The 144,179-nt window shown below is 48.0% G+C and overlaps 2 protein-coding genes across 2 annotated transcripts; one reads left to right on the top strand and one right to left on the bottom strand.

Annotated features, from left to right (window-relative positions):
• The first annotated feature begins 45,398 nt into the window (after nt 1–45,398).
• On the top strand, nt 45,399–52,053 carry FABP6 (fatty acid binding protein 6). The gene is made up of 4 exons (XM_060094569.1): nt 45,399–45,474; nt 46,605–46,774; nt 49,110–49,199; nt 51,946–52,053. The coding sequence occupies exons 1-4, from the start codon at nt 45,408–45,410 to the stop codon at nt 52,051–52,053; spliced, it is 435 nt and encodes a 144-aa protein (XP_059950552.1). The 5' UTR covers nt 45,399–45,407.
• Nucleotides 52,054–60,487: 8,434 nt separating this feature from the next.
• Nucleotides 60,488–114,471, bottom strand: CCNJL (cyclin J like). The gene is made up of 5 exons (XM_060092618.1): nt 114,406–114,471; nt 83,583–83,796; nt 64,143–64,445; nt 62,399–62,558; nt 60,488–60,911 (listed from the first exon to the last, which is right to left on the bottom strand). Exons 1-5 carry the CDS (start codon nt 114,469–114,471, stop codon nt 60,488–60,490), a joined length of 1,167 nt encoding a protein of 388 aa, XP_059948601.1.
• Nucleotides 114,472–144,179: the final 29,708 nt, after the last annotated feature.

Below are 144,179 nucleotides of genomic sequence, written 5' to 3'. Positions count from 1 at the left end.
CCTGGCTGCATTACTGCCCTGCCTGCACGCGCAGCATACACCCTAGACAGCCCTGGTCAGTGCCGAGACCTGCAAAAGAGAATGTCACAGGTCCCAGTGGTGCCCTTTATTCATTCATTTGCTAATTGAACACATATTTATGGAGCACCAACTGTGTTCAGAAATGATGTTCTTATCCTCAGAGATCTTAGAATTTGGTGAGGAACACAGACCAGTAAGAAGAATTTCATCAGAATGTGATGACTGCTATGCTAGACATAAACAGAGAAGGGACCTCTAGACTGGGGAGCGTGGCAGGCATGTCATAGAAACTTCCTGAAGGAAGTGACCCTTGAGATGAGTTCCACAGGATGAGAAGGAGTCAGCTGGATAGGGGGTAGAGGAAATGCTTTCCAGGCAGGCAGAAGGAACAGCATGAGGTACAAACTCCAGGGGATGGGAGAGGCTGTGGCCTGTCCGTGGGAGTGACTGGGGTAGAGACGGAGTGGGGGGAAGTGCAGGGGATTCCCATCAGGGAGCAGGGCCTGTCTGACAAGCTGGCTTTGATGAGGGCTGCTTCCTGCGCAGACGAGCGCACAGATGGCTCAGCCCCGAACCTGAGGCCAGGGCAAAGCCTGACTCGTGCCACAGGGGAAGAAACAAACTGGAGGGCCCCAGCCCGGGCCCCAGGTCAAGGGTGTGCAACAGAGCCCTGGCCACAGAGAAAGCCTGGACCTCTCTACTGGAAATGATTGAAGGCAGGGCCCAGAGCCTCATCTTCCATCTCCTCTCCCACTCCGGATTCCTCCCTTTCCCACACATGTCCTTGAGCTCTGCGGGGTCTGTAAGGATGGGAGAGATCATGGGTAAGAGTAGGGACTTTGGAAGTCAGGCAGTCCTGGGCCCCAGTCCTAGCTGTGTCATGAAGCGTGGCCTTCTTCCTCAACCTCTGTGTGTCTGTCTCCTTGTCTGCACAATAAAGCTAGTAATAGTACAGATTCAATAAACTAATGCCTATCTGGTGACACAGTCGTGCATTCGTTCATTTACTCTTTCTTTTTATGTTGTCTCTTAGCATCCCTTTCTTTGGGGATCCACACCACTCTCTGTGTTTTGTTAAGACTTTCAGGGGACTTCCCTGGTTATCCAGTGGCTAAGACTCCACACTTCCAATGCAGGGGGGGCGGGTTCGATCCCTGGTCGGGCAACTAGATCTCACGTGCCACAGCTAAGAGTTCGCATGCTGCAACTTAAGATTCCACATGCCGCAACGATAAATAAGTAAATAAATAAACATTTAAAAAAAAAAAGACTGTTGGTTACAGAGCCTTGGCCTCTTCTGGGCCACAGGGATGGGGCACAGACTATGTCCAGCTAGTCATGCTATCCCCTTCTTGGCAAAAGTGATTGGTCCCTAGGGTGGACCTGAGATTCAAGCAGGCCAAGCAGAGACTGGATTTCTCTTCCCTGCTGTTACTGAGCTGGAAGAATATGTGTTTGGAGAGAGAGCGCATCTACCTGTGGGTGACGTCGCTTCTTACAAGGAAATAGAGCCAAGATAACGATGATAATGATGATGATGATGATGATGATGATGGTGATGACATCACCATGCTTTGCTTGAAGCCAAATCTGTTCCTGAACTTCCCAGTTTGAAGAACATATTCATTCACATTTTCCTTAAGCCAATCTAGTTTGGTTTCCTTTATATGCAGCTCCAAGACTCTTAAGCCATTTGGCATGTGAAACCCTGACCACAATATCTGTCCCCATAGGAAGAGCTCAGTGAACTGTCACTACAATGAAGAGGGTGAAAATATCTTAAGCTCCTTCACTATCACCCCTTTCCCTCCCAGAACACAGTCTCGGCCCTTACCTTCTAGCCTGGGGAAGAGGCTACTAGCTGTGTTGGCTTCCGATTTGCAAGAATGGCCTGGAGGTGAGGGATAGGGTGACAGGCAGGCCAAACACCCAGTGCCCACCAGTTAGCATGGGAGCTGCAGCAGCCCCACCGAGGTCCCCAGCTGCCCACTGAATGTGATTTGGATTGACTGCCTGGTAGAGTGGCCAACAGCTGGAGTCCCACTGGCCTGGTCTGTATCCCATCACTACAGAAGTGTGTCTCAGTCACTTTATCTTTCTGGGCTTCTGTTTTCTTTTCTATAAAACTGGCACAATAAAAGCCCCTGTCGCTCAGAGAAGTTGTGAGGACGAAATGAAAAAGAACTAATAATAAGCCTAGTCTTGACAGTATGCTCGATATATTCCAGGCATTGTTCTAACCACTTTACAAACTATTAGTCCAATTGACCTCCACAGTAAGCCAAGGGGATAGGTACTATTATTATTCCCACTTTACAGATGAAGAAACTGAGGCTCGGAGAGGTTAATAACATGCCCAGAGCCTCAAAACTAGGAAGGGGTAGGGCTGGGATTTGAATCCAGGCATTCTGACCTGAGTTCACATCAGTAGAGGTCCAGGCAGGATCAAAACCAACGCCAGAGGGTTGAAGCGAAGGAATTTAATAGGGGCAACTAGTTAGAGAGGGGCTAAAAGAGATGAAAACCAAGGAAAGATGGGGCAACCTACAGGTTAACAACTGTAGGAAATAACTATTTCCCCAGGGCTGACGGGACAAAGGGAAGAGTCAGTGTCACTGCAGTCCAAGGAGAGCCTTGGCTGCCTGGTAGGAGCTAGGACATTGGAGGAAGGGGCCATCCTCTGGAGTCACTGCCAGAGGCTGCAGGAGTGGCGGCGTCAGGGGTAGGGGATGGGGTGGATACATCTCAACTTCTCCCCACCCCCTGCTCTCTAAGCTGCTGGCACCTCCCATTGGCCAAACTGAAAAGGAAGCCAGTGGGCAGGGGAGCCTGGGAAAGATAGTTCAGCCCCCTAGATGTAAGCCCAGTGGAGGAAGGGCAAGGTATGGGTCTGAGAGCAAACAGTAAATGACCTGCATACCCACCATGCCATACAGCCTTTTCATCAGACTGCAGGGCACATAAGGGCAAATGCACCCATAAATGGGAATTGTGAGGACAAGAATTTAGGTCTCTGACTCCTGGCTCAATGTTGTGTCTGGTACAGGAGCAGAACCCAACAGTTACCGGCATCCGGTGACACTGAAAAGCAGAGGAAGGGGCAACTGGGGTTCCTGATGGTGCCTCCTGTTCTTGGCCTTTGCACATCTGGAAGCTTCTACAGACGGCTCTACGCAGCAGAGTGCAGATCCGCAACAAGAAGCAAGCACTGTTTTTCTCTTTCAAGGGTATGAGAGCAACCTGAATATCCCCAGCAACTGCTTGGGGATCTGAGAGAAACAGATGCAGCTGCTGCTGAAAAACAGGAGGCAAATACATGGGGTGAGGGGCTTCTCAGCTCCCCATGCCCTCCTTTTGCAAAGGCCGTCATCTCTGTCTCTGCGGAGTTCCCTCACTCCCCTCACCCCTGCAGGCCCCATATAACCTCGGGGAGTAGCTGGGAAGCAGCTGCCACCTGCTGCCCTGGAAGCTGGCAGGATCCCACAGGTGACAGCATGAGCAAGCGGAGAAGGTCCAAGCCAGAGCACAAGAGGTGTGGAATTGAGCAGGTCCTGCCAGGATGGAGTGGAGATGGCCATGGGAACCCTTCCCTTTGACCAGAATTCTGCCTCTAGGGATTTATCACAGAGATAATCTTACACAAGCGCATAAAGACTTCTGGACAGGGCTATTCACTGCAGTGTGGGGTATGATTCACAGAAGACAAGGGAAAAAAAGCCAATCGGAGGTGATTTGATTAAGCAAATAATGGTGTACTTCAACAATGGAACGCTCTGTGCACTTACAAGGAATGAAACATCTACATATGCTGAAACAGGCTGATCTTCCAGACAGGCTGTTAAGTGAAAAAGGCAAGGGCCAGAACAGTGTGTCTAATATGCTGGGGCGGAGCCAGGGGTCGGGGAAGAAATGTTCTTATGTGTATTTATGCAAGCACCTCTTGCTATCCAAATCTATTTGGTTTCTGAATTCAGATAGCAGGGGTTCAAAGCAAGGGATGCTACATTATTGGAATCTTTGACTCCTGTCTTTCATTTCCGACAGCAAATAGCAAGAGTTCATTAGTAAACAGTTCATCCAAGAGGCTATCTGAATCTATTTTGTTCCTGAGTTGGAATAGCGTTTGGATAACCAGAGTAAACGGTAGGGATATCTGTATATGTAAAGCTCTCACCCTGTGTACGTGTGTATTTTCTCTCTGGGAAGATACACAGGGAATTGGTTAGCAGTGGTTGCTGCTAGGGAGGGTAATTCAGCCCTGGGGGAACGGGGTAGAAGTGAGACTTATTTTTCAGTTTACACATATGTTGTGGTGGTTTTAACACATGGCCCTGCAATTCTTTAAGACGTGGGATCTATGTCCTGTCCTGTTCCGTCTGAGGGGCTTTGCATCTGCTTAGACCGATGAAGAATGGTGGAAGTGATACTACATGACTTTGAAGGTTAGGTCATAAAAGGTCATGCAGCCAGATCTGGGACACTTTCTCTCAGACCCCAGCCACCATGCTGGGAGAAGTCTAAGGCACGTGGAGAGGCCCAGTGCAGGCACTGTGGTCCCCAGTGCCACCTGGGCTCCAGCTCCAGCTAACATCATATGCAGCTATGTGAGTGAGCCATCTTGAAGTTCAGCCCCCATCAAGCATTCAAATGACTGCACCCTCAGCTGCCATGTGACCACATCAATGCCAGAGACCCCAGGTGAGAGCCACCCATATGAACCAAGTCAGCAACAGAACTGCAAGAGACAATAATACATTGTTGTTTCAAGCCACTGAGTTTTGGCGTAGTTCTTTGTATGTGAATATTAACTGGACCATATATATCATCACACATATTACCTATTCAAAATTAAGAATATCAGGCTTCCCTGGTGGCACAGTGGCTAAGAATCCGCCTGCCAATGCAGGGGACACAGGTTCGAGCCCTGGTCCTGGAAGATCCCACATGCCGCAGAGCAACTAAGCCCGTGCGCCACAACTACTGAGCCTGTGCTCTAGAGCCCGCCAGCCACAACTACTGAAGCCTGCATGCCTAGAGCTCGTGCTCCACAACAAGAGAAGCCACTGCAATGAGAAGCCTGTGCACCGCAACGAAGAGTAGCCCCTGCTTGCTGCAACTAGAGAAAGCTCGTGCGCAGCAACAGAGACCCAACGCAGCCAAAAATAATAAATAAATAAAATAAATAATTTTTTTAAAAAATTAAGAATATCTTCCTTGTAAACATACAGGGATGGTGCTAAATGTTAAATGTACAGTATCTCATTCATTCCTCACAAGTTCACTGTAGTTATCTCCATTTCACAGATGAGAAAACTGAAGCTCTAAGGGGTTCTCTGGTTACCTGCCCAAGATCACACCTCACAAAAAGCAGCCCTAGGATAAGAACCCAGGAGGCCTCTCAGTCCCAGGGCAACTGTCCCTCCCGGGACCCTGCTCTCACTCCTTCCCACTGCGGGCCTCACCTTCTCCAGTGACGGGTTGGGAAGAGGTGAGGGGTGGAAACTCATAGCCCACAGGGGCCTGGTCAGTAACACAGAGGGGTGAAGTGGGCGTGGTGGGCTCAGCCCTGGGAAAACCAGCTCAGAGTTGCCAGATCGTTGGATTTTTTGAATAGAATCCAGAAATCAGATTTTTATGTGCACTTTATTTCTGTTTTAATGTTGGCAACTAGTTATGTGTGTGTGTATTGTTATTTTTGTTTTTTTCATTGTGTAGACTGACAGGCAAAACAAAAACAAAAGCCTGCGGATTTGCCTCTTTGGACTAGAAGATCTCCAAGGAGTCTTTGGCGCAGACGTTCTGACTTTCGGCAGAGCCTCTCCGGGGAGACAGCGCAATTCCAATCCCAGGAGGCTCAGATCTGAGAAAGGAGAGGGGTGGTGAAGACGGAGACGCCCCAGCCTCTCCAGCAGTGGGGAGGGAGGCAGGGGGTTCCGGGAAGCCAGGCCACAGGGACCCACAGCAGTGCTGGAGGGCAGCTGAGCCTGTGGCCAAGCAGCCGCCATAAGCTGCCCGCCTTCCCAGAGCTGTCGTTCTGCTCCCCGGGGCCGCGGAAGGCAGCCAGGGCACCGGGGGAGACTGAATTTAAATCGCAACGGGAAAGCACCTCCGCCCGCCCACACCAGCCATTTTCTCCACCTCTTCTGCTCACCCCACTGCTTTTCCAACAGGAACGCTGCCCCCACCTCTTCCGCATCGACCCTTCTTAGCAGAGGGGGGTATCGATCCCGACCTCAGCTGTCTCCTTGGGCCTCTCCCTCCCCACTCCCCACTCCCCAGTGTCTTCGATTCCCTCCTGAGCTTGCAGCCCATTCCATTTTCAGCTGACTTGTCTTCCTCTGAGATCCAGCCTGGCAGAGCGCCGTGGAGTGATTGATGAGCTAGGGAGCTCTGGCTGGCAGGCGGGTGGGCAGCCAGCCAGAGACGCGGCTCTCACAAGACAGCCCGGCCGCCCAGGGAGAGCCCCCAGCTACTGGGGTGCTTCCTGAGGTCCCCCCGCCGCCACCCAGGTTGACATGGCAGCCGCTCTGGCCAAAGCAGATAAGCACAAGGGCCACTGCGTACAGTACCTGGCACACAGCAGTCCCTGAGACAACGAGGGCACTCTATTCTCCACTCCAAAAACAGACCCAAGAAGACGAAGACAGTGAGGTCCTTAAAGCTGGGAATGTTCTCATTCAGCCATGCCTCTCAGTCCAGGTATTTATAATTTGTACACTCACTCATTCATTCGTTCATTCATGCAGCATGAGCCTTTGCTATGAGGTTCAGCACTTCATTACAATTGCTAGTGTGGTCTTGGGGGACAGGGTGGTTTGAATCCAGGCTCCATTGCCTCCTAGCTCCGTAAACTTGGGCTCGTCACTTCACCTCTCTAAGCCGCAGCTTCTCTCTCAGGGTTGCCGCTGTGAGACTGTTAGATAATATGGAAAAAGTGCTTAGGACAGACCCTGGTATATAAAGGGGATCAAGAAATGTTTTCAGTTGGGGCTTCCCTGGTGGCGCAATGCTTAAGAATCTGCCTGCCAATGCAGGGGACATGGGTTCGAGCCCTGGTCGGGGAAGATCCCACATGCCACAGAGCAACTAACCCCGTGCACCACAACTACTGAGCCTGTGCTCTAGAGCTCGCCAGACACAGCTACTGAGCCCATGTGCCACAACGAGCCCGTGCTCCACAACAAGAGAAGCTACCACAATGAGAAACCTGCGCGCCGCAACCAAGAGTAGCCCCCGATCGCCACATCTAGAGAAAGCCCGCCTGCAGCAATGAAGACCCAATGCAGCCAAAAATAAATAAATTAATTAAAACAAAACAAAAGAAATGTTTTCAATAAACAGCAAATAAATGAGGGCCTACCACGTGCCAGGTTCTGGGGCTACAGCTCTGAGCGAGGCAGATAAGATCCCTGCTCTCATGCAGTTCACCTTGGAGAGAGTCTGGAAGACCAACAGAAAACAAATAACTGAACGGACAAACAGGAAATAGCAGGTAGAGCTAAAAGGGCATAGGATGGAGAATGGCAAGGAACAATGGTGATGGGGGGATGGCCTGAAGGCCCCTCCAAGGAGGTGACACTGGAGTTGAGTTGGGATGAGGAGGACAGGTGAAAATCTGGGGAGACAGCATTTTAGGCAGAGGGAACAGCACATGTAAAGCTCCTGAGGCAGGAGCAAAGCTTGGAATATGTAAGAATCAGAAAAAGAAGAGAGAGGGGCCCACGTGCCAAGAAGAGCAAAAAAGAGAATGTAGGAGATGAGCTTGGAGACCTAGAAAAGGCCAGAGCAGCAAGGACATGTAGGTCAGGATGATGGTTTTATTTTAAGCACAGTGAAGTGACTATGCTTGTTGTTTCTGTTCTGCTTTTCAGTCTTCACAATTTAAAAAAAGAAAATGCCACAACTAAGTAGCCCGCATGCCGCAGCGAAGATCCCGCGTGCTGCATCTAAGACCTGGCACAGCCAAAGTAAATAAACAAACAAATAAATATTTAAAAATAATAATAAAATAAAAATTAAACAAACAAACAAAAAGGATTCGTTGCCAACATTTTAAGCAGGGGAGTGGTGTGATGAGGGGATAGAAGAGGGAGCAGCCGAGAGGTTCTCATGGTGACTTGGACCAGGGAGGTGGCCATGGCAGGTGCAGGATGGTCTGAGAGGTAGCAGGGACAGGTCTTTTCCTAGATTCCCAGGAGGAGAGAGATTGGACCAGGTGTCCATGATGATTCCTGCGGTTTTCATTTGAGCCGCTGGATGAACGGTGGTGCTGTTTACGGAGGTGGGGCAGCTCCATAAAGCGTATGTTGCTTTACGCCATCAGTCAAGAACAGGAGGCACAGCACTCAACCAGAGGTGGTCTCTGTCCTTAGGAACTCGTGGTCTGGACGGGGCATCAAAGAAATGAGCAAGCGATGACGATTTAGCATGACAGGTACTAGGACGGGGAAGGAGAGGAGGGGCACCCACCCAGACACGGGGGAGGAGCCCAGCTCCCCGAGGAAGGACCTCCGGGCCCATGTGCTCCAGCCCTTCCCTCCAGCCTCCCTCTGCTCTCCTCCCTCACTATACTCCAGCCGCACTAATCTTTCTACTCTTCTAAAAAAGCCACTTTGGGGACTGCCCTGGTGGCGCAGTGGTTAAGAATCCGCCTGCCAATGCAGGGGACACGGGTTCGAGCCCTGGTCTGGGAAGATCCCACATGCCACAGAGCAACGAAGCCCGTGTGCCACAACTACTGAGCCTGTGCTCTAGAGCTTGCAAGCCACAACTACTGAGCCCCCAGGCCTGGAGCCTGTGCTCTGCAACAGGAGAAGCCACCGCAATGAGAAGCCTACACACTGCAATGAAGAGTAGCCCCCACTCACTGCAACTAGAGAAAGCCCATGCGCAGCAACGAAGACCCAACACAGCCAAAAATAAAAATAAAAATATATAAATTAAAAAAAAATAAAGTCTTTTTCTTTCCTGCCTCTGAGCTGTGCACATGTGGTTGCGTCTTCTAGGAGTGCCCACTTCTATCTCGGCCTGTTTCTATTCCCCTCTATGTTCATCTCAACTTAATTTTTTTCCTGCTGAAATTGTTGAATTGACCATCTCCTCCTATAAGAATCTGTAAGGGGATAGGAAGAGATTTGTGCCTTCTTCACTCCTGGATCCCAAATCCTCAGCACAGCCCTGCACACGATAAGTACTCTATAAGTATGGGGGGACTTTCTTGGTGGTCCAATGGTTAAGACTCCACACTTCCAATGCAGGGGGCACGGGTTTGATCCCTGGTTGGGGAACTAAGATACTGCATGCTGCATGGCATGGCCAAAAAAAAAAGCACTCTATAGGTATGGGTTGAATGAATGAGTGAACAGATGAATGAAGGTAAGGCCTGAAAAATGAATTGAGTTAGACAGGCAAAGAGCAGGGGAGGTAAGACTAGTCCAGGCAGAGGGGATGGCTTGTGGAAAGGCCAGGAGGCAAGACAACACAGTATAATCAGAAAACCAAAAGGACTGACAGATCTGCAGCTACCTGTATTTTCTCCAGGCCCTCGGCCTGGCCAGCACACAGGGCGTCCTCAGTGAGCATGGAGGCCTCCCTGCTCTCTCCCGTGTGGTGAACAGAGAAACTGCAGCAGGATGGCCAGAGCCCAGGAGCTCCCAGGGTAGGGACTGTGTCTCATTCTGTGCCAGGCCCAGACCATCACATCGTAGGTTTTGGACGTTGACTGATGCTGAGAGGACATTCACACCTCAGCTGCAAAAGTGACGGGACTTGATAATTCCAGAATGTTAGCTCCAACAAAGTCTTTAGAGCCCAACCTTCCCCTTGTTACCAATGAGGAAACTGAGGCCCAGAAAAGGGAATGGATTTGTACAAGCTCACACAGCAAGTCAGTGAGATGGGAGCCCAGATGTCCTGACTGCTGGTGCAGAGCCTCTCCCACCCTGTGCCCACTTCTACCAGTCCCCCTCCTTCCCTCTCCATCCTTCTGCCTTTCAAGATGTTAGAAACCAGCAGATTGGAGCCAACAGAAAATCCCTGAGTGCCTTTTACCAGGGTGAAGGCATTGTGTTACAGGGAGGGCAGATGGGCGACCCATTAGCAAGTGAACACTGAGTTCCTGTGGGCTCCATTAGTGCTTCTAATTAACCCATTAGCACCCACTGGAAGCAGGAAGCACAGAGACCCCCAGAGGGGATGAGTAATGGAGTAAGAGAGCTTTGATAAGGCCAAGGGAGCAGAGTTGGAGAGACAGAGAAGGGGTCTTTCCTCTTTCCTTAGAAGGAGACTTTCCTTGGAGAGGGTGCCAGGTACTGTCAGGGATGAAGAAGACCAGGCAGGACTCAGAAGCATGGCATTTCAGAGCTGGAGGGAACCAGCTGAGCTGACCCTTTGTACAGATATGAAAACTGAGCAACAGAGAGGAAGAATTTGTCTCTGAGTCACTCATGGAGAGCCCAGGATTCCTGGCCATCACACTACATTACAGGACTCAAGTGTGTAACAGGAATTATGGCTAAAAATACAGCAAACCATTATTGCAGCACCAAGCTAACTGTTTTACATATTTATCTTATTCTCACAGCAATCCTGGGAGGCAGATACTATTACCTCAAAACTGAGGCTCAGAGTGGTTGAGTAACTGCCCCAAATCACACAGTTAGTATGTGGAAGAGCCAATATTCGGACCCAGGCAGACTGATCACCAAATTCTCATCTTCATTGTCATGCCATCTTGGGGAGCAGCAGAAAGAGACAGAACCACCATTTGATACATTTTCTGCACAGCCCTTCCACTCGGTCATGCTTTTTTTTTTTTTTTTTTTTTTTTTTTTTTTTTTTGCAGTACGCGGATCTCTCACTGTTGTGGCCTCTCCCGTTGCGGAGCACAGGCCCCAGACGCACAGGCTCAGCGGCCATGGCTCACGGGCCCAGCCGCTCCGTGACATGTGGGATCTTCCCGGACCGGGGCATGAACCCGTGTCCCCTGCATCGGCAGGCGGACTCTCAACCACTGCGCCACCAGGGAAGCCCCGGTTATGCTTTTTATTTTAAGCACTTAAAGATGATACTATTGTCCTATTTTACAAGTGGAAAACCCAAGGCACAGTGAGGCCAAGGAGCCCACCTAATGTCACACACACAGATACTGTCAGAATCAGGATGCAAACCCGTTGATCTCACTTCATTGCCAAGGCTCTGGGCCACCCCACTGCATAAGTGTGAGGACCTCTACTCTAGGACAACCGTGTAAATGTGCCTACCTCTCTGCTTGGCATCCAGACTGATCCTTCTACTTACTCGGGGAACCACTGAATGAAACCGCCTGCCCTGGCCAGGCACCATAGTAAGCACTTGTGTGAGTTATCTTAAACAGGTGGTCCTGGCACGGAATGCAGAACTAACAGGCTACCACCAACCAGAAGAATTTGGGAAAGGTCAAAAGGAGAGAGGAGACTCCAATCCTCATGCCTTACCAAGCTCCCAGAATCCTTCCTGCTGGAATCCATCTTGGCTGAGTGACATGCGCACCACCAGGAAGGACCCCGAGTCAGAGTGACTGGCCAGACACAAGCCGGAAACTAACCCCATCACCATAAAACCTGAGACTGCAAGCCACATGGCAGAGCAGTTCTCCTGCGTTCCCTTACCCTGTTGCTCTCCACCCGGGCCCCCTTCCCAATAAAGTGTCTTGCTTTGTCAGCACGTGTATCTCCTCGGACAATTCATTTCCAAGTGTTAGGCCCACTCTCAGGCCCTGGAAGGGGTCCCCTTTCCTGCAACATACTTGTTCATCTATTCATTCACTCAGACAACAAATGTAATATTGCGTGCCTGCTGTGTCTGCCAGGCCCTTGCTTACGAGACCAGTGGGATTCCAGCTCTTGTGCAGCTACCATTCTACTTGGGGGGGCAGGAAAGACAGATAGCAATTCCAGTAGGGTAGGGATGAGCATTGGGTGTCATGGCATCACCTAGTCCTAGGGGACAGAGAGGGCCGAGCTGAGTCTTGTAGGCCAATTAAGCATTGTCCAGGCAGAGAGAAGCTAGAAGCAGCCCAAACAGAGGCCCAGAGGTATAAGAGATCCCCAATTCCAGTAAAAGCTGGGTGGGAGCTTTTACCAGAGGAGCCAGGTGGAACTGGAGAATCAAGAAGTGTCTGGAGTGTGGACTTTACCCCCAAGACAATGGGGAACCACTGTAGGATATTACATGTATCATGAAGATTTGCATTTACAAAGCTTGACTCTGGAAGAAGGATGTGATGGGCTGTGGGTAGATGTCTAGAGGTGGGTTTGGTGGTGGAGTTTCCAAAGATAAGGAGGACGAGGGTGATTGATTTGATCCAGGAGTGAGAGGCAGGGAAGTGGCCTGTTACTGACTAGGATGACAGGAGAATCAGGGTGGGGGTTGGGAGGATGAGAGACAAGTGCCTTAGACCTGCTGAGTATGAGATGCCTAAGGGTGTCCAAGAGACTCTGTCTAGAGTGTGCCTGGACTTACTGGCCTGGATTTCAGGCCTACTGGTCTTAAGATTTTGCAGAGAACTGACTCCAGACCTTCTTACCCTGTGTCTCAACTTCCTCATCTGAGGACTTCCTTGGTGGTCCAGTGGGGAAGACTTGCGCTCCCAATGCAGGGAGCCTGGGTTCAATCCCTGGTCAGGGAACTAGATCCCACATGCATGCCGCAACTAAGAGTCCACAAGCTGCAACTAAGAAGTCTGCGTGCCACAACGAAAGATCCCACGTGCCGTAACTAAGACCGGGCACAGCCAAAATAAATAAATTAATTTTTAAAAATTAAAAAAAAATTTCCTCATCAGTACAATGGGTAATAACATGATCTCATAGAGTTGTGAAGATTAAAAGGATACAAAATATATAATTAGGGCTTGCCTGGTGGCGCAGTGGTTGGGAGTCCGCCTGCTGTTGCAGGGGACATGGGTTCGTGTCCTGGTCCAGGAAGATCCCACATGCCACAGAGCAGCTGGGCCCATGAGCCATGGCCGCTGAGCCTGCACGTCCGGAGCCTGTGCTCCGCAACAGGAGAGGCCACAACAGTGAGAGGCCTGCATACCGCAAAAAAAACAAAACAAAACAAAACAAAAAAACAATATATATATATATATATATATATATATATATATATATATATATATATATATATATATAAAATGTATAAAGCATTTGACACAGTCCCTGGTACATGGGGATGCTTCATAAAGGTTAGTTGAATAAATATGTGAATGGATGATTCTTTGGGCTGTGACTGCTAGAAGTTATTTGGGAAGAAAGAGTTGATTTAAAAATTCATAGACCTTATTCATACACCATGATCAGGTGGAATTTATCCCAGGGACGCAAGGATTTTTCAATATCTGCAAATCAATTAGTATGATACACCACATTAACAAATTGAAGAATAAAAAGCATATGATCATCTCAATAGACGCAGAAAAGGCTTTGACAAAATTCAATACCCATTTATGATAAAAACTCTCTAGAAAGTGGGCATAGAGGGAACCTACCTCAACATAATAAAGGCCATGTATGACAAATGCACAGCTAACATCATTCTCAATGGTGAAAAGCTAAAAGCATTTCCTTTAAGACCAGGAACAAGACAAGGATGTTCACTCTCACCACCTTTGTTCAACATAGTTTTGGAAGTCCTAGCCATGGCAATCAGAGAAGAAAAAGAAATAAAAGGAATCCAGACTGGTAAAGAAGAAGTAAAACTGTCACTGTTTGCAGATGACATGATACTATACATAGAAGATCCTAAAGATACTACCAGACAACTACTAGAGCTCCTCAGTGAATCTGGTAAAGTTGCAGGATACAAAGTTAATGCACAGAAATCTCTTGCATTACTATGCACTAACAGTGAAAGATCAGAAAGAGAAGTTAAGGAAACAATCCCATTCACCACTGCAACAAAAAGAATAAAATACCTAGGAATAAACCTACCTAAGGAGGCCAAAGACCTGTACTCAGAAAACTATAAGACACTGATGAAAGAAATCAAAGATGGCACAAACAGATGGAGAGATATACCATGTTCTTGAATTGGAACAATCAATACTGTGAAAATGACTATACTACCCAAGGCAATCTAAAGATTCAATGCAATCCCTATCAAATTAACAATGGCATTTTTCACAGAACTAAAACAAAAAAAATTTTCAATTTGTATGGAAACACAAAAGACCTCAAATAGCCAAAGCAATCCTGAGAAAGAAAAATGGTGCTGGAGGAGCAGGCTTCCTGACTTCAGACTATACTACAAAACTACAGTCATCAAAACAGTATGGTGTTGGCACAAAAACAGAAATATAGATCAATGGAACAGGATAGAAAGCCCAGAAATAAACCCACGCACCTATGGCCAATTAATCGATGACAAAGGAGGCAAGAATATATAATGGAGAAACGACCGTCTCTTCAATAAGTGGTGCTAGGAAAACTAGACAGCTGCATGTAAAAAAAATGAAGTTAGAACATTCTCTAACACCATACACAAAAATAAACTCAAAATGGATTAAGGATCTAAATGTAAGACCAGATACTATAAAACTCATAGAGGAAAACATAGGCAGAACACTCTTTGACATATCTTTATGGATCCACCTCCTATAGTAATGAAAATAACAAAAATAAACAAGTGGGACCTAATGAAACTTAAAAGCTTTTGCACAGCAAAGGAAACCATAAACAAAATGAAAAGACAACCACAGATTGGGAGAAAATTTTTGCAAATGATGTTACTGACAAGGGATTAGTCTCCAAAATTTACAAACAGCTCATGTGGCTTAATATCATTAAAACCAATCATCAAACAACCCAACCCAAAAATGGGCAGAAGACCTAAATAGACATTTCTCCAAAAAAGACATACACGTGGCCAAGAGGCACATGAAAAGATGTTCAACATCGCTAATTATTAGAGAAATGCAAATCAAAACTACAATGAGCTACCACCTCACTCCAGTCCAAATGGCTATCATCAAAAAATCCACAAACGGGGCTTCCCTGGTGGCACAGTGGTTAAGAATCCACCTGCCAATGCAGGGGACATGGGTTCGAGCCCTGGTCTGGGAAGATCCCACATGCCACGGAGCAACTAAGCCCGTATGCCACAACTACTGAGCCGGCACTCCAGAGCCTACGAGCCACAACTACTGAGCTCACGAGCCACAACTACTGAAGTCCACACACCTAGAGCCCACACTCCACAAGAGAATCCACCACAATGGGAAGCCCACACACCACAACGAAGAGTAGCCCCCGCTCGCCGCAACTAGAGAAAGCCCACGCACAGCAACAAAGACCCAACGCAGCCAAAAATTAATTAATTAATTAATTAATTAAGGAAAAAAAGGATGTGGTACATATATACAGTGGAATATTACTCAGCCATTAAAAAGAATGAAATAATGTCATTTGCAGCAACATTGACGGACACAGAGATTGTCATACTGAGTGAAATAAGTCAAACAGAGAAAGATAAATATTGTATGATATCGCTTATATGTGGAATCTAAAAAGAAATGATACAAATGAACTTATTAACAAAACAGAAACAGACTCACAGACTTCAAAAACAAACTTATGGTTACCAAAGGGAAAAGGTGGTGGAGGAAAGATAAATTAGGGGTTTGGGATTAACATATACACACTATTATATATAAAATAGATAATCAACAAGGACCTACTGTATAGCACAGGGAACTCTACTCAATATTCTGTAATAACCTGTGTGGGAAAAGGATCTGAAAAAGAATGGATATATATGTATGTGTGTGTGTGTGTGTGTGTGTTTGTGTATATGTATATATATGTGTGTACATATATATATATACATACATATATATAAAACTGAATCACTTTGCTGTACACCTGAAACTGACACAATATTATAAATCAACTATACTCAATATAAACTAGAAATTAAATTTTTAAGAAAGGAAAAAATTAAAATTAAAATTCATGGACATTTTTCCTCCTTCTTCAGTATTCAGGGCTGGGTTGGAGGGTAGGGGAGAGGTATAGTAATGCCAATATTAACCTGGAAATGACTGGGTATGGGAGGGGATGGTTCCATCTTCCATCCTCACCCCTACCCTGGAGAGACACACACACACCTCTAGGTACTGAATAATTATAAACCTATAAAACTGGGGGGAATGGTGGGAGGTGGGGGGTGGAGGACATTACAGCCCTTATAAAGGAGGCTCCAGAGAGATCCTTGTCCGCCATGGTGGCACCCTGATCTCTGACTTCCAGATTCCAGAACAGGGTGTAAGGCTTTGGGACATTGTTTTGGGAGGAAAGGAATGGCCAGGCCTTTTCTGTGCTCTCTCAATGGAGCTTGGGATCTTTCTGCAGGAAAGCACTTTTTAAGCTAGGGAGTAGAGAAAAGAGCTCAAGGTAGAGCTCAGAATTGAGCGCATTCATTCATTCACTCATTCATTCATTCAACTAATTAAGTGGTTCTCAACCAGGGGTGATTTTGCCCCTTGGTGAACATTTGTCAATACCTGGAGACATTTTTGGGTGTCCTAACTGGTGGGGAGGGGGAGGTGTGCTATTGGTATTGAGTGGGTAGAGACCAGGGATGCTGCTAAATATCCCCAAATGCACAAGATAATCCCCACAACAAAGAAGTTTCCAACCCCAAATGTCAATAGTGTGGCATTGGAGAAATTCTGATCTAGTTAGTACTTACTGAGAGCCTGTTGTATGCCTACTAGGAGATACTGGGAAAGGGAGACAGTCAACTTTACTACCAGGTAGGGGAGACACACACTAAATTTATCAGGTGATGATAAGTGTTATCAGGAAAACGTGAGAGATGCTGGGGGCTGCAGCACAGGGAAGGGACATTGACTTTTCTTTTTCTTTTCTTTTCTTTCTTTATTTTTTGGCTGCATTGATTCTTCATTGCTGCACGTGGGCTTTCTCTAGTTGAGGCGAGCAGGGGCTACTCTTCGTTGCGGTGCACAGGCTTCTCATTGCAGTGGCTTCTCTCGTTGTGGAGCATGGGCTCTAGGTCCATGGGCTTCAGCAGTTGCAGCATGTGGGCTCAGTAGTTGTGGCTCGCAGGCTCTAGAGCACAGGCTCAATAGTTGTGGCACATGGGCTTTGTTGCTCCGCAGCATGTGGGATCTTCCCAGACCAGGGCTCGAACCCATGTCCCCTGCATTGGCAGGCAGATTCTTAACCACTGCACCACCAGGGAAGTCCCACCTTGACTTTTCAACTGCAAAGAGCTGCAGGAATGGAACTGCTAGGGCAAAGGCCCTAAAGGCTGTGGAGAATCTGGTTTCATTTATTCTGAAACAACTACTGAAGTGCTTCCTGTGTGTTAGGCACTGTCCCAGGTGCAGAGTATAGATCACAGGGCAATACAGATACAAATTCCTTCCCTCTTCGACAGCGCAGCCTCCGGCCCCTAAGGAGACTAAAATAATGAGGAAAAGTGCCTCCTGTGGGCACTGAGAAGGTGACTGAAACAAATATGGGAGGTGAGGGAGTGAGCTTCCCAGGAAGCAAGGACCACCAGTGCAATGGTCCTGTGGTGGGAGCGCAAGCATGTGGAGGGAATGGGGAAGGCCAGTGTGGCTGACTGCAGTAGCAGGAGATGAGTCAAAAAAGGTCTAGGGTCTGAACGTTCGTGTTCTCCCCAAATGTATACGTTAAAATCACTCAAGGTGGGCTTCCCTGGTGGCACAGTGGTTGGGAGTCCACCTGCCGATGCAGGGGACATGGGTTTGTGCCCTGGTTCGGGAGGATCCCACATGCCGCGGAGCGGCTGGGTCCATGAGCCATGGCCGCTGAGCCTGTGCGTCTGGAGCCTGTGCTCCGCAACGGGAGAGGCCACAACAGTGAGAGGCCCACGTACCACAAAAAAAAAAAAAAAAAAAAAAAAATCACCCAAGGTGAAGGTAGTAGTGAAACAGGAGGGAAGGGGGCAGGGCACAACCTTTAGAAGAATGACACAGCCATAGGACATGACAACAACTGGTTAGATCAAACTAGGTCCAAGATGGCGGATGAGTCAACTTCCCGTAGACCTTGAGCCTCATTGCAGGCTCACTGTAACACATCCGTACTCTAAATGACACACCCACAGGCACCATGACAGTGCCAAGGCCGACCAAAGATGGTAAAAAATTGGGTGGTGGCCCCAATTCCTGGAAATCCCCATCCCTTCCCCAAAATATTGATAGTTGGAATAATCCTCCCACTCATTAGCCTATGAAATTACTCACCCCTACAAAAACTGACAACCCCATACCCTGAGGCCTCTTTGTCTTCTGAGATGGCCCACACTCTGTCTGTGGAGTGTGTTTCTCCCTAAATGAATCCACTTCTTATCTATCACTCTGTCCCTCACTGAATTCTTTCTGTGATGAGATATCAAGAACCTGAGCTTCATTAAGTCCTGAGGCCAGGTGTGTGACCTCAATTAATAGACTGTGGGATTAAAAGACTGTGGGTTCAAGTCCCAATCTGAGTTCCATGGTTTCATTAGGAGGTGGGAGCCTTTGAGAGGTGATTAGGTCAGAAGGGCTCTCATGGAATTAGTGCCCTTATAAGGGAGGCTCCAGAGAGTTCCTTGTCCCCCACAGTGGCACCCTGACCTCTGACTTTCAGCCTCCAGAACTATAAGAAATAAATTTCTGTTGTTTATAAGCCAGTAGTCAGTCTGTAGTATTTGGTTACAGCAGCCCTAACAGACTAAGACAAGAGGTCATGGGGCCCAGATCATTGGGCCTTATAGGTCACCACAGCGATGTAAGCAGATAGGGTAAGGGGAACCCAGAGAAAGAGAACCAGGTATGGCTTTCTGGACATAAATGAAGCCATCTGTGGCCTAAGCCATTTTGTAATCTATGCCTGGCCACAAAGCTTGCCCTTGAACAGGTCTCAGTAATCAGCGATCTTAAGGGAAGCGAGGGAATGCAGGAACAAAGGAAAAGCAAACAAGAAACAATAGTTCAGTGAAAAAACAGTGTCCTAGTTTCTGCTGAAGGGATATACATAACAATTTAATACAGTCTTTGAGTTCTGCAGGAACTAAGGCCCGCACCCAGGGGAAAGACAGGAATGATGATGTTGACCCACATGACTTCAATCAACTAAAACTTGGACTCTTATCAATCATGGCCCCAATTCTAGGCTGAATTCGCCTCTGCTCAGGCCCCTTCATGAATATGCATGTACCCTTAGCTTAAAACTTCCCCAAGTTTGCTCTTTGGGGGAGACACTATTTTAGGAAAGATCCCCAAGTGTTATTACTTTTGCTGCGAGTGATAAACCTTTCCTTTTCCTGATCTTTGGCTTGGTTGTATCTTCTTCTGACACCCACCAAAAGGCAAACCCAGTTTTCGGGTAACAACAGGATTACATGAGAAGATGTCTGACCAGTAAGAGCTGCCTGTGAGAAGCTTGTAGAAAAGAGTAACAAGAGGGGTGGTGGGCTGTCTAGACTGGCAGTAATAAGTCCACAGGAAGCAATGTGGAAGGAGAGGGGAGGAGAAATGGGTTGCAAAGCTCCACAAGGAGCGAGCAAGGGAGTGACCGTACCCCCTAGACCCTGATCTACGGGAGTACCTGGGAAAATTAACAGCTTCCCTTGAGGGACAGTAAGGGAACAGGGTCCTGGGGTGGTGGGCAGGGGAGGGCAGGTTTCAGGCCAGGAAGGGGAAGAGAACGTGCAGAGAAGAGGCTGAGAATCAGCAGTTTTCTGATGAGGACTGTGGGCTCCTGACATCACCATGGCAGGGTGGTCGCAGAAGGAGTCAGATTAGTTGTGTCCGGGCCTGTGGGAATCAGGAGCACAGATGCCGAGGGAAGCTCGGGCTCCTGGTGGGGAAGGATGTAACAGTTCCACAAACGGTTACTCTCACAGCTCCTATTCTGAGCCACACCTTTAATAAATGTTTGCTATTACTTCTATTATTTCGCCAGGAAGCCAGAGGAAGGAGCTTCTGAATTCCTCCGGGGCGGCCCTCCCAGTTCACCCCGGAGGAAAACAGGCTGGGGTGGGTCTCGGATTCCAGCCGCACGGCTGGAGCCACCGCGCACCCCACGACTGCCCTCCGGTGGCTCCTCCCGATTCCTTATCAGCCAGGAGATCCCCCAACCAGAGGCGGATCAGATGCTGCTTTCAGAGCCCTAGGCAGCTGGGTGTGTCTTCCCTGCTTTGCAAAATCGGGGAGAAAAAGAAAGAGAAATGCCTGGACGAACCTCCTGGCTCAGGCAGCCAGCTGGCTGAGCGTGGGACTCGCCTTAGAACCCGGCGGCAGCGCAGTCGGGGCAGAAGCCGCGTGCGGCACCAAGCGGAGAGCGGAGCGCGGGGGGCGGAGGCCGAGACGCAGGCACCTCCCGTTCCCCGCCAGCTAAGGGCCTCCGCCAGCTAAGGGCCTCCGCCAATCCCCGCTGCAGCCCCGGTCGCGGCCCAACTGAACCTTATAGGCCCCAGGGGCCGAGGCGCCCGCATCCCGGCCCACTGGCCCACTCCTCCCCGCGGGAGGCAGCCCCCAACCTGGCTGTTGGCCACATGCTGAGTGGCCTTGGGCAGGTTGCCTCCAGTCTCTGGGCCTAAGCTTTTCTCATGTTAAAAGAGGACGCTGGGACTTCCCTGGTGGCGCAGTGGTTAAGAATCCGCCTGCCAATGCAGGGGCACACGGGGTCGAGCCCTGGCCCCAAGTCCCACGTGCTGCGGAGCAACTAAGCCCGTGAGCCACAACTACTGAGCCCCTGTGCCACAACTACTGAAGCCCGCGCACCTAGAGCCGGTGCTCCGCAACAAGAGAAGCCACCGCAATGAGAAGCTCATGCACCGCAACGAAGAGTAGCCCTGCTCACTTGCAACTAGAGAAAGCCTGTGCGCAGCAACGAAAACCCTACTCTGCCAAAAATAAATAAATAAAATAAATTTATAAAAAATAAATAAAGAGGACGCTGGACTCAATTTCTCCAAGGTCCCTCCAGGTTGAGGCAGTCCCTGCAATGACCTACCTTCTCCGGATTTGAAACTCTTCCCTCCTCGAAGCCTTCAGGTGGACCCTGGGTTATCTCGGGATGGTATTTATCCTTTCTGCGTCCTTGGGGGCAGAACAGTTGCAGCGCAGCTGTGCTTCCCAGCAGAGGTCAGCATACTTTTTCTAAGAAGGGCCAGATGATAAATATTTTAGGCTTTCTAGACCAGGCATTCTCTGTCACAACTATTCTACTCTGCCCTTGTAGCAAAAGCAGCCATGGAGGATAGTAAACTAATGAGCGGGGCTGTGTTCCCATAAGACTTTGTTTATGGCAGCTGATTTGAATTTCTTATAATTCTCAGGTGTCAAGAAAATTTTCTTTTTATATATTTTTTTCTTTCACTTAAAAACACAGAAAGTGTTCCTAACCTAGCAGGCTGCACTAAATCAGTTTGTAACCCCAGGCTTTGTAATGTGGGCTTTGGGGCTGATTCCTTCACTTTTCTGGTGCTGTTTCTCATCTGCAAAACACTGACAAACTTCAGCATGGTTGTGGGGGGTGGGGGGAGATGATGTCAGACCACAGATGAAACTACTACATAATTGATGTCATTCTCCATGTTGTAGCTGGTACGTGTCTCCAGCAGAAGATGGGGGCTTAGAGGTCAGGATGGTGTCTTGTTGCATCCCACACTCCCCTCACTTCCTGAGTGCAATTATGTGACAGGCACTGTGTTAGCTGCTCAACATGCAAATCTCATTCAGTCAGCTCGGGCTCAGGAGATAGAAATTGTAGGCAGATAGGATAAGGGGTCCGGGATAAGGAGAAACAGGCATGGCTTTCTTGACATAAAAGAAGCCATTTTTGGCCTAAATCATTTTGTGATCTAAGCCTGGGGCACAAAGCTTGCCCTTGAACAGGTCTCAGTAATCAGTGACCTTAAGGGAGGTGACGGAATGCAGAACAAAGGAAAAGCAGTCACGAAACAATAGTTCAGTGATAAAACAGTCCCAGTTCCTCCTCAAGGGGTATAGTAACAATCTGATTACGTTTTTGTGTTCTGCAGGAACTAAGGCCCCCACCCAGGTGGAAGAGGGAATGATGATGTTGACCCTCCTGACTTCAATCAACTGAAGTTTGGACTGCCCAGGCCCCTTCATAAATATGCATGTACCTTTGGCTTAAAAATTCCCCAATTTTGCTGTTGGGGAGACACTGCTTTGGGAAAAATCCCCAGTGTTCTCCTTACTTGTTGTAAGTGATAAATCCTTCCTTCTTCCTTTCTTTGGCTTGGTTGTGTCTTTTGGCTCAACACCCACCGAGAGGCGAACCCAGTTTGGGGGTAACAAGATGACATATTCCTACTTTACCGGTAAGAAGGTGAGGCTCAGGGACTTCCCTGGTGGCGCAGTGGTTGAGAGTCCGCCTGCCGATGCAGGGGACGTGGGTTTGTGCCCCTGTCTGGGAGGATCCCACATGCCGCGGAGCGGCTGGGCCTGTGAGCCATGGCTGCTGAGCCTGCGCGTCCGGAGCTTGTGCTCCGCAACGGGAGAGGCCACAACAGTGAGAGGCCCGCGTACCGCAAAAAAAAACAAAAGAATAAGGTGAGGCTTAGAGCCCAGATTTGAACTGGGTGTTAGGTCAGCCTCCAGAACCCCTTTCTTTGTTTCCTTGCTTTTTTGTCTGATAAAACTTAGAGTTGCTTAGTCTAGCAATGTGACCTCAAGCAGAATACTATTTTTCTAGATATCTGTAAACTCTTTGGTCAAAGGACAAGCTATAATTAATACCCATTATGTGCACCTGTCATTTGCTCCCATTTTTCAGAACAGAAAACTGAGGCTTGAAGAGGTTGAGGATTGAAATCTGGGCCTATCTGACCCCTAAACTGAGGCCTTTCAACTGAGGACAGTTTCCACGTAACTGGTTGCATAGGCTCCAAACCTAGGAGCCCTCTAGGTCTCCTCCCGTCCCTTCCCCCGTGCCCAATACGTTGGCAAGTTGTTTTGATTCATCCTCGAAAATATATCCTGAATCTATCATTTGGGGGATGGAGAAGAGCTGCTTTGGGGCTACCGTGATCTATTGAAAATGCATATTAGAACCTTGGAAGCCTTCCTAGTTGCCTTGGAATAATATCCCAAACCTTACCTAGAGGGCCCTGGGCCATCTAGCCCATCTCTCTCTCCTGTCCCCTACTCATGGCCACATTCCCTTAGCTCCAGCCTCAGTGGCTTCCTACCTTCCAGTGTAGCGAGAGACTGCAAGAGATAACGCAGGCGCCGTGTGGTCACAGAGAGATCGCCTGGTAAATGGCAGTGTGATGAGAGTGTGACTGTGATCAAGAGGACAGTCTCTTCCAGGTTCTCAACCTCAGCACTGTTGACTTTTGGGGCCAGATCATCCTTTTGTTGTGGGGGGCCATCCTGTGCCTCGAAGGATATTTAGCAGCATCCCTGGCCTCCACCCACTAGAGGCCGACCCTCTTCAATTATGATAACCAAAAATGTTTCCAGATATTGCCAAATGACCCAAGGAGACAAAAGTGCCTCCAGCTGAGAATCCTGGGTCTTGGGGGAAATGCTGCAGGAGCCGAGAGGGTGGCGTGGAGGCAGAAAGAGCAGGAGGTGGAATGTGAAAGGCAGCAGAGGCTGCCTCCCCGCCTTGCACAACTCCACGGTCAGCTCCTCTGGCTCTGTCCCTGGAGACCCTTTGTCTCTGCTGGAGGCTTCCTTCCCATAAGGCTGCAGTCAACTGCGTGTGCGTGTGTGTGTGTGTGTGTGTGTGTGTGTGTGTGTGTGCAAGAGCTGGAGAGGGAGAAAGAGAAAGGGAGAGAGAGATTGGGAGGAGACAGAGAGAGACTGCAGATGGAGGGGAAGAGAAAAAAGCTCTTTGAGGCTGGAAGCCCCTCTGGCCCCAGGTCCCAAGCCTCTGAACACACCAAGCTACAGCCCTGGGGGCCTCTGGCAATGGAGTCTAGGGTCCTTTGCCCCTCCACTAAGTGACCTGAGGGAGATGACTCAGTGGCCCCATCCCCAGGCTGGAAGGGGTGGGGGGTGGGGGACGGGGAGGCACCATCCTGGTCTCCATCATCCCTTCCCCACCACAGACAGCCCACCAGCCGGTCCTGTCCAGCCGGCCTCTCAGGTTCATCAGAACCTGACCCCTCCCCGCCCTGGTTTGGCAACCATCCCTCTGTATCCGGGGGCCTGGAGTCTCCCCGTGGCTGCCTCCCTGCTTCCACCCTCACCCTTCCCATCGTTTGTGCTCCAAGAAGTAGATGGAATGACCTACTAAAATTGCAATTCAGATCACGCCATCCTGGCTCAAAGCGCTCCAGTAACTTCCTCGGCCCCCAGAATCAAATCCAAACCCCTGGCACACCTTCAAGCGTATGTGGTCCCCAGCCCCCATCTTTTACCTGAAGTTTCCCCTGCCTGCTCTCCCCAGTCCTGTGTCCTCAGCATTAAGGTGTCCCTTACCAGACAGGCCTTCCTGCCCACCCCGTCTGAAAACAGTCTCCTCACACTCCGGCACCTCCGCCTGTTGTGTAGTCTTCAAGGCACTTTTGACCACTTGTCTTACCTTGTTTCTTTCTTGCCTGCCTCACCTGGAATCTCAATTCCTTGCCTATCATTAATTTCTGCATCCTCATGTGGCCAGCACATAGTAGAGCTCCATAAATATTTATCAAATAGACAAACGAATGAACAATTCGATAGCCTCAAGAGCCCCTGTCCTTGCTATGGCTCCGTGTCTCATCACAGGCTTTGTGGCCTTGCGCTCAGCGAGGCTCATAGGCAGGGACGGCTCAGCCCATGGTGGTGGGGCGGCAGGCGCAAACAGGACAGCCCTGAAAAGGTGCAAAGACGTCAACAGAGGCAAATGCAAGGATGTCCCTGGTCACAGTGGGGAGGACACTTGGGGGACTTGGACATCTTTCCGTGACTCTAATGATGAGTCCATGGCTTCAAGAATCCTTTCCCTCCTTTTATCAGTCTCTTTGTGACCCTTTTTGAGGGCGACTCATTGTTACTATTATTAAGCTGGCTTCCCTCCGCGGAAGGACACTTCTGGGAGAAGCCGCGGGCCCGCTTGGGCCCAGAGACGGTCCTGGTGGAAAGGAGGCGGCCCCTCCTCCCCTGGGCCCAGCCTTCCCAGGCCAGGCTGCGGAGCGCGCCACCAGAGGGCGTTCCAGGCCACCGCATCCCCGTGAACTGGCGGCCAGAGGTGGGCATGGCGGTGCTGGGCTCTGCTGCGTGTCCGCCTGCTGGAGCCTCTCTCCCTGTCCCTCTCTCTCTCCCATTCAGGTCTTCCTGCAAGAAGTGGGGCTGGACATGGCCGTCTCTGTGGAGGGGCTCCACATCTCCACCCCCACCTGCAGTTATCCTCTCTGATTGAGCCCCTCCCCGCGTAGTCACAGACCACGTGACTTTCTGAGCTGGAAGAGGCTTAGTCAGGGTCTCGTTGCCTTACCTCGCTGAGGGTTAATCCAAGGCCGTGAAACAGAGCGTGGAGTCTGGCTTTATATCCGCACTCTGTCACTTAAGAGCTGGACCACCTTGAGTGGGTTCCCTAACCTCTCTGAGCTCAGGCTGCAGACGTTCCAGCCTTTTCGGGCTGCGGGAGGTGACACATGCAAAGTGCTTAGCACTGTGCCTGGAGAGAGCCATTATCATTATGAAAGTGGCCTGCTGAAGGCCACCTGTCAAGCTGAGGTGGCAGACCTGGGCCCAGAAGCCTCAAACTCTCAGGCTCCAGCTCTTCCTGCTGTGGTGGGCAGAGGCCACCTCTGCTTGCACCCTTACTTGGGGGAGAGGTCTGTGTTACCAGCCGATGTCACAGGACTGTCCCCATGTGCCTCATCTGTGTTTTCCTGCCATGGGCTTCCCTTGGGAATGGCTCCACCCTTCCTCCTGGCCTGGCTACACCTGAGCTCCCTTCAAGCCAGCCCAGGGGTGGGGGAAGGGGGAGGCAGTCTCCAACGTGCTGGGAGGTGCTCTGCCAGGATGTAGCACATACTCTGTCCCAGCCATTCTACTTCAGGGGACTTAATCCTACAGACAACAGTAAATAATGCACAACATTTTCCACTGCAGCTTTTTTTTCTTTTTCTTTTTTTGCGGTACGCGGGCCTCTCACTGTTGTGGCCTCTCCCGTTGCGGAGCACAGGCTCCGGACGCGCAGGCTCAGCGGCCATGGCTCACGGGCCCAGCCGCTCTGCGGCATGTGGGATCTTCCCGGACCAGGGCACGAACCCGTGTCCCCTGCATTGGCAGGCGGACTCTCAACCACTGCGCCACCAGGGAAGCCCTCCACTGCAGCTTTGTTTGTGATTACAATAGTTGGAAGTAACATAAACGCCCCTTCAGTAGGTGACTGGTCAAATATGGTGGAGTCATAGAATGAAACACTAGGCAGCTGTAAGAAAGAATGAGGACGTCTTTGGTATCAACATGGAACACTCTTTAAGCTGTATTAAATAAAAAATCCAAGGATGACAAAGGGGGGAATATATATACACATAAAAATGGATACATATTTGTGTATATATGCATCAGATGGCTCTGAAGGACACATACAAAACTGATCATTTTGTTTACCTGGGGTGGTGGGGATCAGGGTGGCAGGAGACCTGCGTGTGAGGGGAGATTTTCTTTTTTCTTTTGGCTTTGCTACGTGGCTTGTGGGGTCTTAGTTCCCCAACCAGGGATTGAATCTGGGCCCTCGGCAGTGAAAGCGCAGAGCCCTAACCACTGGACCACCAGGGAATTCCCTAGGGAGATTTTCTTTGCAGCTCCTTTTGTTACTCTTGAATATTGAAACGTGCATGTGTTACCTGTTTTGAAAATTAATTTAAAAACTCTCTTTAGGGACTTCCCTGGTGGCACAGTGGTTGGGAGTCCGCCTGCCAATGCAGGAGACATGGGTTTGAGCCCTGGTCCGGGAAGATCCCACATGCCGCGCATAGCAACTAAGCACGCACCATAACTACTGAGCCTGTGCTCTAGAGCCCGCATGCCACAACTACTGAAGCCCATGCACCTAGAGCCCGTGCTCCGCAACAACAGAAGCCAACACGATGAGAAGCCCGCACACCACAACGAAGAGTAGCTCCCGCTTGCCGTAACTAGAGAAAGCCTGCGCGCAGCAACGAAGACCCGACGCAGCCATAAAAAAATAAGAAAAAAGAAAACCCCTCTCTTTAATGAAAGGAAATGGTGACCAAAGAAAAAATTATGTAATACAACATAATAGGACATGATATAATGTAATCTATTTGGGTTGGAGAGAATCCAGCTGGGATGCTTCTCCCCTCTCTGTCCCCCTCCTTTTCACTCCTTTCTCCTCTTCCTCTTCCCTCTCTTTAGGAAGCTGCCTTTTCTAGACCAGCTCACATGGTGAACTGTCTCTGAACTCATTCATTCATTCACTTGTCATTGATTTATTCACCAAATGAGCTCTGGGACGGAAGCAGGATTTAGGCAGACATAACTACTTTCTGCTGTGTGGGGGCAGAGAGGTACTGTGAACCCACAACTAGCCAACAGTATCATTACACTCAGCATAAGTGCGGTGAAGGAGACGGCACATGGCAGCACAGAAAAGGGGACCTGACCTAGCCTCTGGGTTGGAAAGGCTTTTCTGAGGAAGTGACTTGTTTTTCCCATTTATTCTTGAACAAGCTCTTATAATCTCTTATGAAAGAGCTCAAACACATACAGAAATAGAGAATATATTATCATGAACCCCATATGCACCCATCAGCTCCCACAGTGGACAACACGGCTAATCTTGTTCTGCCTCTGCACCACACCCACACCCTCACTTCACCCCCACCCAGTTATTTTGAAAGAAAATCCCAGGCCTCTTATCATTTCATCTGTAAATACGTATCTCTAAAAGATAAGGACTCTTTAAAAAGAAAAATATAATCACAACACCATCAACACGCCTAAACAAAATGAACCTTTCCTTAGGAGAAGAAGTGACATTTAAGCTGAGAGCAGGCCAAGCAGGTGCAAAGGCCTGAGGCAGAGAGGGGCACATATGTGGGGCTTCCCTGGCGGTCCAGTGGTTAAGACTCCAAGCTTCCAAAGCAGGGGGCAAAGGTTCGATCCCTGGTCGGGGAACTAAGCTCCCACATGCTGCGTGGCATGACCAAAAAATTAAAAAGAGAGGGACATATATATAAGTAGATTTAAGGAATAAAGAGAAGGCCCCGGGTGGCTGAAGCGAAGAAGACAAGGGTGGTGGGCGGCGGCCAGACCGTCTGGGGCTTTGTAAGCTGCAATAAGGAGACTGGCTTTAAACGTTATCCTCATAGCAATGAGTAACCCCTGAATGGCTTTAATCAATGTTGAGAGATGATCTGTGGGCAGAAAAAAAATAATTCTAGCCAGATACCTGGCTCCTCACTGAGCCTGAACTGTGCTTTCATGTTTTGCAGGTTGAGGAGTTATTTCTCTCCTTCAAGATGTTTGGACATCTGTGTTCCTGTTTGACAGAGTGTGAACTCTGGAATCAGGCCGATTGGAGTTCAAATCCCACCTCTGCTCTTTATAAGGGGTGTGACTGTGGGGAAGTCTCTCTCCCTTTCCAAGCTTCCTTTCCCTCATCTATAAAAAGACCCACAAAGCCCTTGCTTCAGAGCTCACTGTGGAGATAGAGTGAAATTCCATAGGGGAGTTGCAGTGTCAGGCCTTTCCCTCCCTGCTTCCTGCCCCCGCCATATTGTCTTTACTGGGAAATGCGCTGTAGAGAGTGAAAGAGAAGCCAAGGGCTCAGGGCCTACCTGGGGTAGGAGACCTCACTTTGCCAGCAGCCTTGAGCTCCGCTTCCTAGTCTCTCTGAAGTCCGGTCCTGAGGTTTACAGCCCCATGGGCGGGGCTGGGGTGGGGATCCCGGAGGCAGGCAGTATGGCAGCTAAGCTTTCCTATTGGCTATTGGAGACCAGTGGTGTCCGAAGTAGAAAACGGCAGGCTCTCGGGAATCAAAAACTGTGGCAGGTCTCCTCCTCCACTGCCAGCAGTGTGGTTTCAGTTTATGATAAGGCCTGAGTCTTCTGCCTGGCTCAGGACCCAAGACCTTCCAGTCAAGGACAAGTTCCCAGTAATGATTAGATTGTTACCCTTGGCCAGGATTTGCAGTCTCAGGAAGGCCACAGCCCCGGCAGGTCCACCCCATCAACTTTCCCCCTATGTATGCACACATATGCAGGCCCCTGGCTCAGGCGGACGCTTACACCTGCACACGTGTGCACACTTCCTTGTGTGTATGTGCACTTTTCTCCACGCATACTTACCCACCTGCCTGTGCATATATGCACATAAACAGGCATGCATGTGTAAACTGACACATACACACCTTCACACTAACATACACACTGCCACCTACACATAACCCACCATCCTTAAAACGCACACACACAAGCAAAACTGCACACACTCAGATACACTCACCCTCATGTTCAAGACATACTCCAGCTGTGGTAGATCATTTCTAAAGATGGCTGCCATTAATTCTTTTCTTCTCTGCATGTGCATGCTGCCCTACCTATCAGAAGGTAAATTCTATTCCCTTCCTCTTGAATGTTTGTGGAAGAAGCAACATTCTGAGATTTCTGAATCCAGGCTTTAAGAGCACTGGCAGCTTTTAGTTCCTCCTTGTTGGAAGTCAGCTGCCACGAAAGAAGTGCAACGATTCTGAGACTACCATGCTGTGAGGAAGCCCAAGCTATTCATATAAAGAGAGAGAGGAGCCATGCTGATGTGCACTAACATGTCAGAAACAGGAGGGAAGCCTTCTTAGACCTTCTAGCTCAGCCTAGCTACTAGTGGAATGTAGCTTTGTGAGTGACCTCCAATGATGCCATTTGGTGCAAATGACCACCCAGCCACACCCTGCCCAAATTTCTGACTCACAGAATGATGGGAAATAATAAATAAAACTTTAAATAGTTGTCTTAAGGCATTATGTTTTGCAATAGTTTGTTATGCAACAATAGGTCATTGAAACACCCATACATATTACATACTTATGTTCATGTATACAAACCCATGTACACAAACATGTGTGACGTGTGCATACATGCACATACCTTTGTACTAGGCACTTCCTTTTTTTTGGTCACGCCACACAGCTTGCAGGATTCCCTGACCAGGGGTAGAACCCAGACCCTCAGCAGTGAAAGCCCAGAGTCCTAACCACAGGAACACCAGGAGGTCCCCTGTACTAGACTACCCTTCCTCCAAGCAGCCTTGTGCTTTGAAAGGCTGATACCATCCTCACTTCCAGGAGAGGGATCCTGATGAGTCTAAACCAAACTTGGTGGTCTCATCCTCTCCAAGATGGGTTTAGCTTTGGCAACGTTTAGTTCTAGCCAATGAGACATGGGGGGAGGTAGGATTGCGCTTCTGGGAAAACTTCCTCATTCTTAGGAAAGTCACCCTAGAAGCAAATATGCGTTTATCAGTCGCTGGATTCTTAATGTCTGAGTGTGGGATATGGAAATGCTACAGTCGTTTTGTGACCATGAGGATGCAGAATTAAGCAAAGTGGAGAGGTGGACAGGCCCTTAAAGACATTATTGATCGAGGCAATCAGTCAACTTGAGAGTCCTCCCTCCCCACCTCTGGAATTCCAGTCAAGAGAGATAAAACTTACTTATTGTTTGGGGAGGGTTGTTTGTTTGTTTTTGCTTGAAATCTAAGGCTTCCAACTAATATCTACCCTCCCTTCAGTAAATAAACACTCTCACGTACCTATGAACAAACAGATCCAGAGGCATACTCAGAAAGTCACAGCTGAGCACATGTGCACTCTGCTTTGCATGTATACACAAGCACATAATAATACTCCACATGTATACACAGTGATACACACCCATACACAAAGGAAGCATATATCCTTCTACATACACAGATACAGGGGGACCTACACATACTTTGTTACACATGCATGCAATTCCTGTGTACAGTACCACAGACATAAACGCACCTGTGCCATGTGCATTTTTATACAGAGAAGCACAGAGACAAACACTGGTCACGTTAATGTCAAAGTGAATTTACCTATTCCTGCCCACGTCTGAATAGCTGTAACAAACATACAGCTCTGAGGGCCTCCTTGGCTGCAGTGAGAAGCCACTGGCAGAGGCCAACAGCACCTCACATGGGACTGACAGAAAGTTCTGGATAGAGATAGGAAAGAGGGACTTGCAGACCAGAACATGGCCCAGGAGGCAGGAGGACAATTCCAGTGTGACCTGGATGTGCAGCCCCATAGTCATGGTTGCTGAACTCAACACAGCACCAAGGAAGGCTGTGAGAAGTTTGTTTCCACCCTCAAAGGGGAAAGAAAACCTCCCCCCACCTGCCCAGCATCTCCTCCTACACTGACACAAAACCTATGCTGTGAGGGAGCCTAAGCTAGTTTGCCCTCCAAGGGCCTCTTCTGGCTTTCCTCATAGGCAAACACTTGACCTGGACATTGCATGAAAGTGAATTTTCACCATTTATGGCAGTGGGCACTCTAGGTAGAGAGACAGTGTATGCAAAGGCACGGAGGTGCAAAACAGCATAGTGAGTGTGGGAGATTCCAGTGACCATGAGTCTGCAGCAGAGAGTCAGCGTGCGACAGAAAATGAGGCCGGGGAGGTGGGCAAGGGCCATGTCGGGCCCCTGGGTTCATCTCTGCACTCCACAGCCCTGTCCACTCACCCTGACCCCAGTGCCAAGTGACTTTGCACTTAGGCCTTCATCTTCCATCCACTGGTCTTCTCATGCCAAACTCCTGCATCAGACTGAGAAACAAGATGTTTGGTTTCTTTTTTGGGGGCTGTGCTATGGCCTGAGGGATCTTAGTTCCCCGATCAGGGATCGAACCCGGGCCCCTCAGCAGTGAAAGTGCGGAGTCCTAACCACTGGACCACCAGGGAAGTCCCTAAATGACATTTTCGAAGATAAGGTAGCAATAAGCAAATTTCCTTTCTGTCTTGCATATGAGGCTTTTTGGACTTTATTCTCTCAATCCCCCTTCTTGTATCTTCCCATAACCCAGAGGAGTTACCAAGGAATTTTTTTTTTTTTTTTTTTGGCCACACCTGGCGGCACGAGGAACTTCCCTGACCAGGGATTGAACCCTCGCCCCCTGCAGTGGAAGCGCAGCGTCTTAACCACTGGACCACCAGGGAAGTCCTACCAAGGATATTTTTGTTAAATTAGTTTTTATTTATCATCTGATAATGTAAATTCGTCTTCCAGAAATTTCCTATTTCTTTTTTTTTTGCATTTTTGAATTTTATTTATATTTTATATGGCAGGTTCTTATTAGTTATCTATTTTATACATTAGTGTATATATGTCAATCCCAATCTCCCAATTCATCCTATCACCACCACCACCCCAGCTTTCCCCCCATACGTTTGTTCTCTACATCTGTGTCTCTACAGAAATTTCCTATTTCTAACTTTAATGAAATGCTTCTAAAATAGCACATATGATACAATCTCATTTTGGGTAAAAGGTTGGCATGTATATTTACGTGTGCCAATAAGGTCTGGAAGGATACATACACCAACTTGTAAACAATAGTTACATCTGAGTGATGGGATTACAGATGATCCTTATAGTTTTTTAGGCTTTTCTTCATTTTTTAGAATTTTATGCAAAAAGCATATGTTACTTTTATCAGCAGGAGAAATTGATTTCAAACCAAAAAAAGACTTTAATCTACATTTTAGCCAAAAGTATGAAGTTGGTTGTAAGAAAGTGAGAATAAAGAGAAAATTTCAGGGAGAAGTGGGGAAAGGAGACATGAAATCAACTTGTGCAGGATGGAATCTTCCAGGTGTCTTCAGGAGCCCTGACCTACCCTTACCAAGGGAGTCTTGCAGCCCATCCTCTGAACCAAGGCCAGTCAAATAGGGGAAGGGGATCATAGAAACAGCTCCCACCTCAAGGAACGTCTGATCTAGGTGGCAGTATGAGTCATGTGCAGGAAAAGCATGCCAGGCAGTAAATGAGAGGTGAGCTGAAGAGCTAACTCACCTGGGGGTGGGAGCCATGGGTTCTGTTCCCAGCTCTGGCACCCAGCGACCTTGGGCAAGTCGTGTCACCTCTGTGAATCTCAGTCTCTTATTTGTCAAGGAGGTGTAATGACAATAATTGGAATGCTGTGATGATCAGATAAGATAACTTACCTGTGACTGCCTCGAGAACTCTGAGGCGTGCCATAGGTCATCTTTCAACCTGCAGCAGGGCCTCTGATGCAAAGGAATCCATCCCTATGATGGAAGTTCAGACCCAAGCAGTAGGCAAGTGGAATAGACCATTTGGGGGCAGGGCCACCTTTGAATGGTCCTTAAAATCCCACCATGCAGGCTGCAGCCTGCACAGCTCTGACATTTCAGAATATAAAGTCAGGAAGGGCACTCATGTCTTAGCTCAAGGACCCACACAGCCCATTCCTCTCTGTAGAGCAGTACACCCCAAGGAGAAAAAAATAGGAGTGGCCACTTCCTGGCCTCCTCTGAATGGCCAGTCCTTTTCATAATTTAACTGCCTACTCCGGATAATTACTTTTCTCCTGCTTATGAGCTTAGAGCAATAGTAGTTCCCAATAACTTAATAAGGCTAAATTATAATGAGTGTCCTGCGGAATTACACACTGCATTAACACCAAATGAGTTCATTAGAAATTCATTAGGAGTGATTCCTAGGGCTGCCACAGGAATTAATCACGGTTAGCCTGCGGCAGGAGAAGGGGCAATGAATAATTGCACAGGAACTGGATGAAGACCTTCCGGCATTTGACTTTGGCCTGAAGCAATATTTTTGAGAGTCATGGGGTGCTTTGGTTGTAAGTTTGGAGGTGAGGTTGTTTGGATGTTGTTGGACCTACCTCCCTTGCGTCCTCCTCCTTGCTGGCTATGGCCCCACCAAGGATCAGACCAGGAGATATGGGGGTGGGCATGCCCAGTTCTGGGGTGTTGAGAAATTATAGAGAGGACTTAGGGTTCTCGCCTGCCCGGCATGCATTTCCCCTTCCTCTCTCTGAGCCTTTCCATGTTCTTTCCATGTTCCTTGAAGAGCTACCCCTCCCCTTGCTGCACATGGGTCTTCATGGGACTGTCAATCAAGAGGCTCCGCCCACCCCCAGGAGTTGCATACAAACTAGCTAGGCCAACTGAACTTTGTCTCTTGGTACTTTTGTTTGTTTGTTTGTTTGTTATGTTTTGGTTTGTTTTTTGTTTTTGCGGTACGCGGGCCTCTCACTGTTGCGGCTTCTCCCGTTGCGGAGCACAGGCTCCGGACGTGCAGGCTGAACGGCCGTGGCTCACGGGCCCAGCCGCTCCGCGGCATGTGGGATCCTCCCAGACCGGGGCACGAACCCGAGTCCCCTGCATCGGCAGGCGGACTCTCAACCACTGCGCCACCAGGGAAGCCCTACTTTTTTTTTTTAATTAGCTAGCATCTATTAAGTATTTGCTAGGTGCCAGGCCCCTTCCTAAGTACCTTCATGTACTGAGTTATCCAGTTCCCCCGTGTCTCTAGGAGGCAGGTTTAATTGTAAGCCCCATTCTGCCAACCAGGAATCCCAAACAGGTTAAGTAACGTGTCCAAGTGATACAGCCAGTAATTGGTTGAGCTGGAAATTGGAGTCTCAGGTGCAGGGCTATAAGGATGAAGGGTGGTTGAAGGTGATTCACTGGATGGCAGTGCCCCATGGGGTCTGGCTCTTCCTTCCTTCTTGCTCTCTAGTGCTATGGGCTATCTGGAGGTCTGGTGGTTTAGCTTTTCCATCCTTTCTATGAGCTACCCTATACCCTCCAAGAAATCCACTCCCACTTTTTTGCTTGTCACCAAGAATCAGTGTCTGTACTTCCATCTGAAAGAGCCCCAAGTCACCCAACAAGTACCTGTAAAGCCCCTTAAGACAGGCCTTGGGACTTACCTGGTGGTGCAGTGGACTCCACGGTCCCAATGCAGGGGGCCCGGGTTTGATCCCTGGTGAGGGAACTAGATCCCACATGCATGCTGCAACTAAGAGTTCGCATGCCACAACTAAGGAGCCTACGAGCTGCAACTAAGGAGCCCACCTGCCCCAACTAAGACCTGGTGCAACCAAATAAATAAATAAATAAATAAATAAATAAATAAATAAATTTTTTAATGTTTACATCATAGCTTCAGAAATGCCCAAACTTTGTTGTCTTTTATTTTATTTATGTTTTAGAATAAATTTATTATTTATTTTTGGCTGTGTTGGGTCTTCGTTGCTGCGAGCGGGGGCTACTCTTCATTGCAGTGTGCGGGCTTCTCATTGTGGTGGCTTCTCTTGGTGCAGTGCACAGGCTCTAGGCACGCGGGCTTCAGTAGCTGTGGCATGCGGGCTCACAGTTGTGGTGCACGGGCTTAATTGCTCTGCAGCATGTGGGATCTTCCCGGAACAGGGCTCGAACCTGTGTCCCCTGCATTGGCAGGCAGATTCTTAACCAGTGCGCCACCAGGGAAGCCCCAAATAAATAAATATTAAAAAAAAAAAAAAAAAGACAGGCCTGCCCTGGCTCAGCTGACATACAGGTCACACAGAAACATAAGGCCAGCTTCCTGCCCTCCAGCTGCTTACATCTCAGTTAGAAAAGCAATGGTAACGATTGAATCCCACACCCTCCTATGCAGATTCTAAGCAAAAGAGAGCCAGACCTGGGTGGGCTAGATGCATGGAGAAAAAGGCTTCATGGAGGGCACAGCACGTGATCTTTGGGGATAGTCACTGTCGTGGACCCCTTTCCATCATCTGCCATCCCACAATCTCTTCTTCAAACACTGTCCCTCTCTACTCAGAACAGTTGGTCCTGATTGCTGAGGTGGTACCTCAGGACCCCATCGGTGGGGCAGAGCTTCTGCACCCTGTCTCTGTGCAGAGAACTCCTCACTGCATGGACCCCACCTTCCAGTATGAGGCTGAGAAGGCCAAATACTCATCTTCTCATCACCCCATCATGTGGCAACGAAGTGCCTGTGACTTGGGCGCCACCAATCAGACATTCTCACAAAGACATTTTCTCTGCAGCTTGCAATGCAAAGAAGCAGGGGCAAGATAATCCATTCTGGTGGTGGTGGGGGACATGTCCAGTGCCCAGGGGAATGGTGGCTGCAGTGCCAGTATGCAGTGCCACTGTTGGTAAGGGCTACAAACTGCCCAGTCCAGCTTTTGGTGGTACTGGCAGCGGGATCCTCACAAAACCATTTCTGTGATGGGATTGTGGCTATGGTTCTAGCTGTTGGTCCACTCTCGTCCCTACTTGTTTTCCAAGCCTGAAAATTCTGTGATCTAATTGGTATCCTCACAATAAATTTATTTTCTGTTCAAATCAGTTTCCATTGCTTGCAATGAAGAGCTCAGCCTCCCTGCCCACAGCTGATTTGACCAGAGGCGGACACTTGACTCATGACAGACCAATCAGATTATCTCTCTCCTGACTCAGCTTCTGTTGCGTATTCTGAAGGCCCTGTTGTCTGCGAGCACATGGACAGCAGAGAAAGGACGTCTGTGGTGAATCAAGTTGAAAAAGAGAGAAGCTGAAGATGAAGAGAGGGGGAGGGGGAGAGAGGGAGAGAGAGAGATTCTTCTAGTTCCTCATGAAGCCCTCTATTTCCCCTTGGGTTCTCCGAGTCGCCCCTGCATCCTTAAAATATTAGGTTGAATTATATGAAATTGTTGCTTTTATAGGTCAAAAAGCAGCAATTATGTATGCTGTAACCTAGTAAGCTCCCCTTTTGGCCTACACTGGATCAAGTGGGTTTCTTTACTTGCAACCCAAAGGGCTTTGTCTACAACAGTCAGACATTCCATTAGCTCAAAAATAGGGAGTGGAGGGCTTCCCTGGTGGCGCAGTGGTTGAGAGTCTGCCTGCCAATGCAGGGGACACAGGTTCGTGCCCCGGTCCGGGAGGATCCCACATGCCGCAGAGCGGCTGGGCCCATGAGCCATGGCCACTGAGCCTGCACGTCCGGAGCCTGTGCTCCCCAACGGGAGAGGCCACAACAGTGAGAGGCCCGTGTAATGCAAAAAAAAAAAAAAAGAAAAGAAAAAAGAAAATAGGGAGTGGAGCAGGCAGAGACACAGAGCAGAAGCAGGAAATAAGGGTTTTCCATGTCTGGCAAAGACTGTCCCCAGTGAGAAGGCTGCCTTGCAGACCAGTGGCTACAGGACTTCCCATCTCCTCTCTGGGCACTGACTCTGAGGTCACTGTCCTCCGCTGGTTTGTAATCCATGAACTTCCAGAAGATAGGGAGCCCTTCAGCCCCACCCTACTCACCTCAAATAATACCACAGTTGACCCTTGAACAACAGGGGATTGAACTACCTGCCTCCAATTATACGCAGATTTTTAAAAACAGTAAATACTATGGTACCACACAACCTGCAGTTGGTTAATCTGCAAATACAGAGGAACCACAGATACAGGGGGGGACTAAAAGTTTTTCATGGATTTTCAACTATACAGAGGGCCTGTGCCCCTAATCCCTTGCATTGTTCAACTGTATTCATGTTAATATATGATCTTGAATAATGTTTTTGTTTTTGTTTTCTCCACATGGTGGTGTTTCCTAGTCATGTGTACACTTTTCCCTACCTAACCTGATTATCCAATAACAGGGGACTGGTTGAAGAAGTTGTGATATATCCGTACAGTGGATTGCTATATGGCCATTAAAGTGATGGCTGGGGCTGCAGTGAGCAGGCGGGCAGTGGGAGTGATGTAGAAGACTTGATAAGGGTAGTTGGCATGGAGAATGGGGTTGAGAACCACCCACTGATGAAGGGGAGTACCACTGAGCTGTTCAAAACCTGGCTGAGGGCGGACAATGAATTTGTGGTGATGTGCACCCCCCGACCCCATGCCTTTTCTTCTGGTTGTAGCCAGCAGTCCTGGAGATGGGAGGTGGAAAGATACTTTTTTTTTTTTGGTCCAAAGATGGGACCTGGGAAGTCAAGGTGGCCAAAGGACATTGAGGATACTAGCAAAAGAAGTGAAGCATCCATGGGCTGGATAGGAAAGGAAGTGAGGCTAAGAGTAGGGGATGAACTGGGGAAAAGGCGATAAGCTGTGAGGCTAGGAGAGTCATTCAGTGGGGGTGGGGACTGTTTTCTATTCTGCTGCATATCTTCCTTCCCTAACACAGCCAGGTGCTCAGTAAATGTATTTTGAATGAATGAATATGTGGGTTATGACTCTGACTTTAGAGCCAGAGACTGGCATTCTGCTTTTCATCAGAGAACCAGCAGTATCCATAGTGGTGGCAAGTACCACTTAGGGTCAGAGAAAACTGAGCTCAAATCCAAGCTGCATCAACAAGCTGTGTGACCTTGAACAAGTCACCTAACCTTTCTGAGCCTAGGCTTTCTTTTCAGTAAATAGGGATAATGACAGCTTTCTTGGAAATTTGTTGAAGGGATTAAATGAGATGCCATGTGTCAAGCACTTAGCACAGTGTCTGGCACTTTGGGATCACTTGCTAAGTACTGCAGGAGGAATAATAGTCTCCAAGAGCCTGGCTGGTTCTGGAGGCTGCATCCTAATCCAATTGCTGCATTTAGTTAGAGGTCATGAGTGCAAGACCTGAAGCTAAACTGCTTCCTCAGTCAACTAACGGTGACATTTCTGAGCCTGTTTACTCATTTATACAGTGGGAATAATATCAGGACCTATCCAATAGACTGGTTGGGAAAATTGGGTGATAATTTACGTAAAGCATTTAGCATATTGCAGGTGCACAGCAGAGGCTGGCTGCTGGGATTCCTCATTATCTGAGATGGAGGAGGCCATGGGAGGAGCTGACTTTGTTGAGGGCGGAAGAACAGGAGTTTTGGACCTGTCAAACTTTGAGATGGCGTAAGACATGAAGTGCAGCTGTTAGGTGGGCAGCTGGATGTAAGTCCAGAGGGGAGGTCTGAGATGGGGAAAATATCTGGGAGTCATCAGCATATAGATGATATTTAAAGCCATGGACTGGATGACATCACCATGGAAGTGAGGGCTTACAGAAAAGACAAGACTGAGAACTGAACTCGGGGTCATCTTATGCTTTGCAATGATAGGGATAATTGTCACTGCAAAGCTGGTGACCAGACACAGTGGGGCTGAAGCTGCACAGCCAGCCTGCCCCAGCAACATTTACTTAACATGCTCTTATATACTCGGCCAGGCTCTGAAAAAAGTGCTTTACAAAAGTTAACTCATTTAATACTCATAACAACCCTTTAAGTTAGAAGCAATTATTATCTCCATTTTGCAGATGGGAAAACTGAGACACAGGAAGAAGTTAACTTGCCCTTGCATACACAGCCAGCAAGTAGCAGAGCTAGGATTCAAACCCAGGCAGCCTGACCGCTGAGTCTCTATCTCTTCCAATTTTAAAATTCTAATTCTAATTTCTAATTGTGGATAAACAAAGTGCCAAGTGGACTTTCCAAGGGAATGCTGAATTTCTTAGTCTCTGACCCTTGAGAGCACAGCTAGGCAAATCATCCTGGAATAAACTGCTATCAGAGGTCCCACTGATACTCCAGGATCAGCCCCAATTAGTATTTCAGATTCTTGGTTGAGGAAAGAAGAGGAAGGGGGGTTTGATCAAGGAATCTATAGGGTTGGCCAAGAAGTTTGTTTGGGTTTTTCTGTAAAGTGTTATGGAAAAACCCCAACGAACTTTTTGGCCTACCCAGTATAACACTGATGGATCACTTACTACACGCACGGCTCTGGAAAGTCCTGGGGTGGGGAGGTCAGGGAGAGGTCAAGGGCTCCTCTTCCAACCACAGACTCAAGCACCTGCATTTCCTACTTTCTTCACTAGTTACTCTCAGAATAATGGTGGCTGATTTGAGGCAGGAGCCAGAGTCCAGGTGGGAAGTTGGGGTGGCCCTGGGGGATTAGCCTTGAGGCCATTCTTTGTCTCCATGGGGTATAGCTGCTCTATTGGTTCAATTGCCCCATAAAACCTCACTGGGATAGGAGGCAGTTTGAGTTCATTTACCCCTCTTGGAAGGTTCTCAGTGAGTGTCTGAGCAAATAGGTGAACCCCAGTTGATTAGGGAGAGAGAGAGGGTGTGGACGGGAGGAGGGTGGGAGGGTAAAATTCACACATAAACTCCAGTGAAAGGGAGCACAGCTGAGTCAGGTATCCCAGTGCCAAGGCTGTCCTTTCCCACACCCCTGCCACTCCCATCCTGCCCTTGACGCTGGCTTTGGATGAGCTACTAAGGAGAAAAAGGTTCTGACCATGCCCAAGGAAGTCGATGGGAAAGGGACTTAATTGGGGGTCTGGAGAGCCCATCTGCCAGCTCCTGCCCACGTCCCCTGGCCTGGAGCTTCTCAGGGTAGCTGCAGCACAACCAGCAGGGAACTTGTCAGATGCAGATTCCAGGGCCCCACCAGGCCTACCAAATCAGAACTCCTGTGGGTCAGGGCCCAGAGGTTTCCATTTTTCACAAGCCCTCCCCTCCTGCACCCTCTGCAGTGTATGATAAAGATCACATTTGAGGGCTTCCCTGGTGGCGCAGTGGTTGAGAGTCCGCCTGCCGATGCAGGGGACACGGGTTCGTGCCCCGGTCCGGGAAGATCCCACATGCCGCGGAGCGGCTGGGCCCGTGAGCCATGGCCACTGAGCCTGCACGTCCGGAGCCTGTGCTCCGCAACGGGAGAGACCACAGCAGTGAGAGGCCCGCGTACCGCAAAAAAAAAAAAAAAAAAAAAAAAAAAAATCACATTTGAAAAACTGTCTCACAGCCTATTCCAGACTGATCTGAACAAATAAAACAAAATCAGAAGGATCCCAGTGCCTACTAGGTGCACAGCCATAAGGAAGTATGAAATGCAGCCTCTTTCCTTAAAGGGGTTATAATCTAATTGGGAGGGACTTCCCTGGTGGTCCAGTGGTTAACACTCTGCATTTCCATTGCAGGGGGCATGGGTTCAATCCCTGGTTGGGCAACTAAGATGCACATGCCACGCGGCCAAAAAAAATCTAATTGGGAGATAAAAGACATACTTTGTGAAGAGTTAAATTAATGCTACAATGAATAATTCAAAACAATAGGCAGATAGGCTGGACAAACTGCCAATGAGTGGGAATAACAGTATCATTCAATGAGCGGCTACAAAATACTAGATCCTATGCTAAGCCCTTTATTTATATACTGATTATCTCACTAAAATCCTGGAAGACAGGGTTTTTTTTTTTTGCGGTACGCGGGCCTCTCACTGTCGTGGCCTCTCCCGTTGCGGAGCACAGGCTCCGGATGCGCAGGCTCAGCGGCCATGGCTCACGGGCCCAGCCGCTCCGCGGCATGTGGGATCCTCCCGGACCGGGGCACGAACCCGCGTCCCTGCATCGGCAGGCGGACTCTCAACCACTGCGCCACCAGGGAAGCCCGAAGACAAGTATTTTTATCCCCATTTAATAATGAGTAAATTAAGGATTTGGTTTATTTGCCAATCTCTCTCACATCCGCCTTCCCTGACCCTTAAGAGGTGATCAGGGTGATGCCTCTGTTTTCCCACAATACCCCAATGTTACAGGCTTTATCTCAGTTATCACACCGTGTTACAATTGCCTGTTTACTAGGCTGGTTCTCTCACAAGATTTGAGGACAGATACTTGGTAGTTCCAGAATCTAGTGAACAGTAGGTACTCAGTATTTTTTGAATGACTAAAGATTGTGTGTCTGAAGTCTCAGGGCTAATACTGTGACTCAAAAGCCCAGGTTTCCCCCTGAGCAATTACAAGCAGCTGGTATGCAGCTGGTATACACCTGGGGGATTCCTGTAAAGGACAATCTACAGGTTGGAGTAATCAGAGAAGACTCCCGGGAGGAGGAGGAGTTGGAAAGACAATTCAAATTTGGAAAGACGGTGAAAAGTGAGCAGTCATTCTACGCAGGCCAAGGCATAAAGGTGAGATTCTGCAAAGGGCACACCTCCTCCGAGCCTAGAGACCCCAGGGGATTTCGGGAGACTACACCCCTTTCCCTAAGCCTCCCTAGCCTCCCTAACCATCTTACATCGAACCTACATCCCATACTTCTGTGAAATCACAGGGAGATGGCAAATGGTCTATTGTTTCCCCATGCCCAGACCGGTATGACATGTTTCTTATTAGTGGATTTCTCCATTTGGAAAGTCCCTTTTAAGAATTAATGGGATAGTTTTCAGTTTCCATGAAGAAATTAGATCCATTAATGTCTATGATATACTGCTAAGTGGGGAAAAAAGCAAGACAAAACAGTGTCTTTGGATTTCATTTTTGTTAAAAAGAACAGGAAAAAAAAAAAAAAGGATAAGCACAAATAAGTTTGTGTGCATGTGGGAAATGTCCAGAAGGTTATATACTGAATTAAAGCGCAACTGCTCTGGAAAAGGAGATGTAGGGGTGTGGGTCTTTCACCTTTACTTTACCCAGCTTTGAGCTTTTGTCTCCTTAAACACTGAGTATGTATTAATTTTACAACTGAAAAACAAGACCCCATGGTGGGATTATAGGTAGCTTTTAGTTTATTTGTGCTTTGTTCTTCCCAAAGGATCTACTATGAACATCTATTGCTTTTATAAACAGAAAATTAAAAACCCTTTCCTCCATAAAGGTTGTTTAAAGAGGAAAGAAAGAGAATCTCAAGGTGGCATAATTCACGATGTTGGGAAGCAGAATGTTTGGGGGAAAAGAACTAAAGATGTTCTAAATGCTGGGTTCCGAGAACTTCAGCACCCAGGCAATCTGGGGCTAAACCAATTCAGTCTCAACATGGCAAAACATATTAAGAGCTGTAAGAATGTTCCAGATTCCATAACTTTGTATTCCCATCCTGGGGCTTTAGCTCAAGGAAATACTTTAAAAAATTCTCTACATACAAAGAAGCTCACTGTGGCCTCTCATTTAATGGGGTAACCTGAGCTCCCCCTAAAAGTCCAACAGCAAACATTATGCAGCCATTTCTAACAATAAACATGGCAGCTTAATAGAAACATGGGACTGTGTTTACAAACTAATACCGAGTAAAGAAAAAAAGAATGGAATATTGCATTATATAGTGACTATGGCTATTATACACCTGCTATAATTAGAGTCGTGGGAAAGAAAGCAAGGATGAGAGAGGAGAGAGATGAATGAAAGAGGCAGGAAGACAATTAAAAAAGTAAAAATAGTTATAGTGTTAGGGTAATGGGATTATGGAGGACTTTGGAAATCTGTTTAAATGATGATGAAAGTTGCCTTGGGAGTAAATATGAACTATACACAGGGGCACTGTGACTTTGAGCAAGTTACTTAACTTCTCTGAACCTCAAGTTTCCTCCTTGGCAAAATGGGGACAATAATGGCATCTACTTCACAGAGTTGTCTGGAAGATGAAATGATATAATTCATATAGAGCACTTAGCACCATGCCCCATGCATGATAAATATTCAGTAAGTGTTAGCTATTATTGTCATTGTTATTTCATCATTATCATCAATTAGGGGAAATTCTCATATGCTCCAGGTGGGAGTGTAAACTGTTCTAGCCTCTGACAAAGGCATTACGGTATAGATATAACTTATATATAAGTTTATATATAACTTTAGATACAAAACCCCTTTGGTTCCAGGCATTGCATGTCTAGGAATTTATCCTTAGCAAATAATCTCAGTAAATAATCTGACATGTACACCAAGAGGTGTGAATGAGAATGTTTATCTCAGAGTTATTTATAATAGAAAAAGACTGGGAACCACCTAAAGACCCGGCAATAGTTACATAAATTATGAAACATACATACCGCAGAATATGTACGATATACCTTTATGTCATGATATACACGTGTACTTACATCATTACATGAAAAAGAAATGACAGAACCATATAATCTTACTTATAGAAGAAAGTATAGGTGTGCATTTAAAAGTCTAGAAAGATAGCCACCGACTGTTATCAAGGGCCCTCTCTTCCAGAACTGGCACTTGCTCTGAATTATGAAAGTTTAATATACATAATTCAGCACCAGAAAATCCACGATGAGGTGTGGGTGAGGGGAGTGCGGGTGTGTGTTTTTTTGTTTTTTTAAAGTGAGACACCTGGCTGGGGTGAGGCATTCTAAGATTGGAGATTGCAGACTGGCAAAATGTGGCAAAGCTGGTTTCACCAGTTCAGACACCACTCAGTCCCAGGTCTGGGGGGTTAGCAACTGCGGTGAATTCTGCTTTGGATAGAAATGATGGGGATTCTTGGAGAGCCCACTCTGGAAAAGGAGACAGATGCAAAACTTTCCTTAATTAATAACCATAAGAGTGACGGCCTTTGTAAGTGCTTCATACTTGCATGGCCAATCGGTTTGATCCAGAGAGCAGTCCCACAAGACAGGCAGGGCAGGAGTTATCACCGAGGAGATGGGAGTCCTTAATGTGAAGTGGTGCCAGAATCAGAACAGGGACAGGAAGTGGGGGCTGAATTACTAGCCCTCCCAGTGGTGAAGCTGGAATAGAGTGAAATTCACCACGCTCCCAGCCCATGCCTGGCACATAGCAGGTCTTCAGCGCACCTGGCACTGCCTCCTCTGATTGGCTCCCTGGGCCCTCGGGCAGCTGCTTCCCTTGGCTCGCACCGTCTACACCCATCTCGTGCCTATTCTCCTTCAAGTGCTCTTTGCTGCAGACAACTCATTGTTTCCTTCCATTGTGGCCCTTCCCACCTTCATCACGTTGTTCCCTCAACTTAGAATGTTATCTGCCTACATTCTCAGTCTATTCCAACCTTACTACTTCTGTAAACATCCAAATTCCTTCAAGACCTGTATTAAATGCCATCTCCTATGCAAAGCTACACCAGCCAGCTGGACACCATCACTCCTTCCCTAGGCGCCAGGCCCCAGATCTGCATGTCTAGGGGTTCTCTGCAGGTGTGTTTTGTCCCTGGGCCAGACTGGAGGCTCTTTTCGGAAGGGGGTATGTCTCACTGCTTCCTCAGTGCTGGCCCCAAAATGAGGTACCCGAGGCCCTTTGGTCCACGAATGCAGGGGTGACTGAGTCAATGAGGGAAGATGGGAGCACGGATGGAGGGAGGGCTGGGCAGAGGTGGATGACACCTCAAACCCTGTGGCAGAGCTGGTCCTGGCCTTGCCCATGGCAATGGGATTCCAGCCAACGAGTCCCCAGGGTGAATAACCTCAGGTTTCTGCTGCCTGCCTACATCATAAAATTGCAAGTACTTCCTCTTCAGGGGTGGGAAGGAGAAGTGGGGTGACTGGGGCTGAGCCTCAGCATCTGGGAGGGTTTCTAAGCTGAGGCACCAGACCCCTCAGCACCACAGCCCATCGTCCTCATCCTTCTCCTGAGCCTCCAGCTCTCTGGCAGCATGGCCTTCACCGGCAATTATGAGATCGAGAGTGAGAACAACTATGACGAGTTCACGAAGCGCCTGGGTGAGGGAGCTCCTGAAAGCACCTCCCTGGGGCTGGGCTGTCACGGCCAGCTCTGCACAGGGAACCCAAAGTCTACGAGGCTCAGAGAAGTTGAGTGACTCGTGCAAGGTCACACAGCCAGTAATGGGTGAGGTGGAGAGTTGATTGGTTTATTCATTCAAACGTTTACTGAATGCTTGCTACACGCACGGCCAACCCAATGTTACTGATGGGGCGCCTCAGCAAGGCTTCCCCAAGGTCACACTGTGCATCAGCAGCAGATGTCATTAGACCCCCCTGGACCCGAGGATGAGATGATGAGTGGTGTCACCACATCCTGCCTGGGGAGAGGTGACCAAGGGGTGGGAGCACAGAGATCAGGTTTGACAAGCCACTCGTTCCCTAAGTCACTGAGCAAACAGGGGCCTCTTACAGTGCTAGGCACTGTGGGTGGAGATCAAAGGCCCCACTCTTCTGACTGTTCGATTTGCCCCACTGGTTGTGAGGAACCAAAGAGACAGTGGACTGGACAGTCCTGCAGAGGTCTTGGTGTGCTAGCTAAGTGTGAGGTAGTGCAGTTGTCTAGACTGAGGACAGCCCCAGGGGGCCAGGGCGCACTACCTCCTGGTAGGAAATGGGCCCCAAGAGCGGGATCCGTGTGCCCTGGGGCCTTGGGAAGGCAAGAGCCCTTCTGAGTCAATCACTGGGACTGGCCCTGAAGGAACAGTGACTTGGCTTCACCTACAACAGTCTAGATGTGGGAATCTTTATCTGTAAAACAAGAGCATTTCAAGACAGTCTTGAAGGTCTCATTCATTTTAGAAATTTATGAGGTCGGCAAATTTCTGTTCTACCACCATCAGAAGAGCAGCTATTATTTATTCTTAACTATATGCCAGGAGTTTTACCAGACACAATCACTGTAATTTAATCCTTGCAACAGCCCTGGGAAATGGGCCTTATTATCCTCATTTTTTGGATGAAAACACTGAGGCTGGGAGAGACAGTGACTTGCCCAAGCCACATGGCTCACGACATGGGGCTTGTGCTCGACTGTCCGGCTAGCCTGCCGTAGGGGAGACAAGCTCATGCCCCAAACCACAAGTCGTAGGCAGCTCTTACATGGCCACTCTGCTTGTCCCCTGGCCCAGGGCTCCCCAGCGACAGGATTGAAAAGGGTCGCAACCTCAAGATCACCTCAGAGGTGCAGCAGGACGGGCAGAACTTCACCTGGTCCCAGAACTACCCCGGGGGCCCCTCCATTACCAACAATTTCACCATCGGCAAAGAGTGCGACATGGAGATGGGCAAGAAGTTCAAGGTGAGAGGCAGCTAGCCACCCCTCCCTCCTTCGCCAGGACTCTGGCTGACTTCTTGGTCCCCACCGTGTCCCCGGGGGCTGCTCCCCAAGCTGAGGCTTCTTCTCGAGTCTAGCCTCCAGCTTTAACAGCTTGAGTTACTTGGCAATTTAGCCTCTCCTAGTTTTTAATGCTACCGTCAATAATTGACACTATAATGATAGTAAAAATCGTTAACATTTGCTGAATCCTTCACACATATATCCCAGACACTTGCTGGATCTGTCACACATCTTAATGCAGGTAAGCCCATGAGGTCGCTACAATTACTGCCCCATTTTACAGATGGGGGAGTTGGGCTGAGTCATAGGATTAAATAGCTGCCTGGATCCCACAGCAGGGGCGGGCCTGAGGCAGTCTGGTTCCGGAGAGCATAACCACATTTTAAAAAAAAGTAATTTGGGCCTCCCTGGTGGCGCAAGTGGTTGAGAGTCCGCCTGCCGATGCAGGGGATACGGGTTCGTGCCCCGGTCTGGGAGGATCCCATATGCCGCGGAGCGGCTGGGCCCGTGAGCCATGGCCGCTGAGCCTGCGCGTCCGGAGCCTGCGCGTCCGGAGCCTGTGCTCCGCAACGGGGGAGGCCACAGCAGTGAGAGGCCCGCATACCGCAAAAAAAAAAAAAAAAAAAAGTAATTTATTTTATTTATTTATTTTCGGCTGCATTGGGCCTTCATTGCTGTATGCAGGCTTCCTCTAGTTGCGGCGAGCTGGGGCCACTCTTCACTGCAGTGCACGGGCTTCTCATTGCGGTGGCTTCTCTTGTTGCGGAGCACGGGCTCTAGGCGTGCGGGCTTCAGTAGTTGTGGTCCATGGGCTTCAGCAGTTGTGGCTTGCAGGCTCTAGAGCGCAGGCTCAGTAGCTGTTGCACACAGGCTTAGTTGCTCCGCGCCATGTGGGATCTTCCCGAACCAGGGCTTGAACTCGTGTCCCCTGCGTTGGCAGGTGGATTCTTAACCACTGCGCCATGGTTATGGAGGGAAGCCTCCATAACCACATTTTTATGCTGCCTCCAGCGTGGCCTAGAGATTAATTGCCCAGGCCCTAGAACCAGACTCATCTGGGTTTGAAACTGCAGTCTTGGGGAGGAAAGAATTGAAAGGTGGTTGTTTGTCCTACCCAGACTGGTCCCCCACGTGTTCCACCCATTCCCCTCTGTAGCCCCCAACCCTAGTCAAGAGAGTACTTTGCTCCTTCAGGCTTCTAGGCTGCCAAGGTGGAGGATACGCAGTCATAATATTCATATTCTGCCACTCGGGTATTTTAAAAATGTAACAACTTCTCACAGATGTCTTTCTGTGTCAGCACATATTGACTTGCCTCTTCTTTTTTTTTTTTTTTGCCGTACGTGGGCCTCTCACTGTTATGGCATGTGGGATCTTCCTGGACCGGGGCACGAACCCGTGTTCCCTGCATCGGCAGGCAGACTCTCAACCACTGCGCCACCAGGGAAGCCCTGCCTCTTCTTTTTCAATGGTGGTACAGTATCCTATGGTATGGAAATGCTATCATTTACTTACCACTCCCTCATTAATAGATTTTTAGGTTATTTACCAGTGGATAATACAGGTTGGATATTTAGGTTGTTCACTATTACAAACAATGCTGCAATCAACACCCTTGGATGACATCAGCATCATTCTAATAATGATGATCATAACTGACTCCATAGTTAACAAGGGGTGCTCAACACCAAGCCAGGCACTGCTCTAAGCACTTTATATATATCATAGTAAATCATTTAATCCTCCCCATAACTCCAGGAAGTAGATACAGTTACTACCCCTATTTTAGAGATGAGAAAACCGAGGCACAGGGACTTCCCTGGTGGCGCAGTGGTTAAGAATCTGCCTACCAATGCAGGGGACACGGGTTCGAGCCCTGGTCCGGGACTGTCCCACATGCCGCGGAGCAACTAAGCCCGTGCGCAACAACTACTAAAGCCCGCACGCCTAGAGCCCGTGCTCCACAACAAGAGAAGCGACTGCAATGAGAAGCCCGCGCACCGCAACCAAGAGTAGCCCCTGCTCACTGCAACTAGAAGAAGTCCATGCACAGCAAAGAAGACCCAACGCAGCCAAAAATAAATAAATAGATAAACAAACAAACAAACACGAGGCACAAAGGGTTCAGTGACTTGCACAGGTTATCTATATCTTTGGATATATGTAATCAGATGTCTATAGGGCAAATTAATTCCTAAAGAGGGATTGCTGAGGCTGCAAGCAGGCCCTTCATCCCTGAGGGGCTGGCCTGTGTTTGGGGGCTGCTCTGCAACTCTGTGTTTTGCTTCTCTTCCAGGCCACTGTGCAGATGGAGGGTGGGAAGGTGGTGGTGAACTTCCCCCACTACAACTACACTGCAGAGATCATGGATGGCAAGCTGGTGGAGGTGAGTGTCCCACTGGTTCCTGGCAAAATCGATGAGAATGCTTTTCTGCCCCCAGCCACGGCCCCCAAGAGGTGGTCCTCTGGGCAGCTGGTTTTATGGGCAACCTGCTCGCCCAACCATGGGCCAGGCTCTGTGCTGAGCACTGGGTGCACGTGACCTCATTTGACCTTCATAATCACCCTGTTAGTTAAGGACTTTTATCCCCATTTTGCAGGTGAGGAAACTGAGACACAGGATGGCTAAGTGATTGGCCAGAGGGCACAGAGTTTTTCTGACAGAGCAGGGATTTGTCTCTGGGCAGTCTGACTCCAGTGCCCACACTCGGCCACCTCAGGGACACACATCTGGACCCCTCCCAGAGTGTGAATGAAGTGGGGAGTCTGGGTGGGCCCTGCAAGGGTAGCCATCACTCCATTCTACTTCCACAAGGGACTTCAGGCCCTTGCTGCTAGATGTTTTGGTGTTTCAAGAGAAGCTGGAAATTGGCACTTCCAAGTGAAATTTCCAGTCTAGCAAACGTTGCCAACTAATTAAACATTTTTTGAAACGCTGACAGGGACAACTCACACACCTGTAGACTGACCCCTCCCACACGCCATTCTCTGTAAACACAGGTTGGAGGTGCTGCCCTGGAAGGCCCTCATCTCACATCCATCTCTTCTCCCTGGGGCTCCAAAGTTTTCCCCAAGTGAAAGAAACGGTGTGAGGTTAAGAGGAAAAGGAAGGCGTTTCTACATGTCATTCCCCCTTCGTGAGCCTGTGTCCTGGGCTAGAGTCCCCCTGGGGGAGGTCTGGTGTGTCCTCCTCAAGCCCCTCCAGAAGGGAAGTGATGAGGGAAGCAGGGTTTGCCTCCCCTCGTCCTCTCTCTCTGTCTCTCAATCTCTCCCTTGTTTCCTTGTTTTCCTCATCTCAAGCCCAGTCTAGAGAAATGGAGCACGTGGCCCAAGAGGCTCAGTGCCCTCCCATTACTCACATTTTACAGAGAAGCCATAGAGTCTCAGAGACACAAGTAACTTGCCCAAGGTCACACAGCTACTTTGTGGTGGAGGCAGATCGCATCAGCTGACTTCTAAATTCTCTGCCTGCTCTTCCCAGGCCAATGGGTCTTCTTTCTCCCCTTCATTTTAATTAAAAAAAAAAAATCTAAAAATAAATAGATGTACAGTGTTTTAAAAATATATCTATGTGGGGCTTCCCTGGTGGCGCAGTGGTTGAGAGTCCGCCTGCCGATGCAGGGGACACGGGTTCGTGCCCCGGTCCGGGAAGATCCCACATGCCGCGGAGCGGCTGGGCCCGTGAGCCATGGCCGCTGAGCCTGTGCATCCGGAGCCTGCATGTCCAGAGCCTGTGCTCCGCAACGGGAGAGGCCACAACAGTGAGAGGCCCGCATACCGCAAAAAAAAAAAAAAAAAAAAAAAAAAAAATATATATATATATATATATATGTGTATGTGTGTGTGTATATATATACACACACATATATATACATATATATGTATATATATGTGTGTGTGTGTGTGTATGACATAAGTGACTATACATTTTTTTCTGGATGGAAATCGACCTCTTGGAGAATCTGATGAAAGCTAGAGGCAAAGCTCCCCAGACTGTGATGAGTGCAGGGAGAACACAGGGCAGGGGAATGGAGCACATTTGTGCCCAACTGAACTGATCTTCCCAAATGGAACAAACCCGTTTCCTAATTCCTAGAGGCGCCTGACCATGGAGCCTATAAGGTGTGAGCAGAGCCCAGAGTTCAGGGCCATTATACACACACACGCACGTGCACGCACAAACGCAGGCAGGCACAGGCATGCACACATGCACGTGCACACACACACAGACTAGGCACCAGAGACAAGCTGTCTTGGTGGCAGATCTCCCATCTCTGGAGGCCCAGAGTCATTCTGGTTACTTCCCTTCTTCTCCACCAACATGGGTGCATTTTGCAAGCACCCCTCCTTCCGTCTCCACCCACCACCAGCGCCCCTTCTCTCATCACCTCTCCTGTAGACCGTGCCCCAGCCTCCTCCCCGGCCTCCCCCTCCACTTCATCTTCCATCCATCCCATATGCGAATCACACATCACTTCACACTGCTGCCCTTTTACAAAACTGCTTCCGCCAAACTCCATTTGCCACCCACCCCTCCTCACAAGAAAGCTGCTTTCCTCTGCTGGGGATCTGGACCAACTGATGCTATGCACACATCCCAAGATAGCATGTCTTGGCCTGGAGCCCAGGGCACCACACACAGTGGGCCTTGGCTGAAGAGTATCCTCTTGCAGCCTCTTCCACGAACGCTTACACTTCCTGAGGACAGGGAATGTATCTTCCCATCACCAAGCACAGGGGCCCCATAAATGCTAAATGGTGCAGAGGCTGAGCATGGCCCCTCAGACTTAGAGGGGTGACTGATTTCTCTAACCTTCAGTTTTCTCATCTGTACAATGGGGACAAGCTTGGCGTCGTGCAGATGTGCCTGGCATGGGTGAACTGAAATGGACAGACGGGTGGAAGATTATCCCATGAAAAGCCACATCACGCCAACATCTGTTAGCACTTTGGCCACGTAGAGTCCACACAATGAGTCCTGCAACAAATTGGGAAACTGAGGCCCAGAGAAGCAGTGAAGCAGGCTCACTCCCACTCAGGGCTGGGACTGGAGGCTGGTCTACCTTCTCTGGGCCCCATGGTCACCTTGGGGCCCCTGCACTGACACCCCCCGTTCCTGCTGCTTCTTCCAGATCTCCACCGTTGAAGGTGTGTCCTACGAGCGCGTGAGCAAGAGGCTGGCCTCAGCTAGCAGGCAGGGCTCTGCGGGGGCCGCAAAGCCACCAATAAAGCTGATGTAACAACAGACATTCTGCTCGTTCCAGAACCTGTCTTTGTTCTCTGGTGTCTTGGGGCAGTTCTGGCTGGTGGGGGTGGGAAACTCCTGACGATGGTTACACAGGCCACACCTTGGCGCTGAGATCTCTGTGGGACCTGTGTCATGGCAGAGGGAGACGGGTATGGACGGAAGACCCCTGGCCCCGGGGAGAGGGCAAAGGCGGTGCTCAGGATGCACGGCGGGCACACTTCTGTGGACCCCTCGCCCCAGCCTGCCACTCACGCTCTGCGTGGAGACCATCCTTTCAAGAGACAAATATCACCTCGGAGGGGTGGCACTCTGACTCTCAGATGGGCCACAGGAAGGTGGGGAAGGGCCCCCCACTGCTGGGCCCCAAGGCTGCACAGACACTGGGATGCACCCACCAGGGCTTAGCCAGGGAAGGTGTTTCAGCATGGCTGTGGCTCTCTGCTAATCTGCTGTGGAGTCGTTCCTTTGGGTCTCAGTTTACCTGCTGGTACAAGAGGGGGCCAGAAGGACCAATGAGGAACTGAGGAGAAATGGGAGTCTATGAGATGGCACAGGGGTTATGGGAGTGCCAGGCAGCAAGCGAGCAGTCAGAGTAGGGCTTAGACAGGGGGGCCTGGGAGAAACTTGGAGAAGCTGCAGTGGGCTGGGAAAGGTGGTCAGAAGGGTCACTCTGATCCCCTGGTAGGTGCCTGGAGCCCTGCATCAGGAAGGATTCTGAGGCGGCATTTGGATTGAGCAGACATCCCTGCCTGATTACAGCGTCTGTCCGGGGCATAGAGGAAGAGGAGGGAGGTCTGCCTGTCCCGTGGCTAGATAGTCGCTAACCCTGATGCGCTTTTTTTCATTCTCCTCTCTCCTTGGGAGTGTTCCCCATCTGGGTACCACCCTAACTTCTATTTTATTACTTTTCTTGGCCACGCCATGCAGCATGCAGAATCTTTAGTTCCGGACCAGGGATCAAACCTGTGCCCCCTGCAGTGGAAGCATGGAGTCTTAACCACTGGACAGCCAGGGAAGTCCCCACCCTGACTTCTTTTTACCCCATAGTTTTCTCTATGGCAACTCACTTATTTTTACTACAATGGAAACTTTATATCACTTATATACATGGAAAGCCAACATCATTTGCCATAAATAGACTAAGACTATTAAAAAAAGTCAAAGCTGAACAATGTTGACCTCTAGCTGGATTCTGCTGCCAAAGCCATGACTCTGAGGCCTCCCTTAGTGAAAAGGGTAAGAATCTTACAGAAGCCAGTAGCATCAAATGGGAAGCTCTCTCCTTCCCTAATCAAAAATCCTGCAGGACTCCTTGAAAAGAGAAGAATGCACTCACTATAAGAGTTGAATTATCTAAGTGTCCATCAGTGGATGAATGGATAAAGATGTCTCTTTCTCTCTGTCTCACACACACACACACACACACACACACACACACTGGAATATTATTCAGCCATAAAAAAAAGAATGAAATCCTGCCATTTGTGACAACACTGATGGACCTTGAAGGTATTATGTAACGTGAAATAAGTCAGATGGAGAAAGACAAATATCGTATGATTTCAAAATAAAACAAAACAAACTCATAGATGCAGAGAACAGATTAGTGGTTACCAGAAGGGAAGGAGGTTAGGCGGGTGGGTGAAATGGTTAAGGGGGTCAACTGTATGGTGGTGATCACTCTTCAGTATATACAAATATACTGCAAAGTATATACAGATATACAAAGTATAAAAATATACTGCATGGGCTTCCCTGGTGGCACAGTGGTTGAGAGTCCGCCTGCCGATGCAGGGGACACAGGCTCGTGCCCCAGTCTGGGAAGATCCCACATGCCGCGGAGCGGCTGGGCCCGTGAGCCATGGCCGCTGAGCCTGCGCGTCCGGAGCCTGTGCTCCGCATTGGGAGAGGCCACAACAGTGAGAGGCCCGCGTACCGAAAAAAAAAAAAAAAAAAAAATATATATATATATATATATATATATATATACTGCAGAGTTGAATTATAATACTGTATACCCGAAACCTATACTACAAAGAGAGCTGAATGATCTAAATTATCTTGAATATACAAGTCCCACATATGGGGTAATAGAAATAAGGTTTGCCCGACACCTTGCGAAGGGTCTGGCACACAGCAGGTGCTTCATAAGTGCTACCTGACCTCAGGTCCTTGTAGCCTGTGTCATCTACGGCCTTTCACTCTCAGGGGCCAGCCTCAGCTTGGACAGACAGCACAGCTCAACTCACTGGCAGCTCAGACCTCGCCTCCCCCCACATTGTGCCCTGAAACTTGTTGCTTTCCAAGCACAGCACTCAGCCTCCCACACCCACCCACCAAGCCAGGACCCTGTGAATGCCATCATTTTGCCAAGACTTATTGCTAATTAAGTTAACTAGGTAAGCATTAAACTCGCAGTGTTGCTGTTTCCCCTCCAGACTGAATAATTACTCATAATGAGCTTGGATAATAAGTCTCTAAATAACAGAGAGGTGACCATAATTAGGCTGAAAATTGAGAGAGAGAGAAGGAAGGGCGAAGAGTAGCAAAGAAAGAAAGAGCCGAGGGGGTAGAGAGATTGTTTATACTCTGGTAACCGATTCAAGGACAAATTCAAACACTGCAGCCAGTGTTACAGAGTCACAAATTCATGGACTAGAAGGACCTCAGAGCTCAACTAGTTTAAACTCTGTATTCCACAGATATAGAAACCAAGGCTCAGAGAAGGGAAGAAATTCATCTAAGGTCACACAGCAGATTAATGAAGGGCTGGGCATCACCGGCTGATGGAGGCTACAGTTTCTCTTTCCAGCTTATGGGGGTAAGTGGAGTAAGGTGAGATGGGGTGAAGTGTCCATGTTGCTGGCATCCTGGAAAAGAGGCTTCCTCAGCCAGTAGAAGGGACAGTGGTTAAGAGCTTCGACTCTGGAGTCACATTGCCAGGGTTCAAATCCCTCTTCTACCACCTAGAAGCTGTGTCACCTCGGGGTACGTTCATCCATTTCTCTGAACCTCAGTTTCCTACCTTGTCAGTGGGGAAAACAACTGCACTTACCTAACAGAGTCGTCACACTACAAATTAAATACTAGCCACTGCGACGGCGACCAGCATCACCTCCGTTATCAGCACTGTCATTCTCAAGCCAGTGTGATGCAAGTGTAGGAGTGCCCCCTCCAGTCCCTTGTAAGGCACATGGGCACGCTGCCGTATTTCTTGGCATCTTGTCTTGTCCATGTGTAAAATAGGCTCATAAGACCTTCCCTTCCCGGGTGACAGAGGAGCTGCAAGGGTAAAAGGTAAAAATCCTCGCCAGTGGCCTCCATAAAGTTAGAGGCACTTCACCATTTTGCTGTGCTGTTCAAGGTGCGGGAGTGACTCCCTGCTCAGTTCAGGTGCCCTTCACCCTGACCCTTGGAAGTCATCTCTAGCAACCATTGCCCTCCTGCCAAGCTCATCTGGTGAAATGGGGGCTTCTCAAAGCATCTTTAAAGACTACCACTAGGTGGCGTTCCACCACACACTTGTGGCCCCCAAGGATACCAAGAGGTGTTTGTATGCTGGGGGTGGGGCAGGGGGGTGAGCAGTGAAATCCCAAGTGATTGGGCCATGGTGTGGGGGTGTGTTTCCTCTGGGGAGGGCAATGCGGAGGCCACAAGGCTCCTCAGTCCGGCGTATCTAAGTGCCAAACTGAGTCCACACCCCTTGCCCACGGTGAGACCTTGGGCCTCTCTGAACCTCGGTATCCTCATCTGGAACATGGTGATAATGATGTTGCCATGAGGACAAAAGAAGAGCAGGGGGAATAAGAGACCATGAGGGAAGTGTCAAGTACAGGGCGTGGAACACAGTTAAGTGCTCACTACACACGGCCCTTCTTGGAGGTTCTACTGGTGTGACTGGGAACACACTAGGTCAGAGCTTCTAGAGCAGAGAGATGTGGTCAAACCTGGCTGTGCATGTGCATCTCCTGGGGGTCCTATTAAAAGGATAGCCCAGGGCTTCCCTGGTGGCGCAGTGGTTGAGAGTCCGCCTGCCGATGCAGGGGACACGGGTTCGTGCCCCGGTCCGGGAAGATCCCACATGCCGCGGAGCGGCTGGGCCCGTGAGCCATGGCCACTGAGCCTGCACGTTCGGAGCCTGTGCTCTGCAACGAGAGAGGCCGCAACAGTGAGAGGCCCACGTACCGCAAAAAAAAAAAAAAAAAAAAAAGGATAGCCCAGGCCCCACTGCAGACCTGCGGAACAGAAGACCAGGGAGATGTCACTGTTCTGAAGTGCTCCCTAGCCAGGTGTGACCTTGGAGACCATTCCAGTCCCAACCCTCCCATTTTGCAGATGAAAAAACTGAGATCTAAAACAGGGGACTGACCGGCCCTCGTCCACACAGCTAGGGAGTAGCAGAAGGTCTGACTCCAGTATACACTGCCTGCTGTGGCTCTGGTAAGGGCAGGGCCTGAAACATTGGTCCGAGCTGGGCCAGCAGATGGCTGACCACTTGAGTTCTTCCTCCTTTAAAGCTAGAGCTGGGATGGGGGGCGGTGAAGCTCTGGGGCTCATCTGGGCCCCTCCTCCAAAGGGAGAGGCCCACTCATCTACAATATTTGTCACAGAACTCACTGCTGAATAATGATGCCACATATTCCATGCTTTCTTATCATAAACCTGAAGTGCAGCCCAGGCTGACAGCTTTCTCACCTTACAAACGAGAAGACGAGTTCAGAGTGGAGAAGCAGCTTTTCTCAAGGTCATCTAGCTAAGAGCGGACAGACTCGCACCTTCCACCTCTCGGGCTAACGTTCTTGTCCGTACACTAGAAGCTGCAAGCTTCCAGCCTAAGAACCACCTTAACCTGCAGTGTGTTTTATTGGTCTTCTATTGCGTTGCAATTTAAAAAAAATTTTTTTAAATCACGAAAAATTAGATTTCCTAGCAAGTGCAGATATCCAGTTTCTCTGAAAATCTGAAGTTGTGGCAACATAAGGCTTACATCCCTGAAAGGTTGTAATTAGCCAGAGCTGAACAGAAGCCACACCCTCTACAGGGGACACACTGGCTTCATCAGTCCCCATAACCTCACGCTGTCTCAGTCATCCAGCTGATTCACTCACTATGTTACCTGCCTGGTCCTGGTGGGCCTTTGGATTTGAGACGCCTGCCAAACGCTATGGCCTTTCTGCTGAAAGTTGTCACAAATGGCTTCCCTGAGGAACAGAGAATGAGGTTAATGAGATTGGTAAGATTCTTTCCCAGGAACTTGGTGCCAGGGATTACCAGAGGCAGCCCAGAAGTGGATTCCCTCCCAGGGGATGCTCTGGGGAAGCCCCAAGCCTGGTCCCAGGTCTTCACCTTCACAGATAGGGCTGGGGGAACCCCTCCCACATCAGAGCCTGTTGGGGGCAGGCAGATGGAGCCGTAAATCCCGTTAGCCTGTGGCAGCTGTGCAAAAGCTATGTTTCTGTACTTTTGTCTGCTGCTGAGCACACTCTGAGAATCCCCTTGACCCCGTCAATCAGCAACACAAATGCCTGGCGACTCTTTGGCGAACCCATATCCATTATTCTGTCATGTCTTCTTCACCAGGTGAGCAGGATGGCCAGCTGGAGCCTTGCACTTATTCAAAACTCGACTGAGGCATCTCAGGGCGGCGGGGCAGCTCCAGGCTGCCAGGGTTTGAATTGTGCCTCCCTCCTTCACCACACTGTCTTAAGGCAAAGAACTTCTCTGTGGCCCTGTTTTCTGATCTGTAAGGTACAGCTGCCTTGTAGGGTTACTAGGATGGTTATAGGAAATAATATAAGCAAATTCCTTAGCAGAGTGCTTTACAAACAGCAATCGCTTAATAAACGTCAGCTGGGTGATTAGTGCTACGATCACCAGGTATCTATATATTCTATTGGTTGCAGGTGGTTTAGGGCACAGCCATCAAACCCAGTAAACAAACTAACAAGATCATTCCAGATGATTTAACAGCTATGATGAAAACAAAGGGGGTAAGGAAAGAGACCTGGGGGATGACAGAGACCTCTTTGGAAGGTGACCTTGTGGGCTGAGGTTTTTCAACCATGGCACAGCGGTCATCTGGGGCCAGTCCATTCTTTAGTGTGGGGGCTGCCCTGTGCATTGTAGGATGTTGAGCCGCATCCCTGGCTTCTGCTCACTGAGTGCTAACCAAGTCCCTCTCCCAACTGTGACGACCAAAAAATATGTCCAGACATTGCCAAAAGTCCCCTGGAGGGCACAAATGAGCCCTGCTGAGAATCACTGATAAAAGGGATTAAGAGAGGGGAGCATTCAGATGACAGAACAGATGGCTTTGGAGAGATGGACTTTGAACCCAGAGGGTATGAGGAAGTGGAACCTTAACCCTGACCCTAATCCAGGCATTTGGGACATTTAGCCGATTTCCTTAAACTAAATCACTCTACCTCCATAATGGGTTCTGTTTCTCCGGAGAACCCCACCCGATTCAGAGCCGGGATGTCAAGCCTCACTCACTCCCGCTGCCCAGCCCGTGACCCAGGGAGGCCCAGCTCCAGCTCCGAGGGCAGGAGCCCGTCTTGCTGTCACCCAAGTCCACAACCTCTTGGCACCAGTGTGGGTGCCCATCTCCGGAGGCTGACGTTGGGGAGGGAGGGAGGGCTGGCTGAGAGAAGGCCAGGAAGAGAACCCAGAGAGGCCATGAGCAGGTGATGTGTTTATTGCGGGACCACTTTTTTTAGGGGCTGGGCTGGCTGTGAGGTTCTACTGGGGGGGGGGGTGACGACGATACGGACAGACGGACCCTCCCAAGCGCCCAGCCCCAGAAAAGACAAACACAATAACTTGGAATCCAAACCAGTTGCACGTAAATAGAAGGAGGTTGGCAAAAGAAAAAGAGAACAACAAATGAATGTGCACTTTCCTATGCTAGTGTGACAAAGCGGCCCCGCGCGCCGCCCGCGTCCAGGCTCTTCTTTACTCAGCTTCCACGCTGAGGCTCCCATCTGCTCTGAAAACCGCCTTCAGATCTGACTCCTGGCAGCCCCCCTGCCAGTCTCCTGGCCTGGCAACCAAGTCAAGAAAACTAAGATGGGTTCTTCTCAAAAAAAAAAAAAAAAAACAACCAAAAACCGCCTTCGTGGTTCTCTGCACCTCCCAGTCCTAGGGGGTGAATAATGGGACCTCTGACCCTAAACCAACCAAAAAATAAAACACGCTGAGCACAAGCCGTGAGTCAGAATAAAAACATATTGCACATGCTTCCAAGAGTCTTCCTGAGAGCCCTCTCACTGCAGAGACCCAAATACTGGCTTCTGACCCACCCTGTCACTGGCTGTCAGTCGTGTAACAGACCCTGCACGCCCCCAAATCCCCAAAGCCAGTTGGCATCAGGCATACAATCCCACATTATGAGCCTCTGCTCTGAGCCAAACTTGAGGCTGAGGCTGGGTTTAACCTCAAGCAGGAGATGCATGCGGTGGAAGGAGGTGAGCATTGCTGGGTTTAAATCTTTGTCTACTTTTCAACAAGCTTTCTCCTCTGGGTGGTTATCGAAGTTCTACAGGTGAATAGAGCATCCAAGACGTGGAATCTTCCGGAACAGAGAGCCTGGAAAGTGGTTCTCCCCCAACCATATGCTTTTGCAAAGGGAGCTCTGTGGTTAACCACAGGTCTGCCCCAAGCCGGGTTAAAAACCTACAGCCCTTGCGTGGGACAGGCAGTGTGGCAATCACCATCATTTTTCTCCTAAGGACTTTTCAAGTATCACAAAATCCCTGATACAGCATGTAAACAAGACATCTTACTGAACAGAAAGCTAGGTCACTTCGGGAAGCAGCAGCATGTGAAATATCTAAAAGGCTGAAGAGAGTTTTAGGTTCCACAACAAAGCAACAAGACAGCTGCCCACTGTGCCTCGGAAGGCAGACAGACACTCGGGCATGAACACACACACAGGCCCCTGTGGATGGAGCCAGGGAAAGAAAAGCACCCCAGATAGCATCTACCGGGGGTCTGGAGACACATCAGGCTGCCCCCTTTTCAGTGGTGTAGCTGCCATCAGCAAAGAATAAAGGAGTCTTTGATGCTAAAACCTGGATGTGCTCGTGAACTGCTGGTCTGCATCCAGTCCCCAGTCTCCTGGCCTCTTCCCAGGTCTTTCTCGACCCGCTGGGCCCCTCTCCAGGGTTTGGCCACCGAGCCATCCCCTTGCATCCCAGCCACATGTGGAAGACGTTTTCCAGAGCAATGCTCTTGGGTGAGGTATGTCACTGCCTGTTTTGCCCCGGGTCAGTTTTATTTAAAAAGAGCATGCACCCTCTCCGTTCAAGGGTCCTGAGGCTCTGCGGGGACAGCCTCCCAGGCACCTCACTGGGCTGAGCTCCCTTCGTCAGCATCCTCTTCCTCTGCCCAGATCTCCAAGGCCTCCTTGCGTGGCTAAAGGTGCCCTATCTGTCGAAACAGCCCGCAGGGAACGCGTGGCTCCCGCTGAAGTAGCTGCTCCCGTAGGTGGCGGCGAGGCAGTGTCTGGGCTCAGCTGCAATGGCCATGTGCATGCTGAGGGACGTGGGCAGTGGCACGGGACACATGTCCAGGGGCTGGAGGGTGGGGTACAGGGTATGGAGGGATGAGCCACTGCCCCCTGAGAGCAGGGTCCCCGAGTGGTGGGCCTGCAGCGAGTCCCGATAGGCCACGCACAGGTCCTGCACGGGGGTCTGGAACTGGGCCAGGGCCATCGCTGTCGGCTGGCCGAGGCCGGGATAGGCAGGTGGCTGGCACAGCACCTGGGGGGGAGCTTGGGGTGTGCCGGGCACCATCGCCAGGGCCTGGCTCTTGACCGCGACGGCATCCTTGAGGATGTTGTCATAAGCTCTGAAAGGAAAGGACTTGGGTGAGACTTGGGAGGTCAGAGGCTGCCTTGCTGAGGGGGATGCCAGGAGACGCATGTGCTGTGACTGCTGGGCCTCTCCCAGCCTGGGCTCACTGCCTGAAGCACTGCCTCAGCTGCTCTCTGACTAAACTCGGGCCTCAGATCTCAGCTTGGATCTGCTTCCTACAAAAACCCTCTTCTGACCCCTCAAGACTAGCCTAGCTGTCCCTGCAGCCCCTCTGCACTGCCCCACCTTGGCGGTCAACACCGCAGATGATAACTTCCGGTCACTACCTGGTCCCTCATGCATAGTTCGAGCTTCGAGAGGGAGCACCCATCTGCTTTTGCTCATCACTGCATCCCCACACTGGGCACAGCGCCTGCCCTGAGAGGGCAGAGCTCCCGGTGCTTAGGTGAGCACAACCTCTGCCTTCTAGGCACTTCCAGCCAGCTCCATCCCCGGCTAAGCTAGATTTCAAGCAGGTTGCCCCCAGGGACCTAAGTGTCTCCATCTGAAAAGGGGGATGGAACAGGTCTTTTGCCATCTCAAAAAAAAAAAAAAAAAAAGCTTCCGGTAGTAAACCTTTTTGGGAAAACATATCAATTAGAGGCTTCGGTAAGAAAGGAACAAGTGGAGGGTGCAGCAGGCCTGAGCAGGGGGTTACCCCAGAGGGACAGCCTTGGGGAAGAGGCAGGGCTGGTGGCCATCCTCACTCAGGCTAGACAGTGTTCTCCAGCTTTGGGCACCTTCTAGAAGGCACAGATTCTAAAATAAGGGCTAGGGAGCAGGACTGATTCCAGAGGAACGGGACAAAGGCAGCTGCACCAGGAGGCTGAGAGGTGGCTCTTCAGGGGCTGGCCCCGTGGTCAGTGGGGCCAGCATCCAGGAGATGCCACCAGCCGTTGGGTGGAAGAGAGACCAGGTGCAGCCAGGCGAGGGCTTTCTGCCCTCTCTGCCCTCCTCCCTGCAGTCACTACTGAGCTCTTTTGCTTCTGATATCAGTTTCAGGGTGTTCTGTCTATGATGCCTTTAAGCATCCTCTCTGAAACACTGAACACTTCCTCCCCAAGATTCCCAAGGACCCTTGCAAGTAGGCTGTGGCCTCTTACGTGAAGCCACTCTGGGCTTAGCTGGCTAAGAGTCAGCTTTGTGGCCATGTCTGAGAAAAGCAGCTCATAATGAGAGTGTCTCAATATAATCACCCAGAAGACTGACTGATACACTGGGTCAAAGAGCCCAAGACACTCAGAAAGATGTGCACAGAGCCCTTCTGCTGCTGCACTCTTGACCTAAAAATTGCAAACCCAAAGCTACTCAAAATAGGAAGGACCAACTCCCCGAATCCCAATTCTGTCAGGAGTCACCACGGCCCACTTTCCATGAGCCACCAGCCCACCATAAGCCTCCAGGAAATTGCCTGAAGTGGGTCTTATGAGCAAGTGGAACTTCGGTATTTCCGAAACACAAAGGATCAGGAGAGGAACTTACACCAGCAGGATTTCGATGCATGTGCTGAGATGTTCCAGGGAGTAGTTTGAGATCCTCTGCAGGTCTCTGGTCCAGTAGGGAGAAAGCTGAAGGCAAATCCTAGAGGCCCCAACGCAGGCTGCGGCCACCACAGAAGGCTGGAATTTGTAGAAAATATGATCTGAAAGAGAATCACAGAGAAGGAGTCAGCATCAGAAAGCCTGGTCCTGGAGTCCTGCCTTGTGCTCCACGGTAGACAAATGATTAGGTCCAAGGTTGTTCACTGCTCCCGCAAACACACACACACACACACGATGAAAAATTAAAACAGCATGAATTTCCATTCTTGAAACTTAAAACACCTTGGGTCTCTCAGTCTGGGATTTATTATGTCAGCCTAGAGCAGCAGTTTTCAAAATACCATCCCTGGCTTCCAGGGGCTGCACTGGGCTTGCTGATGGGCTACAAGCAGAACTGCCAAACACCTGCTCCTTCCTTTGGCTGTTAGGGGTGACCCACACACTGTTTCAAAGGCTTCTTTTTGAGGTTATGACTGAAGGCTACTTAGTAACAAAGCCTGGCCCCCAGTAGGCACTCCCTAACAATCTGTTGAAAGAACTAACGAATGAATGAATGCCACTATAAGTGTTTGATATTCTTAACTAAAATTGGAACTTGACTTAGGTTTACTGGGGAATCCTCCCCACCTCACCCCAGCTTTACTGACGTATAATTGACAGATAAAACCTGTACATATTTATGGTGTACAGCGGGATGTTTTGGTACATGTACACACTGGGAAATGATCTGAGAAATCTTTAACGTCCTGCTTTGATATCTGGCAACACGGCAAAGCTGGGACTACTTATGTGCAAAGGCAAACTGTTGAAATTCCCACAATTCTCATGAAGAACAGTCAGTTATCAGTGCATTATGATGCTGTCTTATCCTGTTTATGACTTGCAATGATTTCAACATTTGCCTGTTAAAGTATGAATTAGGCAGGGTGGTACGGTTACAGACACAGTCAGAGTCAGACTCCCCAGGTTCAAATTCCAGCAATGGCCTTGGGTACGTTACTTCACGTCTTGAGTATCGACTAAGGAAACGGATTCGTAAAATGAGAATTGCACAAATGATTTTCATGTGAAGTCGTTGTGAGGTTCAAATGAGACAATGCATGCACAGCACTAAAATAAGGTGCCTGGTACATAGTAAGTGCTCATTTAATGCTTGAGATTACAATTGTTGATGATGTTACTGAGATTATTGATATTTGGTTTGCAGCGGGTTGTCAGGTGGTTGTATCAACAGTATTTCTGACCTAGCGTTGTACTTAATATCTAGATCTTTAGACCCTTCAAATAAAAGTCCCCCAACAAGGTAAAAGTTTATTGCTACAGCAGATGTAAACATAATCCTCTCTCCCACCCTACCTGTATGATGATAGCTCTTCCGGAGTGACCTACTTGTGGATTTGCATTGTGTTCCAGATTAGTGTATAAAACACTACCAGGTGATCAGTAAATAGACAGGCTACCCGCTGCCTGCATACAAGCTGCTACTTCTCTTTTACACGTTCCTGCTAACACAGGGTTGAATCGTCGCTCCTTCTCTGCTGATCCCTGCCAAGGGCAGTGATCTGGTGATTTGGGTGGATGGGCCCCCGTCAGCAAGGACTCCCTGGGGCAGGTCTCTCAGGGCCCCTGACCCCGGCCCCCCGTGTGGTGGGGGAAGGGCGGACAGGCCCCGACATCAGCCCCACCTTGCAGGGTGACCTCTAGGAAGTAGTGGGCGTACTCCTTGAGGCACTCTTTGGTCTTGCGGGGGCAGGTGGTGGGCCAGCGGTGGCGGTGGTGGTCCTTCTGGCTGACGGAGGCCAGGAGGTAGTAGTCGAGGAAGTGGGCGGGTGTGGGCAGGCAGAGGTTCCAGCCGAAGGCCTCCAGCAGCAGCAGCTCTGTGCTCAACAGCTCCTTCTGGGTAAGGGAGACGTTCTGGCTGCTCAGGATCCTCGTGCTGTTTATCTGTTCCAGCTTGGGGACGTGGTCTTCCCTATCCTCGAACTTACCTGAGGGAGAAGCAGAGGTTACTGGGACTTTTACGACACTTGCTGTAAAAGCCCACCTTAAAGTACCTGGACGGTGCTGACAGGGAGAGGAGCAAGCCCAAAGGCGCACATGCCAGATCTGTCACACCTGGGCTCGAATCCCCAGGCCATCACTTCCAGCTGTGCTGTGTGGTCATGGAAACGTGTCTCACCCTCTCTGTGCCTCAGTTCTCTCACATGTAAGAGGGAAATTCTACATCCGAAAGCTTTTGTTAGATTCAGTGGGAAACCTCACACCAAATGTTCAGACCAGCAATGAGGATCACAACAGCAGTTAGCAACAGCAGCAAGGGCCTGGGGAGTAAGGTGGCCCTCCCATCTGGTCCTCACTAATTCAGCCTCAGGACTGGTCAGGGCGCCATTGTCACGGTGACCTTGCAAATCTGGTCCTGTCCCTCCAGACGTGGAAAAGTCCTTCAGTGGCTCCCCAGTATCTACAAGACTGAGTTTAAACTCTGTCAATGGGTTCTTAATTTGGATTCCTCCAGACACAGTTTGCTTGGGATGTGAGCCTAGGAAAGATCTATAAGTAGGAGAAGACAGGAAAGGGACAAAAGCCAAAAGGGCACTTGATCTTGAAGAGGTTTCTGCACCCCTACGTTCACTGCAGCATTATTCACAACAGCCAAGACAACCTAAGTGTCCCCTTTCAGATGAATGGATAAAGAAAATATGGTATTTATATACAATGGGATATTATTCAGCCATAAAAAGAAGGAAATCCTGCCATTTGGGACAACATGGATGGACCTTGAGGGCATTATGTTAAGTGAATAATGAGAGAGTCAGAGAAAGACAAATACTGTTATGATATCTCTTACATGTGGAATCTTAAAAAAACAAACTCAGATACAGAGAGCAGATTGGTGGTTGCCAGAGGGGGTGGGGGATGTGAAGACGGTCAGAAGGGACAAACAACCAGTTATAAGATAAATCAGTCCTGGGGATGCAACGTCAGGCATACTGACTATACTTAACCATATTGCGTATTTGAAAGTTCCTAAAAGAGTAGATCTGTAAAGTTCTCACTGCAAGAAAAAAAAGTCTAACTATGTGGGATTATGGATGCTAACTTATCGTGGTGATCATTTCACAATATATGCATATATCAAACCACTGTACACCTTAAACTAATGCAGTCTGCCAACTGTATCTCAATAAAACTGGAAAACAAAAAAAGTGGCGTCATGTAACTTCCAAAGCGAGGCTTTAAGAGGCCTTGCATCTTCTGCCTTTGTCCCGCCTGAGGTGCCATTCCCAGACCTCTGTGCAAGGAATCAAGTCTAGCCTGTTGGAGGTGAAGAGGCCACAAGGAGGAGAACCAAGATGCCCAGGCAACAGCCCAGCCAGCACCGACTCTCATACACATGAATGAGGCCACCCTGGACCTTCCAGGCCAGCGGATCCTCCAGCAACTGTATGAAGGAGTCCAGGTAATACCAGCACAGGAACCACCAAGCGACCCACATCGTTGTTGTCTTAAATCACTTAGTTTTGGGGTGATTCGTTTTGCAGGAACAGACAACTGGAATACATTCATATCAATGCACAGTGGCAAAAAGATGCAAAACCCCGCAGACAGACATGTCACACAGCTCGGGAAGTACTGAAGGAACAATGACCTCAGACTGGAAGGTCCTGGAAATCATCTGCAGGAAATAAATCCGCATGAAGAAATAATCTGCAGGAAATAAATCCGCAAACAAACAGAAATAAAACACAAGCCTGGGGTTATCCCACTCAAGGGTCAAGGAACCGAGGATCTCCATAGCAATGTCCCCCTGGCAGTCATCAGCTGTGGAAGGCCCTAGTAGCAGCCTCTGCTGTGGAGGGCTCTGCAGGCAGGGGGCGTGCAGCCACCACACCCCCACTCGGGGGAACCACGCACACCTGGCTGTAGCCTCGGCCACGGAAGTTCTCTGCAGGCACCGTGCCCTCCCTGCCTACGAGCCTTTGTCCGCGCAGCCCCTCTGCCCAGAGCACCCTTCCCCGTCCCCTCTTCACTCCGCCAAAAGCTCACCCTATCCTTCACCTCGAAGCCACTGCCCCCTGGAAACCTTCCCTGACCATGGTCCCCACGTGCTGCCCGATGCCCACATCGGATGGTGGTGGCCTCGGTCTGGTCACCTTGGCCTCCAAGCCTAACCTCACTGGGTGCAGAACAGCTGCGGGAGCAGGTGTCGGAAGAGGCAGTGGGTGACCCAGTTGAGCTCCGAGCACACATCTGTGCCGATGAAGGCAACAGCCAACAAGTCATCCACACACCTGTGCTCAACTGCCAGCGCCCCCTGACCCAGTTCTCGGCAGACGCTCAGGCTCGCTGAGAGATAAGGAAGCAACCACTTCAGGCAGGCGGCCCTGCAGCAGATACAACACATTCCTCACTAAGGCCTCAAAAGACGTCCCTGAGAAACGAGACACTGAGTCTGGGAAGCCTGCATCCTTCTTCTCAGGGAGCCAGGCAACAGCCCACTGGGTGGGCAGAGCTGGTGACGAGAAGCTCTAGTGCTTGCCACGGAGGAGCAGAGACGATGCCGACTGGTCCTGAAGCAACCCAGACTCCTCTCCTTCCCGAGCCCCATCCACGGCCCCGCCGGCGGAGCACACACCTTATTCCCTTGCCTTGTACCAACCAGGGCAACTCAGGCAGGAAAGGGTGAGGACAGTGTTGCCCCCTCCCCAAGGGGAAGAGGCTCTTGAACGCTGAAATCCTGGGTAGGGGGGACCCTGCTGACCAGGTCTTGCTGCCTTCCGTGGCCTCAGGGCCCCTCGCCCTCCCCAAGCACTGGATCCAGCCACACTGGGAATCTGGCCCCTCCTCCAGCGGGCGTGCTCATCCCCTCACCCCCTTATCACCTGTCCTCCAGAGCTCAGCTCAGAGGCCGCTCGGTGTCATCAACGCACTGCTCACACTCCGATAGCTTAATCTCTAATAGTAGTAACAGTGGCCAGCACCTGACCGTTCATAGGTCGTTAACAAGTGTGAGCCCCAGAAGGATAGGGACCATGTCCCACATATTCGAAGGTGTGCCCCGAGGCGCCAGCACAGCCCCCGGCACACAGTAGATGCCCAAATGCCTATTTGCTGAGAGAATGAATGGTTCTCTCTGGATAGCTGAATTGTCGGCCATTTGAATTGTTCTCCGATGCTCTCTGATTATCTGTATCTGTTATTTTTTTCTCCAACAATTCATTTTTCTTTATGCAAATTAAAAAGAAAGAAAATAATATTTTTCTTGCAAAATTGTCAAGGTTTCCCTGAACCTTGGGCTGACCTGAGCCAATGCTGTTCACAGGCACTCAATAGCTAGAGCTCTTTTCTTCCCAGAGCAGAGGGTGGCACGGTGAAGGTCACCGCTCTGGCAGAAACCTTTGCATCTGGTACCTTTAAAATGGAGAGATCTGGTGTCAGCACCTTAACCAAGCGATCAAATGTAGCATCGCTATTGCATCGTGCCAGCGGTGGCACCAAGACCCTTCCGTGGTCTTGCTGGCAGCCAGCAATCTATTCCGATGGCAGATGTGCTCAATCAGATTAATTCCTCCCTGCCCTCAGTGCTTTTCAAACCTTTTAGAGTTCTGCCTTTTCCGCAGCCACCAGGCCCAAAAAGGATCACCCTCAAATGGAAGGGGCCACGGATTACTGAGGAATCTGATTCATCTGCTCTCTCTGCTCCCCACACTGGGGAGGCTACATGGGGACCCGCCGCAGTGCAGAGCAGGGCAGAGCTGGGTCAAGTTGAGCCTGGACCTAAAAGCACTGAACTCCACAGGCTGTTCATTTCTTCTCTAGGAATCCGCCCCACACGGAGAAAGCATGGCTATGCAGGATGCAAAGTGCTGTAAGAAGTACCCAGCACACAGAAATGGACAGAGTTTCCATGCTGGGCAGGGCACCAGCATGTGCTGGACACACAACAGATCCTCCCAGGTAGGTTCTGTTCGGAGCCCCAGAGGCTCAGAGAAAAAGCTCACGCAAGCACTCAGCTCCACACCTAGGAGTGACCTTGCAGCCCCTGCTCTCACCGAACAACACACTTCACAGCCAGCAAAGATTTTATGACTTTCCTGGTGTTGCACGTGCCCGGCAGACGTTTCCTCCCCTCCTCCCATGACCGTGAGCCGGGCAGCCCTTTGTCCCCAGCCCGCCACCACCGAGCACCGCCACTCAGCTGCTTGCTCCTTATTGACAAATGGCACAGACAACAGATGCCTGGGAGTCTTTAGGCAGGTCCCCCGGGAGGGGCGGGGGACAGAAGTCCGAGTCTTTGCAAGTCAGACAAGAGCCACAGACTGTCTTCAACTTGTTTGATGTACTTTTTATTTGGAAAAGTTTCAAATCCACAGGAAAGAAGAAAGAACTGAACAATGAACCCAGATGACCCTTCCCCAGATTCACCAACAGCTGACACGGAGCAACACAATTGCCGTGTGTGTGTGTGTGTGTGTGTGTGTGTGTGTGTGTGTGTGGTATATAAATATTGGTTTTACTGGACCATTTTTTAATTAAGTTGCAGGCATGACGTGCCACCCCTGGATATATCAGCATCCATCCCTGAGGTCATTTTCCTACTTAATTATAATGTTATTAGCAATTGCAACAACATCAGCATTAATGTAGTTAACATTTTCTAACATTCAATCCATATTTGACTTTCCCCAAGGGTCTCAAAAATGCCTTTATAACCTTTGTTTTTTTGATCCAGATCCAAAAGGCTACACATGGTGTCTGTTACATCTCTTTGGTCCCATTCTTTGTTTGTTTTTCATGACATGGACTCTTTGGATGAATCCAGGCCAGTTGTACAATGTCCCATATTCTGGATTCCCTGATTGTTTCCTCATGATCAAACGGTTTGAGCAAGAAAACTACAGAGGTGACGTTTTGTCCCTCTTAACAGATCACATCAGGAATTATACAACATCAGTTTGTCCCAGCAATAGTGATGCTACATTTGATCGCTTGGTTAAGGTGCTGACACCAGATCTCTCCATTCTAAAGGTACCATTCTCCTGTGAAATTAATAAGTCATCTGTGAGGTGACACCTCAAGAATAAGTGAATATCCTGTTTCCCAACAGCCTTTAACTCAATGGTTTGGCATCCATGGAGGATCCTTTCCTGAATAAATTATTACACTGGTGTTGAAAAAAAGAATTTTTAACAATTTTACCATTTCATCTACATTTTTCTTTTTGGATATTCACACTGTCCCAAATTTGAACAGTGGGAGCACTGTCAACATACCAAGGTTAAAAAAAAATTCCTAAGCCTATCAGAGCACTCACCCTGAATCTGGGAGGCCAGCCACATGCACATGAGCCCTTAGTGTTGGTGGCAGTGGTGAAACATAGAAAAAACACCTCTGAGGATGCTCTGCACATCAGCTGACTGATTGCTCCCACACTCCCAGGGGCTGGTGCAAAGAGCCTGAGTCACACTTGGCAGGTCACAGAGTTAGTGAGTGGACTGATGACTGTGAGGCCACCAAGTGACCTAGACTCTTAACCACAGACTAGGCCACAGTGGCCAGACACTGTAAGCCAGCAAGCCTCAGGAGTGACACTCACACACTGGCTTTTTTTTTTCTCTCTCTTTTTTTAAATGGCATTCAAAGAAATTATAGTAACATGCACATAACAGAAAATGTACCATTTTAACCATTTTTAACTGTACTGTTCAGTAGCATTAAGTACATTCACACTGTTGTGTAACCAATCTCCAGAACTCTTTTCATCTTGCAAAACTGAAACTCTATACCCATTAAACAACTCCCTGTTTCCCTCCACCAACCCCTGATAACCACCTTTCTACTTTCTGTTTCTACGAATTGACTAAAGACTGGCTCTTTCTTCTTCTACCTGCTGTCCTGACAATCAAGCCTTAAAACAGACCAAACAGACTCCTGACTTTTCTGAAGTAGGGTCAAGAGAAGCAGTATTTTTAATTGCTTAAAAAACAAAACAAAACAAAACAAAACAGAAACCAAACTCTTTAGTTTGGAAAAATTTTTAAATACCAAAAAAAATAGAGAAAATATTATAATGAACCCCCATGAATGCATTATGCAGCTCTAACGCTCATCCACATTTACACTGCCTTTAGAAAAATTCTTAAACAAAAACATAAACAGCACAGAATGGGAGTCTATAAAAAGCCAGCGCTGCCCATTTCTCAAGCCCGGGCCCAGCGCTGCCCACTCTCTACTAGACAGGTCCCAGTTAATCCCCCCAACAGTCCTTCATGCCTGGCAAGATGCCCATTTACAGACTCATTCAGGATTACCTGCTGCCCATTCAGGAGGTAAACCTAGGCTCAGACATGAGGCCAAAGTTCCCTGGCTAAAGAGAACCAAGTGGGTTTTTTTTTTTGCTTTATTTTTATTTTTATTTTTTTTGTGGTACGTGGGCCTCTCACTGTTGTGGCCTCTCCTGTTGCGGAGCACAGGCTCCAGACGCGCAGGCTCAGCAGCCAAGGCTCACGGGCCCAGCCGCTCCGTGCCATGTGGGATCGTCCCGGACCGGGGCACGAACCCGTGTCCCCTGCATCGGCAGGTGGACTCTCAACCACTGTGCCACCAGGGAAGGTTTTTTTTTAAACAAATACATAAATGGCTCCAAAGTTCAGAGCTTTCTATACCACAAACAGGAAATCTCAGATACAATCAGGAAGATCCCTGCAATTCCAGAAAGTCTCCATAGTGAGTTTATCTACCTGGGCGCAGGAATTCCCATGGATGTGAGTGTCAGGTAAGCTGCAGCTTCCCCATCTAACCCCCATGTTCTCTACAAATACTCATCTTCATCAATCCTCCTATTTACTCCAGAGCCTTTCCACTAAAGATCTGTATGATCAACAAGACTCAGTTTTTATTTCCAATGGCAGAACTGAAGTTGAAGAGTAAATCTCCAACAGGGTTACTCTCTGTAATAAAGAACAACCTCCCCTAGAGGGTGTGGAGAAAAGGGAACCCTCCTACACTGTTGGTGGGAATGTAAGTTGGTCCAGCCACTGTGGAAAACAGTATGGAGGTTCCTCAGAAAACTAAAAATAGAGCTACCATATGATCGAGCAATCCCACTCCTGGGCATATATTGAGAAAAAAACATGGTCCAAAAGGATACGTGCACCTCAATGTTCAGAGCAGCACTACTTACAATAGCCAAGACATGGAAGCAACAGAAATGTCTATTGACAGATGAATGGATAAAGAAGATACAATGGAATACTACTCAACCATAAAATAGACTGAAATAATGCCATTTGCAGCTACATGGATGGGCCTAGAGATTGTCATACTGAGTGAAGTAAGTCAGAAAGAGAAAGACAAATACCATATGATATCACTTATATGTGGAATCTAAAATAAGACACAAATGAACTTAACTAGGAAACAGAAACAGAATCACTAACATAGGGAACAGACTGGTGATTGCCAAGGGGGAGGGAGGTGGGGGAGGGATGGAGTGGGAAGTGGGGTTAGCAGGTATAAGCTTTTATATATAGGATGGATAAACAATGAAGTCCTACAGTATAGCACAGAGAACTATATTCAGTATCCTGTGATACACCATAATGGAAAAGAAAATATTAAAAAAAGAATGTAATGTATAACTGATTCACTTCACTATAAAGCAGTAATGAACACAACACTGTAAATCAACAATACATCAATTAAAAAAAAAAAAAAAGCTCTTTGGCTTTTTGTAGTTATTGAGGCCAGAAGCTTGCTTCCTACTCATCCCCAAAGGGGCGTGCTCCTATGTCCAGCAGACACGTGTCTTTCCGAGGAAGCAGGGGAGACAGATTTTGAGCAATCTGATGGAGAAGCCAGGAAACTACTCTGGGGACGGCACCCTCCGAAAGGCTGTTTGACTTTGCGATGCAGCACGGAGAGCCAGAGCAAGCACGGTGCCGAGGGTCACCCTGGGTTTTCCAGAGGCTCAGCCACTCGCTGGCTGTGTGGTCTGGGCAAGTCTCAACCTCTGGGGCCGGTGCAAGGGGAGAAACAGAAGGAGACAGAATGTTGGTGAGGATGACACAAGGGCTCGGTGTGCTCAGAACAGGGCCCAGCGCTCAACAAACATGGGAACGTGTGCTGCTTTATAAACCTCTGCTCGCTTCAGGACCAACTGTGCAGTCACAGTCACAGGTGCAATAACAGCTTAATTTGTGCAGGATTTGAGGTGGGAGAGAGAGAAAGCCAGGGACACAGCAAGAAAACCCTCCAGCTATAAGACAGTGCTTCGGTGGTGGTTTTCAGGGAAGGCAGGAAGCTGTGAAGACCATAGCAGGTGGGAAGCGGGGAGCATGTGTCTCCCCCACGCTATCCTGCTGCAGACATGCTGCGTCCAAGAGCTCCAGCCCCTCCAGAGACCTGGAGGTTAGGAAACGTCCCGCAGAAACAAGCCTGTAATCTCAGCCAGACCTGGGTGTCAGGGAGACCCGGCATGAAGGTGAAGCTCGGCTACCTTCCCTGGTTGAGCTCCCTTCCTTCTTCAGGACACAAAGAAAGGTCCTTAAGGAATGTCTACGGTCCCTGTCACTGAAGATGCCTTCCACACACACGTACCCACTGTGTGCTGAGCCTGGGAGATGGTGGGGCCCGAGACAGATCAAGTCCCCGTCCTCACCCTGCCTTACAGAGTCTCCCGCCTTCCCCTCCTCACAGCAAGGCTGCATCTCCAGTCTCCCGCACAGAGCAGAGCTCAATAAATACTGAATGCACAAATGAATGAAAATACATTTATGACAGGCTGACTCGGTCCCTGAGTCCAACTTTGGACCGGGGGTGAGGTTGCAGGTGGTTGTTTTCTCCAGGAGGAAACTGTAAAAATGTCTCCGAGGTCAGAGGTGGCATTCGGCCAGCTGGGTCAGACACTGGCTTCCCTTCTGGCTGCGAGGACTTCCCCATCTCAGGATGGTGCAACTGGTGGGATGACTTCACACGGTGGCCCCATCAAAGCCCAGGCTCCTTTGTGCTCCTCTTGTTTTTTTTTTTGCGGTACGTGGGCCTCTCACTGCTGTGGCCTCTCCCGTTGCGGAGCACAGGCTCCGGACGCACAGGCTCAGCGGCCATGGCTCACGGGCCCAGCTGCTCTGCGGCATGTGGGATCTTCCCGGACCGGGGCACGAACCCGTGTCCCCTGCATCGGCAGGCGGACTCTCAACCACTGCACCACCAAGGAAGCCCTGTGCTCCTCTTTCAAGGGACCCAAATAATATCATTGACTGTAAAAGCAGGGGCCATGGGATGTGGCCCCTTGTCATGTACACGGCTGGCATCTGGGGCCCGGGTTACATTACAGAGTTCTCCCCTGTAATGAGGGTCACTGCTTTGCAGAATGCCCACTCCTGGCTCACCAGGGGCTGCCCTGGACTGGGCCTGACCAGGCTGCCGGCTGCAGGAAGAGCTGAGGGAGAGCTCTTCTAGGCTGCGGTGCTGAAGGCATGGATGGAGGGGTACTGGATCCTTTGTTGTTCCAACCTCTCTGCTTGGAGAAGGGAGGAGAAAGAGGAAGAGGAGAAGGGGGAAGGGGAGGGGGAGGGGAGGAGTGCAGAAATCTTGGCCCTCTCTCTCAAGGTTAGAAGCGGAGCCACTTCCAGACGTGAAACCCGGTCCTTAGGGCCGAAGTTTTCATCCAGGTCAGCTAAAACGCACTCTGCAGCCTCGGAAAGCAGGGGAGCCTGGCATCTCCCAACAACCTCTCCATTTGCTGGTTTGAGTCTTCTTGCTATAGCCAAGGAAGAAAGTGGTCTGGGACCTCCCTGGTGGCACAGCGGTTAAGAATCTGCCTGCCAATGCAGGGGACACGGGTTTGAGCCCTGGTCCGGGAAGATCCCACATGCCACCGAGCAGCTAAGCCCGTGCATCACAACTACTGAGCCTGTGCTCTAGAGTCCACGAGCCACAACTACTGAAGCCCACATGCCACAACTACTGAAGCCCACGTGCCTAGAGCCCGTGCTCCACACCAAGAGAAGCCACCGCAATGAGAAGCCCGTGCACTGCAACAAAGAGTAGCACCCGCTCACTGCAACTAGAGAAAAGCCCACGCACAGCAATGAAGACCCAATGCAGCCAGAATTAAATAAATTTATATAAATAAATAAATAAATAAATAAATAAATAAAAGTGATATGCTGTGGGACAAATGCTGCTGTTGTGTAGCAGCTGAGAGCAAGGACTCGGGGGACAGGGTTGGGGGGTGGTGATGGCCACCTGGGTCCCCATCCTAGCTGTGTGCCCATGGGCAAGTTACCCAACTACTGGGCCTCAGTTGCATCCTCTGTCAACTGAGGAAAATAACAGTGCCTACTTCACAGGATTGTTCTGAGGATTAAATGAGCAAACCCACACAAAGAATTCAAAACACTGCCTGGCATAGAAACAATACATATTAACCGTTCCATGATCACGGAAGCCAGGACCTGCCCTCCACCCCCAAATTCTGATTATAGAAAAAAATGCAGTGAGTTTGCAAGTAGTTTTTATTTTATTCTTTATATTTTTTTTCTGTTTTCTACAAGGAACAAATACCACTCTCCTGCTGAGGAAAAGCAGTTTCAACTTCTCAGAAGACAAGATGCCACGGATGGGTCCCTAGAAGCCAGAACCGGCAAAGTAACTGCCAGAGAAGGTTCCTGAATGTGGATCTGCCCTAGTCCAAGACTAGGACATAGGGAAAGGCAAGGAATGCTCCTTGAAGACCATCTTGAAAATCCACTCCTAACATGAAAATAATCTCATCTCACCACCCAGAGAGGGGACAGGCTGGCATATTTCCTTTGGGCCTGGAAGGGGCTTTTGTTTTTGTCTAGAGGACAGTGATCTTTATTTTTTTTTTAAAAATAAATTTATTTATTTATTTTACTTATTTATTTTTGGCTCTGTTGGGTCTTCATTGCTGCGCACAGGCTTTCCTCTAGCTGTGGCAAGCGGGGGCTACTCTTTGTTGTGGTGCGCGGGCTTCTCATTGCGGTGGCTTCTCTTGTTGCAGAGCACGGGCTCTAGGCGCGCGGGCTTCAGTAGTTGTGGCTCACGGGCTCTAGAGCACAGGCTCACTAGTTGTGGCTCATGGGCTTAGTTGCTCCATGGCATGTGGGGTCTTCCCGGACCAGGGCTCGAACCCGTGTCCCCTACATTAGCAGGCAGACTCTTAACCACTGCACCACCGTATAGTTGATTTACAATGTTGTGTTAGTTTCAGGTGTACAGCAAAGTGAATCAGTTATACATATACACATATCCACTCTTCTTATTTTTTTAGAGTCTTTTCCCATATAGGCCATTACAGAGTATTGAGTGGACTTCCCTGTGCTATACAGCAGGTTCTTATTAGTTATCTATTTGGAAGGGGTTTTAAAACCAACTGAAAGGTGCCTTGCTGGTACAATCGAGACCAATGCTGACCAGGCGGTGGGTGTCCTATGGAGGGCAGGCTGCTGTGACCAGGGGAGTGAACACCCACCACGTGGAGCCCGAGTCTCGTAGGCAAGGCAAGGAGGGGCTCTAATCTGGAAGACAGTCTCTGGGTGTGGGGAACAGTGCCTAATGAAGGACTCTGAGTCTGCCGTCTCAGACTTCAGCACTAGCAGGAGAATGCGTATAATGCAATTCTGGCCATAAGAGCGGAGAAGGTACTACAAGACACGAGTATTCACTACAGAGAGGGTTCAAGGCTACTGTAAATAAAAAGAAAATAGAGATGAACGCCTAGCTCCCAGCAGCCAAACTGCAGACAGCGTGAGGAGCAGACAGGGTGCTCAACGTCGATGTCCGGGTCTTTGTGTGCGCCGGGCTGTTCTCCTAACAGTAAGGACACTTGGATTTTCTCAGAAGGGTGACTGGCTTGTTCTTGGCAGGTACCCAGAGACCTGCTGGTCATGCTTGGCTTGAAGGCTGCTTCTTTAGGACAGGGACTTGATCTGCTTTGTGCCCTATAGTCTCCCAGGCTCAGCACATAGTAGGTACATGTGTGTGGAATGAACCATCGTCAACGAAAGGGCCTGTAGGCACCCCTACTGTTCACCCCCGTCTCCCCGGGGCTGAACACAGCGTCTGGCATATTGCAGAGGTGGAATAAATGTTTTTTGACTGGTTTACCCATGCAGGGTCAAGGGCTCCTGAACACTGCATGATTAATGAACCCATGCAGCTCAAGATCCCCCCTCCTCTCAAAAAACCTCAGGCCTTGGCCAAACAGGTCTGGGCACTAGAATTGCTAAGGCAAATGGTGTGATTTCTGAATTTCCAGCCCAGCCAGCTATCCAACCGGCACGTCACACAAAATCCCTCCCCCCAAATAGTTCTAGGCCTGCCAGTCTGCAGAGATGGGAACAGGAAATGGAAAATCCTCACTCACTGCGCTGTGACACTGGAGCCCCGAGCCCGGATCCGCTCAGCGTGGCCCTCACGTGACAGACCACTGTTTTCAGTCCACCCATGCTGTGTGGCCACCGCCAAAATGTCACCGATTAGAAGATGTACCACTGATGTTGCAGCAGCTTTTTGGAGGAAATAATAAACTATGGTCATATGAAGCGCACAGATCAAAGGTAAGGCCTATCCTGGTTTCTGAAATGTGAAACCATGGCAGGGAGGAAACTGAGTGCTGGCCACTCTTGCATGAGAGGCAGGGAGTGTTAAATTATTTCCTGCACGGGGGCAGCCACATTTCCTTGCAGATTTGGGTTTAATCCTATAAATAAATCTTAGGCTTTGTCTGAAGGACACCCCTGAACAAGGCCACCTGGAAAAATTGCTCCCTTTGCATCTGCTGCGTACAATTAGTGCCCCAGAGGGGTCCCAAGCATTCCTAGCTTTGGGGGGAGCTGGTGTGCCTTCCTTCATCCTTGTCCAGAAGGGAAATCCAGGAGGGATTAGGACTGCTTCCCCCCAGTTTGCTGTCAAAGAAGCTGCTTCTCAGTCCTCAAAGCAGGGGGAGGGGAGGGGAGGGGAGGGATGCAGGGATGAGAGAAGGGGAGTGAGGCACTTTCCTAGGAGAAAGACAGCCCTCTCCTAGAATCTCCTGAGACCCAGAGGCAGTGCCTTTTTTGGTACCTGCCCTAAGAGATGAGGCTACTGATTTCTGGCTTAAGGAGCCTTAAAAGCAGTTGGTCTGGGAACCCATTTCTCACCCGGACACCCTGGACAGGACAAGGCAGAAAGGCAGGATGCAAATGTACTCTCTGCTGGGAGCATAGACAGAGCTCAAAGTGGACAGCGAGGGCTTCCCTGGTGGCGCAGTGGTTGAGAGTCCGCCTGCCGATGCAGGGGATACAGGTTCATGCCCCGGTCCGGGAAGATCCCACATGCCGCGGAGCGGCTGGGCCCGTGAGCCATGGCCGCTGAGCCTGCACGTCCGGAGCCTGTGCTCCGCAACGGGAGAGGCCACAGCAGTGAGAGGCCCGCATACCGCAAAAAAAAAAATAGTGGACAGTGATGAGGGGCCAGGATGGGGGAGGGACAATGCTCCTCTTCTGATGGTGTGTTGCTCTCGTGGAGAAGCACGTGCTTCCAAAGGCTCCCACACGTTAAGTTCAATATAAGAAAAAAGGGATCTGCTCAGCTGTTGGTCAAAACCTCTGCAAGGCAATTCAGTGCTACCCACCAAAATCTGAAATGCACACACCTCTGAGCAAAGCAATCCCACAGACATACCTCAGCGTGCAAAGATGCAGAGGAAAGGACCGCTGTTGTCATATTGTTTAAAGCAGTAAAAAAAAAAAAAAAAAAGATGGCAATGTAAATATCCATCGACAGGGAATCATTCTATAAATGTCAGTGTTTATAATATGGAGAACCCTGCAGTCAGTAAAAAGAGTAAGGTAAATCCATACAGACGGGAAAGATGTTCCCTAATGTACCATGAAGAAAACACCTTTGATATTAATCCACTTGTGCAAATGTAATGGATTCTGATTACTCACTGTGCACACTGATCTGGTGAATACAGAACCACACTCCTAGGGGAAGATACAGGGTTAGGTTCCTTTGAGCCTCTGATCACAACCGATCAACACATAACCTTTTTTGTGTATTTCTGTTTACTATATTGTTGACTCATGATCACTGAACTCACAGCCAACAGCACTTACACCTTATACCTGAGCAAAGCTTACCTAACACACACATTTTTTCCTAAGGTACACACACCACAGCCTTCCCAAAGGTAGGAACAAGACACTGCAATTCAGCACGATGGTTAGGGCCCGTTTTACAGAGCAAAAACACCAACAAGCAGAAAAATGAGAAAACATGGCACTAAACAGCAAAAAAAGGACACCTGTTATTAGTATGAGAGTTGAGAAGGCACAGTGCTGCCTTGTTCAACCTCAGCAGGGAACACGCACGCCAGGCGATTCACATCTTCTGCTGCTCAGCACGTGTCCACGAATGATCCGAAAAGTTCCGGGAGTATTGATTTTGGGGTTACAAATAAATTTTAGTGAGTAGGCGAATTCACAAGTATGGATGGAATCTTGGACTCATGAAGGCTGACTGTATGTTTGTATATGCACAGAACATTTCTAGAAAATACACTCGATCCATTTTCGAAAAAGATGTAAGGAACTGTTGCCGGAAGTTATCTCTGGAGAATGAGATGGGTAGCAGATTTTTTATTTTATTCTTTGAATCTCATTTACAAGTGAGCACACCATTTCTAATTTTAAAACTCGACAGGAGGGAGACGGGCCTTTCTACAGGTAAGCACAGCAGAGCATGACAGACTCATGCTGGGCTACGGCACCCTGCCCTGCAGGAGGACCCATGTGCAGGGAGGGGTCCTTCCCTTGCAGAGGCCGTGGGACCACCCTCCTGCTTGATGTTTCCCTCTCCTGGGGAGGAGGATGAGGGCTGAGATGAAGGCCAGCATTGGACTCAGGCTCACCTACAAAAATATGGAAGTCAGAACTTTATCCCAAGAAACAAATGGACTTGTCCCCCTGAGCTTTCACAGCTTTTCACAAACCCGAAGCCAGGAGCAGGACAGGGCTCACCAACAACTCAGCACTAAGAAACCTTGTTTTCCCAGGGAGTGGGGTGGGGGTCTGGAAGTCACAATGAAAGAAAACAGAAGTTTGCAAAGAGAAAGTATGACGGAATTGGGATTAGAAAGGAAAAAAAAGAAGAGAAAAAGGAGGAAGGGAGGGAATCTGGCAATTTTGTTTAAGGGCAGTTTTTTTTTTTTCCTTTGGCCACACCACGTGGCATGTGGGATCTTAGTTCCCCGACCAGAGATCGAACCTGTGCCCCCTGCATTGGAAGCGAGGAGTCTTAACCACCAGACCACCAGGGAAGTCCCTTTACGGGCGGTTTATATGGCTGTTAATCATGATTCATTCCCTCCTCTCACCCCTGGAAATGAAAATTGGTTTGTTTTCCCAATTATGAAAATACGTAAGTACATCTAGATCTGGAAGGATACACCCCAAACTTTGGGAATGGGACTATGGATGTGGGGGGAAACAATTTTTTTACACTAAGTCCTTCTGTATCTTTTGTATGTTTTTAACAATAAAAATGTATCTCATACTTTTTGTATCATCACATTTAAGGCCATGCTACCGTAGCAATACCACCAAGCATGCCTCTTGTCTTTCTGGTTTTCTTTCCCTCCCTCTCTCCTTCCTCAGGCTGGTCCATGTCCTGAGGCTAAGAACTCAGCACCCAGTCATCTCTGAGCAGTGACAACCAGGCAAAAGTAAAACTCCCAAGTTTCCGGGGCTTCCCTGGTGGCGCAGTGGTTGAGTCCGCCTGCCGATGCAGGGCACACGGGTTTGTGCCCCGGTCCGGGAGGATCCCACATGCCGCGTAGCGGCTAGGCCCGTGAGCCATGCCCGCTGAGCCTGCGCGTCCAGAGCCTGTGCTCCGCAACAGGAGAGGCCACAACAGTGAGAGGTCCGCGTACCGCAAAAAAAAAAAAAAAAAGAAAAAATGGTAGAGTCTATGTCGTGATATGAATTCTACCTCAATTAAAAAAAATAAAGCCAAATTCCAAACTGTGTGAACTTGGGCCTCTCTGAGCCTACAGAATGGTCAGATGACAGCATGATCACATGGGCTGATTGTGAGGCTTCCAAGTGATGTGTGTGTAAAGTGCTTGGCACAGGGCTGGGCGTGTAGAGAGGGACCAGTGAGCAATGAAGCTGCCCCCGCCGGGACGACGATTATTATGTGGCACTGTGAAAGCCAACTCACCTGCGAGTGGTGGGGTTTCTGTGTTGTCAAATTGTCCTTTTAATTAAACACCAACAACCAAAAGACAGTTGGGGAGGGGTGCTATGCAAGATGAAAGACTAAAGAAGAGAGTGGCTCTTCTCTATTTATGGTATATTTCTATCTAGATTATATTTATAGTAGAATTCTCTCCCGTGTTAAGGGAGAGAATTAACTTGGTCACAGAAAGGCAAAGGGTGGCTTTGCCAGTGGGGCCCCAGGGAACAACCCACACGCTCTTGCTTTTCTGCCTCCTTCCACAGGCTTGGAGACATGCGTCCTTGACTGGCTCCTGCTTTATGGGGGCAGAAGGGGCTACGTGTAGGTGAGAGGGCTCCACCTATGCAAAGGCCCTTACCTGGAAGCAGCTTTAAAAACCTAAGAATGGACAGGTGGGGGCAAGAAGGACTGTCCCCCTTATATCTGGGAATTAATTATTTGCCACAAAATCAGCAGAACTCAGAACTTCCTGAGGCAAGGTGAACCCCCTTGTGGCTGACAGTCGGCCTGGGGAGAGGGGAGGGAGGAGTGAATAGGATTTCAGGCTGTCATGGAAACTTTTCTTTCCTGGGGCCTCTGAGCATATGGCAGGTGTCCTGAAAAATCCGTTCCTGCCGCCCAGGGCTGGCTGCTGTCCTCAGACAAGTGGGTGAGGGCCTCTGCCTCTCCCTCTGAAAGGCCCCCTCCCTCTGCCACGGCAGCAGGCACAAAAGAGTCCCCGGTGCGCGCCTCTCATCCCAGCTCCCCAGAGAGATGCCGGGAGCCTCGGTGAACCCATGGAAATCCTCGGAGTCCCCTGCCCCCAGGGCCCTCGAGGCAACCCACAGATCACAGACGGCAGCAAGCCAGAGGCCACGGTGCAGACTCCTCCAGGGCCGCTGAAACGCGATGCCTGTCCTGCTCTCCGCTGAAGGGGACGTCTCGCAACCCCCCCAGCTCGTGCTGATTTGAGACTTTGAAGTAGTGATCAGGCCGGACTCCCAGCAAGACAGGCTCCCCTGTATAACATGGGAAATCCAGCTGGCTCAAGGTAGAGAAAATCACAAGTCAGGAGGCTGTAAACCCAGAGCAGCCAAAGGGATTAAGATAACAGCAGGTGGCAGGTGGCAGGTGCCAGGGCGGAAAACAAGGCAGAATTCTGAAAACTCTAAAGCCATGTGTCTGGACCTGGGTGACTGTGCTGGAGGGTCTGTAGCAGCGTGCCGGGGACAGACAAAGCCACAGGAGAAAATGGGCATGGTGGTCTCAAAGCATCAGAGGGAATCAAGCACTGGGGAATGGGGAAGGGACCCATAAAATAAAATAGGACAATAACATATTGTAGCGGAGAATGTAAGATCTGATTGAATTTTAAGGAGAAAAGACTAGATGTCAAGGAAATGTGACTGCAGCTGGCCACTTTGGGGTGTCCCGCTCGTCTGCATGAAGGGCCACTTACCCCAGCTCTAAGGGAAACTCTGGCTCCATTCATTTCCTTTAGCCCACAAATATTGTTTTCATTTTATTTCATTTTATTTTTTTTGGCCACACCACACGGCATGTGGGATCCTAGCTCCCCAACCAGGGATAGAACTCCCGCCCCCGGCACTGGAAGCACGAGAGTCCACAAATCTTATTTTTTGAGGCCTTACTATGTGTTCCTTTCCGTCCCTGAAACTCACTGCTTAGTGGGGGAGGTGAGTGTCAATCAAAAGTCCATGAGGCCGTGGGGCTGTACCTCAGGGAGGTCTTACGTACACCCCACGCCCAAGGCGGCAGGGGAGGTTTTCTCGGGGATGTGAGGGCAGGGCCCAAGTGCCGTTTAACCAGGACCAGATGGGCAGGGGGAAGGAATGGCAAGTGCTGTGGGCAGAGGGAACAGCATGTGCAAAGCTCTGTGACAGGAGGGGCTTGGCTGGAACCCAGGGATGGAAGAGGAGAAAGGCCTGAGGTCAGAGAGGCAGGACACCGACGGACAGTCCTTCTAAGACTGTCGGTAAACCAGGGGGCAATTTTTAGTTGCAGCGTGGCATGGCAGACTGTGTTTTAAGCAGATGACCAGAGTAGTAGCATATTCATTTCCTACCTAGGCAGACAGATGGTCAAAGCCATGCTGTGTTTTGTTTTGTTTTTTAAGATTTTTTTTTTTTTGATGTGGACCGTTTTTAAAGTCTTTGTTGAATTTGTTACAATATTGCTTCTGTTTTATGTTTTGGTTTTTTGGCCGTGAGGCATGTGGGATCTTAGCTCCCCGACCAGGGATCAAACCCACACCCCCTGCATTGGAAGACGAAATTTTAACCACTGGACCACCAGGGAAGTCCCCATGCCATGTGTTTAGTGAGGCCTCACTGGAAGATACAAACTCCAAGAGGCCTGTGCCCAGGCCTGGAGACTACATAATGGGTCCTGCTTGGGGCCCACACAAACAGTCACATTTCTAAACAGCTCTAAGAACAGTGGTTGCTAGGGCTCCCCCCACCCCTGCCAGCAATTTCAGAAGCCCTATGTCAGAAAGCAGGTGACATGGGGTTAAGACACAGGTTCTGGCACCATGCAGTTCTGGGCTCAAATCCTGTCTGCTATAGATGAGCTGGGTGACCCAAGGCAAGTTTCTTAACCTCTCTGTGCCTCGGTGAAATGGGGGTACTAAAAGTTATCTGTCTTCTAGTGTCACTGTGTGGATTCGTTAAGATCAAGCTGCTAAGTCCTCATCCCTTGGCCTGGTACATTACAGATGCTAAAGAAAATGTTGGTTATTCTTACTATGGTTCGCATTCAGCTAAGGATGAACGCGCAAGATGTGCAAAGACCATGGAAATGCAGAACGATTCGGGAGCACCCGGGCTCACCAAGTGGGAGGAAACGGCACAGGGAAGGAAGTGGGTTCCACGTACTTGCGAGCAGAAGGCAGGAGACTGCCACAGCGTAGAGCTGCTTGGAGGTGGTGATGTTATAGCGATCCAGGAAGTGGTCCAGCAGGTAGACGGCCAGGTGCCGGGCGGCGGGGCAGAGCTGGCAGTGGCTGCTCAGCAGGGTTAAGATGTCAACGAAGAACCGGCGGCTCTTCAGGAGTGGGGAGTGGGCTCGGAAGGTGGGCAGCTTCAGCTCCTGGAACAGGCAGGGCAGAAGGGGGGTCAGGGTTGTCTCCCGAGAGCCTCAGAGGCCCACCTACTGGCTGGTGAGGAAGCATCGATTCCCTCCACACCCTCTTCGTTCTCCTTCAAGTCCCAGGATGGCAGCCCCTCTATTCTAGAAACTCCTGGACCGTCTCCCACCTGCCCTCACTGAGCATAGGCTCGTAAAGGGTCAAGAACATGAAGACAGAGGCAGGTGAGGGAGCGGGTCATTCCCAGCAAAAGCTCGACTATCTGAGATGCACGAGGCCATAAAACACGTAGGAGGCCTTGAGGTGGAGACCCACATCCAAATTTTGGTTCCTCTACTCAACCAGTTTGACGGACCTTGGTCAGCCTGCCTTCACCTTCATTTCTTCCTCAACAGCTGAGGATTAAATGAAAAATGGATGTGAAGCACCTATTTTGAAAAAATAAACCGTAAAAAAGTTGTTAAAATAACAGTACAAAGAACTCCCAAATAGCCTTCACCCAGATTAATTGTTGACATTTTACGTTTTCTCTCTCTGCAGACATACACGCTTTTTTCTAAAAGTAAGCTCTAGACATCGTATGTCCCCCTAGGAGGTGACTTTTCCTTTGTAATTCATACACTGCCGTGTCACCTGAATTTATTTAGTCTAACACAATAAAAACCAACAAGAGAAATGTCACCCAACCAAGATTTTTATGACGGAAAAATTTTTCTTGTATATCTACCATATTTATAATTGAACCAAAGTAGACAAGACACAATTTATTTAGGAAATGTCTTAGCAACATTTTGTCAAATAGGGAAACAAAACTGAGGAAAAACAGGAAAAGAAAAGCTGGCAGAAAGGGAATTGTGAGAGCTCACTAAGGGCAGGTTCCCTGGGGGAGGAGATTAAAACAAATTGGTGCCCATCCTCCGTGTAATGCCCTCTCTTAACCCTGGGGCTTTACTTAAATAGCAACAGCTCTAGGATGAGAAGATATCTGCTCATTCACTCATTCAAGAGATATCAATTCATTCATTTCACTCAGTACTCACATCAAGTACCTCCTATACACCAGGCATTATTCTAGGCACAGGATGTACAATCTGGAATGAGATAGACACAGACCTAAATGTAACATTAAAACTATAGAACTCTTGGAAAAAACACAGGAGCAAATCTTCATGACTTTAGATTAGGCAATGGCTTCTCTGATCTGACATCCAAGACAGAAGGAACAAAAAAAGAAAAAAATGCATAAGTTAGACTTCAAAATTTAAAACTTTCAAAAGATACCATCAAGAAAGTGAAAAGACAAACCACGGAATGGGAGAAAATGTTTGGAAATTATGTATCAACAAGAGACTCTAATTCAGAATATATAAAGAACTCTTACAACTCAGCAATAAAAAGACAAACAACCCAATTTAAAAATGGGCAAAAGGGCTTCCCTGGTGGCGCAGTGGCTGAGAGTCCACCTGCCGATGCAGGGGACACAGGTTCATGCCCCGGGAAGACCCCATATGCGGCGGAGCGGCTGGGCCCGTGAGCTATGGCCGCTGAGCCTGCACGTCTGGAGGCTGTGCCCCGCAACGGGAGAGGCCACAACAGTGAGAGGCCCGCGTACCGCAAAAAAAAAAAAAAAAAAAAAGGGCAAAGGACTGAATAGATATTTCTTCACAGAAGATATAGAAATTGCCAATAAGCACATGAAAAGATTCTCACATTACTAATCATTAGGAAAATGCAAATCAAAAGCACAATCAGATACCACCTCACATCCATTAGAATGGCTATTATAAAAACCAAAACCAAAAGAGAAACTAAACAAGTGTTAGTGAGAATGTGGACAAAATGGAACAAATTGAAAGCCTCAATACACTGCTGGTGGAAAAGTAAAATAGTGCAGCCACTGTGGAAAACGATCTGGCAACTCCTCAAAATGTGAAACATAGAGTTACCACATGACGCAGCAGTTCCAATCCTTGGGGTATACCCTAGAGATGGACACACGGGACCACACAAAAACTTGTACTGGAATGTTGATAGTGGCATTATTCATAATAGCCCCCAAATGGAAACAACCCAACTGTCCATCAACTGATGAATGGAAAAATATGGTCTGTCCATCCCATGGAATATTATTAGGCCACAAAAACGAATGAAATACTGATATGTGTTACAACATGGATGAACCTTGAAAACATTATGTTAAGTGAAAAAAATCCAGTCATAAAAGGCCACATATCCTATGAATCCCTTTATATGAAATGTCCAGTATAGGAAAATCTGTTGACCAAAACTGCCTGCCTCAGCCAGGCACGATAATAACCACCTGCGTCGTCTCACAACAGGAGGTCCCGATAGGGCCCACTGCCGCTGAAAACTAACCAGGAGAATTCGGGAGGGGCCAAAAGGAGGGAGGAGACGCCGGCCCATAACATGTCCTGCCAACCTCCCAGAAAGCCTCACGCTGGAATCCATCCTGGCTGAGAGATGCACACGCCATCGGGAAGGACCCTAGTCAGACCAAACAGGGGCACAAGCAAGATGACTGGCCAGAGACAACCTGGAAAGCTGACCCCATCGCCATAAAACCTGAGACCGGGGCTTCCCTGGTGGCGCAGTGGTTGAGAGTCCGTCTGCCGATGCAGGGGACACGGGTTCATGCCCCAGTCCGGGAAGATCCCACATGCCGCGGAGCTGCTGGGCCCGTGAGCCATGGCCGCTAAGCCTGCGCATCCGGAGCCTGTGCTCCGCAACGGGAGAGGCCACAGCAGTGAGAAGCCCGCGTACCGCAAAAAAAAAAAAAAAAACAAAAAAACCTGAGACCGTGAGCCACGCGGCACAGCGGTTCTCCTGGGCTCCCTTATTCCGCTGTTCTCTGCCCGGGCGCCCCTTCCCAATAAAGTCTTTTGCCCTGTAAGGATACGTGTCTCCTTGGACAATACATTTCCGAGTGTTAGACAAGAGCCCACTCTCGGGCCCTGGAAGGGGCCCCCCCTTTCGTTAACAAATCCATACAGACAGAAAGCAGATTAGCAACTGCTGGGAGCTGGGGGCAGCTGGGGAGGTTGGTGGCAGGGGGACCTGCCAATGGATATGGGGTTTCTTTTAGGGATGATGAAATGTTCTGAAATTAGAGAGTGTGGATGGTTGCACGACTCTGTGAATACCCTAAAAGCAACTGAATGTATACTTCAAAAGGGTGGATGTTATGGTGTGTGACTTATATCTCAATAAAGCTGTTATAAAAAAATAAGATGGACACATCACCCACTCTCATGGAGTTTATGGCCCAGTTAGAAAGAGATGGCCATCAAAGAATAAGGCAACTGCAGAATTCCAAACCATGATCAACACTACGGAGGAAAGCTGTGGACTCTGGGAAAGCTCCTCTGAAAGCGAAGCCTGGTGGAGATTTCATGCTGGGATCTCTTTTCTTCTGGCTTATTCCCCCAGAGCCTTGAGTCCACAACACAGCTCTCTCAGTAGCCCTAGAGCTGTGCTCAAGGAAGATGCCCAAAGCCTGAATCAATTATTTCCTGTTCTTAACATTATACATGAAGAAACTGAGTTTGACAAAGTCCTATAAACCCCAGGGCTTAACTAACTAGCAATATTAGATCTGAGACTAGAAGAATTTTAATGTATCCTTTTCCTCAACCTTGTATTTTTTTTTAATCATGGAGAAAATCTTTTTTTTAATAAACAATGTTTTAATTGAAGTATAGTTGATTCACAATATTTTGTTAGTTTCAGGTGTACAGCAAAGTGATTCAGTTAACATATATATATTTTTTTTCAGATTCTTTTCCACTATAGGTTATTACAAGTTATTGAATATAGTTTCCTGTACTATACAGTAAACAATCCTTATTGTTTATCTATTTTATATATAGTAGTACGTATCTATTAATCCCATACTCCTAATTTATCGACCCCCCTTTGGTAACCATAAATTTGTTTTCTATGTTGGTGAGTCTGTTTCTGTTTTATAAATAAATTCATTTGCATTATTTTTTAGATTCCACATATAGGTGATATCACATATTTGTCTTTCTCTACCTGACTCACTTCACTTAATATGATAATCTCTAGGTCAGTCCATCCACGTTGCTGCAAATGGCATTATTTCACACTTTTTTAGGGCTGAGTAATATTCCATTGTATGTATGTACCACATCTTCTTTACCCAGTCATCTGTCAGTGGACACTTAGGTTGCTTCCGTGTCTTGGCTATTGTAAATAGTGCTGCAGTGAACATTGGGGAGCATATATATTTTTGAGTTAGAGCTTTTGTCTTTTCTGGATATATGCTCAGGAGTGGGATTGCTGGATCATATGGCAATTATATTTTTAGTTTTTTAAGGAACCTCCATACTGTTTCCCATAGTGGCTGCACCAATTTACATACCCACCAAGTGTAGGAGGGTTCCCTTTTCTCCACATCCTCTCCAGCATTTATGATTTGTAGACTTTTTCAATCATGGAGAAAATCTTAACTTCTTTATGGAAAACATCTGACTTCTCTGTGTATTATTCATCTTCATTGTTTGATGGATTCATGCTGCTCCTTGAAGGCGGGGGTCTGGGTCTGCTCTTGCTCATTTTTGTTTTGCCACCACCCTGGTGTGATGAGAACATGGTCAGGTGCCCAAAACTAAATAGTGAAGGAGTGAAGGGAGGGAGGGGAACCGGAAGGGAGGGACTGCAGTGATGAGCACCAACCACCCGGGGCCCAGAGGAAGGTTTGGCTATCTGTGTAGAGTAGCAGGTCCGTGGGGACTTCAAGGAAAAGAGACCTGTCTAGCCAAATTCTGGAAGGATGTCTAGGAATTAACCTGTTGAAGAAGCAGGAAGGAAAGGAAGCTCAGCAGGAAAAACAGCACCTGCAAGGCCACACTGGTGTCCTGTCTGGGGAATCTGGAGTCCTCGGAACAGCCGGAGAGGAAGGGTATGCTTGAACAAAGCAGGCTGCGAGGGTGGGCAGGGTCCCAGCCTGTATGTCCTGCTAAGATATCCGGCCTGCCCTGAGGGCAATGGGGAGCCAGCGAAGGGTTTAGAGCAGGGCGATGACATGGGCGGAACAGCCATGCAGGAGGATCTCTCAGCCAGGCTCGTCCTGGGCTACAGCCAGACAGCTGGTATCAGCAGCCAACGTGTGGCTGCAGCCCCTCAACGACAGGGCCCTCTCCCCACCCTCCAGCAGCCCCCACAAGCTTGCAGCCTACTTGGGCATTTCCTCTAAGCAGAGGGCTCTACGGCTCTTGACAAGAAGCAAGCAGTCACAGATCCTTGGTGTTCCATAGGCAGCAGCTGGGGGAAATTAGCCAAGCGACCTTTGGCCCAGGCCGCGCTGCCCTCATCAAGGCGGTTCAAAGGCCCCAAACACAATAAGTCAAATATGCAATGTCTTGACTTCCCTCCCAGCTCAGCTCAGCCCAGCCAAGCTTCACTCCCTCCCTCTGGATTTTCCCTTGTGTCAAGAGAAACTCAAAGCAATACGCTGTAGGTCTTTTCCTCTGAACACTCCCCTGCGAAAAGGGCCCACTGGCTCGAGCAGATTCTCACAGGAAGCCATCGGTGCATAAAAGAAAAAGCTATGGACCTTCAGAACAGGCAACAATAGCTCCGGAAGGAGTCAGCAGGTAGAGCTTCCTGGAAAAGGCTGGTCTCAAGGGTGGGCAGGCTTCTGAACACAAGAACAGATGCCTGCGATGCTTCCCAGCCCCATTTCTTCTCCTCCCTCAGACACGGGTTTAAAGGTCACTTCCTGAGAGAGGCTTTCTCTGACCCTTCATCATTCCAAATCAGGTGCCCCTTGTTTTATCTCTTAGCACGCTGTTCTTCATGGCCAGGTATTTACTTATTTATGTGTCTTTTCCTGCTAAACACTAGCTTCAGAGAGCAGGAGCCACGTCCATCTTGCTGATACCATCTGCCCAGTGCCCGGAGCCTGGCACAGGGGCAGGTGCTCAAAAAAATATCTGCATGAGCAAAAAGGAATGAATAGCCATCAGAAGTCATGGAGGAAACTTACATGCATATTACTAAGTGAAAGAAGTCAATCTGAAAAGGCTGCATATTATGACTCCAACTATATGACATTCTAGAAAAGGAAAAACTATGGAGAGAATGAAAAAAGATCAGTGGTAGGCAGGGGTTCGGTGGGGAGGAGATGAATAGGGGGAGCACAGAGGATTTTTAGGGCAGTGAAACTACTCTGTATGATACTATAATGATGGATACATGTCCAAACTCACAGAAGGTGCAACACCAAGAGTGAACCCCAATGTAAACTGTGGACTTTGGGTGACAACAATGTGTCCATGTAGGTTCACTGACTGTAACCAATGGACCCCTCTGGGGGGTTGTTGATAGTGAAGGAGGCTGTGTGTGTGTCAGGGGGCGGCAGGGGTACGGGGGAATCTCTGTACCCTCCGTTCAGTACTGCTGTGAACCGAAAACTGCCCTAAAAAACAAAGTCAATTAAAAAAAAAAAAAGAATGAACACAAGGACATCCCTCCCTGCTCCAAATACACCCATCCCTGCCATATATGGGGGAGCAACTTGGCACAGACTGTAAAGTCAGGCAGTTCTGGGGTGGAGTCTCACCTTCACTATTTACTAACCTTGGGCATGTGAATTCTGCACCCGTGTCCTCATGCAAAAAACGGGGGTCACAGTGCCATAATGTAAAGCATCTGGCACTTCACAGCACTCAAGCAAGCGTCAGTGGCCTTTCCCTCAAACTGGGCAATCAAATCTCAGGTAAGTTGAGCTTATCTGCCTCTGTCGGGCTCTCATAGGAAGCTGCTTTGTACGGTGGAACGAGACATTCTACCTGAGGGGTTACAGCTGGGCCTGGGGGTCTGTGCAGAAAAGGAAGCCTGACCACTCCACGTGCTCTGCGGAGCCCCGGAACCAAGGGGAATTAGAAGCTCTGAGCCTCTGCTTTTCTCCTGCACCTCAGAGCAGGGCGATTCTTTGGCAAATGAACAACAATGCGGGATGCCAGCATGCCTACCCTGCTTAGTTGAGAGTCCAGCCGATTACTCCCCTAACCCAATTAGCGGGGAAAGGCATTCATTACAAGGGCTTTGCTCTAAGGATCGCATTCCTCCCCAAGCACTCTCGACCTAAGTCAGCTCCGGGTGCACGAAGCCAGACCCTCTGCTGAGTGCTGAGTGGCCTGGATTCCAGAAACCAAAGAGCAGCCTGCTGAGAGGCGGCTCAGGAAGCTCTCCTGGATTAGGCAGGCACTTGGCAGGCACGCAGCAGCTGGCACGGGCGGAAAGGGGGCAGGAACCAGTCAGGCAGGGTGACTTTGCTCGAGCTGGGGCCAGGGGCAGCATCGGTGTGGCCGGCACAAAAGCTGCGGGGAGGGCACTGAGAGGAGGGGAGGAGGGGCGGAGGGGCGGGCAGAAGCTTCCAGAAACTCTCCCTCCCCAGTTCTGGCTCTTTATCACCTGAGCCAGACCGGAGAGCACCTGTGCCTCAGGTACATCTAGAGGCGGGAGCACAGGGACAGATGGCCATGATAGGGTGAGGGCCAGGGGATCCACCTTAAAAAAAACCTGCTCTTGTTATCTCAGTAGTTTACCATATTTTAAAAAATAATAACAATGGACTAGGAAAAAAACTATTAGATGTACACCAAAATGTTACAGTGGTTATCTCAGAGGGCTGGGATCCCACATGATTTTTACTTTCACACTTTTCAACACTGCCCAGATTTTTAAAAAACATTCACTGAAAAAAAAAAACATTCGCTTTATTATTTCAATTACTGTGTTTCCAGTTTGAAAAAAATGGAGAGGGACTAGATACCCACTGTATTAAGGCCCAGCTCAAACCTTATCCCCGAGGATTCCCTGGCAACCCTGCATCATCGCTTTGACAAAATCAGCTCTTTAATAATAGCATCCGGGCTTCCCTGGTGGTGCGGTGGTTGAGAGTCCGCCTGCCGATGCAGGGGACATGGGTTCGTGCCCCGGTCCGGGAAGATCCCACATGCCACAGAGCGGCTGGGCCCGTGAGCCATGGCCGCTGAGCCTGCACGTCCAGAACCTGTGCTCCGCAACGGGAGAGGCCACAACAGTGAGAGGCCCGCGTACCGCAAAAAAAAAAAAAAAAAAATAGCATCCCCCCTGCCAGTGCTGGGCTAAATATCCCGCTTCATCCTCACAAGATGTAAAGACCCCACCAAGGCACTACCCAGAAGTAGTGTTTTTCTTTGTTTCTTCTTTTTACTAATTATAAATTATGTGCTCACTGATAAATTTTCTAAAGTAAAAAAGAATAACAAATATCACTGATAATCCCTGATGAGGCAAGAAGCACTATTAAGTTTCACATGGATTCTTCAGATGTTTCTGTGTGCAAACTTTCACAGAACAGGATCCTCATCTACAAGCACATCCCTTTCACAGGAATCTGTGGTTTCAATGGCTGCCTGGAGTTTCATTGTGAGGTTGTGCTGTGACTTCACCAGACCCCGATTCTGGACATTTGGGCTGTTTCTCCTGTCTTCCTTCGGGTGTCGTCTGAGAGGCCTTCCCTGACCCCCCTCTGCTGCAGCATCCCTACAATCAGTAGTTATTGCTGACTCAAGTGTTCCTGTCGCCCCCCCCCCCGCCCCTACCACCCACAATGTGATCTCCGGGAAGGAGGGAGCCACCTCTTTCCGGGTCTTGGTTGTACCCCTGGTACCCGGCACACAGTTAGGGCGAATGAATGTCTGTTGAATGAGTGCATGAATGTATGAATGAATGAATGGACTGTTCTGTGATGAATACAGGTGCAACGCAAGCAAACACCAACTGGGGGAACTTCCCTCCACCTGGGGCCTTCTCTAACCTCCTCCCCCAAGTCTCCCTTACCTGGTCCTGCACCTTTCCCTGGGGTAACCAACGGGGTGGGGGAACAGCCCCCGAGTGGGAAACCCCAGGGATACCAGAGGTGCCACTTTTGGGGAGAGGAAGGCGGTGGGTGTCAAGACAGGCTTGAGCCCTTTAAAAACACTCTCCTTGCTGCCTAAGAGCTCTGCCTGAGGCTTTCAAAGCAGAAAGAGGACTACCTGAGAGGTGCAGGGCCCCAAGAGAAGCCAGGGACAAGTGAATCATGACCCACATAAAGCCCCAAACCGAGCTTTGGAGGTTTCCATGCTTCCCCCTCCCCTCCCCCCAGCACAGAGGCGCTGACCTTGGCAGAGGTTGGCAAACCCTCTGCACCTGTGCTGGGCTCAGATGTGCGTGGGAGCATGGGCAAGGCCAGCCCCAAGTGCACTTCAACAGACCCTGAGCCCGTAGCCAGGACCCCAGCCCATCACTGTTACAGGAGAGACGGGGAAGAAAATTCAGTGTGTGCCCCTCACACACAGCCTCTGCCGGCATTTTAAGGCCAACCTCAGAGGGCTTTGAAGGTCATGTGCACTGTGAAAGTTCAGCCAGTCACCCCTGGTTTCTCATATTAGGGGAGAAAGGGAAGTCTTCATTTGACCCCTTGGTGTCCTACACTGTTACTTTCTAATTGACTATTAACCCACACTTTCTTCCCATCTCTGCTTAAAAGTCACTTCTGAAAAGTGTTCCCTGGTCATGCCCCTGTCAGTCCCGGAGCATCCAGGACTTTCTATCCATCCATCCATCCATCCATCCCTCCCTCCCCCCATACAAGCACCATCTTCTTCACCCCTGACTGGGCATCACGAGGGCAGGGGCTGGGTTCATCTTGTTCGGCTCTGTGACCCCAGCACCTGACACAAAAGAGATACTCAATACTTACCCAAATCTCCAAATTTGGGGAACTGCAAATACTTGGAATGAAAAGGTAAGAAAAATGAGTTGCTCCTGATCTTAGGTTGAATAAAACTATTCATCTAGTTGAGCAATTCCAAGTACTCACAAAGGCTGGCAGTGTGAGGACAGGGCAGGGGTGGGGGAAATGCTGAATTCCAGGGGGAGAGAAAGCTGTCCTTGCCTTGGGGTGGTGTGTGCCTCAGTCTACTCCACAGCAACACAGGGTAACCGAGGAGGAGGAAGGCCAGTGTTTACAGAGGCCTGGGAGCTTTAAGAATCATAAATTATGCCCTCCACACTTGGTCATTCCAAAGGTAATGCTTCCCAACGTGTGTTCCATGACACCCCAGCCCCTGAAAAAAGGGTTCTCTGGGCCATTAGTCTGGGAAACGCTACATACATATTAGCCCATTAGAGGCCCTGAAACATTTGTCCAGGAAAAAAACTTACATAGTCTTGAGAAACTCTCGGTTAAATTTATTTATCCACAGACCACTACCACCCACTGTCCTTTTTCAGGGGCACACTAACAACATCCCAGAGAGCTTGTTCTGTGAAATGGTACTTTAGGGTGCTGGCAGCTGGGCCCTGGTGCGCTGGGGAAAATGAAACCCCGGCGCATCTGCAAGGCAAGACTCTGGTGAAAATCCTTAGCTCAGTGCCTAAGAATTTGATGATTCGAAATCAAGAGATTAACTGAAAAGCTTGCTGAGATTAAAAACCACAGCTTCCACCTGAAGAATGGCCCCTGGTAAGAATTTCCACATGGCTGTGGTATTAGGGGCCTAGGAGGGGCACAAGAGGCCACAGAAGCCCTGGGCAGCCACGTGCTGGGTGGGTGCCCTGCCTTGAGGAGTCCAGGGACTGGGCCCAAGATTAAATCTCCTGCCCCGTCCCATCTCTTATATATATATATATATATATATGTATGTATATATTTATAACTTTGGCAGCTCCCAATTCTCCGTAAACCACAGACCTGGTTCCTCCTTGGTTACCTTCTGTTGCTACTGGATAGACTGAGGCACATGTCACCCCAAGGCAAGGACAGAGCTTTCTCTTTCCCCTGGAATTCAGCTCCCTGAGTTTTATACCTCCCCTATGGTCTTCATGAGTATCTGGACTTGCTCATTATGATGAATGTATCCTATTTATAATTTGAAAGCTTCTATGTATGTATCATATTATACATACCATTTTAGACATATGTATCATATTTATAATTTGAAAGCTTCTATGTCATTTGCCAGACCCTGCATCCCATGCACTGTGTCCTCTCATCCTCCAACAGGCCCACGAGATGGGGATCATCAGCACCCCAGTATTCCAGACAAGGACGGCTCAGAGAGGCTAAGTAACCTGCCGACGGCCACCTAGTTAATAAAGGACGGATGTGAATCTGGGCTTTCTGACTCCGTGATCTTAACACTATGTTTTGGGGTCCCCATGGGATAGTTTAGGTTTGTGTTTTCCTTCCAAAATCATGCTATAGTTAACTGATTATAAAATATCTCATCACTACAGAAATTTTAGAAAATACGATGAATACAAAAAAAATTTAAATCACCAGCAATCTCTCCACCAGGAGATAACTGTGAGTAGGTATGAGTGTCGATATATGCCCTTCGGACACTGTTTCTCTGCACACAGACACCCCCGACAATTTAACCCAATTTAGGCTCTCCATCCCAACACCCACCCTCTTGACACGGGCCCGGGCAGAGGTACTGCCACTAACAACAGTACCCAGGAGACTGAGGCACAGAAGTTCAGTGGCCAAGGCCACATTCCGGGTTAGTGGCAAATCCTGGCTTGGACATCAGAGGAGCTGGCCGGGCCCGGGGTGTGACATTGCTTTGAGTGCGACAATTGCTTCATACAGCCCAAGGTGCAGAGCATGGCTGAGCTGCTCTCCCACACCAGCCACTGAAAGAAAACCACCCTGGGTCTCCTCCCGTGCTTCCCACCATGCTCATCCTCCCTGCTGACAACGGCTACCTCCCGAGGGAGGCTGGGCCTCCAGGCTCTGGGCCAGCTGCTTGGGAAACAGCTCCAGGGGTTGAGTCGGCCTGAGAACAAAGAGCAGCAAGACGTGAAGAAACGCCATGGGTAACCAAGGTGACCAACAGGAAGTGGAGACTTGCAAATTGAAAGGGAAAAAGAAAGGGGTGCGTTGGTTCTTCAGAGGCCTCAGGAGGACACACCACAGACCTGGGAGGCCCTGTAAAGCCGGAGGATCACTCATCCTCCCCTTCCTCTCTTGCCCGATTGCTTCATAAACCCCGAGGAGACATTTTCCGTAAAAAATCAACTTCTCTGCGGGAACATTATTGCAACATTCTTGAGAGGGTGGCTTGCAGTACATGAAGCCAACAATGCTGGTGACATCCTCTCCTGCTGATATCTGGCCTGCAGCTTCCTTCCAGCAGAGAGAAAGGTCACCCCCAGTCACCCCATCTCTCAAGGGCCCCCTGAACTCTGCAAATGGCAGGAAGACCAGCTCCAAACATACCGCCTCATTCCCAGAACCGAAAACACCCACAACCTTTTTATTAAACGCCCCCAGAGTTCTTCCATTCAGCAGCTTCCTGATATGACCACGTCCCACACCTTCTCGACTGGGGGTGCCCCTCATTTTCCCACACCCTTCATCACCTAGGGGTAGGGGTCATGATGTGCCCCCTTCTACGGTGGTTCTCTGCAACAGGTCCAACCCTTGACTCTCTCTTCCTGTTCCCCTGGGTCACCATTCCTAAGCTGTGGCCTCAAAAGCTCTTCACTCCACACTTCCAGCTCCCCTCCCCAATTTCCAGATTCCTTCTGATGGATTCTCCTGGGCACCCAGACCCTACTGTGAAGCCCAAAACGAGTCAGTTAGGGTAACCACCACCACTAACCCCCAGTCACTCCAGCTGGGACTCCAGTCCCTTGCTGACCTGGGTTTCTGCAACCGTGGTCAGTTGATCACAGGCACTGGAATCTCCTGGGGATCTACTGAAACACGGAGGCTGTCCCCAGGTACTGAGTTGGATAGCGTTTCACCCAGATTCATGTCCACCCGAAGCCTCAGAATGTGACCTTCTTTGGAAACAGTCTTGACAGATGCAATCAAGTTAAAATGAGGTCATACTGGATTAGTGTGGAGCCTAATCCAATGACTGGTGTCCTTATAGGAAGGACATACATACAAACATACAAAGGGAAGACTAGGCAAAGACAAACACGTGCAGAGGGCCAGGTGAGGATGGAAGCAGAGATCGGAGGGATGCAGCTACACGCCAAGGAACGCCCAGGGTGGCCGGCAACCACCAGATGTTGGAAGAAACAAGGAAGGATCCTCCCTGCAAGCCTTTGAAGGGATCGCGGCCCTGAAGACACCTTGATTTCAAACTTTGGGCCTCTAGAACTGTGAGGGAATAAATTTCTGTTGTTTTAAGTCACCCAGTTTGAGGCAGCCCTAGGAATCTATTACACTCCCCATTTCCTGACTTACTGAATCAGACGTCCTGGGACGGAGTTGGGCACCTAAATATGCTTTACAAGCACTTCATGTGAGCCTGATGCTTGACTATAAGCTCCGTGAAGACAGACAATTTTGTTTTATTCATCACTTATATCCCCAGTAGCTAGCAGTGTGTGGCATGTGGTCGGCTGCTAAAAAACATGTGTTGAATGCAAGAATGAACCTGAGCCGATGTGCAAGAACGACTAGTGCCTTGCTTGGTCAGGACATTAAGGCAACTTTAATTATCAAATAAGATAATGTGCAACAAACATTCAACAATGTCTAGCATACTGTGCCCAATAAACACCTACTCCCTTAATTTAGAGGGCAGTGGGAGTTTTGAAAGATTACACAGAAACTAGCAATTAATTGCCGGAAGGAGCTTTCTAAGAACACTGTTCACTGTGAAAAAGGCCAATCCCTCAGCAATGGAAAATCTCTTTGTTCCAACAAGTAAGAAACATGAAATCTTTCACTGTGTGTTAACCGGTCCTTTTGACCCCACTTCCTAAAACTCTCAAGTCTCCCCACTTCCTGCCCTGGTTCAGAAGCCATCTCCTTGGATCATTACCAATACCCAGGTCTCCAAGGCCAAGATCATTTTCCAGTGATTCAGCCCTCACTCCTCACAGCTCTCCATGTGTCTCAGAATAAGTGTAAACATCTATGGAGACCTGCATCCCAGAGCCAATGTTCCCGGTGCATCTCCCGCTCCTCCCCTACTCACCACACCGTCCCTGGCAGGTCACTGATGTGTGACTATCACACGCAGCCCTGAGCCCTGGTAGATGAACTTCCTCCACATCTCACCTTCTCTTGGAAGCTCTTCACACTTCCCTAGGCAATGGGGTGTCACCGCTGGTACAGTGGTTAAGAGTGTATGCTTTGGGGCTTCCCTGGTGGTGCAGTGGTTGAGAGTCCGCCTGCCGATGCAGGGAACACGGGTTTGTGCCCTGGTCCGGGAAGATCCCACATGCTGTGGAGCGGCTGGGCCCGTGAGCCATGGCCGCTGAGCCTGTGCGTCTGGAGCCTGTGCTCCGCAACGGGAGAGGCCACAACAGTGAGAGGCCCGCGTACCGCAAAAAAAAAAAAAAAAAAAAAAAAAAGAGTGTGTGCTTTGGAGCCAGGTTGCCTGGGTTCAAATCTTGGCTCTGCCATCTACCTGCTGTATGACCTTGGGTAAGTTATTTAACTCTCTAAACTTTAGCAGGCTCATCTGTAAAGTGGAGATAAAATGAAGATAATTTAGTACTTACTAGAGGGGGTTGCCGGAGGATTTAGATAACAGGAGGGAACATACATCAAGCACACAACAAGCACCCATTAACGGGGAATAGCATTGCTACATTTCACTGTCTTTTACGACCATTAACAAATAGAATGGCCAGAAGTGGTTTGAGATGATTAGCCTCAGCTGTGCTAAGAATAACACACACACACACACACACACACACACACACACACACACACACACACACCTCAGCCGTGCTAAGACCACACACACACACACACACACACACACACACACCCGCCCCTCCCAATCCCCAGGACCGGAGTGGGGCTTGGGGCTGTGGTATCTCCTGGGGGAGAGCTTCTTAGGGTCTGCAGGTCATACACGGGGTTCAGTAAATGACTGCCTAATGAAGAAGTCGTCTGCCAACAAGCCATGGGGATGGTCCAAGGAAATGAGCCAGAACTCTGCCTTCCCAGATTCACGGCCAGGCCACCTGTGGCCACCCGGCTTCCTCCCTCCTGATCCAAATGCTGAATCCCTTTCACCTGAAGCAGGCTTCCAAGGAGGATTCCTACCTGGGAAGGTGTCGCTAGTGGTTTGACACAAGTTCCCCCAGAAAGTGCTTTATGGCCCATCTTAAAAGTAACCATGCAGGGGCTTCCCTAGTGGAGCAGTGGTTGGGAGTCTGCCTGCCGATGCAGGGGACATGGGTTCATGCCCCGGTCAGGGAAGATCCCACATGCCACGGAGCGGCTGGGCCCGTGAGCCATGGCCGCTGAGCCTGCACATCTGGAGCCTGTGCTCCGCAATGGGAGAGGCCGCAACAGTGAGAGGCCTGCATACCGCAAAAAAAAAAAAAAAAAAAAAAAAAAAAGTAACCATGCAAAATAAACCCTGAAATATTAAAGGGATAATGGAGTATGATGTCTGCATCTTGGTCCAAGAGGGGACAAAAAAACGCCTGACAGAAAAAGGGGATGATAAGGCAAATGTGTTAAAGTGTTTACAACTGTATAGTGTGCTGGCAACTCTAAGTTTGATAATACCTCAAAACAGAAAGTTAACACAAAAGAAGAGACCAACGAGAGATTTCCACTCAGGGCCAACAGCTCTGTACCACTCGCCCCAGGTCGCCCCGCCGCTGAAGGCAAGTCCCTGTTACACATGGCTGCCTTCAAGGCTGCGTGCGACTCCCCTGCTTTTTCAAAGTCAGACTCCGGACAGCAGACCGTGAGGTTTTAAGCTCCCAGCTCCCCCACTTAATGGGGGACCTTGGCCAAGTGCTGAAGCCCTTGGAGGCTGTTTCTCTCCCAGTAGATGGAGTTACTGGCAGCTGTGCTACCCACCCCACCAGACAGTGAGGTCTAGGAAGGTGATGTGTGTGTGGGCTGTAAGGCACAGACCCCAGACCAGGCGTCCGTGATGAGCACACACCAAGGGGCTTGTGGCTACTCTGCTCGGAACTGGGGAAACACAACCCCAGCCTGCTCTCACGTACCTGCCGTCTAGAGAGGGAACCAGATCCAAATGGAACAATCCCACTAAGAAGTGTACAATTACAAGTCATGCTGGGTGCTGAAGGAATAATCGAGGGTAGTCTGAGAACGTCACAGGGGTGCAGACTGACCTTGTGTGCGAGTGGGAGAAGGTTCCTCTGAGGAAGTGATGTTTGACGGCCAACTAGAGAGCAAGGAGATTGCAGCATATTCTAGTCCCACAGAGTAGGGAAGTATACAAGCCAAACTGTTAACAGGGAACTCAAGTTAAGGATACCATGAAGAAGTAATAGGCCAAATTAAGAACAGGGGGTGTCCCTCAGGACAAATGACCTGGTTTCTCCAAAACCCAGTGGCATGAAAAAAACAATTTTTAAGGAGCTGGGAGACAGGGAAACGGTTACAGAATAAAAGACTTAAGAGACATTTTTAAAAAACTACTGAATAGAAGATATTTGCAAATGATATGACTGATAAGGGGTTAATATCCAACATATATAAACAGCTCATACAACTCAACATCAAAAAAACAAACAATCCGATTAAAAAATGGGCAGAAGAACTGAACAGACATTTTTCCAAAGAGGAAACGAAGATGGCCAACAGGCACATGAAAAGACACTTAACATCACTAATCATCAGGGAAATGTAAATGAAAACCACAACGAGATAGATTATCACCTCACACCTGTAGAATGGGCATCATCAAAAGAGCACAAATAACAAATGTTGGCAAGAATGTGGAGAAAAGAGAACCCACCTACACTGTTTGTGGGAATGCAAACTGGTGCAGCCACTGTGGAGAACAGTATGAGATTTCCCAAAAAACTAAAACCAGAACTACCATATGACCCAGCAATTCCACTCCTGGGTATACATCTGGAAAAAAAAAAAACCCCAAAAAACAGAAACACTAATTCAAAAAGATACAGGTACCTCCATGTTCATAGCAGCATTATTTACAATTGCCAAGGTATGGGAGCAACCTAAGTGTCCTTCAACAGATGAATGGATAAAGAAGATGTGGTACGTATATACAACGGAATACTACTCAGCCATAAAAAAGAATGAAATTTTGTCATTTGCAGCAACATTCCTGGACTTGGAAGGCATTATGCTAAGTGAAATAAGTCAGACAGAGAAAGACAAATACTGTATGATATCATATGTGGAACCTAAAAAATACAACAAACTAGTGAATATAACAAAAAAGAAGCAGACTTACAGATACAGAGAACAAACTAGTGATTACCAGTGGGGAGAGGGAAAGGGGGTGGGACAATATAGAAGCAGGGGATGTAAAAAAAGGGTTATTACAGGATTATATGAAATCATGTATGTGAAACTTCTGAAAATTATAAAGCACTATAGAATTTAAATAAACTTACATTCAATTAAAAAAATATAATGCATGGATCTTATCTGGATTGTGATTTTGAACAATGTAACTATAAGTGCCATTTCTGAGACAGCTGTGAGAACTGAATTATGGACTGAGCAATAGATTATTAATGAATGATGGTGAGTTTGTAATAAAATAATGGCATAGTTGTTATGTCAAAAAAAAGAGGCTTTTATTGCTTAGTAGATATTTATGGGTGAAATGACATGCTGTCTGGGGAAGATGAAACAGGTACTGAAGCTGGGTAGAGGGTATACATGGGGATTCATTCCACTTTTCTTTCTACTTTTGTGTATCTTTTTAAATTTCTATAATAAAAAGGAAAGCACAGTGGTTCACTCCAAAGAGTCAGGAGTACTGAGTTACTTGCATTTTTTTTTACAAGGATCAGGAAATTAATTGTTATTAAGCAGAAAGTTATCTACCTCATCATATTTGATAACTCCACCTATTTTAGTCTATGCATGAACCACAGTGAAACCAATTCCCCTCTGATGGGCATTTAGGTTTTCTCCAAGTTTTCCTTACAATAACTGAATCCATCCAATTCCTGATGCTTTTCTCTGTTCTTATGATCCTCCCCACTCCTTGTCAACCCAACCCACCCACACAAGTCAATGGATGACCATTTTTGGACTAAGTAGCTGGTGCCACCAGGGGAGATGTCCCTACCACAAAGAAGGCCTAGGCCCTGGTACCATCTGCTCCAGTGACCTGCAAGGGAGCCAGTGCCGCAGGACAATTCAAATTCCACCTCAAGATTCAAGTTTCCAAGTAATTGCCACTTGGGGGTAGAGGGAAGCACACACTGCAACAATGGGGCTCAGAGGGAGCCTGGGGAGTTTTCTGGCCAGGGCCAAAGGTCAGCAGCCCTCACCCAGCCTGACACAGGTCTCAGGCTGGTTCCCTGCTGCATATGGGCCTCCCCAGATCCTGGAACGTATTCAGAGTTCTGTACCCCTTCCTTTCCACCCGTTAGTGCTTTTCCCATTCTGGGTTCCTGATTCTTTTAAACACAGCCAAGAGACACCATTTTGACCTACTGAAATGGCATGGACTTTTTTTAAAAAATAAGTTTATTTATTTTATTTATTTATTTTTGGCTGCGTTGGTTCTTCGTTGTTGCGTGCGGGATTTCTCTAGTTGTGGTGAGCGGGGGCTGCTCTCCGTTGCGGTGTGTGGGCTTCTCACTGCGGTGGCTTCTCTTGTTGCAGAGCACGGGCTCTAGGTGCACGGGCTTCAGTAGTTGTGGCTCACGGGCTCTAGAGCTCAGGCTCAGTAGTTGTGGCGCACGAGCTTAGTTGCTCCGCAGCATGGGGGATCTTCCCGGACCAGGGCTTGAACCCGTGTCCCCTGCACTGGCAGGTGGATTCTTAACCGCTGAGCCATGAGGGAAGCCCGGCATGGACTTTTCTTTTTTTTCAAAGGCTAATATCCAGGGTTAGCAAAGTTACTAGGAAGCTGACACCCTCCCACACCACTGGTACAAGTGCAGGCTGGTGCAACTTTTGATAATTTATTAACTGGTGAAACTCAAAGTTCTTAAAATCACACCCCAAGACCAGCAATTCCATTTTAGGCATTTATTCTCATGAGCACACTCGCAGACAGAAGAATAGGATCACCACTGTAGTGCTGTGTAAAATCAAATGGTACAGGAGAAATGACCCAAAAGACCATCAAGAGGGGGATGAATGAACAGATTATGTAATATACATACTGTGGACTACTACTCAGCAATAAAAAAGAAATAAACTCCTAATAGATACAACATAGGTGAATCTCAAAAGTGTTCTTAAAAGTGAATCTCTAAGTTAAAAAAGGCAGACAGAAAAGAGCACATATATGTAACTCCATTTATATGACACTCTGGAAAACACAAACTAATCTACACAGACAAAAAAGCAGATCAGTGATTGCCTGGGGCTGGGAGCATGATGGGGTGAGTGACTGAGAAAAGGTACCTGGGAACTTTCTAGGTTGATGGCAATGTTCTGTATCTTGACTATGGTGGTAGTTACATGAGTATATACATTTGTTAAAACTCACTGTATACTCGAAACTGCATATGCACTTAAGATCTGTACATTGTATTGTATATAAATTAACTTCAATTAAAAAAAATGAATAAGCAGCTCCATCTAAGTATCTAACAAAGAAATGAGTTAAATCATGGTATATCCATACAATAAAACATTATGCACGATACCGCAGAAGAATAGTTAATGACAAAAAAAAAAAAAGAATAGTTAATGACATACCAAGTTACTTAGTATATGCAGTTAAGAAAAAAATTGTTATGAAACTATAATATACTATGATAACATTTATATAAAATAAAATGTATATATTTGGATAAAAAATTACCAAAAAGAAATATTTCATTCATTCATTCAACACAAATATATTGAGTATCTACACTATACCTTTATTGTTAAAATGAGCAGAAAAGACCCCAAAAAATCCCTTCTCATCATGGAGCTTCTGTTTGGTCGTTTCATAAAAAATATTTAAATTATTAAACTATAAACATTAAAAAAAATCAAATGGTACAGGGAAGTGTGTAAATGCTACTACCACTTGTGTTAGCACACACACTTGGTTTGTTCATGCAGAGAACAACTCTAGAAGGATTCATGAGAAACTGGGATCAGTGGTACCTTTCAGGGAGGAAAACTAGAGCCTCTTCACCATCCACCCTTTCATATAACTTGGGTTTTTTTCCCTTTTTACCATGTTCTTTTTTTGTTTGTTTGTTTGTTTTTTTTGTGGTACGCGGGCCTCTCACTGTTGTGGCCTTTCCCGTTGCAGAGCACAGGCTCCGGACGCGCAGGCTCAGCGGCCATGGCTCACGGGCCCAGCTGCTCCGCGGCATGTGGGATCTTCCCGGACCGGGGCACGAACCCATGTCCCCTGCATCGGCAGGCGGACTCTCAACCACTGCGCCACCAGGGAAGCCCTACAATGTTCTTGTATTGTCTATTCTAAATAAACACAATCGTTTCTAATTTTTTGCTAAAGTCCAATAATCAGGAATTGGGTGGAGAAGAATGATATGGAAATGTGAGCATGACATACTACAAAATCAACAAAGTGTTCTGAGAAAAGGTATTTTCCATCTTTACTAAATAAAAACTCCAAAATAAAAATGTGTTGTAATGACAGGCACACAAAGGAACAGAAGAACCTACACCAAAATGTCAACAAATTACTTCCAAGGGGTGGGATTGTGGGGGGGAATTTTACTTTCTTCTGTGTGCTTGTATTTACTTTTGCAGTTTCCTAAACAAACAAACAAACAAAAACCCCACTCTGTGTGTTTAATAACTTTAAAAAAAAAATGAAGGGACTTCCCTGGCGGTCTAGGGGTTATACCAGATTCCATGCTTCCACTGCAGTGGGCATGGGTTCAATCCCTGGTCAGTGAACTAGGATCCTGCAAGTCGGGCGGCATGGCCAAAAAAAAAAAAAAGAGAGAGAAAGAAAATAACAGACCAAAACTGACACCTCTTTCTGCCAGGTTCTCTCAGAGAGAACTGTTGGCTACACTCTCTTTACCCAAGGGGCTATGTGGTTTAGGAAGACAAAGAACAAGTCAAGGGCAAGGGCACAGGGCCAACCCAAAGCCTTAACTGTCCTCCCCTCACTTAGGGAGCACAGGCTTTCCCAACCATCCAGGGTGCCCACCAAGACCCTTCCAGAGGCCCTGGAGACTGATGGAGGACACCCATTTTCTCCCAGGATACCTGGGAGGCAGGGGGCAGAGATCACTCTCCTGGTTTATAGATGAAAGGGAGGCTCCAAGATAATCTGCTTCTTCCACAGATCAGGTGCAGAGACCAGGTCTCAGCTGAGTGTTGAGGGCACCCTGAACACTTCCTTATCCTAAGGTGTGTAGGACTCGAGAGAAAACGCCAAGTTCTGATTCAGTTTTGTCCCCAGCTTCCTACAGAACACAGGTGAGGCAGTGGAGTCAGGGCGTCTCCAAGCTAGACACCACTTTGAATGACATCTCATTCCACCTACAAACCCCATTTCTCAACCCACCTTCCATCCTCTGTCTGCACACACCTTGGGAGCAGCCCAGATCATCTCTTCAGGATGCGTGCAGGAAACTCCTGCTTATACTAAAAGCCTCACCATTACCTCCAGGAAGGGGCCCTGAGGGACGGCTGCTTAGGGTCTCACTTGAAGACCATCACCATGTTAGTACCTAAGGGTTTGTCAAAACCAGCATGTGGGTCTGAAAGGCCTGAGTAACACATTCCTGGAACGAAGCTGGGCAGACACATCCCAGTGTCTGGAACACTTTCTTATGGGTGGATCTGGGTGTGCCTCATGATTTGGGAAGAACTGTTCCCTGGGGGTGTAGAAACCCAGAGGGAGGAGAAGGGAATAGAAAAACCAGTTAGGGGATGACCTAGCCAAATGGCTGAGCATGGATCTGAGTCACCACCTTCTATGAGGAGACAGATGTTCAGCCTTGCAGTGGGGAAATTCAAGGAATTTAAGGGGAGGGGTGAGAAGAGAGAGTATTGATGTTGGAAAAGAGAAATAAAAGAAGCTTTAGGGGTCACTAGAAAATGGTGCAGTTTTAACCCAGGTGAAGGACAGAGCAGGGATGAGATTCTACCACATGCAGCTGTCAGAGTTCGGGCAAGAGAGGAAGGCGCCACAGCATCTCTCCCTTTCCCCAGTCAGGGGAAACAGGAACAGCCCACCAAGGACGCCCCAGGGCAGGCAACAGCAGAGGCCAAATCACTTCAAGGTGAGAAGCACCACGCACAGCTGAGGCACCAGGACCCACCAGGACCAAACAAGGGAGGCCCCGGCCGGGCAGTCAGGCTTCTCAGAATGGTTTGGGGAGAACCTAGCTCTTGGCGAACCACTGTACCATAAACTAAAATACAGAGCCTACAGTATCGTGGAGGGCAGAGCCTCGATTGTTCCCTGCCTTGGACTTCCATTCTTTGCTAAAATGGATGTTTTTCTCCCCAGATTTATGTTCAGACTCTGATACAATCAGGGATTTGATCTCAAGAGAGTGACTGACACCCTCTGAGTCTTGTAGTTTCCACCTATCACACGGGGTCAATCCCAGCACTGGGGCAGGTATGAGGAGTGCGATACTACACAGGGGCGTGCTTGGCACACTGCCTGAAATACGGGACGTGCTCAGTAAATAGTAGCCACTAACATCATCACCACTAAGCATCATTTTTGTTGTTGGTGTTTTAGGTCTTTGTATAAATTCAGTCCCAAATCAGTAAAAATGTCCTTTATCACTCCATTGGTTCAAAAAAACATGGTCTCACACAGCTAAAGACCTTTAAGTGTGCAAGGAGCTGGCTTCAGTAGGGAAAACACATTTGGTGGCTGGTTGCTCTGCAGATCTCAAATCTGGGGCAATGGGGAAGACCCCCAAGGTACCAGAGGACTCCGATCCTGGGAGAAGACGAATGCCCGATGGAGGAGAAGCGAGCCTCAGGTACGTGGGCTCCCCAGAGCCCCAGAAGATAAAGCTACCAGGTCATGCTAAGCAGGGCTTGTCAACGTGGCTTTGGGACGGTGGGGTACTCTTTCCCCAAGTACCCACCCCAAACCCTTATATTCACAGTCTTTCACATACCCAAGAAGCCTTAAATCACAGTGATGGATGAGGGTCCTTAAACACACTCTTTGCTTCACTAATATAAGCACTTCTTCCTAACTGGAGGGACGATTATGTGTAAAATGGACATAAGTCAAAAGGAGACCAGAGCAAGCTCTATCTATTGTGCTGCTCATTAGAAGATAAAATTCAGGAAGGAAAATGGAACTTCCTGACATAAGTGTGGGAGGAATGATCTAGACTTCTATTATCCGGGCTTAACCTGTAGTTCTTTTCCTAAGATCCTGAGGTTGGACTTCGGTCCAGGTCAGTGGATCTGCCTTTGTGGGAAATTCTTTTTCTAGCCCCTCCCCTATTCCTCTCCTCCCCCCACATTATCCAAGGAAAGAACGAGACTGCCTACTATCTAAGTCTGTAGGAGGCCAGGAGGCAGCCTCTCCCTGGTCCTGTGCCTGGCACTGCAGCTGCTCACACAGACTGCCCCAGCCAGGCCAGGGGCACCTCCTGGGACATGCCCAAGACCCAACAGAGGGTCCCTGGGAAGCATTCCTGCACCACCATTCAACGTGCCCCCGCAAGTCCATCTGAGCCTCGTCCTTCCATTCTGTGCTCCCCCAGTGGCTGTGTCTGCAGCAGGTGAGGGGGTGGACACCCCTTGCCCTCCCTCCACACCTCATCACACTGGTCTGGGAATCCCGAGATATCACGCATACTTCATGCCTGCGAGGGGCTCACACTCTAGCGAGTAGGACAAGTTACTACACAGGTGACAAGGACAATGAGAGAAGCATGAGGTTGGGGCCAGGACACATGGGGGAAGGGAGAGAGGCTTGAAGAACCAGGAAGTTGGCCCTCAAGCTGACAGCCATCACATGACCTAATTTCATCATGTGTACCCAGAACCTGCTAATTTTAAACTTGGGTGGATGCATCTTTTTGCCAAAAAAAAAAAAAAAAAAAAAAAAAAAAAAAAGGGCTGTCAGTCTAATCTGAACACTCCTTGGGGCATACAGCTGGTTACTAGAAAAACATCACCAACAGCCTCACTGTCACCACCAGCATGGTGGGGATGATCTGCTCCTCCCCCCATGTTCAGTGAAGAAGTTCAAGGGCACAGGTGGGATGAGGAAAAATCCTGACTCCCCTGTACTGGCTGGCACCCCCAGCCCCAGCAGAAAAGTAGTCAAAGGAGGGGGACTCTCACTCTGCTCCAGCAGAAGCAGTAAGGCCAGGTAGGATGATCCAAGGAGTAAGTTAACATTTGAAAACGATGTGACCTACAAGGTCTTAATTTCCAAAATATACGAACAGTTCATACAACTCAATAACAAAAAAACAAACAACCCAATCAAAAATTGGGCAGGGCTTCCCTGGTGGCGCAGTGGTTGAGAGTCCTCCTGCCGATGCAGGGGACACGGGTTTGTGCCCCGGTCCGGGAAGATCCCACATGCCGCGGAGCAGCTGGGCCCGTGAGCCATGGCCGCTGAGCCTGCACGTCTGGAGCCTGTGCTCCACAACAGGAGAGGCCACAGCAGTGAGAGGCCCGCATGCCGCAAAAAAAAAAAGAAAAAAAAAAAAAATAGAGTCACCATATGATCCAGCAATCCCACTCCTGGGCATATATCTGGAGAAAAACATGGTCCGAAAGGGTATATGCACCCCGATGGTCACAGCAGCTCTATTTACAATAGCCAAGACATGGAAGCAACCTAAATGTCCATCAACAGAGGAATGGATGAAGATGTGGTACATATATACAATGGAATATTACTCAGCCATCAAAAAGAATGAAATAATGCCATTTGCAGCAACATGGATGGACCTAGAGATTATCATACTAAGTAAAGTAAGACAGAAAGAGAAAGACAAATACCATATGATATCACCTACATGCAGAATCTAAAATATGATAGAAGTTGATTTATTTAGCAAACAGAAACAGACTCATAGACGTAGAAAACAAACTTATGGTTACCAATGGGAAAAGGTGGGTGGGAAGGGATAAATTAGGAGTCCGGGATTAACATATACATACTACTACATATAAAACAGATAAACAAGGACCTACTGTAGAGCACAGGGAATTATATTATCTTTTTTTTGACTGCACCACGTGGCATGCGGGATGTTAGTTCCCTGACCAGGGACTGAACCCACACCCCCTGCAGTGGAAGCGTGGAGTCTTAACCACTGGACCGCCAGGGAAGTCCCTCAATATCTTGTAATAAACCATAGTGGAAAAGAATATGAAAAAAAAAAAAATATATATATATATATATAAAACTGAATCACTTGGTGTACACAAGAAACTAACATAACATTGTAAATCAACTATACTTCAATAAAATAAATAAATAAATAGGAGTACTTTAAGGTTGAGCACTGGATAAAGGGGGCCTGCAAAGAGAGGAAAGGGAGCCATCTCTCCATAGCAATTTGGGTGGGAAGAGGGTTCCACCCTCCCATTCACTAGTCAGAAAGCCTTCCCGGGGCTGGGTAGAAGATCTTGCAGATGGGGTCTAGTTCCTGTGTCCTACCCCTCAGCAGGCACGTGACTTCTGGCCCACTGCTCCCCCTTCCCAGCCTCAGCCCCAACACCATCCAAAGGTCCAGTGCTGCCTTTCTTATGAAGACCCTGTCACACTTGCGAACCCCTCAGAGAGGGTGGTCACAAACTCCAAGCCTCACCCTAACCACGCATGTCAAAAAAGGGGCTATTGGCCTCCCCCCGAGTGGTGGTTAAGTGGAAAAGCATAGAAAAGCACAGCACCTGTCAAGTAGCCACCACGTGCCTCACACGGCTCTCAGGTTCTCTCACTGAATCCTAACATTCCTAGAAAACATTTCCCCCAGTTTACAGAAGAGGAAATTAGAGAAGATTCACTCGTCTCATCATTCTGCAAAGGTCGGCTGTGTTCTGGACACTGCGGCCCCGCACTGAACAAGACAAACACAGGCTTGTTCTTGTGGAACATACATTCTTGTGTGGGGGAAAAGATAATAAGCAAACAGAAAATAATCCCAGATACTAGTTAAATGCTATATAGAAAACAAAACAGGATGATTTGATTGAGGGACACAGAGGAACAGTTATAGAGAAAAGGAGACTCCAGATACAGGGAACAACAGCCCATGCAAAGGCCCTGAGGCATGAAGGAGCTTGACTTATTCAAGGAAGAGAAAGGAGGTCAGAATGGGATGGGGCAGGAGACAAGGCAGGAGAGCAGGCCAGGGCTGGACTGTGTCAGGTAACAGAGGTGGTGATAAGGACTGGAAATTATAACTGCAGTGGGATGACGGTAGAGGTCTTTAAGCAGAGAAGTGACACAATCTAAGTTCTGCCTGTTGTGGGAAGAATGAACAATGAGGGCCAGGTTTAAAGAGGTTTAGAGAGGCTAAATAAGCAGCTCAAGGTTTCACTGCCATTAGTAGCTTACATTCAACACCAAGGTTTGTTTCCTCAGTGTCACATTTTATACACTGTAGTATAACACTATACTGGAATCTTGTATCTGACAAAGGTGGGGGGGGGCTCCCACTATCTCTGTCATCCCAGGCTTGCTTCCTGCACCAGTCAAGTGAGGATAACTGCTCCTGGTTCTATGATGACAATTCAACAGCCTAGATGGAAACATACTTTGTATTCATCTGGCAGCATTCAACAAAGAGTATGACATTATAAGCAAGGAAAGCCGTGGAGAAAAGGGAACCCTCCTACATTGTTGGTGGGAATGTGAATTGGTACAGCCACTATGGAAAACAGTATGGAGGTTCCTCAAAAAACTTAAACTAGAGTTGCCACATGATCGAGCAATCCCACTCCTGGGCATATATCCAGAGAAAATTCTAATTTGAAAAGATACATGCAGTACTTCCCTGGTGGCTCAGTGGTTAAGAATCTGCCTGCCAATGCAAGGGACACAGGTTTAATCCTTGGTCTGGGAAGATCCCACATGCCGCGGAGCAACTAAGCCCACGTGCCACAACTACTGAGCCTGTGCTCTAGAGCCCACGAGCCACAACTACTGAAGCCAGTGCACCTAGAGCCCATGCTTCCTCAACGAGAAGCCACCACAACGAGAAGCCCGCGCACAGCAGCGAAGAATAGCCCCACTTGCAGCAACTACAGAAAGCCTATGTGCAGCCACGAAGACCCAACGCAGCCAAAAATAAAATATTAATTAATTAATTCATTTAAAAGAAATGAACAGAAAAGACACATGCACCCCTATGTTCACAGCAGCACTGTTTACAAGGAAGCAACCTAAATGTCCATCAACGGATGAATGGATGAAGATGTGATATATATACAATGGAATACTACTTGGCCATAAAAAAGAATGAAATAATGTCATTTGCAGCAACATGGACGAACATAGAGATTATAATACTAAATGAAGTAAGTCAGAAAGAGAAAGACAAATACCACATATCACTTATATGTGGAATCTAAAATATGATACAAATGAACTTATTTACAAAACAGAAACAGACTCACAGACACAGAGAACCAACTTATGGTTACGAAAGGGGGAAGAGGGTGGGGAAAGGATAAATTAGGAGTTTGGAATTAGCAGATACAAACTATTACCTATAACGTAGATAAACAACAAGGTCCTACAATATAGCACAGGGAACTATATTCAATATCTTGTAACAAACCATAACAGAAAAGAATATGAAAAAGAATATGTATATGTATGTATAACTGAATCACTTTGCTGTACACCAGAAACTAACACAACATTGTAAATCAACTATACTTCAATTTAAAAAAAAAAGAAACCCAGGATTTACCCTAATAAGACCAGCTTCGAGTCACAGGTGACTCCAAGTATCAACCCGAGTGAGTTTTCTATCTCTAACCTGAAAAACCTGGACAAACCCGTCCTCCTTCAAGGTAGGCAGCCCAACAGTGAACTAATACGGCATTACGGCATAGGTGAGGCACAATTAATGGGGAACTGCCTAACCTGCTCCTTTTTTTTTGCGGTACGCGGGCCTCTCACTGTTGTGGCCTCTCCCGTCGTGGAGCACAGGCTCCGGACGCGCAGGCTCAGCGGCCATGGCTCACGGGCCCAGCCGCTCCGCAGCATATGGGATCCTCCCAGACGGGGGCACGAACCCGTATCCCCTGCATCGACAGGCGGACTCTCAACCACTGCGCCACCAGGGTAGCCCTGCCCTGCTTCTTTGAGTGGCTGGAGGAGAGATTAGAACAATCTTGCTTATATACAAAAGGCTGAGGATCCTCAGGTAGTTGAGCTGGTTGAGTTTATACTGCTCTCAGAAATCCTTCCTGCTAGAAAGGACCAATGAGGTCAAAGCCATTCCTCCTAAGCTATGAGCAGAACTAATAACCACTCGAGCCTACAATGAACAAGGAAGCCCAATTTCCACGGCAGGCCTCACTAATTTATTTAGCCACCACCTCCAGAAAAGGACCAAGACCTTACTGCCTGGTCCACCATCCCACTGCCCCAGCTTTCTAATTGAACCATCAAGACCTGGATTTCTTCTCCAGATGCCTAAAATGTGCTTGCACCTTGGGCCATTCTGTTCTGGGAAGAAGACCAAGGGAAGCAGAGGAAAGCCACAGCCCAGACAAGCAATGAAAGATGGAGACAGACTAGGTACAGGAAAAAAGAAAAAATAATTTTACTAGAAGACAGCTACCTCCTGATGAGGAAAAAACCCTGTGGTGACTTTTTAAGCAGAACTCCATAGACATCGGGTGCAAATGCACTGGATATGAGACCTGTTCGTGTAGGGAGCCAGGTAATCCACTAAGACCTTTCCCTCCCTGTATTGGGTTGAATGGTGTCCCCCCAGAATTCATGTCTACCCAGAACCTAAAAATGTGGTCTTATTTGGAAATAGGGTCTTTTCAGATGTAATTAGTTAAATTAAGATGAGGTCACGCTGGATTAAAGTAGCCCCTATTCCAATGACAGGTGTCCTTATAAGGAGAGAAAATAGATACAGATAAAACACCATGTGACAACAGAGACAGAGATGGGAGTGATGCCTCATGAGCCAAGGAATGCCAAGGAGTAGCATGGCCTTGCCAACACCTTGATTTTGGACTTCTAGCCTCCAGAACTGTGAGAGAGCATATTTTTATTGTGTAAGTCCCCAGGTTTATGGTACTTTGTCCCAGCAGCCCTAGGAAACCAATACATACCTTTATTTCACACCTGTTCCCCAAACCACCCTTCCCAGTCTCAGCGCAGGGGCAGGAGACAAGACACACAGGCCACATCTCTAATCCACCTGGACTCTTCCACCTTCCCGGAGCCCATCAGCACTTCTCCTTTTGAGGTGAGGGGGAAAGCAGAGATCACATTTCAGGTGCCTCCACCTTCTGCCACCAGCGGCAAACTGGCAGGGGAGTGTTTGTTGTCTCCCCACATTCTCTTAGTTTTGTAGCCTCTCCTTTATTTATTTATTTAAAAAATTTTTTAACATCTTTATTGGAGTATAATTGCTTTACAATGTTGTTAGTTTCTGCTGTATAACAAGGTGAATCAGCTGTTCGTATACATACATCCCCATATCCCCTCCCTCTTGTGTCTCCCTATCCCACCCCTCTAGGTGGTCACAAAGCACCGCGCTGATCTCCCTGTGCTACGTGGCTGCTTCCCGCTATCTATTTCACATCTGGTAGTGTGTATATGTCGATGCTACTATCACTTCGCCCCAGCTTCCCCCTCCCCACCATGTCCTCAAGCCCATTCTCTATGTCTGCGTCTTTATTCCTGTCCTGCCCCTAGGTTCATCAGAACCATTTTTTCATTTTCTTTTTTTAGATACCACATATACGTGTTAGCATATGGTATTTGTTTTTCTCTTTCTGTATGACAGACTCTAGGTCCATCCACCTCACTACAAATAACTCAATTTCGTTTCTTTTTATGGCTGAGTAATATTCCATTGTATATATGTGCCACATCTTCTTTATCCATTCATCTGTCGATTAGGTTGCTTCCATGTCCTGGCTATTGTAAATAGTGCTGTGTAGCCTCTACTTTAGTGTTTCTTAAATCTTATTCAGTCCCATCCTAGATATATTTGGGGTGGGGGCATTAACTACGTATGCCTTATACTATCATTTACCTAATTATTCTTTATGTAAAGTCACTACTTTTACTTAAATTTATTTTAAAAGGAACTACATTGTTACAATATATGGAAAATCATCATCAGCCTATGCAGAACTTGCTCGATATATGTTTTTAAATTGCACATTAAATACACGATGATTATTTTTTTTAAGTTCATTCATGTACCCTTTAAAATAATCTCGGGTGACAGTACTATGGGAAATACCACCTTAAGGGGTACAGTTTAGTTGTCTGAGAACTCTGGGCTCCTAAGCAGAAAAACCAATTTAAGCTCTCCAGTCTCGTTTCTCACCTCACGACTGTCCCAGGAGGAGGCTAAGAGCAGGAGGGAAAAAAAGCACCGGGAGTTTCTAGTTCCCACGCAGGGCGACCTGAGGATACTGAGTCGAGGGCGAAAGGGACTTTTTAAATACCCAGCCCTGCGAGTGACAAGGGCGGGGATAGACTGACCTTCTCGCGCAGGGTGCAGTGGACGTCCGAGGCGACACGCCCTTCCCACCACGGCTCATCCATCATCGAGTCTACAGCGCCGCGACGCGAGGCTACCGGGCTCTCAGGGCGCACCCTGTGTGGACACGGGCAACTTCAGCGGCCGCAGCGCGCCCCCCGGCATCCCATCCTCTCTCGTCCTCGGCCGGGGTCTCTGCCGGGCGCCCCCTCCTGTCCCGCTCAGCGGAGCTGGCGGTCGCCTCCCATACCGGGAAGGTTGCAGTGCCCCCTCCCCTCTATTCGCGGAACCTGAGGCGACCTGGAGCTGTGCAACAACTTGAAGAATTTTTATCTTCCCTTTTGCAAAAGTTGCAGAGAAAGTTGCCGACTTCGCTAGCTCTCCAGAGGCCAGGGCTCTGGCAGCGGCCACCGGCTCGCTGTCCCCAACTCCTCCCCCGCCGCCCAGCCTTTGTCCTGCTCCCACATCCTGCCCTCCAGCCGGGGCGAAACTCACGCATCCCTCTCCGGGCGTGGGGGGCTGCGGGCGCCAGGCACCCCCGGCCCAGGGCCGAGCTGGCTGTGCCCTGAGGTGCCTGCACGCGGATGGGCCGTAGCGCTGGGCGCTCCACGCTCTTGACTGCCGCCTCCGTAGCCCGGCTAGCCCCCGCCACCGCCGCGCCCCTGCGTGCACTCGGGTCCCTCCGCGGCTCGCAGCCTCGGGGCCGCCGGGGGCCTTCCTCCCTCGCCGGGGGAATTGGGGGCCGGGCCTCGCGCATGCGCCGCCGGCCCCCGCACCCCGCGGGGCGGGGGGCTGGGAACTGGAAGTCTTTCTTTCGCCGGCGCTGGCTGCGTTTCCTGTCAGCCCTCCTCCCCCGCCTCGGTGGAAAGCTTCCTCTCACCTTCGCGTGGGCGCCGGGTGGCCTCCTGGGCACCCCGCGGACTCAACGCGGGCAGCGCTGGGACCGCGGCGCCAGGACCGCGGCGCCACCTGCGCGCGCCACTCGTGAAAGGCGCGGACAGAATGCCCCCAGAAAGTTCTCTCTCCCGCGTGCGCTGTTCTAGCCAACCTTTCGTCGGTTCCACCTGGTTGTTTTTTTTTTTTTTAATTTCTTTTTTTTTTTTTAACCGGTCCTGCAATGGGGAGGTGGATTTCCAAACGGACAGTTCCCACGAAATCGCCAGAAAATCCGCTCTTGATTATTCACGAGTCCCTGATTCTAAAGGAGGCTCAGTAAATCAGCGGATATTTTTCTGTGCTCCTGCAAGGTATAAATTGTACGCCTTACATTGGGAGAAAACCAGTCTTTTTGGAGGGTCCGCTGGATGGAAGGCATTGTCTTTTTGATTGTTTTCGGAAAGGCACGCCCTTTAATCAGCTCCTCTGATGGCACAGAAGATTGATTGGTTTTTGTGATTCTTCTGGACGTTCACAGATCTGTTTCAAATCCAGCTAGCAGCTGGGTGACTTTTGCCATGTTCCTCAGACTCTGTAAGCTTGGAACCCTCATATGTAAATTGGGAAAAAAAATTGCACCAACCTGCTGGAGATACTGTATCATTAAATAAGATACTTCATATAAAGGGATAATCGCCATGCCAAGTATAAAACAAATAGCTGCCACTAAAGAGCCTTTGGTTTCTGACTGGTACCCAAGTACCCACCTGGAAAAACATTTTTTAAATCAGCTTTGATAAGCTTCAGTAGGTGCTTAAAGAGAAGTTTTAATATAAAAAATAAATTTAAAAAACTGTGAAAGTGAAAAATATCTAAGAATAAACAATAAGTGCAGGCCCTTAATAAAGAAATTTTAAAGGTTAAACATAATAAGAAAGGCTTGAAGAAACAGAAATAGGTGAAAATATCAACTTTACTCAAATTAACTCAATAAAATTCTAACGATTGTGGGTAGATGGGGGTGGGGGAGGGATGACAACACTTTTCTAACACTCAAATGGAGGAATATCTATGACAAAAGCTAAGATTTTTATATTTTAAAAATGGGGTATAGATCCATATATTGCCAAATCTTAAAACATATTGCAAAGCTATAATTCAAACAGTGGTGTTGACACAAGAATGGATGGATAAGTATCAGTGGAATAATTGAAAGTTTAGAAACATATCCTACATACTTAAAAATTAACTGTGATAAATGTGGCATTTCACTTTTGAGGGGAAAGGATAAATTCTTCAATAAACTGGACAGAGGAAATTAGTTAACTTGGGGGAAAAAAGTAAAACTAGGGATTTATTTAAAGCATCATCAAAATAAATATAAGAACTTGTCAAATGACAAAACTAAAACAATTTAGTAATGAGTTTGATGTTCTTTATTTAAGGGAAAACAATTCATGAATTGAGAGAGTGCAGTGCCTCACAAGCGGTGGAACATTCTTCCCAAGGGATTTGGGGGAAAGCGAGTTTTATAGAGCATTAGAAGGGACAATGAGGAAACAGAGCATGATTGGCTAGGAGGTCCTGTTTTCTAGGGTAAGGTGAGCCAGCTTTAGCTGAGCTGGAGGACTGTGATTGGTGTAGTTAGGTTTCCTTGACAGCGAGGTGTTTCCCATAAATGCAGGCTGATTTAGGTTTAGATTTGTGATGTAGGCCAGGCCACTGGGGCAGCCTCCATTTGGTGGGTCCCAACATACAATTTAACTTTTTCAAACCCAAAGAACTGCAAAGAAATATCAACACATCCCCCCTAAAAAAAAAAAAATTACAAGAGAACTAAAAGAAAACGCAGGTTATTTCAGAGGAGAAGACCTAGAGCTTAAGGCATAGGAAGAAACAAAAGGCCAGGATGAGTATATATATTTTAATAAATATGTAAGACTTAGACATCAAATATCACCAAAAGGGAAAATGACAAATTGAAGAAAATGTTTTTAACAAATGTGGTAAAGGTTGATCTTACTATATAGACCTCTTGTAAATCAATACATATTATAAAACGCTAATACCTGAAATGCAGAAAAGGATGAACAGGCATGCATGATAGAAGAAATTCAGGGGCTTCCCTGGTGGTCCAGTGGTAAGGAATCCACCTTCCAATTCAGGGGACGCAGGTTCGATCCCTGGTCCGGGAACTAAGATCCCACATTCCACGGGGCAACTAAGCCTATGTACCACAACTACCGAGCCCAAGCACCTCAATTAGAGAGCCGGTGTGTCGCAAACTACAGAGCCCATGTGCTCTGGAGCCCCTGCACCACAACTAGAGAGAAGCCCACATGCCACAATGAAGATCCCACGTGCCTCAACTAAGACCCAACACAGCCAAAAATAATAAATAAATATTTTTTAAAAAGAAAGAAGAGGGCTTCCCTGGTGGCGCAGTGGTTGAGAGTCCGCCTGCCGATGCAGGGGACACGGGTTCGTGCCCCGATCCCGGAAGATCCCACATGCCGCGGAGCGGCTGGGCCCGCGAGCCATGGCCGCGGAGCCTGTGTGTCCGGAGCCTGTGCTCCGCAACGGGAGAGGCCACAGCAGTGAGAGGCCCGCGTACAGCAAAAAAAAAAAAAAAAAAAAAAAAAAAAAAGAAAGAAGAAATTCAAATGGACAATTATCATTTTTTAAATGCTCATACTAGTAAAGACATTAAACATGTTTTAGAAACAAGATATATCTTTGTCAAGAATTTTTAAAAATTTTTAATACACAGGATTGACAAATATACAGTGTTGGTGGGAATATAAATTAATACCATCTTCTGAAAGACAATATCACTCAAAAACCTTAAAAATGTATCGTTGTATCCAACTATTCCACTTCTGGAAATTTATTCTAAAAAAATAAGCAGATGAGTACAAAGATTTCTTTACAAGGGGTTTCATCAACAAATGCTCTTTTATCATAGTGAACTATTAGAACAGGGACTGGTTAAATAATAATTTGGCTCTTACCATTTTTTAAGGAATGAATAATGACTTGAGAAAATGTTCACAAGACATTAAGTGAAAAAGGAGATAAGAGTATGATCCCAATTGTATATTACATTCACACACAAACACAAAAGAAACAAAAAAAAATCTGTAAAAATATTAACTGTGTAATCAGAGTGGTAGGATTATGGGTAATTCTAATTAACTTTTTATTCTAGTATATCTGAATTTTCTAAATTTCTATAAGAAACATGCATTACTTTCACAAAAAGGAAAAAAGAGTGAATGTTATTTTTAAGTAATCACCGATATATATACTAGACTGGCCTTCCATTGAATAACAATTCACAGTGTTGTTTTGTTTTCGGTTTTGTTTTGTTTTTTTCATAGCAGTATTATTTCTTTCTCAGGCTACACCAAAAGAGGACAGACCTTTATTATTCACTAATTTGGAGTCTTCTTTTCCTAAACTTCAGCTCTCAGTTATCTGAGGTGAGAGGGAGACAGAATCTTGTGGCTTTTCTCCCAGGGTATTTTAAGAAGATACTGAACATCATTCGTATTCTGCAGTCCTTTTTGTATCATTCTGAGGAGTCTCTCGTTTTCCCAGTGTCTCTGAAAGATAAAAACATGTTGCACTGATGGTTTTGGTAGTGAGTCCTGTCCACAGGTAGAAATGATGTTGGTGCCCTTAGCAGAAGCTTCCTCTGGTGCACAGCAGGGGAACAACACAACTGGAGTTACTTCTCCCACCCACTCCATCCCCAACTAAGCTAAGAAGTATCCATTCATTTATTCATTCATTCACTCAAAAACTAAAACTGTATCAAGTGCTTACTATGAGCCGATTACCACCCTTCCACTTCCAATCTCTGAAGCTCACAGGTTCGGAACCAAAGATTTAGAGCAAGGCCATCCTACCTCAAACTTTACCAGGTATAAAATGAGAAAAAAAAATTTTTTTTTCTCTGACCTTTCCAATCTTCCGCAGAGGACAAATCAATCTAATATTATAAACTGCTCACTTTAATTTTCCTTTGTCTTTTTTTTTTTTCCCCATAGGCTATAAGCTCTCACATTAAAAATATACATTTACGGGCTTCCCTGGTGGCGCAGTGGTTGGGAGTCCGCCTGCCGATACAGGGGTCGTGGGTTCGTGCCCCGGTCCGGGAGGATCCCACGTGCCGTGAAGCAGCTGGGCCCGTGAGCCATGGCCGCTGAGCCTGCGCGTCCGGAGCCTGTGCTCCGCAGTGGGAGAGGCGATAACAATGAGAGGCCTGCGTACCGGGAAAAAAAAAAAACAAAACATATATATATATATATATATATATATATATACATTTACGGTGAAATGAACGTGTTCTGATCCTGGTCCTAGGCCTTGTTCTCCTCCCCAAGGATAAGCAACGCCTTGTGTTTCCTTCCAGAAGTGATCCACACATTTACCGACATGAACACCCATGTCTTTCCCCCCTTTACACAAATGGCAGCATACAGAATGTATCCTTCTGCACCTTGTTTTGCCCTCTCGGTTGTTTCATGGCAGTGCCCTCAGAGCTGCACAGTTATCCCATAGTCCCATAGTATGGATCCATCATGATGTATGTAACCAGTCTTCTTTTGCTGGATACTTAGGTTGTTTCCAGTCTTTTGCTGCCACAACCACACTGCAGTGAATATCCTGGGTGGCAGGATGGTCAGTGACATAAATTCTTCAGGCACTCAGCTTTACAGGTCCAAAGCTGAGGCAAAGACTTTGAGTAGTATTTCCTTAGGGTCTTATGGTTTGCATTGCTCCATTCAGGACCAAAGGCATGAAGCCTGGCTCAGTTTATAGGACAGAAGGAAGACATCTGGGCTATAAACTTTGAGACATAAGCCTTGTTTACCACTTTGGTCTTTAACCAAAAACCAAGCCAACCCCTTTAAACTCTTTCTAACTCTGTGCTCTACATAGTCTAAAGGACATTGGCCAAATCCTTTATGATCCTTGATTAGAAATTCTTGAGATATATTTCTACAGATTAGGTCTGAGACCCCAGCAGGAAGAATTTTAAAAAGCAGCATTTTGCAAACAAAACTCAAAACCTAGGATATTTATAAAGCTGGTCCATACTAATTTTTTCAATTAAAAAAATAGTATGAGGGGACTTCCCTGGTGGCGCAGTGGTTAATTTAAAAATCTGCCTGCCAATGCAGGGGACACGGGTTCGAGCCCTGGTCCGGGAAGATCCCACATGCCTTGCAGCAACTAAGCCCATGCGCCACAACTACTGAGCCTGCGCTCTAGAGCCTGTGAGCCACAACTACTGAGCCCTCATGTCAAAAATACTGAAGCCTGTGCACCCTAGAGCCCAAGTGCCCCAACAAGAGAAGCCACAGCAATGAAAGCCCACACATACCACAAGAAAGAGCAGCCCCGTGCTTGCCGCAACTAGAGAAAGCCTGCATGCAGCAGTGAAGACCCAATGCAGCCCAAAATAAATAAATTAATTAATTAATTTAAAAAAATAGTATGAGATCAAAAAGACACAAAAGGAATAAGAAAAAAATGAATTTCCCTCTCGCTGGGCCAGTTCCCGGGTTGAGTTGTACAGGCTCAAGCTCAGGAGGGCCTTGCGCTTGATTTTAATGTTCTACTGTCACCACCTTGACATTCTTAAGAGCTTTGTCTTTGAACCCGTGTTTTGTAAATGAACTTCCGGAAGACAGAGGAGCATGCATATGAGTGGATGGCATCCGTGACACAGGTGTCTGCTGTTCCTTGCTGCCCCACGAGCATGGAGTTCTAGTGGACCTCCTAGGCCTGGGAGTTGAGTGAAATCCAAAGAAGTAGAAAGTAAGAGTGTTACCTCTCTACGTGGAGGGCAGGAGGAACGGACAACCCCGAGAGGCTACACTTTCCACTGCACTAGACTTGCTTTGAGTGCAAAAGGAAGGTGTGACCGTTTCCTAAATGCTGCTGTTAACAAAATACCACAAACTGGGTCGTTTAAAACAACAGAAATTTATTCTCTCACAATTCTGGAGGCTAGAACTCTGAAATCAAAGTGTCAGTGGGCCTATGCTCCCTCTGAGACTCTGGGTAGAACCCTTCCTTGCCTCTTTGAGCTTCTGGTGGTGGCCGTCAATCTGTGGCTTGCGGCTGCATCACTCCACTGTCTGCCCCTATCTTCACAACATTCTTATAAGGACAGTAGTCAGCCATCTAGGATGAAGGGCTCACCCCACTCCAGTAGGATCTCATCTTAACTAACTATATCTGGAATGACCCTATGTCCAAATAAAACATTAGGACTTCAACATATTTGAGGGGGAGGACACAATTCAACCCATAACAGAAGGCAATAACATTCTGAGAAATATGAATGACCCAGGAAGCCTATCATAGCCTTTCTTACTGGTGTTGCTTCCTTGTATTAAGCTACCATGTATCATGACACAGAAGGAAAGGAAAAGGTGGAGCAACCTGTCATTCCTTTTCCTTTCCTCTCTTCCCGACTCATGAGAGAGCCAGAGGTAGAGAGTATTGATAAGATGTGCACATCTCAAGAAGTTCATTGCAACAGTATTCACAATAGCCAAGACATGGCTAAGTGCCCATTGATGGATGAATGAATAAAGAAATTGTAGTATTGGTCTTCCCTGGTGGCGCAGTGGTTGAGAGTCCGCCTGCTGATGCAGGGGACACGGGTTTGTGCCCCAGTCTGGGAAGATCCCACATGCCATGGAACGGCTGGGCCCGTGAGCCATGGCCGCTGAGGCTGCGCGTGCGGAGACTGTGCTCCACAACGGGAGAGGCCACAACAGTGAGAGGCCCGCGTACCGCAAAAAAAAGAAAAAAGAAAAAAGAAATTATAGTATATATACACAATGGAATATTATTCAGCCTTAAAAAAGAAGGGAATCCTGTCATGTATAACAACATGGATGAGCCTGGAAGGCATTAAGCTAAGTGAAATAAGCCAAACACAAAAAGACAAGTACTGCATGGTATCACTTACACGTGGAAGCTAAAAGACTGGAATTCATAGAAGCAGATAGTAGAACAGTGGTTATCAGGGTAGGGAGCTGGGGAAGACGGGAAGATGTTGGTCAAAGGGTACAAAGTTGCAGTCCTGTAAGATGGGTAGGTTCTGGGGATCTAATGCACAGCACAGTGTCTGTAGATAGTCAAATTGCATTGTAGGGACTTCCCTGGTGGTCCAGTGGATAAGATTCCATGCTTCCAAGGCAGGGGGCATGGGTTCCACCCCTGGCCAGGGAACTAGGATTCCACAAGTGGGGCGGCCAAAACAACAACAACAACAAAAACAAAGAACAGGTAACTATGTACAATGATGGGGTGATGGATATGTTAATTAGCTCAACTGTAGTAATCATTTCTCTATGTATATGTATGTCAAAACATGTTGTACACCTTAAACGTACACAATTTTTATTAGAAAACAGAAACAAAAAAAACCCCAAAACAAGAGCAAAAAGGAGTGAAATAAAAAGTTGCATTAGTTGTGTGCAGCATTTTCACTGCTATTATGTAAACTAAATACATATGAACATACAAACTGTGAAATATGAATTGTGTGATTTCAGGGATCCTGCATATGAGTTAAATACTTTTACTTTTGCATTGAAAAGTGGCAATGCACAATATGAAGATGAATGATAAAACTCACAGGGCTTCCCTCGTGGCACAGTGGTTGAGAATCCACCTGCTGATGCAGGGGACACGGGTTCGTGCCCCGGTCTGGGAAGATCCCACATGCCGCGGAGCGGCTGGGCCCGTGAGCCATGGCCGCTGAGCCTGTGCGTCCGGAGCCTGTGCTCCGCAACGGGAGAGGCCACAACAGTGAGAGGCCAGTGTACTGCTAAAAACAAACAAACAAAAAACACAAAAAAACCTCACAGTAATATCTAAAATTTTTCTTTTCTTTTCTTTTTTTAAGTTTTTGGTCATGCCATGTGGCTTGTGGGATCTTAGTTCCCTGACCAGGAACTGAACCCACGCCTTGGGCTTTGGCAGTGAAAGCACAGAGTCCTAATCACTGGACTGCCAGCGAATTCCCAATTTTACTTTAGTTAGAACATTAAATAGCAAATAAAACAATGACAAGTTGAGAGATGGCAGAAGAAAGGAAAAAAACTTTATATTTTAATAACTTTAACAGCACTTTTCCCTGCTTTTTGAACAAGGAGAGCCATGTTTTCATTGAGCACTGGGCCCTGCAAATGGAACTAGCCCAGCCCCCACCTCTGTTCCCTCTGAACTCTACCCCAGAGGAAGCTCATTGCTATGGTCTGAATGTTTGTGTCCCCACCATCTCCTAAATTCATATGCTGAAATCCTAACACCCCAAGGTGATGCTATTAGGAGGTGGGGGCTTTGGGAGACGATTAGGTCATGAGGGTGGTGCCTTATAAAAGAGACCCTGGAGGGACCCTTGGCCCCTTCCGCCATGTTGAGGACACAGCAGGAAGGTGCTGGCTATGAACCAGGAGGTCACTAGAATGTGACCATGCTGGCACCTTGTCCTTTGTGTTCCCAGCCTCCAGAACTTCTGAGAAATAAATTCCTCTTGTTTATAAGTGACCCAGCCTGTGGTATTTTGTTATAGTAGCCTGAATGGACTAAGACACCCCTTTATGTTTCCTCCCAAAGATATTCTATACCTTATGGTTCTTAATCTGAACTCACCCATCCCCCTCCATGGGCAATCCTTGGGGCAAAAATTTCCCCTTCTCCCCACCATTACAATTTACCCTCACACCATTTAGGCCCCTTGAAGACAAGGACAGTGCCTTATGTAAAGGAGGTGGTCAATAGAGTTTTCCTGCATTAATAGATAAATGAGGGACATATGGGTCGCAGAGCTAATGGAGTCTGAAGGAATCAGCTGGCTCAGACTTCAGCTTGATAAGGCATTATCCCCAGTTTTCAAATGAGACTCAGAAAGTTGTAAAACCCTGGACACTTACGCTCTCTGGTAGCAAAAAGGAGGAACTATTGTTTCCTTAAAAGACTGTTGTGACTATGAAAAGAAGAAAGGTGCACGGAAGTACAAACTGCTCTCTAATATGCGTCACTCAAAACATGCCAGAACCTTCCTAGGACATTGCTTTTTTTAAAAAATATTAATTTATTTATTTGGCTGTGCCAGGTCTTAGTTGCCATGTGCCGGATCTTCATTGCGTCACACAGGATTTAGTTCCCCGACCAGGGATCGAACCCGAGCCCCCTGCATTGGAAGGGTGGAGTCTTAACCACTGGACCGCCCGGGAAGTCCCAGGTCATCGCTCTTTAGAGCCTAAAACAAATGCTGTGTAAACTCACTGTGGGGAGTTGGCAAGCAGCTCTCCTTTCATAGGGCTCAGTTCCTCCTCTGTCAAAGGAGGGGATGGGATTAGATCCCTAGGGTGGGAAACAAACCCAGGGGGACCAAGGGGTCAGGAAGACAACGTGAGAGAATCTTGCTGGGTGGAAGAAAGCTCTCACAGACCTCCTGTGTAACTTCCCTACCCCCACTCCCCACTCTGAAGGAGACACAGGGATAGAGAAGTACTCTTCTCTGTGAGGAAGACAACAGCACCTCCTAATAGCATGTTCAAGGGCCATGCAGCCGAGGCGCCAGGGGACAGCAGGGAGTGGTGAGGATTGCGGTGAATGAGTCAGCTCATGGAGCATCCCAAGTGAGGCGCCCGCTGTTCTGCTCTGAGTGTTCCAGCTCCAGAGTTTGGGTCCATTATTCCCAGTTTGTTAGATTTCTCAGAGAAAGAGGAAACCAAGATATCTCCTGATTTTTAAGATACTGGCTTTTTTTCCTTTCCTTTTCTTCTTCTTTTTTTTTTTTTTAATTGCTTATAGCCACCCTCAGCATCAGACCCATTTTGTGAACGCTGGACTAGGTGTGTGATAAGGAACATTCCAGCCTGACTAGGAGTCTGTGGGGAACAATGGAACAAGAGCCTAAGAGCTCCCCAGACTCCAGGAGGAAATAAAAGCAGCCATTAACTTAAAAGCCCCTGAGCCTGCCAGACGCCCCTCCCCTGACAGACAATGAACAGGAAGGAAACTGAGACTGGACAGTAAAAAGCAACCAGACAAGCCTGCTGGGGCCTGCCGGTAGGACCCTCAAGCTGAGGAGGTCCTCACCGCCAGCAGCCGGCTGCTGATTTCCTCAGGCCGTGGGATGCCAAGAGGTCACCTTCTATGAGGGGCTTCCAAAGCTTGCAGGTGCCCAGGCCTGAAGAGCCAAGTATTAGGGCAGCAGCTGCTCAGCTTGGGGGGCCTGAGGCTGGGGGTTAGGGGAGGGCGCTGGGCAATCTTCTATTTTGACATTTTTGGATCACACGGGTATCACTCTCCTTGTAACACTATTCAAACTTGATTAAAATATGTTGAAGATCCTGAACAACCCCACTCTCCTACCACCATTAGGCAACTATGTGATATCAGTGTGATGGTATCTGGGGCTGGGCACATGGAAGGTGGGGGGCATATACCCTGAGAAAACCATAATTCGACAAGAGTCATGTACCACAATGTTCATTGCAGCCCTATTTACAATAGCCCGGAGATGGAAACAACGTAAGTGTCCATCATCGGATGAACGGATAAAGAAGATGTGGCACATATATACAATGGAATATTACTCAGCCATAAAAAGAAATGAAATTGAGTTATTTGTAGTGAGGTGGATGGACCTAGAGACTGTCATACAGAGTGAAGTAAGTCAGAAAGAGAAAGACAAATACCGTATGCTAACACATATATATGGAATTTAAGAAAAAAAAATATCAAGAAGAACCTAGGGGTAAGACAGGAATAAAGACACAGACCTACTAGAGAATGGACTTGAGGATATGGGGAGGGGGAAGGGTAAGCTGTGACAAAGTGGGAGAGTGGCATGGACATATATACACTACCAAACGTAAAATAGATAGTAGGAAGCAGCCGCATAACATGGGGAGATCAGCTCGGTGCTTTGTGACCACTTAGAGGGGTGGGATAGGGAGGGTGGGAGGGAGGGAGACACAAGAGGGAAGAGATATGGGGACATATGTATATGTATAACTGATTCACTTTGTTATAAAGCAGAAACTAACACACCATTGTAAAGCAATTATACTCCAATAAAGATGTAAAAAAAAGGGCCTCCCTGGTGGCGCAGTGGTTGAGAGTCCGCCTGCCGATGCAGGGGATACGGGTTCGTGCCCCGGTCTGGGAGGATCCCATATGCCGCAGAGCGGCTGGGCCCGTGAGCCATGGCCGCTGGGCCTGCGCGTCCGGAGCCTGTGCTCCGCAACGGGAGAGGCCACGGCAGTGAGAGGCCCGCGTACCGCAAAAAAAAAAAAAAAAAAAAAGATGTAAAAAAAAAAAAAAAAAGAGAGAGACCTGGTCAGAGGCTCCAGGTGGAAGTGGTGGAGGAGGTAAGAAGGGGCCAGACTGAGCATATGTGGAAGTCAGAGCCGACAGGATCTGCTGATGGCACAGATGTGGAATGTGAAAGAGGGGAATCAAGATGACCCTAAGGTTTTAGGTCTGAGCACCTGAAGGTGGTAGTTCTCATTTCCTGAGACCTTAATCCCATGACCCAGGACATTTTTGATGTCTTGCCCTCCCCTGACCCTGGCCTCTCTACCTCCTGCCAGCTCAGTGCTTAAATCAGGGCTCTGAGAGAGACTGCCCAGACTGCAGTCTTGACCTTGCTTCTTTCTAGTTGATGATCTCAGGCAACTTACTTAACCCCGGATTCTTCATTTGTAGAATGGGGATAATAAGGGGTAGCTCCTTTATAGAGTTATATGAAGATCAAATCATATCATGCCTGCTATGCAGAGGGCACTGAGTGTGAGTGCTAATTTCTATATAATCATGGAGTTGTAATCACCTGAATGCAGCTTTGTACCCTGCTGCTTCTAAGCCCCAAATTATCTCATGAGCATTTTTCATGAGATATCTCAAAAATATCTTTCAAAACTATTTTCAGGGAGTTCTCTGGTGGCCTAGTGGTTAGGATTCTGGGCTTTCACTGCAGTGGCCCGGGTTCAGTCCCTGGTCAGGAACTGAGATCCTGCAAGCTGCACAGTGAGGTAAAAAAAAAAAAAAAAAAAAAAAGTAATAATATTTTCAGTGGCTGCATAATATTCTATCATGTTGCTAAATCATTTATTTAACCAGTCTTTTATTGTTGGATATTTTAAAATACGACTGAGGGTTATTGGTAACACATTGTGTTTTATCTGTGCATTATAAATAAAATCCTAAAAACATACTTTAAAAAAAATTTTATTGGGGTATAGTTGATTTACAATGTTGTGTTAGTTTCAGGTGTATAGCAAATTTTAAGTGCCTTACATGTAATAAGTCATTTTTTCCTCATAACAATCCTATAAGGTACTATCATCATCATCCCCATTTTCAAGATGAGAGCATGGAGGAACAGCAAGGTCAAGATCACAAAATTAAGTGGAAGAATTAGAACAGAACCCAGGCGGTTTGGCTCCAGAATCTACATTCAGAACCACTACACCAGCCTCTCAGGTCCACGAACCTCCTACGGCTGCTAATACCCAGCCATTATATCATATTGAAGTAGGCTGGACCTTCTCAGATCAGACCAGGCAGCAGATGCAACTGGAGGGCTTGTTAAGCAGATGGCTGGCTCCACTCCCTGGGTTTCTGAATCCCTGATAAGAAGGGGTGGGCCTGATCGTTTGCATTCCCAACAATGCCCAGGTGATGCTACTGTGCTGGTCTGGGGATCCGACCCGTGAGGACCAGTCCCAAGTCCATTCCCCCCTCTCTTTCATAAGCCACCACTTCATACCTTTTCTCAGCCTCCAACACTTTGTCCCCATCCTCACTCTTGACTGATGACCTTCCTTCTACCTCACTGAGAAAATAGAATCTGTCAGAAGGGAACTTCCACAAGCTGCCCCAGCATATTTCCTCACCTTCCTGCTGTCCTCCCTCCTGTTATTACAGATGAAATGTCCCTCTACTGGATCATTCCCATCAGTATACAAACATGCTCTAACTTCTCCCAGCTTAAAAAAAAAAGTACTTTAAATCCCACACTTAGCTACCTCTCTCTGCTTTACAACCGAGCTTCTCAAAACAGTGGTCTCTACTCACTGTCTCCAATTATTCACCTGATGTCTCTTTTTATTTTCTAAGAAAATTTTGTGATAAAATACATAACGTAAAATGTGCCCTTTCAACCATCCTTTCAACCATTTTAAAGTGTATAATTCAGTGGCATTAATTACTTTCACCCTGTTGTGCAAACATCACCACTGTTTTCAAATTTGTTCCTATATATAGGAAATGCCAAAGAATCCAGAAGAAAGCTACTAGAGCTAATAGCCAAGTACATCAAGGTTGCAGCTGCCTATTGTCTCTCGAATGATCCCCAACCATGTTTTTCTTCTATTTCTCCTCCCAAACTTCTCTTTCCAAAATCTCCTCTGAGCTCCATCTCACTAAAGCAATGGTCAACACTCGATCCTAATTTAATTTTTCCTACTGCATCGTCTGACATGATTGATTGTTTCTTCCTTTCTGTAACAGTATCTTCACTTGGTGCTACAGACTGAAGTTGTGTCTCCCACCCCCAAATTCATATGTTGAAACCTGATCCCTGATAGTATGGTATTTGGAGGTGAAGCTCATGAATGGGATTAGTGTCCTTATAGAAGAGACCCCAGAGAGCATCGTTGCCCCTCCACCATGTGAGGACACAGCAAGAAGACAGTGATCTATGAACCAGGAAGTGGGCTCTTACCAGACACCAAATCTGCCAGCATCCTGATCCTAAAGTTTCCCGCCTCCAGAACTATGACGTATACATTTCTGTTGTTTATAAGATACCCGCTCTATGGCACTTTTTTTTTTTTTTTTTTTTTTTGCCCACGTGACATGAGGGATCTTAGCTCCCAGACCAGGGATGAACTCACGCCCCCTGCAGTGGAAGAGCAGAGTCCTAACTGCTGGACCGTGTATGGCACTTTGTTATAGCAGCCCAAATGGACTAAGACACTTGGCTTCCAGCCCCACGGTCCCTTGATTCTCTCCTACCTCTGTAGGAGAGAGGGAATGAGACCAAAGAGGCAGAGGTTGGGGCAATGCAGCCACAGGTCAAGGAATTGCCATCAGCCCCCAGAAGCTAAAAGATGCAAAGAATAGATTCTTCCCTAGAGCCTTCAGAGGAAACATGGCCCTGCTGACACTTAGAGCTGAGACTTCTGGCGTCCAAAACTGTGAGAGAATCAACTTCTGTTGTTTTAAGCCACCAAGTCTGTGGTAATCTGTTACAGCAGCCCTAGGAAACTAATAGAGTTGTCTAGTAGACATCTCCAACTCAACATGTCCAAAACCAAACTCTTCTTTTATTCACCTCCCACTCCCACCCATGAACCTGCCCCTCCCACAGTACTTCCCATCTCAGTAAAGGACAATTTCAGCCTTAAAGTCACTCAGGCAAAAACCTTGGTGCCCCTATTGAGCCTTCACTTTCTATCACATCCAAATCATTGGCAGACCCTGTTGGCTGTATCTTCAAAAATAGCCAAAGTCAGATCACTTATAACCTCCTTCCTTGCAACCACCTGGGTCCAAGCCACCAGCATCTCTTGCTTGGATTATGACAATCATCTCCTGTCTCCCTGATTTTGTCCTTGCCCTTTAAACTCTTCTCAAAATACTAGCCCGAGTGATGCTGTTAGAATCTAAGTCAGACTTTGTTACTCCTTTGTTCAAAACCTTCCAATGGTTTCCCATCTTACTCAACACAAAAGCCAAGTCCTTACAATGCGTACAAAGGCCCTTATGATCTGAACCTGCACTTCCCTGATATCACCTCCTACTACTCTTCCCCTCCATCACTTGGCTCCTTGACCAACCATGTTGGTTCCCACCCAAGGAACTTTTCATTGAGAATGCTGGGGGTTTGGGAGGGGAGCTGATAGGATGACCAGGCTACATCTTGTGCCATTTGAGACTGTGGACATGAATTTAAAGTGAGATCAGTTGACATAGTTGTTTGTTCTCTTTAACATTCAGTTGGGAATGAGTGAATGGAGAAGGAAGAGGGTTGGGTTTGGCCAGATTAAGGTTTTGCTAGGGAAGGATGATGGAGAGAGAAGAGGGAGGGCATTATGGCCATTTATATGAGGAAGTGATTATAATATTGGACCATGAAATCTAAGCTGGATAAGAAGGAATTAAGTTAGGCAATGCATATAAAGCACTTACTACAGGGCTTGGCACATTGTTAAGGCTCAAGAAGCATGAGCTGTTACTATCACAAGCATTCATCTTAAGTACACTAAAAGAACTCTTAAACCTAAAAAGACCTGGCAAAATTAATAGCAGTACCACACTGTATCCCAGCACTTGTGATTAAATCTCAATCCCTATAAACAAGAGATGGCTTTTAAGATAGAGCAAGGGCCTCCCTGGTGGCGCAGTGGTTGAGAGTCCGCCTGTCGATGCAGGGGATACGGGTTCGTGCCCCCGTCTGGGAGGATCCCATATGCTGCGGAGCGGCTGGGCCCGTGAGCCATGGCCGCTGAGCCTGTGCATCCGGAGCCTGTGCTCCGCGACGGGAGAGGCCACAACAGTGAGAGGCCCGCGTACCGCAAAAAAAAAAAAAAAAAAAAAAAGATAGAGCAATAAAATTCGAGATAAAGATGATACTTAACAAATATGTATGTGTCTTGGGTATAACTAAATAAAAGGTATATTTTGGACTTCACTACCACCAGAGTGAAAAGTCATAATTGCTTTCTAACTCTAAGAAATTATACTGGGCAACATCCAAACATATCCTTCGATCTAAATACGTAAAGATTTGTTACCCCTCCAAAGATTTCAGCCTGATGATATGGTGGTTTTCTCTTAAAGGTATGCTTCATCTTACAAATTGTCACTGACTTGCTTTCAGTGATACATTAATACTGACATAGAAAGTACCTTTTCATCTGTTACCCATATCTGCCAAGAGGAAAGCTGTGGTTGACTAAGTGGAAGCACACAATCAAATGGATCAACTTTATCAATGTGTTCTGGGTACCCAAGGCCATGGCCCATTTCCTGTCAAACTTAAATATTATTCAAAGATTTGGCTAAGAAAAACATACTATTTCTGTGTTCACACAAATAGAGATGTTAATGAATAGAATGTCAAAGTCACATATATTTTAAAGATTAAAACATATCAGCAAAATTCAGGAGCTGGGCCATGGAGCAAAAAATCAGCAGATGGGTACTGTGATAGGAGGCTCCATCTGCCAAGGTCCTGCTAATTTAGGATTAAGACGAACCCTCTGTGTTGGCACTGTGGTAGAGGGAATGTGGTAGAGGACGTTTCTGAGCTAATCACCTAGGTGGATGGGGTTGCCCGCTACTGAATGAGGGAACTGGGGTTGGAACCAAGGGTTGCATGTTCAAGTCTCTGGTTTTACACTTCTAACTGCAGGAGCCTCAATTTCATTATCTGAAATGGATGTGGTAACTCCAAAATGCCTCAGTTCTAACATTCACGTTTTGACATTTCTAGTATTGAGAATGTGTCTCAAAATTAACCCATTTGAAGGGGTAGTGTTTGTCTTTAAGTGGATAACGAATAAAGCGGAAGGCAATTCTTTTTCTGGGTGTTGATTTAAAATGTAATGAAGCAGAGAGGCCCCAGCTCATAAGGCTGTTGTGAGGATTAAGTCAGCGGAAATGAGATGCTGTAGGTAAAGCATTTAGGGGAGCGTCTGGACCTGGGGTGGAGGGGGTTGCGGAGGAGGGGCAGCTGCAGCCCTCCGATGTCCCCCTCCCCAGCCCAGAATGCTGCTAAGATTTCCATGTCACCTTATCTGCGCAAAGACCTGGCAGAGTAAGACAGAAAAAGAAGAGGGAAAACATCCCTACCCTGCTCTGCAGGGTTACTTCTTATCTATAATTTGTTCTAACTAGGTTCAAGGACTTGGATTTCTCTGATGCTGTTTCCTGCCCCCCTCCCTTTATTTTGTTAATCACCATGAATCCGATTTCAGAACACGGTCAGATTTGGCTCACCCGTTCAACACCTCTGCAGGGGGACCTGGAGCCTGCATTTATTTCCTGTTTACATGCACATCATTTATGTAAAACCATTGTTCAAAACACTCCAGGGGCTCTCCATCTGCGTGTTAGGCCCATGTCGGGTCAATGGCCCTTAATGCCATCCCTGACCACCCCGCCATTGTTTCTCTAGCCACGGGGGCCCCTTGACTGTATGCACGCACCCTGCGAGCTGCTATCTCAGGACTTTGCGATTATTGTTCCCTCCGCCTGAAATGCTCCCCCGCCCCCTCAGCACCCTCAGATAGTCGCCTCTCACTATCTGAGGGTCTTTACTCAAGTGCCACCTTTGCAGTGACACCTTTTTTGGACCCCTCGCTGAAGTCGTAACCCACCCCTAACAAGCCCCCTACGCTCTCTCCTACTTTATTTTCTCTCCATAGTAGCTAAGACCATGCAACATACTATTTTACCTTTTTACCTGGTTTATTGCCTCTCTCTATTAGAGCATAAGTTCCATGAAGGCAGGAATCTTTCTCTGTTTTGTTTGCTGCTTTATCGCCACTGTCCAGAGCAGAGCTAGGACATATAGGTACTCAGTAAGAACTAGTCTTTATGTATTTAGCATATCCCTTCTTTAAGTTGGAACTGAAACAGGAGGGAAGGGGGCAGAGCACAACCCCTGAAAGAATGACATAGCCCTTGAGGCTACAATATAACTTGGTGAGAACCAACTAGGATCAAGATGGCGGAAGATTGGACTTCCAGTCGACCTTGAGCCTCATGATATGCTTCTTGTAATACATTAGCATGCTAAATGACATACTCACAGGCACCATGACAGTTCCAAAGCTAACCAAAAAAGGTCAAAAATTGGGCAGTGGCCCAATTTCTGGAAATCTCCATCCCTTCTCCAAAATAGTTGGAATAATCCTCACACTCGTCAGCCTATGAAATCACCCAGACCATATTTCGGGGGCTTCTCACCTTCTGCAATGGCCCACACTCTGTCTGTGGAGTGTGTTTCTCCCAGGACCATTCTCACCTTTTGAGACAGACTGCATTCTGTCTATGGAATGTGTATCTCTCTAAATAAATCCACTTCTTACCTATCGCTTTGTCTCTCACGGAATTCTTTCTGTGACTAGATGTAAAGAACCTGAGCTTCATTAAGTACTGAGACCAGGTGTGTGATCTCAATTAACGGACAGTGGGTTCAAGCCACAGTCTGGGTTTTAGCTGGGTTCAAGTCCCAATCTGAGTTGTGTGGTTTCAGAACTATTGGGCCAAAGGGATGAATATTTTCTATAGTTCTTCACTTTAGTTTTTGCTTGTACCGGTGGTTTGCCCCTTTTAACCGCTGAGTAGTATTTCATAGTGTGGATGTACTGCACTTTGTTTAACCATTTACCCATTGAAGAACATCTTGGCTATTTCCAGCTTGGGGCTACTATGAATAAAACTGTTATAAACCATTGTGTACAGATTTTCATGAGACCTTAAGCCTTCATTTCTCTGGGATAAATGCCTAGGAGTGCAATTGCTGAGTTGCACTGAGTGGTAGTTGTATGTTTTCTTTTTAAAAGAAACTGCCAAATCATTTTCCAGAGATGCTGTACCATTTTACATCTCCACCAACAATGTAAGAGTGATCCAGTTTCTCCACATCCTTGTCAGCATTTGGTATTGTCACCCTTTTTTATTTTAGCCATTTTGATATGTGTTCAGTGAGGTCATGCATTTAATTTGCATTTCTCTGATAGTTAATGATCTTGAACATCTTTTTTCCCTGCTTATTTGCCATCTGTATGTCTTCTTCAGGAAAACGTCTCTTTATGTCTTTTGCCTATGGTCTGATTGGACTGCTTGCTTTTTTAATATTGAGTTTTAAAAATATGTTCTAGATTTAATCTTTGTCAGATATGTGGTTTGCAAATATTTTCTCCCACTCTGTAGGTTGTCTTCTCATCCTCCTAACAGACTAAAAGTTTTTAGTTTTGATGAAGTCCAACTTAAACATTTTTCCCTTTAAGGTCATAGTTTGGTGTCAAGTCTAAGAACTCTTTCCCTAGTCAGATCCTAAAGATATTCTTCTATTTTTTTTCTAAAAGTTTTATAGTTTGAGTTTAAATCTATGATCAATTTTGAGTTAGTTTTTATATAAAGTGTGAGATTAGGGACTTCCCTGGTGGCGCAGTGGTTAAGACTCTGTGCTCCCAGTGCAGGGGGCCTGGGCAGGGAACTAGATCCCACATGCATGTCACAACTAAGGAACCTGTGTGCCTCAACTAAGGAGCCCTCAAGCTGCAGCTAAGGAGCCCGTCTGCCAGAACTAAGACCGAGTGCAACCAAATAAGTAAATAAATAAATTTAAAAATAAAAAAAATAAAAAAATAAAGAATAAAGTGTGAGATTAGATTGAGGTTTTTTTTTAAACCTATGGATGTCCAATTTGGAGCCTGCATTTTAACATATCTTTAGAAACACCAAGGTCTGAGAACTTCTGGGGAGGGATTTGTAGGATTTACTTGGTGATGTGATGGTAAATGTTTCACAACCAGTTCTTGGTGAGGGAGGGATAATTTCCATGGTATAAATACAGCCTTTATAGCTGATTGCAAGCAACTGATATGATGCCCCTGAGCACAGAGTTGGGAAGAGATTCACAGAAGCACACCATTATGTAATATACCCACACTTACAGGAGATGCATATGACCTCAGAAGTATAGATAATAATAAAATGTGGAAGGAAATGATGAGTTTTGAGTATTTATCAACTTTGTTTTAAATATAACTTATTTAATTTTAAATTTATGTCAAGAACTTTGGAGGTTCTAAGAGTTTACCCTACTTGCAAGCTACATTGTCAGTTTCATGGATGCTGGCAGAAGACATGAGACTCCTGGATTAGAGACAAAGGACTTTATTACTTACAGCAACTGCAGTAACTAGAGTGTCAGCATTACCTTGTACTAGTTCCCTGAGCCCCAGTTCCCAAAGGGTGATGCAAAATGACACTTATCCATGCAGTGGGTTGTATATAGGAGAGGAATTCTGAGTTTAGGGATCCGAATGCTAAGTTATCATCTTTTATAATGCTCAAAGGCAGACATTATCTTTATTACTCTGGCCAATAAGAAAACTGCCCTTTTTACCTTGAGGGAAACACTATACAAACAAGTTTGAAAAGGTGGTCCTGAACAAAGATAGTCAGTGCTTCCACTCACAGGACCAGATGAAATGAGACTCATGAGGAATTGACTCCAAACAGCTTATATAATTTATTTTTTAATAATGGCTGTGTTTAACAACCAGCCCACAAAGTTCCTGAAAATGGAACAATAGGCCCTCAGAAGCCAGTACATTGGCTCCAGTACACCAATGTATTTCGAGGAAAAAAAAAAAGGAAAGACTAAGGGAGAGATTCTCTCTGGATTGATTTCACCAGCTGGGAGCCTGGGAAGCTCCATCCATGGAGGAAGCTGTTTTAATGGTTTGTTTTCCAGAATGGTTATTATTATAATGGAAATTCTAATAATGGTTATTAAAGTAAAAACAGCAACTACTCTTTGTTGCCTGTCAAGTACAGGTCATGTGTTTTGGGGACTTTTTATCTCATTTCATCCTTGAAATTACCTACGAAGTAAGGAGACTATTACTATCTTTGTTTAATAAATGAGAAAACCAAGACTCCTAGGGGTCAAAGAAAACAGCCGGGCTGGGATTGAGCTTGTCTGGCAAACTCTAGCTCTGAGGAGTTGAGAACTCACAGTCTCTCTTTTTTTTTTTTTAAATAAATTTATTTATTTTATTATTTTATTTTATTTATTTATTGTTTCTGGCTGCATTGGCTCTTTGTTGCTGCACGCGGTCTTTCTCTAGTTGTGGCGAGCAGGGGCTATTCTTTGCTGCGGTTCACAGGCTTCTCATTGTGGTGGCTTCTCTTGTTGCAGAGCACGGGCTCTAGGCGCATGGGCTTCAGTAGTTGCGGCACATGGGCTCAGCAGTTGTGGCTCGTGGGCTCTAGAGTGCAGGCTCAGTAGTTGTGGCACACGGGCTTAGCTGCTCCTTGGCATGTGGGATCTTCCCGGACCAGGGATCGAACCCGTGTCCCCTGCACTGGAAGGTGGATTCTCAACCACTGTGCTGCCAGGGAAGCCTGAAATCACAGTCTTAAAAGCAACTTTTCCACTCATGTCGACTGGCATTGGGACTCCACCTGCCTTCTCTCTGTGCCTCTCAGGAGCAGGGCTTTGTGGTGTCATGCTGGCAAGGGCCAAGGGCATAGATTTCTGGTCTCTGTTTGCCAGTGAGTTCCAGTGTGACCTTGGGCAGATTATTCATCTCTGCACCTCTATTTCCTCATCTGTCCAATGGGCTGAAGGTACTGTTCTGCCAGTCTTGCAGAGTTATCCGGAAAATCAAAGGTGCATCAAAATGGTCTGGGGTTGTAGTTTAGGTTGCATGACTTTGTACCAGCTATAAAATCTCTGCAACACCCCCCCCAACCTTAAAGGGTCTTATTTGTATTATGGGGGCGGGTCATATGTGGTCACCATGAGGCTGTCAGATTCTGAGTCGATAAGTGAGATAATAGCTCCAGAAGGCTCTGGAAAAGGCAGAAAGCAACCCCCAGACGTGAGGTATTGTTTTTCACTCTCTGCTGCCCCATCTCTTTCTAATTTCCTGTGGTTGTGAAGCCACCGGGCTCAGAGAGGGTCAGGTAAGCATTTGTGACCCGAGTCCTTGGACTGCAGGAGTGATGGTGGTTCAGGTGGGGCTGGCCTCCCTGGAGGCAGATAAAGACTCCCCCCACGTGCCAGGCAGGAGGTGTCTGAGAGGCGCAGGAGCCTTGAGTATAGCCTGCCTCTGAGCCTCTCAGCTCAGAGTCTGTTCAGAACTCCGTCTGCGCCCCACCTGAGTTCCAGGCCTAGAGTTGCCGAGTGACTGGCTGGGGGAAGGCATTCTAAGCCCAGGGACCGCCAAGTACAAAGGCCTAGAAGGGGGAATAAACTTGGCAGGTTTAAGTGGTAGCAGACCAGCCTGGCTGGAGAGGGAAAGGAGAGGAGGTCAAACATCCATAACCTGCTCCAAGCAGCCGGACCCCCAAGAAGCCAAGGAGCCCCAAGGGGGCAGGTAAGGGATGTTCCCACTACTTGTGAATGCTCCATGTGCTCTCGAAGGAGTGGATCAGTCCCTGGTAACGGGCCGACAGCCAGCAGCAGCTCTGGCTGTGCCCACCGAGATCACCTGACCTTTTCTCTTCCTCCTGTCAACTTGTTTGCAGGCTGGGTCTGAGCCAGAGGTGAGGGGGCTGGCAGGGCTCAGAGCTGTAGCCTTGAGGGCTTGCCTCTCCCTGCCCAGCCATTAGAGCCAACAAGATGTTACCAAGCCCCCTCAGCCTCCATCTGCCAGTTCCAGAAACCCAGTCCCCTGGGGGCAGGGGGAGGGCAGGGGGAGGCTTCTGGCAGCAGGACTGGTGAGTCCTAATGTCACAGCCTATCTGAGCGGGACAGGAACTCATAACAGACTCACCTGTTTACAAAAATTCCCAAAGTCCAGGCTGCACTCTGGGCTACTTACATCAGAATCTCTAAGGGCGGAGGATTTGAATATTTACAGCCCACTCAGGAGATTCCACTGTGCAACCCAAGCTGAGGACCAGGGCTGTGGTTCCTTGCAGCTCTCTGGGTCCTCTGAGTTCAGACAGAATTGGATTTGAACTCCAGCTCTGCAACTTCACCGAGGGACCTCAACCAACATTCTGAGCCTCCCTGAGCCTCTATTCCCTCCTCTGTAAAAAGTGCATCGTAGTAATACACCTACCTTATACGTTATCCTCAAGGCCAAAGGTATTAATCCATGATAAACACATGGCACAAAGGGTTCATTCCTAGTAAGAGCCCAATAAATGTGTTTATTGTTATTACTTTCCCAAGGTCAAGCATGCCATTAGAAAGTTCCTCTTTAGGTTAAGTTGAAATGTTCTTATGGCTGCAAGAATGATCTTCTCAAAACCCAAATTTGCTTGCATCACCCACCCACTTAAAATCATTCTGTGGTTTTCCTTTATTCTCAGAGTCAACAGAAGTCTTGAATTTGACCTAGCAGCCTTCAAGGCTCTGCCCCCCGACCTTCTTTTTTTTTTTTTAAGTTATTTATTTATTCATTTATTTAATTTTTGGCTGCATTGGGTCTTTGCTGCTGCACACGGGTTCTCTCTAGTTGCTGAGAGCCGGGGCTACTCTTTGTTGCAGTGCGCAGGCTTCTCATTGTGGTGGCTTCCCTTGTTGCGGAGCACGGGCTCTAGGCGTGTGGGCTGCAGTAGTTCTGGCACGGGGTTCCCCCTCACAGGCTCTAAAGTGCAGTCTCAGTAGTTGTGGCACACGGGCCTAGCTGCTCCACGGCATGTGGGATCTTCCTGGACCAGGGCTCGAACCCGTGTCCCCTGCATTGGCAGGAGGATTCTTAACCACTTCGCCACCAGGGAAGACCCCCCCACCCCCGCCTTCTTATTTTGCAGTCTTTGCTCCCTTCACACCATGACCTGGGGCTCCTTTGATTCCCCCGACCCGCCCTGCTGGTCCCACCACCGGGCCTTTACATATGAAGCTCCCATCACTGCTCCCCTGGAATGCCTTCCCCACTCTTCTTCCTGCTAACTTACCCTGTAGATCTCAGCTTGGTCGTATCACTCTACCAGTAAAGTTCTTTACACTCTTACCAGGACAAATCCTCACCTTGTCATGCTCATGGCACCATCTCACAGCTGACATTTTACATTTATTTCTCTGGTCATTTGTCCAATGCTTGTCACCTGTGCTAGACTCTAAGCTCCAAGAAGACAGAGACCATATCTGCATTTTGCCCGATGCCTAACTCACTGAGTTGAGGTTTGATAAATACTTATGGAATAAATGGCCCAAATGGGCCTCTTGATAAAGTCCTCCAGTTCAAATTTGGCTCCTTGCAGCAGTCGGTGCCCTGGACTAGAGCACTGTCCTGCAGGAGTGGGCAGGCACCTTCGGGACCCCCACTCTTCTCTCCTCTCCCTCCTTATACAAGGTGGCTCTTCCAGACTTCCATGTCTTCCTCGGACAGGTTCTGGTTGTACCACACTTGGAGTGGGACTCAAATTAGCCGACGGGGTGCTTTTCAAGAGTGATTTGCCCATAGAGTTCTGCCAAGTGGTGGGGCAGCTGAGAAGTGTTTCAGGATTTAATGCCCTCCTTAGCCTTTCACCTCTGAGGCCCTTGATCTCCATGTAATTAAGCTCATACATTAAATGTGTTTTATGGGATGAGAAAGCCCCACGTGGAACATGGACTTTTCACACCAGGAGGCCATTTTAGGTTATTTTCAGCCTCAGCTTGAAAAATCACTTGGGCTGGGGATGAATCGGGGTTGTGAGTTTACAAGGGCATCAGTGAAAAATTGACTAGACAGGATCCTGCTTCGTGGGAGGGAAATACTTGGGACCCAAACCCCACCACATAGGAGTGCTTCCAAGTCAGAGCACTTGCCCTCATTTCTCTGGCTCCCCTCCACAGGGGGCACACAGGGTGGTGGGGAGGCCTATTGCCCACAGAGGGGCCCACTCATGGCCAATGTAGCTGAAAGTGCAGTCTCTAGATGCACCCGCTTGGTTCCAGTCCTACTGCATTGACCTTTGTCATTGACCCAAGCTCTCTAGGACTCAGCTTTCCCCATCTGTAAAGTGGGGATGTTGATCGTAGTAGCTGCTCACAGGGGTGTGGAGAAGCTGAGAAGAGACAATACATAACACCCAGCATGTGGCTAATGTTCAGTTAGATAATAATGTTATTATCTTCCAGCTCAGGAAACCTAATAACAGCAACCACTGATTGTCTTCAGTGGAAGCAGACCGCCAGATGTGAACGTTCAATGCTTCAGAACATGCTGGCCTGATTCATCCAGCTGTTTTAATTTATGTTTCAGGAATTTCAGGCTCTTAGCTCTGCTTTGGAGACAGAAGCATAAATGTTTAGTGCCAAAATGGATTCTGAGACCATCTGATTCAATCCTTCGTTTCACAGATAGGGAAACTGAGGCCACCTGACGTGAAATGGCTTGGCCAAAGCCACACAAGGAATCAGAAGAAGACAGAGCTGGGACTGGAACCCAGATTTCTTGTTTTTCCGGACAACTGCAGTATTCCTGCACTCTACCAGTTGCCTCTGTAATTTAGAATGTGTGTGAAATCCCTTTAACTGAAAATGCTAGAAAGATGTGTGGTTCTTGTGTTCTTACTCTTTTTCTTTTCTCCAGCTGAGGGTCATGGTCGAATAATATCACGGATCAGAATCTCTCTCTCTCTTTTGTCCTTTGGCTCAGAATCTAGAAAACAGCCTGGAGAAGAAACCAGGGTAGATCTTCCAGCCTCTAAGCCTCAGGACTGGAGGTTTGTGTGGTAGACGTTCTCCCCCTAGTGGAACGAGTGAAGATGACAGGCAGGGAGTGAAGAAGCTTCTGCCTCCAGGACCTGGTTGCCCAGGGGTCCGATGCAGCTTGCACAGCCGGGCCTCCCTTACCTCACCCTAATGCCAGCACCGTCAGATCCCATATTTACTTAAAATTGTGATATTCTGTTCATCAAAACACTTTTTGGTATTAATTTTGATTTATTAAGTCATTGAATTAAAATATTATTTATATTGATTATTTTGGGGGCAAACGCCTTTAAATTTTGCACGTGAGGTGAGTGCCCCATTTGCCTCCCCCGATTGTAGTCTTTTTAAAATATTTATTTACTTATTTGTTTGTTTGTTTATTTATTTTCCGACCATCGTCTTAATCCAGAAGGTGGCCCTGGAAGAACCTGCAGATACTTGATGTGCTGACCCCCTCACTTGTCGGAGGTGCCCTGAGGCCCGGCGAGGGCTGGGCTGGGCCAGCCTATTAGGGCTGTGTGGTCTGCTGCTTTTGCACTGAAATAATCAGAACTGCAGATTTCCCAGGCTTTCTCCAGAAGCGAACGGTGACAAAGAACCTCTCCTTGCCCATACTCTAGCCAGGCTCCTCTGAGCCCTCTTCTTTACTAGGCCTGTCAACCTGGGCCTATAAAGACTTGAACTAACACTAACATTGTTTCCAACAGCTCAAGGCCCCGTGACCCGTGCCCCCCTTAAAGTGGTTGCCTGAAAACACTCAAGGCAGCCAAAATAATGTACTGTTTGTTCCAGCCAACATCTGAAGATAGCGCCCCTGTTTCCCAGTCTCTGTGGGAGCGTAGGAACCCCATTTTGATAGAGGCCAGTTAGCAAGTCCATAAGAGCTTCACCTGGACCAGTCCCCTCTCCCTTTTCCCTGAGTCTACAGAGCCCCCAGTCAGCCCCATCCCCACTCCCTCATCCTCCCGTTAAAACACCCAGTCACCGCTGAATAAAGCAAAGTGAGCCCAATTCACGCTGGACTCTTCCAATGCAGTAATATACTACAATAGTATATTACTGATTAAAATCAGTCCTTACCACTTTAACTAGTGTCAGCTTTTCTTTGAAATTTATTTTATTTATTTTTGGCTGCGTTGGGTCTTCCTTGCTGTGCACGGGCTTTCTCTAGTTGCAGCGAGAGGGAGCTACTCTTCGTTGTGGTGCGCAGGTTTCTCATTGCGGTGGCTTCTCTTGTTGCAGAGCATGGGCTCTAGGCGCGTGGGCTTCAGTAGTTGTGGCTCACGGACTCTAGAGCGCAGGCTCAGTAGCTGTGGCGCACGGGCTTAGTTGCTCCGGAGCATGTGGGATCTTCCTGGGTCCGGGCTCGAACCCGTGTCCCCTGCATTGGCAGGCGGATTCTTAACCACTGCGCCACCAGGGAAGCCCTCTAGTGTTCAGCTTTGTTTCTCTTTGATAACGGCTGCCTTTTGAAGTGTGTCCCTTACGAGAAAAGACCCTGGGGCCAAGGGCAATTTTATTGCACAAAGATGCACTGAATTCTGGGTCTTCCTCAATGCCTAAAGCATGAAGGCCTAGGGAATTCCCTGGCAGTCCAGTGGTTAGGCCTTGGTGCTTTCACTGCCAGGGCCCAGGTTCAATCCCTGGTCAGGGAATTAAGATCCTGCAAGCCACGTGGTGTAGCCAAAAATAAACAAATAAAAATAAATAAATAAATAAAACTTAACAAAAGACAAAAAAGCATGAAGGCTTAAAGATAGGCCCTATTTGCAGGGGCCCACAGTAAATAGCTAGACTAGGAGGAGGGTGTGGTGCCCCAGCATGTCTGGGAAGGCCACCTCATTGGAACACCTTCCTCAACTGGGCCTACATCCTGCATCACCTGCTGGAGGACTCCAAGTATTCAAGGCACCAAGGAGTCAGCCACCCTCAGACGTGTTAGGGGACACACCAGCCCTCCTCCTTGCCATCAACTGGCTACCAGAGACCCCCCTCAACTGTGTCACCTACTTCTGCCCACCTGCCACCAACCCAGCGCTCCCACCTCACCACTTCCAGCAGCCCTGGGCCACATCCAAGGAAGACGAGACCCCAGAACTTGGTCCTGCAAGGCCTCTGCCTCCACCTGCCTGATCCCCTACAAAGAGTGCTAAGGCTCCCCCCACTCCATTATCCCCACCACCTTCCTTGGGGATTCCCTGGCAGGCTGCCAAGGGGACATGGGTTTAGGTCAGGCCCAGAAGTGGCAACCACAGAGCTTCGGGGTCCTGCCCATCTTGCTCAGGCTGCATTTATTACCCAGGCTTCACAGAGTTGAGTCAACTGCCTTCAAATGCTTGAATCCCTGGGGGTAGGAAGAGGAAGCGGCTAAAGGTGCTCTTTTTAAGAATGTAAAATAAAGAAGAAGAAAGGGAAAGACAAAAGAATTGTTCATAGACAAAAATGCCTCGAGCTCAGAAGCGGGCCCTTTCCTACCGGGGTGCTGGGCAGGACCCCAACCACACACTAATCTGCTTGGGCCCCAAACTCCTTCCTGGGTTTCTCAGACCCATCCCAAACTCATATGTTTTGTGGCCTAAAGAGAATGGAATTATTTTAAGTTAAACTCCATTTCATTTACGGAGGGGTCCACCCCTTCCAGGACCACCTCAGGCAGTGTTTCCTTTCCTTTCCTTTGCCCCCCGGCCCCACTTTTCCAGCTAGAAGATGGTCAACCCAATCTGCCAGGGACCTGCGGCTCCATCAGAAAGTTCTCTCCAGCAATCAACCTGGGAGGCTTCTCAGCACCAGCCACTCAGATCCCTGCACGCTGGAAACCCCTGGGGTGGGGGAAGAGATTCATCTGTATGCTACTCACGTCCGCCCAGTGGTTCTCAGGCATGCTGGGTAACCCGAGTACCTCACTGATTGAGAAGCGGGCCTGCAGGTGATTTGTAACTAATAATGAAGGGCTTAAGTGTGACACTGACATGCCTCACGCGTGGAGCAGATTCAAGGTCATCCCTGTATGACTGTCACGCTCACTCTTGCTTTCTTGAGCTGAATGAACTCTTTGCCACGACCTGTGAGGTTCCGTGTAAACTTCCAGCCTCACGCCTCTGGTCCCTATCTCCTTTCTCACTCACCCATCCCTCTGGCCTTCAGCCAGTTCCGCAGGTGTGCCAAGCTCTTTTCTCCACACCTGCTGCTCTTTCTGCCAGGACACCCCTCCCCGCTTTTGCCTTGCTATATCTCCTGTTTTAGGGCCCCGCTTAAAAATTAACTTCTTCTTGGTACTGACTTGGAGGGGACTTCAGGGAGCCTTGAGGAGTTGGGGGGCTGGAGATATTCTGTTCTTGATCTACATGGGGGTGACAAGGTGTATACATATGTGAAAATTCATTGAACTGTCCATTTAAGATTTGTAGACTTCATGTAAGTAAACCCAAAAAGATGATATCTAAAAAA

The sequence above is a fragment of the Mesoplodon densirostris genome, chromosome 3 (assembly GCF_025265405.1).
Source record: "Mesoplodon densirostris isolate mMesDen1 chromosome 3, mMesDen1 primary haplotype, whole genome shotgun sequence".
In the NCBI taxonomy this organism is placed as follows: Eukaryota; Metazoa; Chordata; class Mammalia; order Artiodactyla; family Ziphiidae; genus Mesoplodon; species Mesoplodon densirostris.
Note: the sequence above shows the minus strand (reverse complement) of the source record. Positions and strands in the feature narration are given on the sequence as shown.

Bases quoted from the DNA above. Each gene is read 5' to 3' on its own strand.
- FABP6 (XM_060094569.1), top strand. From the start codon at position 45,408: ATGGCCTTCACCGGCAATTATGAGATCGAGAGTGAGAACAACTATGAC. The intron at 46,775-49,109 runs GTGAGAGGCAGC...CTTCTCTTCCAG, and splicing joins AGATGGGCAAGAAGTTCAAG to GCCACTGTGCAGATGGAGGG. The intron at 49,200-51,945 runs GTGAGTGTCCCA...TGCTTCTTCCAG, and splicing joins TGGATGGCAAGCTGGTGGAG to ATCTCCACCGTTGAAGGTGT.
- CCNJL (XM_060092618.1), bottom strand. From the start codon at position 114,471: ATGATGGATGAGCCGTGGTGGGAAGGGCGTGTCGCCTCGGACGTCCAC. The intron at 83,797-114,405 runs GTCAGTCTATCC...TGCCTGTTCCAG, and splicing joins ACTGCACCCTGCGCGAGAAG to GAGCTGAAGCTGCCCACCTT. The intron at 64,446-83,582 runs GTACGTGGAACC...CTTCTCCCTCAG, and splicing joins CTCCTGCCTTCTGCTCGCAA to GTAAGTTCGAGGATAGGGAA.